This window comes from Astyanax mexicanus, chromosome 1 (assembly GCF_023375975.1).
Source record: "Astyanax mexicanus isolate ESR-SI-001 chromosome 1, AstMex3_surface, whole genome shotgun sequence".
In the NCBI taxonomy this organism is placed as follows: Eukaryota; Metazoa; Chordata; class Actinopteri; order Characiformes; family Acestrorhamphidae; genus Astyanax; species Astyanax mexicanus.
The window spans coordinates 69,463,505-69,607,683 of NC_064408.1; the positions used below are offsets into that span (position 1 = coordinate 69,463,505).

The following is a 144,179-nucleotide window of genomic DNA, read 5'->3' on the forward strand; positions in this document are numbered from 1 at the left end:
AGAAAAAAACAGACAGAACAGGTTCAGATAGAGTAGTTTTGGACACAACATACTGTAGTTAGAAAAAGCACATAGATAGAGCAGTGTTATAAAGCACAGCATTAAACATTTAAGATCAGGGTGGATCTTATTAGGCCCATAAAAGCAGTGTAGATTTGGATAGAACACAGGTATATTAGAGTTAGACAAAGCAGCAATAATACTAAGTTTAATTGAACATAGATAGAGCAGCATTAGGCGGAACATAGATAGAGCAGTGTTAGATAGATGCTGAATATTTTGAGCATTATTAAACAGAGCTATGGAGTAAAATAAGCTTCGAGTGCACTGTGTATTAGGAAATGTGTGTAGTATTTTTTATAGGTGTGTGTGTGTGTGTGTGTAAGAGTGGTGCTTTATGACGGGTCGCTGATGGGTGTGATGACACCAGCTGTATGCCACAGCGAGGGAGAGAATCGGGACGCTGCTCGAGGCGCTGTGGCTGGAGGTTAACTGTAGTTCAGTAGAGCCTAATTGAGTGTGACTGCATCCACAGAGCCACAGAGCCTTTAACAGCCATGAACAGAACATCATGAGTTACGACCAAAAAAGACATTCAGACAGCATCAATGAGTTCACCATAATCACCATTTCATTAACACTTGCCAATAGATGATTCTGGAGAGGGAAAGAGCAGAAAAATATCAGGCCATGCCCCATTGGCAGGAATTTTAATTTACAGACTGCCGAAGCGTGAACAACTGCAAGCTACGGAGACGAGCGGAAAATGAACTGCTAAATTTGTAATATCTATAAATACTCAGCTCACACATAACGGCTGTCAAAGGTCGGGGGACACCTTGCCCTTTTTTCAAAAAGTGAATTTTACAGTGGTTACACTTTAATGGAGAGATATTTAAATAATACATGATGCATGTGTGATTGTACAACAGCTTAAAAATCAGTGTGGGGATAAAATAGTGTAGTTTGGCATTATTCCTCTCACTATTTTTAGCAAGCATTTTTTCTCATTTTATTGTAGATCACCTAACAATGCTCTGCAACAGAAAACTGTATTTTTCTCTACAGTGCATGGAAGAGACATACATATGAAGATTAAACTCAGCTGTCTCTTCCTTTATAACAATCCAGCATAACCAAAATAAAAAAAAAGAGTCAAGCCTAACATTCTGACCACGTTCTTGTTTCTACACCTATTACCTATTTTTTCCGCATATAAGAGCATTATGTAGTTTTATAGTTACAAATTTTAGTACTGCATTTGCTACTCTTCATACTTTTTTTTATAATACTCCTTTCACCCTGTTCTTCAGTAAGCAGGACCCCACAGGATAGACCACATTGATTGGTGAATTGATCAGACACAGCAGTGCTGCTGTAATTTTTAAACACTGTCCACATACTATGAACTTGATCTCATCTGTTGCTGAACAGTTAGTGTTGTTCATCCCATTCTCTATTCACTTGTTTAAAAAAACACTAGCAGCTCTGAAACTCACTAAATTGTAAGTTTCAGGTTCCTGAAGCTGATGTGTTAATACGTGATTAATAGCAGGAAAATAGACAAGAATAAAGATCTGAACAATTTTAAAAAGGACCAGATTGTAATGACTAGATGACTGAATCAGAGCATTTCAAAACATCAGGCTTATTAAAAATTCTATTATATTATTATTATAAAAAATATATTATAAGGCGTACTATCAATTAACTATTTTTATACATAGGAAACATTAGTTTACGTAGCACATTGAATACAACAAATTGAATACAAGAAAAATTGGCTCTTCCTACCAGGATACCACTGGTGAAAGACTTACTTTACATTTAAAATGTTAGTGTTAAACGCTTTAAAATGTTAGTTAGCATTTGTTAGTTTAATAATTTTGTTGACAGTGTTGTAGATGCAGTGCTGTGCATGCTAGCTAGCTCACTTTTGCAGTTAGCGTGAGGCATAGCCATGTTATATTAAGTTTGAGTCAAAGCACTTATATGTTGTTGTATTCAATTAAATTGCTAAAGTAGCTGTATTCAGTCTTATTGCCAGGAAAAATGTGTAGTAATTGAAGCAACGTTTCTGTTTTTGTGTTTTTGTGCTATTAGGGTTTTCAACCTAATGAGGAAAAGTCCTTCAAAAAATCATTTGAGAAAGAGACCAAAACTGGTTTATTCAGGTGTGCTGGAAAACCAATGTAGATGGCTAGGGCTCTTTTTAAGTTAAAGCAGAGGCTAGAGCAGATTTTGGAGCAACTTTGCAATTAGAAACCTGTAATTAAAGAAGCACCTTGATGACTTTCATCTCAAATAACCAATCAGACGCAGTTTACTGACTGTGCAGTTGTCTTAATGTTTAAATATACAGCATGCTGATGTATTAACATGATTCTTTGTTAAGATTGTTAAGATTTGTATCATGATGTATCAAGATTTGTATCAAGACCAAGATTTGTATCAAGATTTAAGTCTTATCGCAGAGCTCTAATTAGCAGTGTTTGCCCATTCTATCCTCATTTGTAAAAGAGATAAAGATATAATATAACACTCATAAAACCATTCTGAAATACTGCAGGTCCTTAAACTTTTGACTTGCGATGTATTTGTCCCTTTAAAAGGTCCTGCACTGAAACAGGGGTGAATCAGCATCAGCACTACTTGTCACTCCTGGCTGGAGCTGGAGACGTGAGACAGGAGGTGGCGGCGGCGGTGCTGCAGCAGATGGCTCAGGGAGGAGGGGGTTCGGGGAATTGGGGCTCTAGTACCACACGGTGGCCCTGTCGCTGCTGCCTGCGTTCCAATAGATCACTTGAATGGTGCCCTGGTGAGCTGGTTTGCTGCCTCCTCAACGCTCATCTCATAATAGCTGCAGCGGGCCGGGCCTTCCATTATGCATGTCGCTCCCACAATATGGCCACGGCTGTTGCGTGTGGCATGTGGAATATTTGCACTTTGGGTTGTAATCTTGACATGTGGATCACAGGGGATGCAGATCCTAAATGGAACTTTCTCAGCGTGGCTGAGCAATAAACAGATTCTGAGGTTCAGCAGGGTGGGCAATATTCATTGAATGCACACCAATCATTCGGGAGCTGCAGAGAGCAGCATGCTGCACAGATAGAGAACAGGGTATCTGCAGCTATGGGGAAATTAAATTTAATACTTTTTAATACGACTCATGGACAAAATTAAGACCAATTACGGAATAATAAACTGGAAAAACGCACACAACACCAATAATACATTTACTGACCAACCAATATTTAAAACAGGCATAAACAAACAGGGAACAGTTTGAACAGAAAACAGGGTCCAGTGCTAAATTGGAGCTTTTTAACTGTTTTTAATAAAATTTCTCCACTAGCTACATAAAACCATATCAAATCAGTAATTAAAAAATCAGTCTTAATGAATCAACCAATAGAAATTCTAATTCAAAATGACCCAAAATAAACGTATTTTAAATTGAATGTTAAGAAGGTAAAATCTCTCTTCTGTAAAGCTGCTGTTTCAGAGATACATGTTTTCCATTGGACAGCGACCATGTAATCTCTGTGTTTTTTATATATTTTTAGTAGTTGGATTTTAAAGGACCATTATAAAGGAAAATTATATTTTCTTATATAAACACATAATATGATCAGGATGTGAAATGAGATATTAAGGAAATATACTGAGTTAAAGCACCGACAGGTCTTGTCAACAGAGGTTCAGGAGTATTTTCTTATTTGAATTATGTAGTTAGTCACAGTAATATGTGTGGGATTTAGCCTCCCACACCCCGGCTGCAGTCATGGAAATAAGCGAGCTGGCTATGTTTCTGCTGAACAGGTAATCACTGAGCTTCAGAAAGGTTTGCTAACTGTAGCTGGGTAATATTTCACTACAACTAGTGTAGGAGAGATTTTGGCATTTTGGACATTGCGAACGAAATAATTTACTGATCAGCTACAGATTAAGAATCCCCATCACTGGTCACTTTATATCAATCTGGCAACCTGCGTGAACCTTGCATCTAGGGAGAAGTGTGTGGGACAGAAAACTCTATCCACACTTGCTTGCATTTTTACTGATTGTTTCTTTAAGACAAATTAAGGTCTTTGTTTTAGATAAATGAATTTAGGACATTTTAAGACATTTAGGATGTGCAGTTACCCTAGAGAAGAGTCTGAGTACCTACCTCTGTGGGTGTGTGTGTGTGTATGTGAGGAATGACCACTGAGAGATTTAGTGTATTACATAATTGCACTAAAGAAGAACATTGTGTGTGTGTGTGTGGTGAGGGGGGCAGTAAGCAGACGCAATCAAAAACGCGAAATTTCATTTTTCTCATTGACTCCCTCCTGCTGTTCTGCAATTTCTTTCTCTGTTCTTTCACGCTAAACGCGAGTGCTGACTGGCTGAAGGAAGCGTGGGGCGCACTGCAGATAAAAATGGAACAGACTAACGTCCTCCAACACTCGCCAGCATGGAGTAGTGATAGTTTGTCACCCTCTCAGTCTGTGTTATCTTGATGAGGTACGCTTACATAACTAGCAGACCAATCTGCTATCAGGGTAAGGTAGCTAACCGCAGTTAATCTCTTTACACAGAGACTCTGCCTTTCAATCCACTCCTTATATTAGAGGTGCCCTGGACTAAATAAAAAAGCTTTTTCTAAAGTAAAACTGCATGATAATGAACTGTTACATAACTGTCTCGACTCATTCATTTACACCCTCAAATTCACACAGGCCTCAAGCAGCCTACTCGGGAAAGCCTATTGAAGCTAAATGAGGGTGACCAAGTTGTCCAATAGCAGTGCTGTTTGGCCCAGACACGCTGATTTTTTATTTTCTTATCTTATCAATTGCTTTATTGCTGCACTTCACCTGTCAGACCTCGAGTTCTTCTATTCTCTGCTAAAACTGAGGTTTAGTCCAGGGTTGAGCTGAGATAAAGGTGTTGCCATGTGGGTCAGCCAGACGTTTTCCTATACCAGTTTTAACAGTTTCCTAGAGTCTTTTGAATGTGCAGTACTCACAGCACTCTGGCTTTATCTGTAATTTTTGTAAAGAATATATTTTTTTCTTTAAATGCAGTTTACTGTAATATTCTATACACTGGATTTTTGCTATTTTCTGTTTTTGACTGGACCTGAAGAACTTAAATGAAAAAAATGTCATTTAAATTGATAATGTGTATATATATATATATATATATATATATATATATATATATATATATATATATATATATATATATATGTTAATACAGAGTAATTGTTAAGGTGGATCCTGGGTTCTCTTCTCGTTCTCTTTCTTGTGTGTGTGTGTGTGTGTATTAGTGATTATTTATATGGTGTTGATTCAAGTCCTGTAATTTTTGCTGACATTTTGGTTTATATGCATCTACATCAATCACCAGTCAAGCTGTTTACCCACCACAGCCGATTGACTTCAGTCTAAAAATACCTAAACGCAAATATAAATATACACACAATCAATTCTGGAAAATTAATCCTGTGGTTTTGTCTCAGTGGAACATATTCAGCATATCCAAAAGCATCAAGTTTCAAATCAATAATTAAATTAGTGTCACGCAAACAGTTTTAGCCGGTTGAACGCACCAGAGAGACTGACCCATGTCCAATGAAACAGTGATTTTTTAATTGATGATTTATGATGTTATAGTGTTTTATTTGGGTTATTATGTTATACTTGTAAGACACAAGTTCAAATTAAATGAGATTATTTATATATAGTAGAACCATTTAGCTACTCAGTAGCATTTAATGTAGTATTTTATCTTTATACATTTAACACCATAAAACCTACATGACTTGTAAAAAACATGTAGGCTTTATGTCTAGAGAACAAACTCAGTCAAATACTCTCTAATATTAACCATTTAACCAAAAAGAGCCCATGGGTACGTTTATGTCACTGCCCCTTTAACCTCTTGTGACCCTCATTTTGGCCTCATATAGAGACACTGCCCGTACCTACCCATATCTAGTCGTCACATGACAACATTGCACTCAACTGATTAAAAACAAGATGAAGGGAATCCCAGTCTAAATTTTATATGTTAAAATGAACTACTGTTTGTATATGAGGACAAAAATGACTAAAATGACACATTTTGTTAGGTACCACTAATCCCAAATAGCAAGGAAAATAAAAAAAAGCACACCACGAAAAGTCTGGGTTTCCGGAGGTTAAAAGATGTGGAAAGTTACTTACAGTACTCTGTCCTTCAGTTTAGGTCATGGATTGCTTAACTGACGTATAAACTGAACATCCTGAGAGCATCACAGCCAATCCCCAAGCAGTGTGTGAATGTGTGATCGTGTGACTTTATTCACATAATGTAGGACCGATTGGTCAGTGAGATAAAACTAGTTCTTTAAAGTGTATTTTTAGCTTATAAAGGTCAGAAACATATTAACAATTCAAATGCTTTAAATTTAAATTGTTGCCATTGTATACAACTACTCTCGGTGAGACATGATTCGAGAACATAATGTTAAAATATAAGTTACAATAGGAAAAAACATGAGACGAGTTAGTTAGTTTAACTGATTACATTTTGTATTTTGCATTATTACAAACCATTGAAGCATTTCATCTTTAATGGATTTTTATATATTTTTTCATCTTTTTAAAAATAAGAAATAAGGAAAAAAAGGACTGGAAGAAATGGAGTCAGACAATGCTGCAGAATTGTGAATGGTGAAGAAGCGAAGGCTGTCTGAATGCCCTCTCCTCCTGTCTCTGGCCTGTTTCTGACCCGAGCCTGTTCTGGTTCAGCTATAATCCATGAGAGCAATATGAGTGGACAGCGGTTCCTCTTCATATACACACACTAGCATGACCCCGCATTACCTCATCACTGACTGGCCCGTGGGCTGCAGAGGTCAGGGCGGGATTGGCTGAGGAACGCGTGCGCTCACCTGAGCCCAGCTGAGTGAACCTGGATGTAGGGGGACAGCTCTGGAAGCCTGGATGATCTTAGCACGGAGGGGCCAGTCACACTGCATAAATCACAGCAACCCCCCCCCCCTCTCTCTCCTGTTTTCTCTCTCTCTCTCTCTCTCTCACTCTCTCTCTCTCTCTCTCTCTCTCTCTCTTTTCTGCAGGCCTCACAGAGCCGATGACCCAGAGGTTCAGGCTAATGCTGCGGCTGCAGCTGCTACAGGATATGGAAAGATTACGACAGGGCAAAAGAGCAGACAGCACTGGAGAGGATCTGCAGATTAAGTGATTTGATGCATCATCGTGACCATCGATTATCAACATACCAACCACTGCTGTTACTGTTCTCAGCATTTATTATGATGCATATTTAGTCTCTGTTTGCAGAGAACTGTCAAGGACAAGCAGGGCCAGTTCTATCTCTGAAATAATCTCTGAACCAATGTATTTTATGAATGTTTCATTCAATACATATGCACTGTAGAAAACTCTATAAGGCGTCATTTTCTGACGAAGACACATGCAACATTTTTATTTCTTTACTTCAATTTACATCAATTTAGCCAGTGTCTTTAGCTCTGGCTTTAAAAATATGATTATCAACATGCCCACTCATTATGTTGTACTGCCCCCCTAAGCAAAGCAGTCTAAAACCAGGGCTGAGGACAAAGGAAGCACATTTTAGTATAAACATCTGCTGTATTTAACTTAGAACCAGTTTAAAAGGATGCTTCGGAAGGTGTGAAATTGAAGGGGTCTATGGGTGTGTTTACACCTGGTAGTAAAATAATAAAAATCCACGTCCATTTTTCACTTGTCTGCATGAAAAGGCAGGTGTAAAAACCATCAAGACACATTGGGGCCCATCTTACACTCTGTCAATAGTCTATTTTCACTTCTTGCACCTTGCGTCATTTCAATAGTGACATTTCAAGAGTTCACAAATATATCTACGCTGATGGACGTGGTGGTCTGGAAGTGAGTTGTGTTAATCACATAAACACAAGTGCGCCACTGACTGAATAGAACCCTGACAACAGTCAACCGTCAGATGTTCATTGTTTTATCTTGGCATTACAGGTGCACCCCTGCTTTTAAGCATACATGGACATGCAGCAGAGCACAAACCAAACTTTTACATCGACAATAAAGACAAAATAAAATAAATTTACATTGCTGTTTCCGCAAACGACCAGCTCAAGCACCTTCACAGCGTAAAGGAGCAGGTCAGTTTCCTCTGCTGAGATGTGCAGAAGCGCTGCGCCGTTAAAACAAAAATAAATCCAAGTCAGAGCAAACCTGGTTCTTAAAGAGAATAGCAAGTGACACAAGTGACCCAAAACACACCCATGATAACTTATGAGAATTAGTACATGCCTTTTGCACAAGGCTTACTTTTCCCGTTGTTACAATAGCAAAGACACACTGACACCCTAAATCAAGCTGCACAGTGTTATGGTTGACGACTCACCAACAAATTGCTAAAATAGGGCCTGTTGTGTTTAGATTAAGATCGGATCACTCAAATCACATTTAATACAAATGTAAACGAAATGCAGGTTTTGTGGTCAGATCAGGCATCAGGCAAGTGGAAATACATTAATATGAGCAATTATCTGTGGAATCTGTGTTCTCTTCTTCTTTATCTCCCTCATTCTCTCTTTTAATGAGTGTGTATGTGTGTGTGAATTCTTAAGATAATGCTTGTTTATTGGTAGATGATGGCAGTTTTACAGAGTGAGTTGCGATTTACAGAGTGAGTTCTTTGTCACATTTTCGAATAGACCCGTTATGGAATTCTGAGAACCATTTATTTTCCCACCATGTAGTAAAACTTCAGTAAAAAGCATTACACTAAACTGTTCACAGTCTCTAAACCACATTAAAAAATGAAAATGATGTATATTTTGGTTTGCTTTTGGCTTCATTTACACTACATGCCCCATTAATCAATTCCAGTTTCGCTCAGATCCAATTTGGCTATCTAAGTGACCTGTATCTACATGTCTTTAATGCAAATAAACTGCATGCATGAGTGCAACTGATACATTCATGCATGTGCTGGCTAATGACATCACTCTTAATTGCATGCATGCCTGCAAAAAGATTGAATTAATTCTGACCATAATCTGACCATTTGTGTGACATTCATGTGACACAGATCTGATTTGAAATGTCTGGATTTGACATGTTCACACAGTCGTGGAAGCAAACATATTTGTGTCATATTTAGGCAAAACATTAGATTTGAGTCACTACAGACTGATAATGTGAGCATAGCATTGTATTTGGGAAAGTAAAATCAGATTTATTTACCTCATTTAGTCCAACTGAGGACACATTTTTAGGCACAAGTATAAACAGAATCCAGTCAAACTAAATCCACATGCTATCTGAATTAAATTCACAATGCTTGATAATTCCTGGTGTAAACAGGCCATAATTATCCAATGCTAACAGCTTTACTATTGTTTCCAAATGGCACAAAAAGGCAAAACATGAAAATAGATTGATTTATTTTAAATTATAAAATCATGAAACCTGCAGGACTTGTCGAGAACAATGCCATCTTCATGTCTAGAGATCGATCTAGGTCAAACACTCACCGAATACATCCTGACACCGAAGAGATGCAACCACCTAAATCAATTAGGACCACTAATTAGGAGAAAGGAGTCCCATGGTCCAAGGCAGTTATCTTATAGATGGTAAAATGACTGATATGACCTTGCTTAGAGTGTTGCGTGGGATTTAAGGCAGGAAACCAGAGACTAGTCCTCAGTCAGACGGAGCAAAAGGGGGGGGTTGGGGATTGGTGCAGATAGCGCCAAGTTGTTTAATACGCTCTTTGAAGCGGAGAACCTGATACAGTTGAAGTGTGGAAGGGCTCCCGGAGTCTGTATCTGACAACAAATCAAATCAGAAAGTGAGTGGCAGGCCAGCAGCGCTGCAGCGCCAGACCATTATAGTGTCATATTACTCAGCAGTCTGATCATTGGAGGCAGGCAAATCGACTGCATGCACTCCATAAACACCTGCAAGATGGGGGGAATCTCCCACATAAAAGGGTTTAAAACCTCATATTACGACTCTGAGGAGAAAGGTGATACTTGGCCTGAAAAACAAAGAGGGCTGAATGGTTTCATAAGGTGCAGAGGAGTTCACGCTCTGGGTGTCAGTCAGGGAATTAAAAAAATGTTTGAATTCAGAATAATCTTCGGACACTTCTATCACTTGTTTCTCCACTATTCTTTTTTTTAAATAAATTTCTGCGACTTCTAAGGGGTTCAGCTGAAAAGTGTTAAAATAGAAATCCTTCTATTCATAGGTGTATCATAGGTGTATTATATTTTAGTTAGATCATAATGTAAAGCTGGTTCTAAATCTTGACATAACCAAAAATAGTAAATTTAAAGTGTCAAAATCATAGTGTATACATTTTTGAAAAACAAACTTAAAAGTTTAAGTCGTTTAAATCGTTTTTGAATTTTAAATGTTTGTAGAGAAACGGGATGAAGTTGTGGCAGTTTTATTGGTTGAGCGTTACTCACTGTCTTGATGTTGGGTTGGAAGTTGGATAAGAGTCTCCAGTGGAGGGTTGGCATGTTACCACAGCTAAACAGGAGACCCACAGCTTGTTTATCTTTCATGCTTCATGTTCTCTCCTGTCCTACATTAAGCTTACATAGAAGAAAGTTGTTCTATCTGTGGATTTAAAATCAATTGACACTGATGATTGTTAGATAAAGTGTGGATTGTTAGAAAAACTGAGGATTTTTAAACCCGGTAGTGAGGGGGACACTGTCAATTTTACTGTGTAAAATGGAATGTACTATTTTAAGTATTAAGTAACTTATTAAATGCAACAACCTGTTTAGATAACACTTTACTTGAGTGGTCCATTTGATGGCCTCGTTGATGCTCAACTGACATTCAACTAACATTCAACTGCATGTCTATTAAATGCAACTTAACCCAAAATAGAACCTAATCCTACACCTAACCCTAGCCTTAATCCTTAATCAACCCTAAAATCTAACCTTAACCCTAACTTTGACCTAAACTTTTGGTTAAGAGTTGAGTGTAGGGTTACATTCAATAGAGAATCATTTACTTTTACCGTTGAGTTTAATTGCATTTAATAGACATGCAGTTGAATGTTAGTTGAAAGTCAATGAGGCCATCAAATGGACCATCCAAATAAAGCATTACCCCTGTTTATTTTTAGAATCTACCGTAAAAATAGGTGCTTAAATCCTCTTTTAAGTGTTTTTGAGTTAGGAAAGATGATACTTGGCCTGAAACACAAAGAGGACTGAATGGTTTCACAAGGTGAACTCTTCAGCTCACACTCGGGGTGTCAATCTCAAGGGACGGAGAATGTGTTAGCTCCAGCCACATGGCATGAAAAGAAAGAAAAAAAAAAAAACTTCAACATCAGACATCATAATGATGAGAAATATAGCTGTGGATATCTACATAGACAATTAAAAAGTGACAGGTGGGTGAACGCATACTGTTTTTCTTTCCTCAAGGACTGAGGAAATTTTAATTACACCTCGAGATATGTGCTCCAATTACCAGCTGTCCATTTCTGAGTTCCTGACAATGTAACGCTGCTCTCCTAGCATCTCTGAACCCAATTACAGCAGAGGAAACCGCATGGTGTTCTTCTGCACCGCTCACGAGGCCCGTCAGGTCTTTGTTCCTCCGGTCTCAGGTGCGCCCAGCGACTCGCAGAATAAGCCTCCATCCTGATAATGGAATGGAAATGGCGTGCCGCTGAATGCTGGTCCAGGGGGTCTACACGTTCATGTGACTGATGAATCAATCTGGTGACGAGAGCTGATGGTGATATCGCAAGGAGACGTGTGAGGCATGTGGAGAACAGAGGGCTGGCCATCTGCTGCTCTCACACACATACCCGCACACAGAAACACACACACTCATATATACACACACCTGAAGGTCTACGGCTCATCTCACGTTGCACCAGTGGTTACGTGTCTTACCAGTGAAGAAATGGGAGAAGAGCATTAAAAGCCAAGCGGGCACAATACGGGCCGAGGCTCATGTATAACAAAGAGTCTTTACAAGTTATAACAGCCCTCTTGGTGATTGGCATGCCTGAATGAAGAAAAAAGAAAGAAAAAAGGGAGAAAAGTCAAATATCAAGAAAATATCAAAGCAGCAGCAATACAAAACATATACAGCTCTGGAGAAAAATGAGACCAAAATTTTACCAAATTGAAAACCTCTGAAATACAGTCAAAAAGAAGATGGATGATCACAAGCTATCAGGAGTGGCATAAAGCAGTATGCAAGACTGGTGGAGGAGAACATGACAAAATGCATGAAAACTGTGATTAAAAAACAGTAAATATTTATTTCTGAACTCTTAAAACTTTATGAATATGAACTTGTTTTCTTTGCATTATTTGAGGTCTGAAAGCTCTGCATCCTTTTTGTTATTTCAGCCATTTCTCTAATTTTCTGCAAATAAATGCTCTAAATGACAATATTTTTATTTGGATAACGTATAAATAGTAAAATCAGAAAAACTGATTCAGAAAATGAATTGTTCTCTTCATTTTTTCCAGAGCTGTATATTTACAAGTGACTTAAAAAACTATATAAAATACGCAGGTGCAAGGCGTGAGAATAGACGTGAGGTGTAAGATAGCAACAGCATCACTACACGCCTTACACAGGGTGTAAGATACAGCCTTAAGGTTTTTTTTTTTAACTGAACTTACAATATTTAACTTAACTCTAAGATGAAATGTCTGGATCTTGAGGACATAACCCCTCTATCTTGCCAACCATCAGAAGGCATTCAGTCACCTAGTATTATGGAAATGCACAAGAGCGAGGCCAACACCTCCCTTCACTCTGTCTGTCTCTCTCTCTCTCTATCGCTCTTTCTTTCTTTCTTTCTCTCTCTCTCTCTCTCTCTCTCACTCTCAAGATTCAAGATGCAAAGTAGTTTTGCCTGCATGATTGGATTGGCAACAGTATTCGCAACACATTACAACAATAACAACATATAATATAATAACGTATAATAAAAACATAAAAGCACCAGTATTTCCCCCCCTTTCCTGCTTTGGCTCTCACTCTTTCTGTATATCCTAAAGAGACATACACAGTACTGTAACATATTCTCATCAACATGTATACATCTTATAGAGACACGGGTCATTAACATCAATAACAGGGATTAAGTGCCTCATGGGGAGATTGAGAGCCCAGGTTCTTTTACAAATATATTTGTCTCTTTAGTCAATTTTAGAGTAAATAAATCTGATTTCACGTGAAACCGAAAGAGCAGAAAGCCCACAGCTATTTACTAACTTATGTACCAGAAATATACGCCAGAATATATTTTATACATCTGCTGAAACTTAATAAATATTTTTCTTTTAAGAGAGTCTTTAGAAGTTATAACAGCATGCTTAGATGAACAAAAAGAAAATATCAAAGCAGCAGCAATACAAAACATATATATCCAGCATCTGGATATAAATATACTGTACACTTATATACAAATATACTAACATTACATAATAATATGCTTTTTTGGTATCCAAAGAAATAATAGTAATATAACACGTATTTGCTAACTAATAAGTAGTAAACTAAAAATATTTCAATTGGAATTTTTTACCTATAAATATTAGGAGCTTTAAAATAATAAAATAATAATAATAGCTTTAGCTATTTAGTTACAAAACTTGAGCATTTAACTTAAAATAGAAGGTTAAAAGAGCAAAAACTATTACATATTACAAGTTTACTTCTATATCTATATTTACTTCTATATTTCTTTAGTTTTTTTATGTACAAATAGTTGCTTTAACTTAAAAACATTGTTACATTTGTTACATAAAGTTTTCTAAGTTAAAATTTAAGATCTGTAGGCAAGCCGTCAACCGTGTACCGCACAGGGTGTGTCAGTGTGTCTTTGCTATTAAAATGATAGGAAAAGTATGTGCTGACATTTAGTACTTATTGTTCCTTTAAAAGAAATAGTATGTTGGGTTTGTGTTTCCACTGAATGTAACAATGAGCCACTTCAGAAGGTGATAATAAATTCCAATGTGGATGTTTTCAATGTGAGATCAGATAAAGAAAAAATATACATATATATAATGCAGCAAAACATCAGCCTAAACAAAACTGTAAACACAAACTTTGTCAAGATTTCAATTAATTACGCAAACCATTTTAAATTAGCACATTTGGTCAGTATTGCTGTTTTTCGTAAATATAAATTCATACAAATGAATAAACGCTAACTGTAGCTTGGACACAAACTGTATCACCCACTGGCTAAATAAACACTACATTAAGCACTGTGGTTATATTGAATACATAACTCTTTTCTTCTTAAACAAAATTTCATTTTAATAACAATAGGAATGGCTAGCAGCAGTTCCTTCCTGAGTCACTAAAATTTCTCTGAAAATTAAACATCAACAGCTGCAACAGATACAAATCTAAACCACAATGGTACTGTACAATATACCAACATAGTGTATATCATTTAAATATTATTACCTTCAATGGAATGCGGCAAGTGACACATAAAATGGTTATATAACACAGATTTACATTTATATACATATTCATTTTCTTATGCTGCCATGTGAGTAAAAAACAAAAAAAGCTAAAACATCAAAACATTAAAACATTAAAAAAGATAAAACACTACAAGAGCACACAAATAAAACATCTATTCACATTTTTTTTTCAGTAAAACATCTATTACAAACACATTGGTTAAGAGCCTACTTGTGCTTCTGGAACATCAGAAACAGCTGTCATAAAATTCAAGAACAAAAACAGGTTGAGTGCGAATGACCTTAAAAACAAATGTGGACGCAGAACAATTCATCCAGAGAGATAACAACCCTTGCAAAAAAAAAAAAAAAATGTGTGAGTGAGACAGAGGTGTACACTTCACTAATGAACACATCTGCCTGGGCTTAGTGTCCAGCTATATCACTGGCATAACTGGATGCTTAACAGCTTATTAGGTTTCCTCTTAGGCATGGGCTTGGTCTGGTAAACATCCCTTCCATAAAGTGACTACAGCAACGTACAGCTGCTGGATTAACGTGAGACTAATGGTCCGAAACACAATCTAAAGCCACGTCTCGCTCACGTGTTGAGTTCAACCCCAAATGTCCCTTCACTGTGCCAGATGCAGATGCGCTGGAGCTCAACAAGTCTGCCGGCGCATAAGAAGCAGCGATATAGGAATATTTCATGGCAACAACAATAGCACACACGTCTTCTCCTGTTCTCCTGTTCTCCTGTCTCCACAGGGAGGAAGGCAAGGTTTCTGGGTCTGATGAAAAGCATCACTCGCTGGAGAGAGGGGGGAAGAATACTGCAGACTAGAAAACCTCCTCCTCTTCAGCCTCACAGCCATATTCTGGAGAAGGGAGGGAAAGATTAATGATAGAGCTGGGATTTTGGGCATATCTGAATACAGAAAAGTCTGAGGTTTTGATTAGATGGCAAGCTGCCGCTGGGTAATACAGCTGATTACTGATAAGTCATCTATAGATCTATGCATCGCAGAGCAGCAGGGCAGAGCTAATTTATCACACGGTCGACAGTCTCTAACGAAAATGGAGGAAAGTTACAGAAATACACTCATAATCAAGGAAACAGTTGTAAAACAGCAATACTTGCACCCAGAAGGAATTGTAAAGTGATTGCAAAGCTATTCAGAAGAAAAATTACAATTACATTATGAGGAAAATTAATAGTTACAAGACTATTATACCACAGGTAGTTCCGACTCTGCAATGTGACTGGCTGAGAGGCATCCTATGAGTGCCGTTATCAGCCGGTAATGCACTGTAACCGAAGCTCTCTCTCCATGTATTACTCCACTACATATAGGTAACCTAGCAACGATGCAGCGCTTATAGGCCAAACAGTGCAGCCAGAAACAGAGCAGCAATGGAACTATTTTAACCAAACAGATCCTATTTTCTCTTCCTCTTTAACTCAAAATCTTTTAATAAACAGCAATAATAAAACTGTAGTATAATCACAATAATACACTAGAGGTTTGTGCTATAACATGTAATATTGGCACTGCTGTGTTAATCTACGACGCTCGGCCTGCGGCCTCATTCCCACGAACGCAGTACAGAAGTGCCAGTATTACACATTATAGCACAAACTTTGATTGTATTACTGCTTAATAATTTAGACTGATATTGCTAAATATTGGTTTATTTTGTATATTAAATAGTAAAGTAATTGAACTACACACACACACACACACACAGAAGTTGTAGTAGACACATTTGTAACACAACATGCCAGACATCTGGACACTGAGTCTGGCAAAAGTCCCTAATGGTGTTCTCCTATAATTTATCCCATTTAGCTTGAATATTCTCATGCAGTTCCTGCTATAGAATACCACACATTTTTTTTATTTTGAGAAAGATCTGTGATTGTGGAAGGCCATGGAATAGTATCTGTGTCTTCAAGGCAAGCTCTTGAGATGGCAGCAGCATACCAATGAGCACTGTCCTGCTGGAATAGCGCATAAGAGCAAGCATTCAGAAAAAGAAGGGCCACTAGTTTCAGGACCTTATTAACGTTATGTTGGGCTGTCATAGTGCCTATAATAAAGAACGAAGGTGATCTCTGTTTTCGCAAGTTTTGGATTTCCAATTGTGTAAACACTCCAAGCATAAAAATGTCCATACTTCCATTTTCTGTGAATGACTTGAAAGAGTTTGGTGTCAGGAATCATATGCTTTTATTTTGGTTGAGAACCTCGGACAGTACACAGCAGGATTTGCCAGCAGACTTCTTCTGATGGAGGGATCTGTACCTACTGTTTGTGCTAACTAAACCAGTGACTCTTCTAACGTGGTAGACGCTTAGTAAACATGGGGTATGGCCAACCACAGCTTATTTGCAAAAAAGTGACAGAGCCCTTTTTTTGTTCAAATGTAGAAAACAAAATCTTCAGTACATATATCCTTATTTTATAAGAAAAAAATACTTTTAATGAGAATGATTTTAAAAACAATATTTTTCCTTCATTGTGTGAATAAAGTTTATTATCCTGGAAAATTATATTATTTTATTGCTATTAATATAATACTATATTATTTTATCACTTGACCAGATTTGACCGGTGAATGAACCTTTTTTTTACTAAGCAGTGAATTTGGACACTTCATCAACAATATGATAACATAAATGGCTCATTCTTAAAGCTTAGAGCTGGTGAGATCTCTTTATGTGAGAGTAAATGTGTTTTGTATCGCCCATGAACCTATTCTAACAGAGGTATAATGAGGTATATGCTCCTTTTAAGATAACCCCCTGCCATTCTGATTCAATTCATAACAGCCTGGCATGACTACCCACAAAGTTCCATTCCTTTTCCTATTCCTGTTCCTGTTAGTTGATTCCTTCTGGGTGCAACTATTTTTTGACAATGAGTCAAAATGTATCACTGAGTTTCCTGAGTCACTACATGCTACTTATACTGACCGTTCTCTCCCATAAGCTCCATGGCACTGACACAGGGCTCCTCTGCCTCTTCCTCCTCCTCTTCCTCAACCGGCTCCTCATATGAAATTGGGCCAGTCTCCACAACTGGAGGAGGGGTGGGTATAGGAGGAGGCTCAGGCGCCAATGGAGGTAGCATCACAGGGCTAGGCATAACCTGAAAATCACAGAAGGTTAAAAAAGAAATCAATTGGCTTCACATTTGAGCTTGATGTTGAATTCTGAGTTGTACAGGTTGGCCTTGGACCTCTGAATACAAAGCCTAGCTTTAATTAACGATACACTGAACCCACCATAATTCAGCGCCCTGAGGAAACAGCCAATAAAATCAATGGTGAGCTGCAAAGTGATGATGAAATGTATAAAAGGAACAAATGGGAACACAGGATTTCTGCCAATTATAAAATATGCTATTGACTACTTCCATACCAGTGAGGGAAAAAAAAGAATGGAAAAAAAAAAAGAAAAAAAAGGGAAAAAGAACCAGGTCCACACATCCTATCAGGCAGAGTGAGAGACGGAGAAAGAGAGAGAGAGAGAAAGAGGAAGCAGTGCCTGGGGAAGCAAGAGGCCTAATTAATTATCATGTTGTGAAAAAGTGAAGACGTGTATGGAAGTCTTCATGCTAATTATGGACCAGGCTGGCTGAGATGGCACGAGGGTCCTCTCTAGGCGGTCTCTTGCCGTAGGACAGGCAGCAGCAGCAGGGTTCTGCTGAAAGTGGTTCTGCCAAAACACGCACTGCTTCAGAACCAGCTCCTTCTGCTGGCCTCAAAGACTGCCCGCAGCTCGCCTGTGGGTCAGACCCTGATTGGGTCAACCTGAACTGGGATCAATCAGAAGTGGAGGATTGGCAGCTATGGGACTACTTTACTAACAAAAGACAAGTGGGATACATTAGACTAGGTGAATTATTTAGTATCAATGTTTTTTTTGTTCACATGGAGAAAACAAAAGCTAAATTAAATATGTCCTTTTTTAGAAAAAGAAGGACTTTTTATGAGAATGACTTATAAACAATATTTTTTTTCACTTGTGTGATACTAAATATATAATCGAGATAATAATTACCCTAATTTAACTTTTTATTTTTACTTACTGGAAAATTACATTATTTTTTTGCTATTAATATAATATCATATAATTTTATCACTTGACTGGATTTGATTGGTGAATTTTAAGCTGTGAATTTGGACACTTCATCATCAATATGCATTAACACTGGTACCATAAACCCACATGATTGGCTGGGCCTTGTTTAAAGCTCTGTACACACAAAAGTGAGGTAAAAACAATAAGGATTTAAAACCTAAAGCATTTTGCTGTTTCTGGTAGCAACGTTTGGTACTGTTGTGGACTGTTATGTTGCTAAGAAACATAAGCCAGCCATTACCAAAGTACATGACAAAATATCAGAAATTCACAGCGTTCAGTGGCTAACATATGTGAGCAAACGTCATCATCTGTTGCTTAGTAACGAGTAAAGTAAAGAGTCTCCCAAAGCATTTTTGCATTTTGGACCACAATCAGCTCATTTAGTGAGCTATGCTGTTTAATGTAAATTACAAGTGCATTGTGGGAGATTTTAGTGCCCTTGAAATCACATCTGAATTCCACTTTACCATTAGGACATAATGGCAGACATACTCAACTGTGCCCTAAAATGTAAAAAATGAACCATTGGTTTCAATTTTGGTCTCAGCCAGCGACACTGTTCATTAACTCAAATTGTTATATTAAAGCTCTGATGGAGGATGAATGCAGAGCTTAGAAGTTAGCTTCCTAGAGCCCAGACCCATTTCTGAATAGTGATGGCAAATCCAAAATTAAATTAATGTTTTTTACATGACTTTAGTTACTTGTATTTTAACTTTTTGTTCAAAATTTCATCCTATTTTCTCACAATTTACATAGCCAATTACCCAACCCACTCATTAGGACTCCCCCTATCACTAGTGATGCCCCAACACCAGGAGGGTGAAGCATGCCTCATCCTCCCATACATGTAAAATTAGCCACCGCCTCTTTTTGAAATGCTGCTGATGCAGTACTGCTGAGTAGCATCACAGCACACTCGGAGGAAAGCGCAGCAACTCAGTTCCAATACATCAGCTCACAGACGTCTTGTGCCGAACGACATCACCCTTTGGAGAATGCAAGGCCAACTGTGCTCTCTCAGGACTCCAGAAGCTTATTACATTACATTTGGCAGACACTTTTTTTATGGTAAGCTACATGAACAGGATTCGAACCGGCGATCTCCTGATCAGAGTGGCAGCGCTGAGCCTGCTGCACCACTCAGAGCCCTTATTTTAACATTTTATTCTAAAAATTGTCAGAACTTGTTTTATTGAATGTAAAGCATTAAATTAAAGCATTGGAATATTTAAAACGGATAGATCAGAATAGAAGTGATCTGTAGAAGCAAAAAGTACAGCTTTAAAATTAGGTAGATTTATCTCCAGCAGCAAACAAATTCAGAGGATCACAGATCAGATTCACACACTGTCCTGTGATGCTCTCAGGATGTTTGGTATATATCTCTTAGGTTCTTCATGAGTTAAAGTGAAGGACAGAGTGCTGTAAGGAACTTTACACAGCTCTTAAAGGGTCTTTGATACATAAGCCCCTATGTGCTCTTCTGGGTTAATGTCAGTCATTAAGTGTTTTAGTTGTATTTATTCAGTTGGAGAAATATTCCACTGGTAAACTTTAGAAAAAATATGTTAATTCTCCATTAATAATTCTAGCAAAATTGATATGTGGTGTATTGAGCTTGGCACCCCTGCACTAGTAGGTAAGTTTGTTATTATCTATGGAAAGAGCAACTGTTGCATTTACAGTTCTTTTCCCTCAGGTCTTCCTTTTTGAGGATGTCGAGAACAGTCAGATAGCTGCTGTTGATCCTTTGTTGAGGGTGACTCCTCTCCGATTCCCTCGCAGAAACACACACGGTTATGTAACCCCAATTCATTTCTCCATCTCCCTTCAGCCAATCAGAGCAGTCGCTCCGCAGCAACCACGACGGGACCAGGAGGTTGCCTAGCGACGGCCCAGTTGACCCCCGCCAGCATCCTGTGTGTGCTCTTTCTATCTCTCTCTCTTTCTCTCTCTCTCTCTCTCTCGCTCTCTCTCTCTCTCTCTCTCTGCCTGAGCAGACCCCTCCCCCCCCCCCCCTCTCCTCACAGTGCAGCATCAGTTTTAAACACAGGCTAAAGGGGGCTCCTAATCACAGCCCCGGCGTACGTACGCACAGCGCAGGGCACTAAAAGCTACAGCCAGATGCTACTCCATCAAACCATCAAACCATCTAACCGTGACTGCAGTTATTGACTTCAGATCAAATAAACATAAACATGAATAATGCGCCGTACGCAGGGTCACTGCTCCAGCCCTTTATGATGAATCATCTGATTCATGAGAGAGATACAGCGCAGGGCTCAAGTGGGACTATGGGTTACGTCAGGTCGTATCGCCTCAGCCCCAGACAAGCTGATAGCGCTGTAACAAAAACCCAGCACACAGCGTTCTAAATTGTGGCCATTTGTTAATCTGATTAAACTGTGGGTTATGAAAAAAAAAAAAACATGGATCCAAGAAACACTGTTGTTGACCTTCATGTTCATACTATCAGTCTTAGGCTTTGGAACAAAAAGCCCTTATTATTTATCGCTCAGGGCATCGCTTTCCTCACCTGGGCAGCTGCTCTCTTCTTTTTGGGACTGGATGATATCAGGGGGCGGAGCCTAAAAGAAACAAAAGAAAGAGAGAAAGAGATAAAGAAAGAGAGAGTTATTAATCACAGTTTCTCTCACAGTATACAGCTCTAAAAAAAAAAAGACCACTTCAGTTTCTAAATCAGTTTCTCTAATTTTGCTATTTATAGGTATTTATAGGTATGTTTGAGTAAAATAAACATTGTTGTTTTATTCTATAAACTATGAACAACATTTTATCCCAAATTCCTAATAAAAACATTGTCATTTAGAGCATTTATTAGCAGAAAATGAGAAAAGCCTGAAATAACAAAAAAAAAGATACAGAGCTTTCAGACCTCAAATAATACATAAAAAAATTAAAAATTCAGAAATCAATATTTGGTGGAATAACCGTTTTTTAATCACAGTTTTCATGCATCTTGGCATGTTCTCCTCCACCAGTCTTACACACTGCTTTTGCCTTTATGCCACTCCTGGTGCAACAATTCAAGCAGTTCAGTTTTGTTTGATGGCTTATGATCATCCATCTTCCTCTTGATTATATTTCATTGTTTTTTTTTTAATTGGAAAAATCAAAGAAACTTATCATATTTACGTGTTTTCTTATTTTTTTCCAGAGCTCTATAAAACTGCACTACAGGGGGAATATTTCATCTATCTGTAGGTTCAATCTGATTCTGTTTAAATCCATACAAAATGTTTTTGCTACATTCTGCGTCACAGATAACGCTATAACCTTTTTTCAATCCCATAATTTGCAGGAATTTGCAGAAGCACACACCCTCGCAGAGAGATAATGCTACCACAGTGGCTCTGAACACATCCCACAGAAGCAGGCAGAAATTTCCAAACCTCCCTCCCATTTCCAGGCTGAACGCATGAAATAAGCAGCGCCGCATTGGATTGGGTTTCCCATAACTGGCCTCGTAGTCCTCTTAAAAAAAAACTGCGCCGAGCATCCTGTCTCATCCCTGGGCTCCTCCCGCATTGCAGATTATTTAAGCATAGCTAAAGCACTTCATTCAGCCCTAGAGCCGCACCACTGGGCGAAAAGACGCCCTCTGGCACTGATGAAATGCTTAGCTTACAACTGCCAGCAATCGGATTTGAACATCAAACAGCCCGTACTATTTAAGGCTAATATTAAAGAGACTGGTTGGAAAAGTTAATTAGTCTTGAGGGGGAAGGGAAGCGGAGGAATGACAGAACATTCTGGAGAGAATGACCTTGATATGCGTCCGTGCTGCTGGTCCTCCTGTGTGAGTACAGAAGAGTGGCTGAGAAAAGCACTGAAGTGGTTCCACTGTTTATTTATCTACTGGACCAGCGGGAATCCTTAATGCTGCTATCTACATTTTAAGATGAGCACAGAACCAGTATAAAAGTGTCAACCCATTAATTCTGTTCTATAACATTACAATAGTGAACAATCCATGATAATGTATTAAAACCGTAACAGTTATGAAAGCTAAAATACACAGTACTGCAATATTACGCATCTCATGTCACTAGCAGCCCTGTAAAACTGTAAAGTATTGTGCTAAAATCTTATCAAAAATCTTCCTTAGTATGTACAGTTACAAGCTATAATACCAAGTTTACATAATTGATCGGATGAACTACAGGAGGAACTGAGGAAACCCAAAAATTTCACAGACAATAAGCAACAAAACCTTCAAATATCCTTCTAACCACAATCAAAGGGAAAAGTCCTGTGTTGTGGAAGCTCCAAGTTTACACAGATGAAAGGATGCTCCATCAAACCACCCATGCACAACCCAGACAAGGCTGTGCCTCAAAACCCAACACTGGATGAAGATCTACAATATTATGTCTTTTGTATACAACTGACTTATCTAGTAGGGTGGTCACAAAAAAGCCACTACTGAAGCAAAAACACATCAAGGCATATCTGAAGTTTTCTACAGAACTATGTGGGCAGATGAAACACTGCCCATGTGCAGATGCTTTGCTTCAGTTGGCACTGGGATAAAATGGAAGGACAAGTGAATAGTGCAAAATACAGTAGATAAGACAACCGGCTTAGATCTGCTAAAAACTAAAACCTAAGAAGAGAAAACGCATTTTCCCCTAGACAATAATCACAAATATAGGGCCAAAAAATGCAAGAATGCTAAAGCAACCATAAGAGGCTGTTCTGCATTGGCAAAGTCTGACATGGCTGAGCAGAACTAAGACATGTGCAGATGCTGATAAAAATGTACTTTATGAATAGAAGTACTAGGCAAAGTTATGGTCAGATCGAAAAGGGTCAACAATGGCAAAAAGCAGTAACAAAGAAATAGCATACCAGGGTAGCGAAACAGTCCAGAGGTAAATACATGGCAAGGCAATATCAACGGACAAGCAAGAAACGATGCTGTGAACATAACAGGGTCAAATATAAGACAGATTCACAGGCAATAGGATAACGTGTGGCTAGTACTCAGGTGATCTACTTCCTAGAAGTGTCAAGTGCTGTGTCATGTGATTGGAAATAAGTGTGATGTCGGTGTGTGGTGCATCCTGGGCAATGTAGTCTGAAGGCTGCAGCTCGCAGGCAGAGCTGAGTGTGGGAGAGATAGGTCTCCAACTAATCAAGAACCTGCAGCTGTATTTGAAAACTGTGGTCCACAAATGCCTTAAAGCCACCTGGAGCAAATCTACTAAAAGAAATCACACCCAAAAGGGCCGCTTCCCAGACAGGGATTAAGTCTAGTCTAGAACTCAATGACTTAATCCCTGTCTGGGAAACCGACACATAGAGTGTGAAACCCATTACTCTAGCAGACAGGTTTTTTATGGTGGAAAAGGTGGTTCTACCGAGTACAATGATTCATTCATTTATCGTCAAACCCACTCAATACATTCTGGGACACAGGGGAGTCAAAGCCAATCCTGGTAGCCATCGGCCAGAAAGAAGGCAGGATAGACAACAAATATACACAAATTTACACATATACAGTACATACTTACAAAAAAGGGTAATTTATAGTAAGCAATTTATAGTCACCTGATTTCCATGTTTGGCCAGTGAAATGAAACCTATCTGGACACTACACCCAGATAGGGGTTTGAACCCAAGATCCCATTGCTGGAAGGCCAACATGCTACGTAACTACCAACCCACTGTGATGCAAATGTAAATAATAGTCTTGTTTTCTGCAAGCAGTAACAATTTCTGTGTTAAAATCATATGTAATCCAGAAAAATCAGGTACAGTAACTTTTGTTGTTGAATATTTTAAAGCACTGGAAAAACAATATAGAGCAAAATGCTGCTGCTAAGATGAATGGTTTTAACAATTTTCATCACTGCTTGAGACTTGCATGGTATACTATTCTGACATTTCGTTGCTGGTAAATCATGCAAGACAGAAACCCAGAGGGGTACTAGAAAAGGTCTAACTGAAAAGAAAAAGAAAAAATGGCTGAGGTACAGGGCAGAAATGAGGTATGGGATTAAGGGATAATGTAACTGGACAGGTTTCATTTAATCTTTAAATGTTGTGCATGAATCTTCACAGGCGAGAAACACACACACCAACGCAAAGTAGCCCACACACATACACAATATTTCTCCCTCTCCCTTGTACACACACATACCGAGCGATCACAGCGTGAGAACTAGGAGCCGGGCAGCAATCGGGCCTCCCTGGCGAGCCTTCCCTGAGGAATCGGCATGAGTGCTTTCCTGGCCCATAAGCGAAAGTGGCGCTAATTAATCAGCTTAAGAAAAAGAGGAGGTGGACGGCGAGGAGCAGGGAGCCAGCGCTCACCGCTCTGCTTCGACGTGCCTCATTAGGAATGGCAGCTAGCACCCGCCATCTGCTGGGTGCAAGGTAAGCTATGTCTGGTCTGCTTTGGCCTGGGCCGCCATTTGTGGCAGTTCGTGTGCAACTACTGGTGTGCTGAGCTCTAACGGCGAGCCCCACTGTAACGCTGGCATTAGGATTACCCAACATATTACTGCAAAACACAATCTCCCTCAAGCTCCCTCGCGGAGTGAGAGGCGTTTCAGACAGAGTCTTGGGTCCTCCAGACAGCTGCGACTAATACACTTACAAGCGCACGCGAGCCAGGCACTGGGCAAATGGCCTCCAGGCAGAACGTGGAGAATACATATCGACTGGCTCTGCTCAGTGGGAGTGAAAAATGTATATAATCTTCTAGCACTGGGCTCGAGAGATAGCCCACGAGCAAGTAAATGGGAGTGGCACACAAAATGCACTGGGCATTACACAGGGTCTGAAAGGCTAAGCGATTGCTTTCAATTATTCTTTCTTGTGACCTTCCATTCCATAGCACGGGGCAGTAACAGGCAATCGATAGCAATCCGATGGAGCCCACTGAGTCATAATGGGACCTGAAAAAAGACGGAGATACAGTGAGAGCATCTGCCAATGCAATCAAACGCTGATTACTGTAATTTATCTCCTTTTCAAATTCAATTCTCCAAATGCATCTGCAGCTTCTCCGAATAATTTCGGATGCAGCCGCACAGACGTCTGGCGCAATCTTGGCTGTTAATCTTTTATTTTACCAGAACTTGCGCTGAGATCACTTTCAAAAAAACAATTTATACCTTTAGATGTTATCAGATAATACATGTCCGCGCAGACACAATTATCCTGCTCGTCACACCTCCGGCACTTTGTCTTCGCGTCAATCAATCCTATGCATAATGGCATCATGTCTGTGGCAGCGTGTTGTGAAAAAGAGATCTAAAGCAGTTTAGATGGGCTGAATAAAGAGCATAGCGGCCCTGAGACTTAGCCATGTGTGGGTAGCTTGGTAAAAACAACCCAATATCCTGCAAGCGTTCCTTTATGGGTTTTTATGGGAAGTCTGCTGCTGCTGAGAGTTGTTTGGTCTGGGAACGTGACGTCTCTGAATGGTTGAGGAAGGATAGAATGGATCAGGATAAGTTGTGTGGTATTGGCACCTTGGCTGCTGAACTCTGCTGGACTCTGCACTGTCCTCCACTGTCCCCACTGCTCCACTGCAGTGTTTCTCTTTTTTTAACCTTTATGCCGACAGGGCTAGGCTGGGGCTGACCACATCATCCCCACGTGGGTTCCCACTAGAGGCCGACCGATCGATCGGCCAGCCGATTTAATCGGCCGATTTTTGTTATTTTTTTATCAATCGGCATCGGCCGATTTTCTTATTTGGCCGCGCCGATTTTAATCCGGCACATCTGCGGGCAGCTACTTGGAACGCAGCGCAAGGTTTCAAGAGTGAGCAAGACTTTCAATGGGTAAGGCATCCATTTTTACAATCCAGTGTCCCAAAGTCTATATTTTCTCTCATGATTAGTAATCTGTGATGTTGCTTCATTTACTGAAAAAGAATAGAATTTCAACTGCATCGGTGTTGTAGCATTTCTCTCCAAACGAAACTATGCTTAGCGTTGATGGCAGGAGTGCATTTGGAATGCGCCCTGACTATGCAAGGCAAGCCCTATCTATAAGCTCTAGTATAAAATAACTGACGTCTCTTCTTCAGAAACGAAAATCTAAGTAAATAAAATCAAATTAACACTTGATATTTTCAGTATTTAAATTATTTTTAGACGAAATGAAAAAGGGCAGGACTAAAACTGTTTAAGGATATTCGCAGCATCAGCTGCGCTGAAATAATAATTACTGGTTAGTCAGGATTATTAGAGGACTGTACTTCTCCTTATATATAAACAGTGTTGGGCACGTTACTTTGAAAAAGTAATTAGTTATAGTTACTCGTTACTTCTCCAAAAAAGTAACTGAGTTACTAACGGAGTTACTCCACTATAAAAGTAATTAGTTACCAGTAAAAGTAACTATTGCGTTACTTTTTATTATTCGCCCGTCAAAAAAAGGAAATCAATTATGCATTTACTATTATTATTAGAAAAATAACAAAAAATAACAAACGAAAATAAACCCAAAATGTTGACAAAAATATAATCTAACGAATTTCAAAAAAATAAAACGAAATTCTCCACACAACCAAAGAAAATTACTAAAACTTGTAATACTGAAAAAAGCGGAAAAACGCGTCTGGGGATGAAATTTAACAAACCAAGCCACACTCAAAAGAAATATGTATATATAAAACAAAATAATGGACAAAAACAACAATTTAATGCCCGTTAAAATGGTATTAATATAACAGCTTCACCAAAAGAGAATAGAGCTTAGATCGTGCCCAAAAAATCCGACCCAGCCGGAGCCCGTGCACATTCTGCCCAAGCCCGAACCATAAACTGTCTTTATGAGCCTGACCCGATCCGCTCCATAAACTGTCTGTTTTCGGGCTGATTGAATGAGCGAAATATAATCAGAATTATGTTAATTAACACTGTAACATAGAAGCATAGAACTATTATTTAATTTAAATGATTTTTAAGAACAGCTACACACAATGCTGCAAGTCAAACGCGGAGGCGTTCACGTGCGCCCAGAGCTACGTGATTACAGTTTTCATTTTTATTATAGTTTAATTTTATTTTGTTTTTATTTTTTCTGTTCATTTTAGGGTGGGCTTGCTAGCGCGAGCGCTTTACACAAGAACTAAAGGACCACGAGTGCCGCGCGCTCGGCACAACAACTCCCGCTGTACAACAGCGCTTATAAATAACTTAAACACAAAAATGAGGGTATTCTATCAGTAATTTCAGTTCGTTTTAGTTAGTTTTATAAACACAAAATACAGTTCGAGATAGTTATGTTTTTCCTTTTAATTACCGTTTTTATTAGATTCAGTTAACACAAATGTTTTTCACTTTCAATTTTCGATATTCCGTTCGCTTTAGTGAACAATAATAATTGGTTACTTAGCAACAATGTGATTATCACACCAGAGCTTTATATAAAATAAAAATAGGAGCCTGATTTCGGGTCGGTCCTCAGGTCAGGTGGGATTCGGGCAGAGAATCTAAGCTCTAAAATAGAAAGCAGCAGCACCACAAAAACCGGAGCAGCTAAAAAGAGCTTAACGTCCTTAATTCTGAACTTGGGTTGTCCACGGCAATCACTGAATTGATTAGAGCACGCAAATCGTCACAATTGTGCCTCACTTCACCACGCCAAACCACAGGCACAGCGGCCAGAAGCTCAAGTTCACCGGACAGAGGAGGGGTTAACCAGGGCAAAGCGAAATAAAAAAAAAAAAAGTTCATAGAGCTGCTAAAGTAACGTGCAGTAACGGGGTGTCGGAAATGGTAACGGCGTTATAGTTACAGTCATAGTAATTAGTTAGATTACTCGTTACTGAAAAAAAGTAACGGCGTTAGTAACCGGCGTTAGTGCCGCCTCCTGCTGTTCTGCTGTAAAACTCACCCGTTTAAAGCGGTTTGCGCTGTTAGATATTAAATGAAACGATGAGCAGAATTTTCTGTTTTGTCGGGTTCTACTTTAGAACCCCCTCCAGACTTTTCTGATAAAAGCTCATTTTATCCTGAACCTATAAAGTCCGCGCTCTTCAGCTTTCTCAACTCATTTTCCGCTCACGCACCGAACCTCCAGTACAGCTGATGAGACGCGTTTCTCTGGCTAAGGAGCTCATTTGAAGAAGAAAAAAAAACAGATAAAGCTATATTTAAATTACAGCACCTGTCTGTTTTTGCATTATTTATAATTTTATTCTTAATTTAAACGTCACCCATTTTTGTAAAATAATAGCTGCAGCCCTAATGTGAACATTTTATAACATTGTCCTCCCATGTCCATTCGTTTTCAACTGCATGGAGTTGAAGAAGAAATGAGCTTTGCCGTTTTGGAGTAACTATCTAAAGTTGTCACATTATGGAAGTCTTCTTGCACTCTGTTAAACATATTAAAATGAATAATTAATAGACTAACAGACTGCAACAAGTCATACATTTGTTAATTAGTAGGCCCCTACAGTAAATTTTATATAATAGCCAACATAATATTTCTACTATAAACATGAATATATAGTGTATATAGAACATATGTTATATAATGAATAAAATAAAATGTTATGGATAATACAATCTAAATAAAATTAATATTTTTTTATTAACATATAGTGATATAGTAACATTAAAGTCACTATAAAATGCTAACCTTATTTTCAATAAATTGTGTGAAGTTTACAACTGTTGTTCCTCCTCTTACTAGTATGATTTTAAGCATGCCAAATAAATATAATACGATAGCATATCGGCCCTAAAAATCGGCAGGTCACATCGGCCATCGGCTGACTCTGACCACTAATGATCGGTATCGGCATCGGCCTTAGAAAAACCCATATCGGTCGGTCTCTAGTTCCCACACGCTACCCACTCAAACATCACAGAGCCAACCAGCAGTGACATCCTGTCTGCCACCCTAGTCTAGGAGGGTTCTGCCACTTGCAGCTGAATTATGTGTGGGACCACATAATTGGGGCCAGAGGCATCTTAACCAGCATCTAGCTTGAAGGGTTTGGGAATTTTCTAGATTTGCTGATGCATTAACAGTAACAGGAACAGCTAAGCTTGGTGTGAATAGCAGTGGAGTGTGAAGGACACCTAGGCAAACTACGTGTGATGTGTAAAAAAAATAAAAGCAACGCTGTGAAGCACACAATGGTCATTTTACAATAAAAAAGACCCTTCAGCTGAAAGCAATTAACCAATCCAAACAATAAACACAAACTGTGTGCTCTGCTATTCATGTGGGCTGTATTGCATTCATCAGTTAATTTGCGGGTCAATATTCATTTCAGTTCAAAGCAAGTCTCTATGCAAAAGAGAGGGTTGAATCAATTTTACACATAAAAGACCTCAGAGGTCCCATGGATTATCTTTGCTCATGAAAATCAGTAGGAGGTCCATATGGATCAGCTAAACACTCCACGTTATCCCGCGTAACACCAGGGGGCCCCTGGCCTTAGTATCACACTAAAACATCAAGCAGCAACATTTGATCACTCCTGCTCCATTAAACCACTAGAGCTCACCAAATAAAAAAAGGAGTGTACCATAAAACAAGATTTTGGACACATTACGATTTTCAGCTTCAGCAGTTTTCAAAACCTTACAAGACCCAAGACATGTGTAGCTTAACTGCACGAGCAAATGTCTTCACCAATTACAAATTACACCGACCAGATGGAGAGCTTGTATTATTCAAACAGAAAAAAAAAGAAAAAAAGCAAGTGGTCCATTTTGGTTGTCCAGCCTGTGACCTCTCAGTGGGGGCAATGGGGCATCCACAGAGAGTGCAGCACGCCCCCAGGGCTTGCTGGGACAGGCTGGTGAGGGGCATGGTCCTGATGCCAGGCTCCACGCCCCCCGGCTGCCTGTTCCCGCCTCAGGACAGATGGTGTACGAGCTGGCTAATGGAGCGATTTCACGCAAGACAAATTTGCCCACTTAACAATCAATCCCCACGCCGCACAGTCATCAATAATTTCCTGGAATCTCCCAGGACTCTTTAACAGGCAACCTCCATTATTAATGTAAAAGCTCACATTAGCTTTCTAGGGATAAACAGAGATGAAGAGAAATAACAAAAGGCACGCATAAGAAAGAACACTGTTGCATATTGTGCATTGTGTACTAGCATTACTGGTGCGTATTGACTTGAACACACAATAATAATGTTACAGATAATTGAGTCGAAAGCCACAGAGAACTTATATTACAATATTAGGATATTATTCACATCCTACATTCTGTAATAACAGCAGCACATTCTCTCTGCATAAAACACAAAGAGCCGATACTGTATGGTGTAAGTTGTAAATAAAACAAAAGCATCTTTCTGTTTCACGTGAAACGCATAGCATACATTAGCATAGTGTACATATGCTTTGATAACATGAAAGCTATATAATGGTTATCATGGAGAGGATTTAAGATGGGAAGTGAAACACTTCCTGTAATACCCACTCAATCTTGTGGGCTTTGTAGCTAGGCAACGCTTCTAAATGGCTCTCGGCACGATCTCATAAAGACCGGCCCAGCCACGGTGGTTTGAGGGGGTGGGGTGGGGGGGAGCACTGTACCCCAGTCAGGCCTGTTTGCCAGTCAGTCAATAATGAGCGTCAATGAAATCTGACAGGGGGGAAGTAATATTTTTTGCGAGTCGATACCGCATGGCAGCTGGGTGTGTGTAAATACATAAGGGGGGTAGTGGAGTGCTGAGTGGAGGAGAGGAATTGAAATAGCTAACGGTGACACTGCACAGCTGTGGCCCCCAACTCACCAACTGGGGCAGCGTTTAGGTGAGAGCAAGGGACCATTATGAGGAGGAAACCCGTGTAACAGATGGCTCTACTGATTAATTGACTAGGATAGAACACCACTGCGATGTCCTTCAAATCTCAACTCAAATCTATTTAGGCTACACTTTAAAAGTACAGTAGATTAGAAGTTTAGATTAGAAAAATGACACAAATGTACATTTCAGGAGGACCACAGCCAGTGTCCAGTCAGCCAGGGAGAAAAAGAACAGGACTGCATACTGCAGGAAGGCTTTTTCTTTCTTCACTTCAATTCAGAGCAGCAGGATACTACAATAGGATATGCTCTCTGTGCCTCTGTTTCAGACACACCCACTTGTCCAGTCCAGGAAATTGTGTCAAAACACTATCTTTTCCGTAGGCACAATCAAAAACAGAAGGGAAAAAAAAAGCCCAGGTCATCCTGTACTCCACTTTGCATTGTAAAGTAAGACTGCCTTAGCCTTGGGAGTTGAGACACTCTTCAGACACAGATCACTGATCTGAGGCACAAGGCGTGCACACACACACAGTGAAGGAGAGGAGAGGTTAAAGCGGCTGCTAACCTCACTAACGCGGACCAGAGGAGGCTCGCTTACACAGCATCCTCTTCCTGGAGGACAAATCCATTACGCATTCAGCTCGCACCCTCAGCTCCGGCGCGATGGAGGAAGATACTGAGAGGAGGCATGCAATCTGACCCCAGAGCAGGCATGCATTAAGGCCTGGTGGTTTCCACACCTCCCGGTGACAAGACATCTTATCACGCTTCCTGCAGACCACTGAGGAAGCCCCCCAGGGTCTGGGCTTGAGGAGAACGCTTGGCGGGAGAGATCCAGGGTAGAGAAGAAAGAAGTGATTATCCTCCTGCTATCTTCCCCTCTAGCGATAGAGCAGGAAGGAAAGGGGAGGGGGTGTCCTCCTCCACTGTTGTGACTTTGCCGGCCTCATAGCTCTGCACACTCGATTTCACCCTAGAATTCCTTCTGCTTGAAATGGGCTAGCCCGCAGGCCTAGAACGCCGGCACTGGCTACGCTGACACGGACACAAAGAAGGAAGAGTGGCCCTTGCACACGACAATGGTGCGCGGGAGTGGTTTAGAGCGAGATACAAATACACAATCGCAAACCTTCCATTATACTCTTAATAGTACTCAATCACTCAGCCAATCACTCGCATTTTCATAAGCGTGCACCGTGGAGGCTGCTGAACACCATCCTGCCTCAGAGTGAACAAAACAGCGCGTGGGATGGAGAACGCCCTGGACTGATCACGCACTAAGAAACTGACGTGCTGTGTGGCGGTGGCACAGGGAAGTACCAATTTTCCCCTCACGAGTGGTGCAGCTTGGTAACGGCTCCAAATGTCACTGTGATGCCCTTTGTTGCATCTGGTCAGAACAACAACAACAGCAGCAGAGGGCTGACAAACAAAGTAGGAGAGTATTGGAAGGAGGGTCACGTATGCATTCATCTACACCTGCTCAAAATCAAAGGGGATACAGGCCTCCATTAACACAAGGCAGGCCTAGTCCTGCTTAGTGAAGAAAAAAAAGAGTGGGTGGGGCTCCTGCTGAGACAGCTTGAGATGTGCAAAGTGAGTCAACTGAGTCAACCTCCCTCAGTACCTAAAGAGCAGATGGAAAAGGAAGGAGAGAAAGCTCACAGCAACGTTTCTTCATGGCCTCTCGGTCCACCGGAACTAAGTCACACGCACCTGGACCAAGCTGTTCCATTAAATTCCATTTGATATGCAAATGTTACTGCAATTTTACAGTTGAACACACAGTACATGCATATTTAACCCAAAAATCCTAATGTTGTGGAGCTCTGTTCATGCTCTGTACATTATTTGTAGTGTCAAATGATTGAAATATTTTTTTTTGTATTTTTAGGAGATAAAATAAACAAATGAGCTGTGTTATATTCATTGCAAACTAGTTAGAGTCAACTTTTGATATTATTTGATATTATTATTATTTTCATGATTTAACTGTTTAGCACTACTCTTAACACATAAATGGGTGGATTTAGACAGGTAGTAACAGTTTATTATGAGATTTAAACCATGTTTTAGAATAAATTAAAAGCCTAATTTAATCTTTTTTTTCATAAATTTTGTGGTGGTCTCTAGTATAAATGAACATGCTCGTGTTTCAGTTCAGTGGAGAAGTAGGTGGGGAAGACGGTCAGGATTTCTGCTCTTACTCATAAATATTCATGACATGAAAAAGTAGCGCCTTTTATTGGCTAATAGCACTGTAACGCTCCCTCCACGGCTCTGCAGTGGGAGGTCGCAAGCCATGTTTGGCAGGGCCATGAATTCTAATTTACGGGTTAATATCAGTTTTTTCACGGGTTTTTTTTTTCTGATTCACTTGTTTTTCTGTGTGTTTTCTTTTATTGGTTAATGCAGGCAATGAGGGTAGAAGAACAGTTTCACATGCAGCATAAATATACAACTTGTTATGACCTACTGTATTTCAAAAAGAGCAAGTACTAAATGCTTTAAAGCTGAATTAAACACTTTATAAAAGCTTAATACATCACTAGGCTCTGTAAAAGACTGAATTATTGGAGCAAGCTGGGGACGAACTTGGCAAAATGATTCATTTGCATAACAAATATAATTAATACATTTCCTGATGAATCATGTGTGTATTAATATTGACAACACTAGTTATATGTATTATTCACTACATTTTTTTGTCATAGAATCGCAATACTGCATATGATTAAAACAGTTCTTCTGTTGATAAATATTACATACTGAATTTATTTATTTCATAATGGTAATAAACAAGGTGGTTGAGTAGCTTGTAATTGACTAGTAGTTCCTACATATTAAACCTGCTGCAGAAGAGCTGACTGGTTACCCTAGGAAACAAAACACACACTCTACAATTCTCAGTCTTGAGTTCCCCTGAGAGAACTACAGACCGCCAGCAGCATCCAGCTGTCAGGCTGCTTCAAAGGATGTGGTTCCCAACAGCAGGAAGTGGCTCCCCAACTCCTACCACCGTGAATCCACCAGACTGCCAGTCCTCAGCCCACTGATAAATCACATCCTTTAACAATAGAAACCTCCATGTTGTGAAACCTGACCTAAAACGCTTTGGATGAGCTTTGGCCAGAGGTTAAGTAAAAACATGACCCTAATAACTGTCTTCATTTTTATCATAGCCTTTTTATCATGATTTCTGATGATTTTTATTTGTTAAAAAATCCATAGTTTATTTGTTCTCCTCTGCAATCATGGAAATATGGACTTTATAAGAAAAGCACCAAATCTCCGGAGACATAATCCATCATAGCGTTCATTAGAGACCATGCTGACTGTGTCTCAACATGACCGATCAGCACACAGCGGCCTGGTTACTAGGCAAGGTGTTGCATGTTTGGGTACTATGGGAGGTGCTCTGGGAACCTGGTGACATGCAGCTCCACTGACATCAACCATGTGGCATACTTCACAATTGAAAAACCAGTTGCTAAGGCTGGGCTTTCAGATTCTGTAAGCTTCTTGTGGAATTTGCCATTATGGGGGGACCACTTGCCAAACCAATAATGCTGGACGAGCTACGTTCAATGAACTGCTATGGTTGAATGGAGTGCTGCAGTTGGGTGGAAACAATGACATTAACTGTGGGAAGCAGAGCATTTCCATTGGGAATTGGAGGCCCTAGCAGCATTCTGTGAAACAAATCAACTTTGGTTATTTGTGGCTAAGTCTGGCAAAATGAACATGATGGGCTTCAAACCTTGCCCAGAGCAAGCACACACACGAATGCACTCTCATAAAAAATGGTATAAATCTGTCACTGTGGTTGTACTCCTCTTGTCATTGGGGTGGTAGCATCAAGAGAATGTCTTTAGTGCATTTAATTAGGGTAGATGCTTGTACTATATTCCTTTAGAGAGGTTTTTCTCTTATATTTAGGAGACACAGTTGGACCTGATCGTTTATGTTGTGCCATATTCTTCAGACTATAAGGTGCACCGGATTATAAGGTGCACTATCAATAAACATCTAGTTTCTGGTCGATTTTTATACATAAGGCTCATTAAAGGCACTAGTAAGTAGCGCTGGCAATTACGGCCTACAAATGATCGATTTTAATCGATGAATTACAGATGATAAATGGTTCAAAACTAGGTTTACCTGTAAAAAGAAATATTTCTATATATAAGGCAAGAAAATAAAGCATTTAAAAGCTGGCACACATATAAACGCCGCTGATATTTCATAAAATAATGACTCAGTGCGTCTGAGTGAATCAATGATTCAAAACATAGTTTACAAGCCCATGCTTCAATTCATGTGCTGACCTTGTGTTTACACATTTGGGTGAGTAGAGCGCTTCCATTTATTTACAGTAAGCTTAGATTTGCAATATGTTGTCCAAGGGTGAGTTTTCAGTGAAGTTTCTCCAGCACTAAGGCTGGGTGTAGGAGCATTAGCATTAGCCGCTAACCTCAGCACTAGCAGTGCTAAAATACCACTCGATAGCACTAGACCAGAGGAACCTAGAGTGTTTTGTTAAACCAGGGTTCAATCAGCTAGCGGTTGTTCCCACATGACTTGTTTTAACACGGTAAACACACAGACTACAGTCCGCTATACTCTCCTCTGAATGGCAAAAGAGCTAGCGCTGCAGTTAGCGGCTTATGCTAATGCTGCTGCACCCAGCCTTAGTGCTGGAGAATCTGTACTAAATATTGCTATAATTCAGCGAAGTGGCTTTACTGCTCCTTACAACCTGAGAAGTGGCTTTACTGCTCCTTACAACCTGACTGGTAGAATTCATACATAAAGCGCAGCAGATTATAAGGCTCACTGACAATTCTTGGGAAAACATGAACACTGTTCGTACTTTAGTAAACAAAAGTGTACCTGCACTTTAGCTTTTTTTGACAATACACGCACAGACGAACAGATATCCAAACACACATGCACACACACATTAATGCTCCCTCCCTCACTTGCTAACCTCAAGCTAATGTTTACAAGTCAACCACAGGCCATGTTGTGACTGGGCAAGTGCTGTCACACAGATTCTACAGTACATTTCTGCAGAAACATTATGTGTTCATTACCTCATTACAGCTCTGAATGTTAACCTAAAATTATTTTGAACAAATTTTGAAACCATGGGAGTCACTGTAAAATGAAGATCAGACAAAATCGTGTAGCTCTCCAGGAGGAGAACCGTCTGGCTGGGCTGTCACTCTCTCTGAGCTATGCGGTAGGAGACGCGCAGACAGGCCGTCCTGCCGCACCAAGTTCAGATTTGCACTTCAAAAGCCAAAACTCTGTGAGTACTAAAGACTGCAAACCTTTAAGAAGGTAAGCGAGGTTCTACGGATGAGTAGGGAGAGGAAGACAGGAATAAAGGGAGCTGAGTAAAAGGAACTGCATGGCAATTATCCCCTACTCTTTCTGGAAGAATGCTTTTCCAACTCCGTTAGTATGAAGGTCGTGCAGAGGGCTCGGTTTGGCAGCTGATGTAGGAGGCTTGCTGTGTGTGTGCCCACATGTGTGTGTGTGTGAGCATGAAGGGTGAGTTGAGGCAGTGCTTCTGTCTGCCTGTGTACACTATCAGTGGAGCTGTGGGGTCACTAATGTTACTAATGCCTCTGAGGAGCAGTGTGAAAGACTCTGCAGAGGAGAGATATGCAGAAAAAACAGTGGGATAGATAAAGACACCTGCAGAGTTTAAGCAACACAAAGCTCAGCACAGAGGCTTCAACAGAGCTGAGAGTTGAATGCTTGGCAACTTCACACATTTTAAAGTGTGAGTGAGATGGCGAGACTTAATTTCTGCATAAGCACACAATTCATTAAAAAAGAGACCCACACAGAGAGCGTGAAGCAGCCGACAGTTTCCGAACCATGCCTGACTCTGATCAACAACAGCAAAGAAAACACCAAGGCCAAACTTCCCTCCCATGACAGCTCATTAGAAGTTTTCTCATGGTCCAGCAGGAGGCAAAAAAAGTCAACTGGAGCTGTAACTAAATTCAAATTTACTGTCGAATTTGTTCCAGAGTGTCAGCCACATACGATGATTTAATCTTTTAACAGATCTTAGCCAGTCTTTGGTAAAAAAAAAAAAAAAAAAAGCTGAAAATCTTCCAGTAGTAATTAAAAAAAAAAATCTAAACAAACTTTGTATACAGCTCTGGAAAACATCAAGACATCACTTCAGTTTCTAAATCAATTTCTCTTCTTTTGCTATTACTACAGGCAACATTTCTCCCAAATTCTTTATAAATTATATAAATTATAGAATAGTATTAATTAACAGAAAATGAGAAAGGCTGAAATAATAAAAAAAGAGTTCAGAGATCAATACTTGTTGGAATAACCCTGTTTTTTATTCACAGTTTTTATGTATCTTAGCATGCTCTCCTTTACCAGTCTTACACACTGCTTTTGGATAACTTTATGCCACTCCTGGTGAAAAAAATCAAGCAGTTTTGCTTTGTTTGATGGCTTGTGATCATACATCTTCCTCTTGATATTCTAGACGGTTTTAATTTGGTAAAATCAAAGAAGCTCATCATTTTTAAGTGTTCTCTTATTTCTTTTTCCAGAGCTGTAGATCTTAAACAGCTTTAAAATTATTGTAATGTTCCACTGATGTGTACTTAAGGGTATGAGAAGATTCTTTAATCTATTATACTGTGTTGCTATCATTGCTTTCAGGCTACTGCTAACTGCTTTATGTAAGCAAAGAGCAGATAACACACAATCTTGTGCATAACCATATCAAGGTCATACTAGCTTAGAATTCGGTAATATTACTCCAGTGCATCAGTCCATCCACTTCTTGTCTTTCCTTTCAGTGACAGTGACTGTGTCTCTCAGCTTGTCCAGAAATGCCTGTGTATTGCGTGATGCAACTCAAAGTACATTTTCTTCCACTTCTTGGTTTTAGATAGAGCCAAGGACCAGGAATTATTACCATACCAATTCTTCCATAATGTTACATTAAATAATTGACCAAAAAAACTGGCCATTTATAACTGTACTGTATATCCTTATATGCACTCTATATGCTAATTTCCGAAATATTTCACTACAAGAAAAGAAGGCTTATATTTCCTTATTTCACATGCATAATGTACGAAAGCATAAGAATGTGAATGAAAAGCAAAAAAAAAAAGGTTCAGCTAATTGCCTTTCCTAAGCTTCAGAATATGGGAACTCTACTACAGCTCACATGTCTGATTCATAATCATCTTGACATGCAATATGAAATTAGTAATTATCATTAACGGAGAGAACTGTGCAGGAAGAAATTGCACAATGAGAAGTCATCCCTCACAGAGCCAGTGGAGAAGTCATGATCTTATGCTCCGTCTGGCTCCGATTCATTACTTCCCTCACTGGGGCATGTGCAGTCCTGGTAGACTATTAATTGGAGAAGGGGGTGTGCTCTGAGAAAGGACCGCAGGGTGCCAGGTGACGGGGAACAGAAAATCCTGGAACAGAATTGATGACAAGCTTTCTCCTGGTGGAAATGACTCTGAAGGTCAGCCAAAGAAACAGATGAAAGATGAAATCTTATAGGCAGACAAGGGGAAAAGATGTCCTCGGAGGGCAGGGAACAGCCTTTTGATCTTGTCTTTTGTCAGTGGATACAAAAAGAGTATTATAGCATTTGGGACAATCGAAAGACAATTTCTGTACATTCTGAGGACAAGTGTAGAAAAAGAGGGGAAACCTACTCCACTACTAACAAGCACCTTTCAAAGTGGTAAAAAGGAGCTCATTCTTCATAAAAGAAACAAAAACTCTTTTATTTCCCACCTTTTCCCCATGAGGCTGGCAGGCTTGGCCAGGCCAAGATTGCTCTTGTTGGGCTGCTTCTTGCGTCGGGTGAGCTTCTTCCTCCCAGGGCCACCACTGGGAACCTCCTCGGCCTGATGAGACGGACTGCTGCCCTTGCTGTTGAGATCACGCAGCACGTCGTAATTGATTTTACTCGAAATCTTCTTCTGCTCCAGCATCTTCTCTATGGCCTCTCCAGCAGTGCTGGCACGGATGGGCTCTCGTCTCTTGGAGGGCTTCTTGGGCTGCAGAGCCACAGAGACAAAGGATTAGACAAGCTGAGAGGAGAAGAAGCTGCATTGGCAAAAACCTAAAGGGATTGTATTGGGTAGAGGCTCCACACTGCAGACTTCTGTGGAGTTCTGTAGTTTACTAAAATTGTATTTGTGAAAGGCTAAACTTTTAAATGACTCATATTCTGCATTTTTTTTTTGTATTAATCCAATTGTGTCATTAACTAAAACTTATTTTTAAATACATGACCATTTCCGGTCCTCTCTTTATTTTATTATTTAAAAAGCTGCTTTAGTTACTGTGTACTGTCTATGACAGTTTAATAGCATGGGCATTGGAATGTCTTTTAAAATTGAAGCCACCACAGGTCTAGAGACTCCACTGGCTGTCTGCAGTATGATTTTGCAGTATGTGTTTCTGCCCATCCCTGTTCAGCCCTTTTTCCATCATACTTTTTTTTTCCTGTAAACTATTGTTCCATCTCTAATGTCTAATTCAAACAGCTAGGTTTCCTTGTGCTAATATTGGGATTTTTTATTCCTCCAGAAATCAGATTTGAAACCCCTATTCTTCTATTCTGAAATACAGCATCTTTAAACCGATGCTTCCAACAGGCTTAAGAGGCTAGAGGTAGAGGCATATTGTTTCCCAGGTAAAGAAATTGCAGTTTTTACACCATAAACAAACAAACTCAAAGTACTTCCACACTTTATTGGTAGAATTCTGTGGCCCCTGACATTTAAAACAAGGCACTGAGAACTCCAAATAATAAGTCAACGGACGAGCATGAACAAATAGGAAACGGCTAGGAAACTGAGTGCAAAATTAATAACCCTCATATTCTGCCATACTTGCAGTATTTGGTAAGGGAGTTTTTCCTTGCCACTGTTTCACCACAATAATTGGCACAAAAATTGGCATCTCTATCTCCTGTTTTTCTCTGTAAAGAAGCTTTGTGACAACTTCTGTTGTAAAAAGCGCTATAGAAATAAAATTGAATTGAATTGAATTGAACTCCTGCTGCATCAACTCCTAACTCGCAAACACTAGTGCAGTTAGATGTGATGGACCCAGTCTCCTGTCAACTGATTTTCTGGTCTAGGCTGAATATAAATACCATTTAAAGCGTAATTATTTTCTTCATCATCAGCGTGTGCTAATTTCTTGCAGTAGCTTAGGGGTTAAACTGGATTGTAGTTGTTTTAGTTCTTTTAGCAGTAATCAGAGCTGAGCTCCAGTGCTGAATTTTGATGAAAATACATTAACTGCACTTTAACTGTTGAAACATCACATTTACTGGACAAACTAGGCATCCAGGGGAAATATCTGCTGAGCTCCTGCTCTTTTAGACTGCACTGTAAACTGTACAAATAAAGGTGGTCAGAGATGCTTGGTTTGGGAGAAAAAACGCAGCTAATCACTGGTTTTCTGACATATTGGTTATTTGAAATGTACTATTTATTGTGTCATTATCTGGGCACCATTAAGTATAGAACCACAGTTTGATTTCAATCATTTTCTCATGTATACTGTAAAGCATGCACATTATTCTGCTCTGTGCTTCTACAAAATTATGCATGTCTAACAGCTGTCAACAGTAAGATGACAGAAAGCCATTAGTAGCCTGTAAAAGAGATTCAGCTTGTGCGATCATGAGTGGTCTTCAAAGGCCATGTTTGTTATGTGCCAGAGTGGAACAAATCCCCGCACAGCAGCAGGCTACTGTATCTGCTATCGGGATCAGGTTCTCTGCACCTCATTAGAGGTCTGGCGGCGGTGGCAGCTTAACCGACCTGGCTGAGAGCAGCGGTGCAGATGTCAGAGCAGACAGGTTAAGCACAAGCAACCCTGCGAGTCTGGAGTGAAATCAGAGGAGTGGTCTGGTTAAAATGGAAAGTATGCAGCAGCTGCAGTGTGTCTGAGGAACCCAGTGCGACGGAGGAGCAAAGGCCAGCATCTCTGGTGACCAGTGACTTTCTATCATTCTCTCTCTCTCTCTCTCTCTCTCTCTCACACACACACACACACACACATTTACCTTCTCCTTATATGTTCCCTGCTCCTTCTCTTTAGCTATCCTTTCCTCTTTTTCTGTAAAGAAAAGACATAATAAAGTTCAGAGAAATTTCTGAATAAAGGAGCATAATTTAAAAGCCAGAGGATAATAAAGCAAGAAAATAAACCTCTTATAGAATGTAAAAAGCACAATAGTGCTGGGATGTATGACCAAAAATGCATATCACTGTATTTTTATATATATATATATATTCCTCTTTTTTATGCATGACTGGGCTTTTTAAATAGGTTTTAAATGTAATGTTATGAGTACATATAATATTAAACACTAAGTCTTTACATTAAGGTTTTGATTACTATTGGGTTTACTTTTTCCCAAAAATAATTGAATTAATAGATCTTAGAAAAAGATACGCCAACAACTTTAACACAGTTTCCTTATTAAATAGTTTCATAAACACTATAAATGGACCTAAAATACTAAATGTCTAAGTATTTAAAAGATATATTTTTCAAAAGCTCTAGACTTTTCAAAAGTTAGACACAAGTTTAATATCAATTAATAATGTTTTTCTAAAGCCATTAGAGGCATCACAGTATTAAAATTAGGCACAGCTCCCTTCTTTTTCCATTTAAGACATAATTTCCAAAAGTTTAGTGTGCATTAAAATTGTCCTTCAAGCTACAGTATTGATATATTTAAAAGGGCTTTAGTTGCTTCCTCGTATCCAAAGTTTTTGGAAGTTTAATCTCTTGTGCTGAATAAATTACCGTTTCTGGGCTTGTCTGTGGCAAGAGACACAATTCCAGTCCGTATTCAAGTCTATGCTACTGTTAACTTCAGTATGTTAGCTTGTTATGCTAACTGGCAAGCGTTATTTAGCGAGTTGTGTGTCTTCTTTAGCGGCGCTGTTCTACACTGTGTGCATCTGCACAGCGCTCTACAGCAACTCTAGTGGTATTGGCGGTATGAGGAAAGGCATACCGGTTCAAAATTCTCCTTCGGTAAACCGTATTAACCAGTATACCACCCAGCACTAAAGCACATTAAACAAAGATTACAACTAGACCTGTAAGAAACAGCGCTTAAATGGACTCTATGAAGTATGAACTTTTTTCCATACTGGATTATTTGAAGAATATGAAATACCCTGATGTTGGACTTCAGGTCTACTGATCTGAGGATGAAAGCTCAGGAAACTAGCTTTTTAAAATATTTTTTTTCCTAAACTTCTTACTTAATTGTGCCTTATTCCATTTGAGCTCTTCTCCTTCTAGGCCACACAGCAGCTGGGACTGGAGTCATCTGTACCGCGAGAGCCGAGCTGCGAGTTAATGAATCTGCTAAGCCGATCTGTCTGTTCTCTTACCTTTCTGCTCCCTCAGATACTCCTCATTCTGCTTCATCCACAGCTCTGTCTTGGCTTGCACCTCCTTCTCATTTAGAATGTACTGTGGAGAGGAGAGGGGTGTTGATAAGGGGCTAATGCAACACAGCTAGAATGTAATATCTCAAATTGTATTCTAATGTGAGCTAATAAGGGATGGAAGATTCAGGCCGGGTGTTTTATTTTTTACTTCCCATTACCGCCTAACAAGCTGTAAGAGCTTACGGAGACGAGCAGCATAAGAAAATACGAATTCACACATTAAGAGCGTTAATGGCAGACCTTTTCGATCTCGTCCTCATCAATGCCTTCCAGATCAAGCTCGCCGCTATCGGACTTGCCTTCTGCAGACAGAGGAAGAGAAATTAACAGAGGGAAGAAACATCAGGATTATCCCTTCTTCTTTGAAGCAGGCTCTGACTTCACACACTAAAAAACTCAATAAGCATTAGGAAAAGGTGTGGCTGGACAGATGACAGATGGCATTTATGAGAAGCTGGGAAAGGTTGATTATCTGCTTTTCTGGGTGAGCCTTCCCAGTCAGCCAGAGAACGCCCTGGGGCGTGATTCAATGATTATCGCCCTGCCACACCAGCGGGCAGGTAATGCTGCCCAGCGCCTCATTTCTAAATGAAACAGAAGATAATCTCCCTGCTTGACTGGAGGCCACAGAGTGCCCAGACACAGAGAAGCAGCCCTGGAATTCCAGCACTAATTGGAATTCTGTTTCAGTAAGGAGCAACACAACTGGAGAGGATTCCTGTCAATAAAGCTTGTAATCTCTTTGTTGTGAAATTGCCAGTAATAGGCTTAGCGGCGAAGTGAAAGGATTTTGTATATTCCTTACATATTTTCCAAACTGTTTTTAGGTTGCCTTTATACACATGTTCAAGACCACTTACACTTTGCTATATGGCTATATGGGTTTTCACACCTATAGATTTTACAGTTTTTGCTTATTGGTCTGAATCAGTAAACATGTCTGTAAACTTGAAGCATCTCCCCCTTGAGAAATGTGGCATGCATACTTGTGCAATTTAACAAGGAGCAAAGGACAGTAAAGATTGCATTTGTTTATAATTGTAGTAGTTTTCTCAATAATACACCAGATTAAACTACACGTGCAGGACTATTCACCTCAAACTTAAGAAATACAACGAACCAAAAATTAACTTTAATCATGATACAGCTATGAAATTGCCCTTAAAAGAAGAAAAATATCTGTTGGTTTAATAAAGAACTATTTTTGTAATGCAGCTGAAAGTGTAACACATGTCTTTAATATGGCTTTGACTTCTTTAATCAACTAAAACAGTGGATTCATAAACCTTTTAGACAATAAACCACCAAACTAAAAGCCTTGCCTTGCAATCAGAATACTACTGATTGTTGTTACTGGTCAATGCAGTATGCCTACTGAGACATCTTAGAAAGACTGAGACAGAGGAACATAATATACAATAGGGATGAATGGCAGTGTAGTGAACTACAGTGTGTACATGGAATTACCTTGAACCTTGAATTACCTTGAGTTTTTCTAGGAATTATAGAGTTTCAAAGGGTTTTTTGCGAGCATTTACACCTGATCATAATAATTATAGAACTGTGATTTTGTGAGAATAAAGAACTGAACTTCAGGTTTGCATACTTGATTAGAGGCGAAAACATTATAATTTTCTATAATATTAATTAATATTTTTGTACACAGAGCAAATCTACTGAAGTTATCTGGTGTACCACATTGGGATGCTTATTGTACCACAAGCTGTCACGTCTGGCGCAGATAGTCTTCCTGTCTCTCCCACGCTCAGCTCTGTCTGCGATCTTCAGTCTCCAGACTACACTACATCACACACCGACATCACCACTCCCCTGAACACATGACACTGCACACCACCAGGAAGTCTTTCACCTGAATACTAATCATTCTTAGTATGCTCTTTGCTGAGAATTGACAAATTTATCTTTTTTAATCTTGTTTTGTTTTTACCAACCCTAATTCTTTTCTGCCCTCTGATACTGCCTTGCTGTGTACAGTATGACCTCTGGACTGTGTTTTGTTTCTGGTATGTTTACACCACATTGCTGCTGTTTACCGTTATTGACATTGCTCGTTTTGACTACCATTTTGTTTGATAATTTATGTAATAAATTTTTACTGGCATCTGCACATATCTGAGTACTGCCTGAGCATGACAGCAGCAGTACATGTACCACAGTTTGAGAACCACAGATCTAAAAGGTTCTACACAAACATACCTCTTTTTTTGGAACCAATTCTTCGCATCTTCATTTCTAAAAGTGCGCCAGTCAAAATGCAAAAGTGATTTAATACTGGGTTAATGGTGTGACCTGATGCACCGGAGGCTCATATGAAAATGCTTGATCAGTATCACATAAACACAATTAATAAGGGCTGAGAGGAATATATTAATGTCAATGAGACCCGCATGAAAAGAGAAATGTAAATAGAAATCAAAATGCACAAGGATGCCAGGCATACATGTAAACATGCAGTAATTGGCCTTGGGATCTGAAACGCTCCGAATATGCCGGTGAAAGAATGGAAAATATGGGCACCAGTGAAATCGAGCATTGTAAACATCACTAAAGCAGTTTATGTGGAGCATCAAAATAATGAGGTTTAATGTATTTTAAGCCTTTATTAACTTTTGCTAATGAACTCCAATTGTAACGGGTTAACACTATACCACACAATGACAAACTGAATGATGCATGACTAACGCTTCACAGTGATTAAATTACGGATTCAAATCCATCAGCGAAGCTGCAGCACTGCGCAGGGTGGCGCATTCAGGCTGAATGTATTCAACTTTCCGAAATAGCTGCGATGCCTCGGAACGTATCAGAGCCTGATTCCTGGGACTTCAAAAGCAGAGTCTTTTGTGACATAAAAGCCTTCTTCCCAGATAATTAAGAGCTGAGAGAGAAGCGCTGAGGGGGCCGGCTCGCGATATTGCTGTGAATTAAGACAAGCCTCCGCAGATCAGGACCTCCGCAGATGTTCATTAGCCAAACTGATCCGTGCCTCCACCATGGCCGACATCACACGTGTGCCGACACACACACACACATCCACACGCCCTGACACTCCAGAGCACAGGAAAAAAAACACACACACACATACACACACAACAACAAGGGAAAGGCAGAGCTCATAAACAAGGACGGGGGGCGACCAGAAGAAGCAAGCGGATCAGGAGAAGAGCTGATTTTACATGCAAGATAAGGAGAGAAATTGGGTCACAATCTGTCAGCCATCTTAGATTCCCCCTTCTTGCTCCTGTGGGGTGTGAGACACTTCAGATTCAGACTGCGTTAAGAGAGAGAGAGAGAGAGAGGATGGCATTACAAAAAAAGGCTCACACTGTTCTATAACAGCAATCACCCATCTGCAAATTAACTGGAAAAGGCAAAGGATTTAGCGTCCAGAGGAGATATAAAATATGTCTGATTAAATGGTTAAAACACAAGAAAAACACATTGTGGATGTTTTTTTTTTTAACCTTCACAATAATAAACCCTTAGTAACTTTATTATTATCTCGCTTTGCATTTGTGTTTAAAGAGGTAATCTCTAAATTTTCAGAAAATAAAAAAATTTATTTTCTGGGGACAGCTGGAAATGTAGCACCCAGAAAATACAGGACTGTATTTGTTTCTGTAAAGCAGTGTCTGACCCTGCTAACAGTAATGTTTTAAATAGCCTATTAGACATTTTATGTGCTAATTCCATGGCCGTTGTCAGCATTAAGTCTAAAAGGGACATGTCCTCTTTACATTTCATTATTATTTGTTTGGACCCATCACATTAAATATAACATATTTTGTAGCCCTGTTGAATTTCCCTGTTATCTACATAATGTTTTCCTTAATGTTTTTTTTGTACAATAGTTTGTGTACTTTAAGTTTGCCTTGATTCACAAGTTTCTGTTTAGATATCTTTTTAGTTGATGCAAGGTTATTGGTTCAATTGCTTGTCAGTGAAATGTCTGAGTAGTGGGAGGGGCTAGGAGCTGATGGGGGAGTGGCTGGGAGCAAAGAGAGAGAGAGCGAGAGAAGCATATTCAACCAGATTTGTGCCAAAAAAAGTGGCTAAAGGACAGATAAACAAACCTGTATGGCACCCAAGCAAAGAAAAAGAACCAGCCTGCTACTTTTATTAAAGAACTATTATTTAACTATATTATTAAATATAGTTATCGCCACTTGTAGAAACAACTCCAGAAATAACCTTTGATACTGCACCTTAAAAATCACAGCGTAAAACTAAATGGAGTTTTGTAGTTTGTTCATAATCAGTAAATCTGATATTTTTAATAAGAAAACAAAAATGGAATGTTTAACTATTGAAAACCTTATCCTTGAAATTCTACACATGAATAGGAAGATTGAAAACCAAAATAACAAAGCAAAAAAGAAAAACCTCTACAGTTGTTGTAGTGTTGCGTTGTTTTGTTAAAAAAAATAATAATAAAATAAATTTAAAAAATAACATTCCAATGCACAAGATCATGAAGTTCATGATAGACAGCCTCCTCTCACAAATCAATTCCATTAATCATTTCAACTGTATTTTTTCCACCAAACCAATTACCCATAACACTCTGCATTGTGTTCTCTCGTCATTGCCTAGCAGCACCTCAGGACGGTGTTGTGAGACCTGTGAAAGTCCAATCCTTGGCTGGGTCTCTTCTCCAAGGCAGCGATAGCGTGCTCGTCCAGGCAGGCATGGTCTGACATGGGCACAGGGGTGTACGTGATGGGGCTTGTTCGCGAGCAGCCTGCAGTGGCTGTCACATATCAAACCCAGTGGAGCAAATCACTGCTGCTCCTCAGAGCAATAGCACAGCCGGCCGCTGTAGTGGGTGGGGGTTTACATCAATGCACGATTAGGTTTCTGCTCTGCAGCATATTGGCAGAGTTCTCCAGCGGAGAAGCTGAGCGGGGTCGCTGTGATGACATCACCCACCTTGACCGCCAGTTTTTCGTTGACAAGCGGAGAGGGTTATCCAGAGGTCAGCCACAAGCTGTCTCGCTGAAGCCATGTAGCTTCCAACCCTCAGATATACAAGCTTCTGCTCATCTCTAGTGTTGAGTTCTTATTTTACAAATGTAACAAATTTTAACTATATTCGGTTGGAGTTAAAAAACTAAAACACAAAAGTAAAGGAAATGCTAGTTATAGGAAAACGGAACATATGTCACCATACCAGTATGCAATATGTTTATATACAAAAAATATATATGGAAAAAAATAAGAGACCACTTTAGTTTCTGAATCAGTTTCTCTGATTTTGCTGTTTATAGGTTTATGTTTGAGTAAAATGAACATTGTTGTTTTATTCTATAAACTACAGACAACATTTCTCCCAAATTCCAAATAAAAATATTGGCATTTAGAGCATTTATTTGCAGAAAACAAGTTCATATTCATAAAGTTTTAAGAGTTCAGAAATCAATATTTGGTGGAATAACTTTTATTTTAATCACAGTTTTAATGCATCTTGGCATGTTCTCCTCCACCGGTCTTACACACTGCTTTTGAATAACTGTATGCCACTCCTGGTGCAAGAATTCAAGCAGTTCAGCTTGGTTTAATGGCTTGTGATCATACATCTTCCTCTTGATTATATTTCAGAGGTTTTCAATTTAGTAAAATTAAAGAAACTACTCATTTTCCAGACCTGTATTTAACTGAAACTGTTGATCCCAACAACCAATGATTTACAAAGAAAAATCATGAAAATGATTGGGATTCCCAAACTTGTTAAAACCACTGTATGATCCAGCCAGGGGAAACCTTAAATCTTAAATGTTGTAGGCTATGAACAGACATTCCAGAGGGAACCAGTACTGTTTCCCATGATTTTGTCATGTCCATTAAAAAAGTGAAACGATGCAATATTGACTTGTGGGGCCTCCAGCATTGAAAGTGGATGGGATTTGTTGAACCTCACTCACAAGAAGTGTGGTTGTCCCAAGTCAAACCACAAGAAAACATGCTGCTAAATGAAGAACAAGAAATGTCCTGATTTTTTGGACTGGGTTTGGGAATGGTTCAGGCCGAAGTTGTTTTAGTAGGTAGAGTTTTTTTTATAGGTTTTTAAGGCTGATCCAGATTCAGTCCTTTGTTTGTACAGTTCTTGCAGAGCATGCTCTAGGCACCATTATTCACAGCCTTCAGTACTGAGTTTTTAGCAACAAAAACCCTGTATTTACATTCATGAAGGTGTCTCTTCACTGTAGACTTAAAAAATATATGCCTACCTCCTCAAGAGGGTTCTTGATTGACAAAGTTGTGAAGATTTTAGTTTTTTGCCTGAGGAAAGAATTCAGCAGTCAACTACTCTAGTTAACTTTTTTCTGTGGTCTTTTAGACCTTTTGGTGTTGCTCAGCTCACGAGTGCATTACTTTTTTATAAGTGTACCATACTGTTGATACTGACATTTCTGCTTTCTTTTACATTTCTTTTGTTTTTTCATCTGCTGTCCAATGAAAACCATGAAGGTTTTTTTTTTTCATCATTTAAATCCTGTAGTTGCTCTTTACACTCTGTTTGCGTAATTAATTCTTGATGATTGCACCAATAGGAATGCTTTAATAATGTGGAATAAACTTACTTCTTATTTTACATTAAACTCCATTTAAATTAAAGACTTTTTGCCTTCTTCTGTGAAGTGACAGTATTTGGTATTATTGACCATTTTACTGGTCAGTTCACATGTAAAATATTATGTTATAGCAAATATTAGCATTGTCCAAATATTTATGGACTTGAATGCATGAACCTATAAAAATATACTTTAGAATTTTTTTATTTATTATTTTAGTAAACAATTCACTAAAATAAAGCTTAGCTGTCATGTAGTTTAGTTGAGTTAGCTACATAATGTGCTTGCTATCTGTTTAGATGACAGCCTGCCTCGATGAGCACACACATTAAGTATGTATGAGGCAGATAGAAGACACATTACAAGATACACTGAAGCAGTTCCAGAGGGTGAAGGGGGAGTCAGCAAGGAAGAGCAATGGAATTGGGGCGGGTATACCAAAAGCCAGCCACCACCACCACCACCACAACACACATTAGAAGGGATTGAGTTAGGGCTCATGGCTCAGTAATTTACTTTGAGGCGTCTGGCTCTCATGCAATGTTGAGAGCCACGCGAGTCCAAGAAGAGCCAGTAAACCTCTGAACAGAGTCAGAAACGAGGCAGAGAACTGGAATCTGAATGCCGAGCAGTCAGCATGTTTTAAGGAGGAGCAAGCCTCATAATATGACTGTGCACTTGAGTGAGCATAATCCAAATTACATAATGAGTCATGTGAATCATTATGCAAATAAATAGATGGGTTTGATGTGGCACAGCGAAATGCCATAGAGATGAATGAACTCGGAAAACACGCTCAATTCATTTAGGCTAATCACCGCTGATGAAAAAATACAAATTACGCTGCTCACTAAACACTGTACAAGGGGAAGAGTCAAAAATAAAGAGGTAAATAGGGCAGAGGAAAAACATAGCTAAAGAACATTTAGACTACTGTAGAGTGATTTTAATTACAGGAGGTTTGAGAATTCAGAGAGTACACACACGCAGTGCAGGCCAAGGAGAAAACGAGCACTATAACCTCAGTGAACACTTTCCAGCCTCACCACCTGCTCCCACTGTTTGTGCTGTAGGGCAAAAGAGCTGGATGCGAAGGAATACATTATGCAACTGATTGTGTGTGTGTACGCCCAGCAGGCACCGGACGTCAATTTGACGTCAGAAAGATGCAGAATATGAATATGTTGAACAGTTGTTGGAATTCAGGCTAAAAATTTGGTTGGAAATCAGTTTCAAATCTTTTTAAAACACTTGCTTGATATTAAATTTTGATATTAAATTTTGTTTGGAAATCAAAGTTGGTCAGCTGCAAAAAAAACAAACACACTTGGTTTTGATGTTAAACTCAAAATTATTAAAAAAGTTCGGACGGTATGGAAAAACTGTGTTAAAAAAACAAAACAAAAACACAATAATCCTTTCATGTACTTTGTCTTTTACTTGATTGCAGGCAGTACGTACCCAAGATATTTCATGTTGCGTTCAGTCATATTCTTTTCATTTATTAGTATATATCTTATCTGCATTTGCAAATTGATTTTATCCAGCTAATGATAACAGGTGATTATAATCATGATTTGGTTTAAAAGCAGCGCGTCCTTGTGGAGCCAAAATAGCATCTCTAGTTTATAACAAATGTGTAAGAAAATGACTGAAATGTTTAAAAAAAAGTTCCTCAATTAAAGATTGTAATGAGAGGAGATTCATAGATATTTCTCCATTTGCAGTGCTTTATTTAAAAAGATTTAAAGAATCAGGAGAAATAACAGTGTGCAAACAGCAAGGACACAAGCCTACGCTGAACACCCATGATCTCTGATCCCTCAGACAACACTACATCAAGAATCGTCATACAACAATAGCTGACAGAACCACTTTGACAAGGGATTACTTTACATGCCAGTAAGGAGTTACATTCATAGAAGCTTTTTAAAGCTTAAACTGCATTGCAATTAAAAACCCTTTTAATTTACCATGTCCAGAATTGCTCTTTTCTGGGCATGAAGGCATCTGAGTTAGACCATAACTGAGTAGAATCGTGTATTGTGGCCAAGAGAATCAGTCCTCCAGATCTTTACAGTATATGAAAGAAATGGACCCTGTGTGCTCTGGACTAAAGACAACAAGAACCAGCCAGACTTTAATCAGCAACAAGTCTGTCATGGTATAGGGCTATATCAGAACACTTCTGTGATGATAGCATTAATGAAGTAAATGAAAAATGTATACACTGCCTGGCCAAATAAAAGGTCACACACTCTAATATTTAATTGGACCATTTTTAGCTTTGAATGCGGCACGCATGAATCCTGACATTGTCATCTTGGAATATGTCCGTGGCATCAGAGAAGCTTAAATCCATTGATGGAATAACCTGGTCTATATTCAGTATATTCAGGGAGTCAGCTAACCTCATTCTTTCAGCACATACTTTAGCTGAACCCAGACCTGACCAACTGCAGCATCAACCCCACATCATTTACTTACTTAAATCCAGTTGGAGACATTTTTTTGGCCAGGCAGTGTATATAAAAGTTCGGTCACCCAACTGGCCACACAAGCTACTGTATATTCAACAAGCTATCAAGGTGTGTGTCACAATGTGTGTGAATACCATGAGTGTCAGATGCTGCACACTATTTTAGCACAGTGCTAAAACACAGACACAGAACGAAGCACATACACGTACACACAAACACGTTTCCAGTAAACAGCCGTAGTTCACATAGAGCTCGCGACTGTGATGAAGTATTTACAATCCCACAGAACTTTCACAACCTAGAGAACGTACTATGGCAGAAACTGGTGACAAGCCCATCCTCATATCTGTCAATTAGTCCTCCTCAAGAGCACGTCTGCCACCCTTTGCTGCTAAAAACTAACAAGCTTGAGTCAGTTGAGGGGAAAAAAGGCTTAGCGAGCACATCTTCTACACAGCCCCATGCTAACTCAGTAGTAGTTAAAAATTAATGACGAGTGAGATTGTGGATACTGGCAAGAATTTATATAAGCCACCTCTTCCTCCCCCTCCCTCCCTCAATCAGCTGATGTATCAAATATGTCTTACAAGGGTCCTATCATACATTTCAAGTTAACTTTGTATTCCACTTGTGCAGCACTTCTGATTCAACCATACGTGAAATGAGATTTCAAACCAAGAGGCATCTTCTTGTCATCAGTATTCTATAAGAAGCCTGGGGGGGATACATCTTCAGAACCCACAATTCCCTCGCATCTTTTGATCTTCTCAAACATATCTGTCAACTTTTGCCTGAAAGGTTAAGCGATACGTTCGCTTTTTCCTTTTTTTTATTCACCTCATGTTACACGTCATCCACGGAGAGTCCACTGTGCTCAGCTGTCATCTGCAGCTACATAAACCCTCCTTTCCTCCCTCTCCATTCTCTCTCTTTCCCTCTCTCTCTATCCTTACCTCAGGCAACGGGCCTATCACTCTGAATCACACACAGCTTGCCTGAGCTCACGGCAGCTATTAGATCAATATTTTACCCACATAGGCACAAGCAGAAGTAGCACAGCCTTTTGGCAGGAGATAGCATCCGGCCCGGTGATGCAGCGAGGGAGGGAGCACAGTCAGCCTCACTCAGCAGAAGCAGTCCTGCCGGGAGGAGGGAGTTGCGCAACGTTGCTGTTTTCTCTGGCCTGTCCTGCACAGGAGCTCAAGAGCACTGCAGCTGTGCTTCACATGCCGAACCATCAGCAATGAGCACAGAAAACACCGGCACACTATTAATGTACACAGTCAGAAGAGAAAAACACTCTAAACAAGCTTTGAGTAAGTGACTAAGTAACTAAGCCAGCTGCATTTGTAAAGTGCAAATACACAGTTATATAATAATTAAATTTAGCAGTGCAAAAGATATGTAAACAGTAGATGTATGAACTAGTGAATGAACTACTAGTGCAAAATAGGGTAGAACTATAAACTACAAAAATAGTGTTATAGGCATCAGCAAGACTAAGAGTGTGTCCATAGATGGGGGTGTGTCCATGTGTGGCCAGAATTGCCAGAATGAAAAAGTGTCACAGAGTCTTTAGTTTGCAGTGCTGAGAGGAGTTGAACAGTCTTATGGCCTGAGGGACAAAAGACTTTCCGAGTCTGTCTGAGGAGTAGGACTGGGACAGCAGTCTGCTGCTGAATTTTTACACAGAAATCCAAACAGACAATTCCATAAAATTACCAGTTATCTCAACTGGTATTCTAATAAGGCTCCATAAACTATTCTAATAAGGCTCCATTTATTCTAAGCATATTCCTAAAAAAAAAATAATAATAATTATGGGTGATATAACAAGCACAACAAAAAGACAAGATGCTTTTTAAACTTAAAATTTGTAAGATGTGTAAATAAAAAAAATATTTTAAAATGTTTTACAGGGAGCTTTTGTGGTTTACTTTTATGTAAGCAAACAGCAACAAGAGCAATAATGAGTATATGATGCTGGATAGTCACCACCCCAGCCCATCTCCAACTCCCTGACTCATCCCAAAAATACAGAATCTAGAGCAGCATCATTCCAGAGAACACAGTTCTCCTGCTTTACATCCTCTAGCCCACACCTGGTATTCAGTATTGTGCCAATAGGTTTGTGTTTATCTGCTTTAGAGAGTCCTATTCTATTGGCAATACTTTTCTGTTTTTGTATTGTGTTTGTGTTTGAGCCTCATAATAGCTTTATATACAGTTTCTAATATTTATCTATGTCTGTTTTTGGTCTTATTAAGGTATTTACATTATGGTTAAATCTAAATAATGTAAAATATTGTACCAGGTATCCATTTTAATATTGATAAACTTCCCCTCTCTACAAAATGCCTTTATTTTTGCTGTTGTTTTGTTTTTCTCCATCTTAATGTTTCTCATCGCTTTTTTTTGTCCTCCTTTTTCATGTCTCACCAAACACATGCATAATCAGGAATTTTGCTATTATTACTGCTGGCACATTTTGTCTCTGTGCATGATTACAGTCAGTCTGTTAGTCATTAAATCTCGTTTGCTCTGTTAACTGTAATTTATAGTTTAATGAAAAATGAACGCGGTGAAAAAAGTAACTGCCTCGGTAATAGAGATGACTGTTGCACAGCATCGCTATTGATTGAGGCACGAATGTTTTTGATGGCTTCTGGGATTTGAACTTTAATATGACTATGAAATGGCTTTGTAGATAAGAAAATAACTGTGTTTCGAAACCTTCTTGTCTAATTTAGCATTTTCTCATTTTCCCCCATTAGTATTTATTTCTTACACAACATGCCAGGATGTCCGTGCACTGAAATGCTTTTGGTGAGGCTTAGGCAAAGTTACTCAAAGTTAACCAAATATACAAAACTATATATACTAAACATATATCATAAATATATAAAAATATACAGAAATATTCAGAAACAGAAAGTCATTTGACAATACCTCCCTCTAATGAAGCCAGATAACAGCATTTCAGTTCTATTACATTAGCGAACAGATAGATGCACATGTTAAAGTAAGGGCCATTCTACCTATTTAGGAAGAGTGAGACCAATTGTGCTCAGTTATGCAAAACCTAACATCACATAACTTCAAAATATAATATATCAATATTTTATAACACAACATTTTTACATCTAATCATTATTGAGTTACAGGGTATCAATATGGGCTAATCTGATAAAGAAATCAACCAACCCACTGTAAAACTTGTAGGCTTCACAGGATTATAGGTTTCACGCATGCCTAATGTCCAAGACTCATCCAATTTCATGAGTTTCACCAGCATCAAAATAGCATGCAAGAAAGCTTCTGCCTTCCAGGAAGCCTCTTCTCGCCATATCAGCCACCACCGCCTTCCAAATGGCAGGGTTCACGCAAGGTTCAAGAACCCACAGCTAAACAGCATCCTGTGAAAGAGCCATAAGAAGCGAAGCCTTTCTTTCCTCGTCTCTTTCTTCAGCTTTGTCTGTGCGCATTACCACACAGCCGACTCGCGCGGGCCACCTCTCTTGGGGCCCGGGACGCGCTGGGTTCTGAACGTATGTGATAATGGACCCGATGGCCTTTTTATCCCTCCATCAGATAGCATTCATATTTTAAAGCATTCAAGTGCAGTGCTTAAAAAAATCTATTTTGATTACATAAGCGTGAACTACTTACACCCCTTTTCTGGGCTAAAAGTGGCCTGCCAGTCAGAAATGGGGCTGCTTTAAATAGACACTGGCGAGGAGAAGAAGAAGGAGGTCATGGAATCAAGACTGGGTAGGTTCTCGCTGCGGCTGCGGTAGAGTGTGAAAGACGGAGGGAAAAGAGAGGGAGAGATGGGGCTGCCAGGGAATGGAGGGCTATGGAGACTGAAATAGTCCAGGAGGAGCTGGGCTGAGACAGCCTACTGAGAGAGAGAGAGAGAGAGAGAGAGAGAGAGAGAGAGAGACTCCTCCATACTGACAGCCTGTCAGAGTGAGAGATACATCTGCCAGACCTCACACACACACACACTCACACTCTTTCACCCAACCCAGCATTCTCACTCCTCATCTCACACACTCCCATCCCTCACTCTTTGTCTGTCTAACACTTTCTCTCTTTCCCATCTCTCCCACAACAATGCACCAGTCTCTCATTCTTGCTCTCCTTTTACGATTCTCATTCACACACGCCGCGGGCACACACTCTCTCCCCCAGTCTCACGCACCTCCTCAATAACCTGCACACACACAGCTCTTTACAGCCGCTCGCGAGCGCCGAGATTTTGCAGTCTGCTGCGCATTTTGTTGTTATTGTTGCGAGGAGGTGGATTTATTCCTGTGGAGGAGAGAGCAATAAAGCCATGTTTACCGGGGACTGTAAGAGGCTTTCGCTACTGCAGAGTCATCAGCCACCCCACCCCCACACAAAGGACAGTGATGACGAGGAATAATATTGGCCCACGATCGCACTGTGAACAGCCCAATAAAAGCTCCCGCTCAGCCCCCAGCACTCCTGCCTGCAGCAAGACGACATCAAGCCTTGCCTGACACGCGTTTAGGGTCACTCGGTCTTCCTTACATCTTGAAAAAAGATGTATAGTAGAAGTACAAATACCTTACTTGAAATGTTGAATATTTGCACTTTACCTTAATGCTTTAATTCTACTCCTTACATTTTCAAAATAGCCTTGTTACTCCCATTTCACTTCAGCTTCTTTTCATTCCGGGTTCTCATCATACAAAAACACAACCCTATCCAGATAAATCTCTCCATCCAGATGAATCCATCCTATTGGTTTACACATTTACATTACACATTTTTTCATCACACCTGCACCTGCATCTGTCATGTCACACTCCAGCAAGAACATAGCAGACATATGTGGACTAGTATGAAGATGATCTGTGCAGAGACTCAAGAGAACTTAAGCCAAACGTCCTTATTTAGCTTTTTTAGTATATTTACATTGTATTAAAATGCATATTTTTTTAATAAGCATATATGCAGCTGAAATTTGGGAGCCTAATGCATCCCAAATTTATCAACATTAACATTTTAATATAACATTATAGTCATTATGGCTTTTAGAAAAATGCGTTTAGGGGAGGGGGAGGGGGTTGTGCACTATAGGCTCTTGTAGTTCTGAAACTACTTAAGTATTTTACTTACCGTATTTTTCGGACTATAAGGCGCACTTAAAAACTTTTAATTTTCACAAAAATTGACAGTGCGTCTTATAATACGGTGCGCCTTTTGTATGGATTTTACTCGTCAGGTTGTAAGGAGCAGTAAACACACACTCCGTGCAGCGTTATAGAGAGTTTCAGTGCTATACAGAGTCCAGAGCCGTGCAGCTCCGAGGCTGAGCAGCAATAGCATTAGCTAGATGCTAACCGCTAAGCTAGCTAGCTTATTCACTGAGATCAGTATTATCTAAATTTTACTCGTCAGGTTGTAAGGAGCAGTAAACACACACTCCGTGCAGCGTTATACAGAGTTTCAGTGCTATACAGAGTCCAGAGCCGTGCAGCTCCGAGGCTGGAGCAGCAAATAGCATTAGCTAGCTTATTCACTGTTCAGAGATCAGTATTATCTAAATTTTACCCGTCAGGTGTAAGGAGCAGTAAACACACACTCCGTGCAGAGCCGTGCCGCTCCGAGGCTGGAGCAGCAATAGCATTAGCTAGATGCTAACCGCTTAGCTAGCTAGCTTTTTCACTGTTCAGAGATCAGTATTTTCTAAATTTAGCACTTTTAATACTGCTGGAGCAGTATTATTAGAGTTAGATGCTAATCGCTAAGCGTTCACCGTTCAGAGGTGAGTTATCGGCCTGTAAGTCTGTGCTGCTTTGCCTGGCTAGCATTAGCTAGATGCTAAGCGCTAACTCTCTCAGAGGTGAGTTTTATCAGCCTGTAATCTGCTTGTTTACCGTGTTAAAACAAGCTACGGGGGACGAATCGCTAGCTAATATCTCACTGTCTTACCAGAACACGCAGGATTACTCAGTGTAACGCTGTCGTTTAAGTTTGGGTTAACTTTACTAGTTTAGGTGACTAGCTAGCGTGCTAGCGGATAGCTATGCTAACGCTGGTGCAGCAAGCCTTAGTGGACATCTGGAAATCTAAGCTTACTGTAAATAAACTGAAGCACGTTACTCACCCAAATAAACAGTTTTCAGGAGAGGAATCTGTGTAGATTAATATCCAGCACTCGTTTGACTTTGAAATAGCTAGATTTGTATACTGAGACGCTCCACCGGCAAGCGACCACCCCCGGTGGGGGAAGGGAAACATGGCGCCACCCCTGTTCACTTTGATATAGGCACCCTTTCTAGTGTCACTTAACGCGCCTTATAATGCGATGCGCCCTATGTATGGAAAAATAGCAGAAAATAGGCGTTCTTTGATAGTGCGTCTTATAATACGGTGCGCCTTATAGTCCGAAAAATACGGTAAATAAGGAGCTTGCAAAACCTTTGCAAACACTGTTAATGTTTCAAAATGTATAAGAAATAAAAACAGCACATGCATTACATTCTTGCTGCTGTCACACAAAAACCTTGTGTCTCCAAAATGGCAACATGAGAGAAGAAAAGGAAAAATCCTCTTAGCATACAATTTTGACACATTTCTATTGGTCCATTCATCATGAACTTGTGGTACAATGAAAAAAAACAGCTGTATGTTAAAATGTTAAAAAATAAATAAATGCAAAAAATGGAGATGGAAACAGATTTGTATGTGACAGTGACAGTATAGTGGTGGGTGTATGCAGTAGTTTAGACATTACTGTTCTGATTGCATAATATTAAAAACATATATTCTGTTCCCTATCTTTCCTGGTCTAACTCTGTATTTCTATCTTTTTCTGTGCCTGTTTACCTAACCATGTGCTTTCTTGTCTCCTTGTCTCCACCCCTGTCTTCAGTGTTCGCCTCTGTGTTCATTTGTAACTCCACCCCCTCGTTTTCTGTCTCCTGTTTACTTCCATATATATAGCCCCTTTGTTTCTGTATTCTCTTGTCGGTTCTTGCGCCCTTTATGTCTGTTTAGGTTGCTAGTCTCCTGTTTCTTGTTCTGGTTTACATCTTGTTTTGTTAGTTTTTCCATGTATGTTTGTTTATCAGCTTTCGTGTTTATTAAATTTACTTCTGAATCCGGCTCCTTGTCTTCCTTGCTTCACAAACCTGACAGTTACTTTCATTTAGAAATTAATGTGACAAAACATGCCATACGAATAACCTTATTCACCTCATTCAACCCTGTCTCTTTCTAATTAAGCGCCTATTCAAACATTTAGTAGGTTTGCATATTTTTGGGAACAATAATGACCCCTCAAAAACTGATATACTTTGTTCTTAGCTTCCAAATGCACCAACACTTAACAGTATAAAATGTTGAAATATCATAGAGTATTTTATCATTTTTTTTAATTCCGCTTGTTGTCCTTAGCATTAGTCTAGCATCAAAAAGATAGATCACAAACCTCTGTAACACTGTAACACTGTGGGGCAGCAGACAAAACCCTGTAATGTTAGAAGAAAGTGAGTGAGAGGGAACTGCCACTGCAGCCGTCACTGCAGGAACTCTTTACCATAAAGGCGAGGAGCAGCTGAGCTGAAATGTTGATCCAGAGGAGAGCCTGCATGAGCTAAAGATAAGTAGAGGCTACCTGCATACTGAATTACAGATTGCACCCTTTGCTGCGGTAGAGCTGCAGCAAGCTGGAGTGTCCTAAAATAATTTCAAACATACACACACACACACACACAGAGCTCTAAACCAGCAGGGAGAAATCCCCATGGTCATTCAGACTCATCCACTGCGACATTGCGGCCAGTTCCTACTGCTCCATACTGCTGCTTTCTCTTAGCTAATGGTCCAAAAGCCAAATAACAGAAACTAAGACCATAATTATATGAAAAAAAATCATCTTTAACCTCGTTTTCATTGATATGTGACAGTCAAAACTCATATCGGAAGTTCAAACACAAAACTGTCAAGATGCCTATGGCGTTGTTTCATCAGTGGAACTGTGTGTGTCAGGTTTTATTTAGGTCAGCCAATCAGAGGAGGATAATTATGGATGCTTATTGCTAAGTAATATTATATTGTTATCTGTCTGTATTTTATCTGTATATTGTCCTGTTTTTGTCTCTGTGTCCGATACTAACACTGTAGATAGTTTTGTCTGATCATATGATTCAAGCTTACCTTTGCAACTGTTTATCATCATTGTAGCAATCACCCAGCAAAAACCCAGCGACTTCATCACAACCACCTGAGATACCATAGCAACCACCTAATAACATCATATATTAGCACAGATCACCTAGCATCATTGTAGCAACCACCCAGCAAAAACCCAGCAAACCATAGTGACCATTCAAATGCAAGTGTGAGTAAGTTTTAAGTAAGTTTTCATACCTTATTGAAAAAAGGACATAAAATTGGCTTGTAGAATAATCTGTTCCATAATCTCAGACATTAAACCTCAAAAGCATGATCACCTTTAATTTTGAGGCAATCTCTAGGTACAGTCTGCAGATTCTACAAAGACTATCACAGAGGCTGCTGGTGTGAGAGAACTGCAAATATAGCCAATGAAGAGAAGCAAAGACTGCTGTGATAGAATAAGCACAGTAATTAAATAGCCTGTTTAAATAAAAGAAGGGATAAAAAGATGCCACACAATATGTCAAAGGTTTGTTTTTTTTTTACTCATGCTTTGCGTATATTTTGCAACCATGCAACATTATTCTCATAAAAGGACTTTTTTTTTGGGAACAAAATGCAGCTTCTGAGTAACTTCCTTTTTCAATGTTAAAAGCACATTAAAAATCCATTACTCTGACAGGTTGAAAGGTTGAAAGTGATGACTGCTGATACTGTGTTTCCCTCAAAATAACTCTGCTGAATGTTTAATACACTAAAAAAGTGCAAACAGCCAAGAAGCCAATATTTATATTCAAATATTTTGAAAAAAACCCTGATGACAAGAAGTGCATGGCATGCTGCGCTCTGATAAGCTGAGCCTGAAAGCCACAAGAACCAAATCACCACTAACTAAACCCAGGTCAATGACAGGGCAGAGGTCAGGGTCAAAGTGTAAAAGGGAATAACCCGGGTTCAAACATCCAGCAGGTGCTGAGACCAGAACAGCGCTTTGGGCTTAAGTGGTCTGGAGCTGGACACGTCTGCTGACGGCAGTTTTTTCCGTGTTGGAAAAGACGCCATTAGCACAGCACCTTTTGGCTGGGCTGAGCTTCATTATCTCTCAGAAGCACATTAACTGGAGCTGAATGTTCTTTGACTGGAGCATGCCTTTAATTACAGCCCTAACTAAGCCTTGATCAATGGCATTGATGTTTCGCGTATCGATGCTAGCTAATGTGTTGTGGATATTAGCGTACTGCCAACACGTATGATCATAATGAAATGCTGCTTATTTATTTATCGACTTTTCCCGGGTCAGCCACGAGCCAGATACAAACACTGGGTGCAAAATAAAGAAATAATATGGTGTGATAAACCTTGCATTAACTCACCTCCCTCCGATCCCAACCACTGATTTCTCTGTAATATATTTTGCCTTTATATTTTTTCCAAGCCACAATATTGTGATTTATTGCAGAAACTTTATAAGACAGATAGTATGAATCAGTTTCTCTGATTTTGCTATTTATAGGTAAATGTTTAAGTAAAATGAAGATTGTTGTTTTATTTTTTTAACTACAGACAACATTTCTCCCAAATTCCAATTAAAAATACTGTCATTTGGAGCATTTCTTTGCAGAAAATGAGAAATGGCTGAAATAACAAAAAAAATGTAGAGCTTTCAGACCTCAAATAATACAAAGAAAACAAGTTCATATTCATAAAGTTTTAAGAGTTCAGAAATCAATATTTGCTGGAATAACCTGCTTTTTAATCATAGTTTTCATGCATCTTGGCACGTTCTCCTCCACCAGTCTTACACACTGCTTTTGGATAACTTTATGCCACTCCTGGTGCAGAAATTCAAGCAGTTCAGTTTGGTTTAATGGTTTGTGATCATCTGTTCTCCTCTTGATTATATTTCAGAGGTTTTCAATTTGGTAAAATCAAAGAAACACATAATTTTTTAACTGTCTCTTATTTTGTTCAGAGCTGTATATTTGTAATAAATATTGCTTTTACTGAGAAGCAATAAATTACAGAGTGTGTAAGCTCTTTCTGAACATCTTCATAGAGGGATTAAGTAAGGCACTGGGTGGGTGATAGCATTCATTAAGATGCCGCTGTGGCATTTACCGCAAGGGGTTAATGCTTCTCTTTATATAAAAACATTCCTTCAGCGTTTCTAAAACATAATCCTCCAAGCCATCTCAAAACACTAAACAACTTACTGTGTAACTGTTAACACAGCAAAGATACTCTAAACTGTTAGATGTACAGCAGGAAGTTTGTGGCCCTGCGTCTATGAAGATTTATGACCTCATTTAACTCAAATTCACTCACTGAACCCTTTTTAATTACTTTAAGCACACGCTTGGCTAGCAGACTGTCCACAACACCACCAAATCCTATGCTATATTTAAACATTATCTTTTAATATACAACGAGCAAATACTGGAAACAACAAGGGACAAAAACAACAGCAAAATTTTTCCTTTGTTCCAGAAAAGTCTAGACTATATTGCTCTGTTGTGATTCTACATTAACCTGTGTGGTAGAGTCAGTATTGATTGGGCGATGAGGCTAATACCTTTTCCCTTTGGCTTTGACTTTCCCACACTGTGAGGGGCTATAAAATGAATTCAGCTTCTTTAATAAAACAAAGACCAATTTAATTGCCTGAAATTATTGCCAAAGTGAATGAAAGGTACAGAATTATATAAAAGGCATACAGACTAATAATATTGCTACAGTTCAGTGATAAAGCACACAGTGACAAAATTGAAAAAATTTAAATGATAAACTGTAAAAGATAATACAAGTTTAAATTACTTGTTTAAACCAGTAAAGAACTGCAGAGTCACGCAAAGATCCAGTAAAAAAAATATCTAATAATTTTTAATGCAAAACAATGAATGTCTAAAATCATGCACTTCTATTTTAAAGTTCAGGAAAAAACAGACTGCAGGCTACAGTTTATAACACCAAAGGGAGACACTAGTTCCCATTATTTAATCCAGGCAAATGATCTGTAATGCTTCCAGGGGTTCTGTTTCGTGAACTGTGGCAAAACAATAGACCATTTCCTGACAGCTGGTGTAGAAGCAGTAGTTTCTCTGTTTTTCTCTGTAATCAAATCAGTGCCATTAGCCCTCGCAGCCTTTCGCCAAAACTATTTTTCGCCCAGATCCGGCAACATGAGAAAAACACCCCCACAAAAGAAGCGAAGCATACCAATATATTTCTCTGCAAAGGCAAAGAGCTGTAACTACTGCTGCATTAAACTGAGAAAAACAACATCAAATTGATGCTGCCCAACTAAATGCAATGCTGGTAAACAGAATAAGTGATACTGCAGACATACACGAGATAACAGCATCACTTATTTCTATATTTAAGTGGACAAAAACAAGAAACTTTCTCAGTGGGGACAGTTACTGCTCTTTTATCTTTATCTGTAGGGCAGTACAGTTAAAACTTGGGTTTAATGCCTTAAAATAATAAAGAAATAATAAATCTCTAGAACATAGAATTGTTACTTAATGCATTACAAAATGCTACTATTATTAAACACCTATTAACTATTTGCAAAAATTCATTGTTCTTTCACAAAAATCATGTTTCTCCATGTCTGTAGTTTTTCACGTTTTTACTTAATCTGAATTTGGTGGTTGATCTTTACAGAGTGTCAAAATTCCATTACAAATGATGGACCAATAGAAATGATCCAAACTTTATATCTTTTTACATCGACTTAGTGTTTTGTTTGTCCAGCAAATTCTATTTCTGGCTATTTCAGAAATGCAAGATTTCGCATGATAGCAGTAATTTAATAAATTATTAAAATTACTTGTACTTGGTATTTGTATGTCCTCTTTTTTAATTATTGAAGTAGCTGTTACAATGAAAACATACGCACATTTTAGATAATAATTTGACTAATACTATAAAGTTGCTACAGTGATTTGGTTATTTGTATTTTTCTTTGTAAATTGGTTAAAATGTAAACAGTAGCATTCATTACTGCATAAAAAAACAATTACGTAATTGTAAACTAATAATTATTACTATAACTATCATTAACAAATGATAAGGTAATGCTTAGGTTTCTATTTTTAGAGGGAAAGTTTTAACAAAACATCCTTTGTCTACTCACCATCTTCTTTGTCCTCTGTTATGCAATGGCGGATGGATTCTGTGAGGCCTAAGCTGGCAGCACTTGGCAGGGGTCCCAACAGGGCAGCAAGGGGCACATGTGTGGAGCTGACAGAGGGTCCGGCAGGTTCTTTATCCTGCTCCTGTGCCTCGGTCACACTGTGAGGACTGTGCTCCAGGTTAGGAAGCATCTGGCAGATGAAGTCCTTACTAAGGTGCTGGGCTGCGGCCTCCATCTCCTCATCCTCCAGGTCTTCTTCTCCAGCGGGGTCCGAAGACAGAGACAGACTGTCATCATAGGTGTCTAACAGAGGAGAAAGTCTGTCATTAGATACCCTTTCTTGTGCCACCTTCCACATGCATGGACTCTCCACATAGCACTGATATTAACATGACAGGGCATGTTAGTGTGCTAGATCACACACTTAGCAGTGTCACTGCTGGATTAAAATGAGTAAACGGAGCAAAAAAAAAAAAAAAAGCAGAAAACAGTGTTCATATGGCTGGAGTTTAAGTGTTAGAGTAGAAAATCACCTAGTGGTGCTCTGTAGGCGACCCTTCCAGTATGTTGTGGAGCAGAGCAGCAGTAAAGTTCAGCAACCTTGCTACTGGGCTTTGGTTCAATGCAGAGCCTAATTCTCTATTCACTAGCTTCATGTATGAAGGTTTCCTTTCCACCTTAAATGCAGCAGCCTTGGTAACAGCTACTGTACCATTTAAGGTGGAGTGGAAGATTTAGCAAGCTAGCTACAGAGACCTAGTACTAGTGATTTTATATGCATGTTAGGAAGAAATTGGAAGTAATAATATATTGAAACAACATTAAACTAAGATAATGCCATGGTTATTAATTTTTTTTAAAGAAAAATCTACATTTGTGGGTTTCTTTGGCTGCTTGTTCCACAATCTGTCCATGATTTCTGAGAACTCCTCATTCGGAATGTGTTTGGAGGGCCATGTAGCCCTAATACTTCATTATAGCCCTCAATTTCAATTATAATCAGGATACCCTACCCCTAGGTGTGAATGCACAAATCAGAAGAATAGGGCTAAGTGGTCGGAGCAAGGGGTGAAATGGAATTGGGCATAAACTGTACACCTATGAATAATAAAGTGGGAAGTATGTGCATAAAAGTGTGAAGGGTTCTCCAAGTTTCAAAATATACTAAAAATGATAAAAAAGCACACACAGTACTTTCAGTGTTTCTACAGACTGTCATATAAATAGAGAACATACGTTTACAGAGAAATATACCAAGACTGAACAAACTGAACCCGCCCTCACACAAGCTTTCTTGTGGTGCACTGTACCTTCTTTGGTGTAGGCGGCATAAATCCCTTTCAGTTTGGGTCTGCTGTTCTCCAGCTCTGTCTCGATCTCATCCCGATATGAGCTGATCTCACCTACAAGGACACAAACACACACACACACACGCACTGCTACTTACTGTACTCAGGGCACTGCCACTGATAGCCTACATCTTTTCTCTGCCACAGACAGAGACAGCACGAAGCCAGACTGTCCTACCACACTGAAATGTGTTCATTAGGTATTATGGTTAGTGCAGAATAATGTCTGGCTACCTTTTCACCATTGTATTCTCTGGCAGACAGGGGTTCAATTCCCCTACTGAGCAAAAAGGACCTCACTACACCACATCAATAAGAATTCTTGAGTAAGTCTCCTAACACTACAATCGACTACCAGTGTAACATAACTCAAAGATAAGTCCCTCCAGATACAAGTGTCAGACAAATGCCATAAATATACACATTCATAAATATAACAAAATTCAGTGATGCAAGACAGAACAAACTCTCTGGCTTTTCGAGCCCTGTGTGCAACACCTGGGAGATATCTACATGCAAGATTCATGATGCTTTCGACCTGAGCTGCAACGATGTAGCTTTGGGTTCCAGATTTTTTTTTACTAAAAAAGCTGCAAAAAAGACAGAAAGAGGGAAATTTTATCACTTATGCTGCATATTAAAGATCACGAGATGCTTTCAGCAGCTCACTGCTATTAAAAAAACCCTCACGACTTCAGGATAAATTCAAAAACAATAATGTTTGCTCTGGCATATTTGAAATATCATATCCACACATATATCTGCAACAAGGAAGAGCTGATAAAACCAAGCATTTTTAGGGAAAGTAATAAAAAATAATAAAAATCCAATCCTCTGTTCTTTTTCTCAACATCCAAGAAATGCATCTGTACAATGTAATCGTAAAAGGGCTGAGGTTCAACAATAACAGTAAAAAAAAGCAAAAGCACCTCTGACAGCAAGAAGCATAGCAGGAATATTTTGTAAGAAATGTGCAAATAGATGTGAAAAACAACAACGTTCAGTGTTCCTTTTCACTCATCCTCCCTGAAGGCAATACTGTGCATGCACATGGCATGTCACATTGTGATTCATCCACAGAGATTTCAATGAAGATGCCATGCAATTTCATCATAGAAACACAGCGTGATCAATCTTAAATTGATTCAGTGTCCCAGTGCTTGTTCAATCGCAAAAACGCAACAGACAGACGCTGATGAAGGCCTTCACAAGCCGACTACAGAAAGTCCAGCTTCAGAGGACACTCAAACATCAAGACGTAAATCAATACCTTGTTTCAGTCGACCAAACTAACCTTGATATTCATCAAGCTTCTTGGCCAGCTCATGCTCCAGCTGAAAAGAAAAAGAGAATGCTTTATTAGGAGGACAAGAAATTGAACAAGACAGAAACCTTGCAGGATGCAACGAGAGAAAATGCAACATGACAGCAAGTCAGTGTCTTTATAACATTAAAGATATCCAGAGATACTGTACATCTTTACCCACTGTATGTGGGCCATGTACTGCTTCTACAGCATTAACAGCAGCACCAACCTGCTGCATCTTTAACTTCTTCTGGCCAGCGACAAAAGAAGGGGGATCACACTCCGCCTCCAGGTCCACTCGCATGAACTCATCAATAGTCAGGTGACTGGTGGGTGTGTCTTCAAATTCTGTCAGTCTAAGGAGAAATTGTGTGGGTGAGTATTGCCAGATTGAGGCAAATTAAAAATTTTCAACAATCACGACTCATCACAACCTATAGTATGGGTGTAAAAGAAACAGACTCATATGAAAGACAGTGCAGGAAAGACCAATAATCAATAAGGGCAGAGATGAATGGAGTTGAATGCAGTTCCACTGCAATTATAATGCTGATTTTCACTAGCACCCCAAATGGGAATTGCTATGTAAGTTAACGCAAAAATAGCATTCCATTTCTCACACTACTGATTAAATAAGAAATAAAGAATATTCTATTTATATCCATGTTGTACAAAATTGGAATGCTCTGATATGGAAATTGTAGGCTGATGCAGCAATATTCAAAGAAGCATATCTGCCAATTATAGTACCATGTAGTGCATATTATATATACGTATTAAATGTAGAAATTGGGAATAAATGTGTCACGTTCTGGCTCGGCTCCATGTCTGTCCTGTTCTGTCTCCGTGTTTATACTGCTCTCCTGTTTGTTTCTCTCCTCCCTGTGCTCTGTTGTGTGTTCTTCCATGTCCCCACCCCCATCTAGTGCCTTCGCCTGAATTTCCTTTGTATCTCCGCCCCCTCATTACCTGTCCCTAGGTGTTTCCTGTTTCCTGTTCCTTCCATGTGTCTTCATTGTTAGTTTGTCAGTTCTTAGACGTTCCTGCATTAATTCAGGTTGCGTTTATTTCCTTTTGTACTCAGTGATCTCTTGTTGTTCTTGTTTTGTTGTTGTTTATTGTTTGTTTTCTTCATTTGTTAATAAATATACTCCCTCTCTGCATCCTCTTCCTGCTCCATACCCTATCTAAATTAATACTAATATAGTCTTAATCCTATTAAGAAATGTAACAGTTGCAGAGGACTAAAACAAAAAGTAAAATGAATAAAATATAAACATTTTAGCACAATATCTCTTATTAACTGCTCTTGTGAAACATCTTTTTGAAATGTTGGCCAAATCTAAACATCTGTCTATGAAATGGCAATTTTGTACAGTTATCAGTCATGTACGTTTTTTTTTACTGAAAAATGCACATATTAGAACTACAGCATGTCGAATGCGTGTCAAAATTGATGAATATAATTGTGATAAACCATATGTTCATTTTAAGATAATTTTATGACAATTATAGAATTATAATATAATAGCACTGTAATGCAACTTCACCTACAACCCCAAAATGTGTGGTGCACTATGAACAACAGAGACCCTGGACTGTTGAGCAACTGAATTGTACACAAAACAAGAATGGAAAAGAATTCCACCTACAAAGCTTCAACAATTGTTTTCCTCAGTTCCCAAACGCTTATTAAGTGTTTTTAAAAGAAAAAGATGATGTAACACAGTGGTAATCATGCCACTGTCCCAAGTTCTATGGAACCTGTTGCAGGCATCAAATTTACAAAGTAAATGATCGGTATGAACATTTGATATCTTGTCTTTGTAGTGTATTCTACTGAATATAAGTTAAAAAGAATTTGAAAATCATGGTATTCTGTATTTGTCTGTGTTTTAAACATCGAACCAACTTCATTGGAACTGGGGTTGTGTCAGTCCTGATGCTGTCAGTCTATGTGCTCTGGACTCAGAAACTCCATTTCCCAGCATTCTCACTCTCAGAACTACAATGGCACATCAGATCACGTGACACTACGGCGTTCCGGTTCACCCAGCTACTGATTGCTCACCTGAACTTTTGAGTATAAATACCCCTCGGTTTCAGCTTTTTGTTGCTGAGTATTGAATCTAGGTTCCCTAGCTCTACTACGATGCGTTTCTTTTTATATTCTGCCTTATCATTTATTGACCGATTTCTGTATTACCATTTAACGTTTTTGCCCTGCCCATTTTATTGAATGTTGCTCTCTGTTGCCAACCTAGCTTGTTTGAAGACCACTCTTGCTTTTCTCAATTATGCTCTCTGGTATGTTGTTTGTTTATGCTGCCTTTATGTTACTGACCCTGGTAGCTTTTGACTATATGTTATGCGTGTCTCCATTTTTGATAAACTGTTTACGAATGTTTAATTATGAGGAATATTTATACAATGGATTTGAAATATAAACATTCTAAATATCTAAAAGAAACCTGCTGTTTTTAAGCAGCACAACATGCCAGCACAATTAGGTTAATGGGATCTCCTTGCTGAGAAAAAAAAAACATAATCAGCAATGTTCATGTTTTGTACCACACAAAATTGGTAAAGTAATTATTGTGACACACCTACAGCAATCTGTTCTGTAATGCCTTCTATCCTGTTTGTTTACATTCAAGGTCAGGTCTGGTTCTGAGAAATTCTGAGATTCTTTGAGATCACATGCTGGTCAGGACTTATCTCTTTTGAGCATAATCTGAAAATGCACGTGTTGTTTCATTTTGGTTGATTTTTGCTGTGTGAGGGCTGTGATGACTAGAGGATGACTAACAACAAGCAAATCTGTTATTATGTGTGGGGTCCCTCTGAACATCGGTTAGGATTTCATAAACATGGGCCAGACATATGGTGATCAATCTGACCAACTGACTTCAGTTATGACTGTATGTATGCACGTTAACCAGGATATTAATGTAAGATACATTGCCTGGCCAAAAAACCCACACTTTATTATTTAGTTAGACCATCTTTAGCTTTGATTGCTGCACGCATTCACTGTGTTTCAATAAGCTTCTGCAATCTCACAAGATTTTATTCAATCCAGTGTGGAATTAATTTTCACCAAGATCTTGCAGCAGCATTGATGATGGTAGAGTCTGACCACTGCACAAAGTCTTCTCCAGCACATCCCAAAGATTCTCAATGAGGTTAAGATCTGGACTCTGTGATGAACAATCCATGTGTGAAAATGATGATCTCATGCTCCCTGAATCACTCTTTCACTATTCCAGCCCCATGAATCCTGACATTATCATCTTGGAATATGGACGTGTCATCAAGAGAAATAATCCATTGATGGAATAACCTGGTCTGCATTCAGTATATTCAGGTAGTCAGCTGACCTCATTCTTTCAGCACATACTGTTGCTGAACCTAGACCTGACCAACTTCAGCATCAACCCCACATCATTTGCTCAGTTATATCTGGCCAGGCAGTGTACAGTCCTCCTCATTTGGTTAATAACTGATCACAAGTCACAGCTCTGTTTTGTGCCCACTGATTATACACAGGATTTGTGAACCGTATTTTCTTATCATTATCTTATTTTTTTAGTGCTGCTCTGTTTTCTCGTCCTTTACAGTCAGTGTTTGATTTGGCAACCGTACCAAGAGCATTCCTCACATTTGTCAATATAGTTGTTGAATAGAATGATTTGTGATTCATGCTTCTTCATTCATAGAATCCTAGCAGGACTTAAAGACTTTTCAGTAGGGAAGAGTGCATGTTTACAATCGATAAGAAATGAAAATACGAAACAGGGTTGAAAAAACTATTCCAAAAAGATAAATAGGGGGCAGCGAGTACTAATACCAAGAATCCTCAGATATAAATCTGATTTCAGCTAGTCTGATACATAAAAAGCCAAAGTAAGAGGAGGATAAGGAGAGGATAAGCTAAACTATACACTCACCCAAGATGATCAGACACCTACCTTTTCCTCAGAGTGGCCTCACACACCTTCACCACACGTATTACTTCCTTCACTGTGCGGCGGAACTCGTGCATACGGGCTGCCACCAGCAGAGCTGAAAGATTGAGATGTAATCCATTCACTATGTTTTATAATTACACTGGACACAATCTCATTAGGCTCTCTATTTACACACAGTAATGAGAAAGCACTATCCAAGTACGTGGCACCTCGGCCTGGCCTCTCAACAAAGCTTGCAGAGCATTCTGAAAACGCTGCATATGGACTTGGTAAACAAGGCACATACAGTCAGGCTGTAATGCTGTTTACCAACTGCTGTACAGTCCTACAGTACATGACACAACTACAAACCTCCACATGCCTCTCCATTTTTCTGCCAGCCTTATAGCTCAGTCCACACAACCGCCTCCACTGTATTTATGCAGCACTACAACAACATACCAAGCTGAGCTCAATCAATACGCCAAACGCTTAGATCCACTTCAGGCTCCGGTCTTCTGTGAGACTGAAAACAAACCACACTATAACACTATACCAATGGAAATCTACACTCATCGTCAAAGAAATAAGCTGTAAAAATAATAAATGCACCCAGACGGAGTTTTAAACTGCAATGCTATTCAGAAGGAAGAATTACCAAGAACGATAAATAATTACAAATTTAGACTGATATCGGCAACTCTTGGTCATATACAGCTTTGGAAAAAAATAGACCACTTAAAAATGTGGTTTCTTTGATTTTACCAAATTAAAAAACTCAATAATATAATCAAGAGAAAGATGGATAATCCAAGCCATCAAACCAAGATGAACTGCTTGAATTTTTGCACCAGTAGTGGAATAAAGTTATCCAAAAGCAGTGTGTAAGACTGGTAGATGAGAACATGCCAAGATGCATGAAAACTGTGATCAAAAAACAGGGTTATTCCACCAAATATGGACTCTTAAAACTTTATAAATATAAATATTCATGAAAATTTTCTTTGCATTATTTGAGGTCTGAAAGCTCGGCATCTTTTTTGTTATTTCAGACATCTCTTTTTCTGCAAAAAGATGCTCTAAATGACAATATTTTTTGGGGGAATTTGGGATAAATTTTGTCAGTAGTTTATAGAATAAAACAAAAATGTTAATTTTACTCAAACAAATACCTATATCCCTAATTCCTAATTTGTTTTTACATTTACTCTAAACATCCTCTCCAAATGATCAACTTCATCGCTGAGAACCCCAATCTAAACTTATCGCCTTCCTCTGAATACTGTGAATGATTAATGATAAATTATTAATTATTCAGATATTGCAGCAGCGGATGTAGGAGGGAAAGTGAGACAGAAAAAAGTAAGAGAGAGAGAGAGAGTTAGAGAGAAAAAGAGAGAGAGAGAGAGAGAGAGCACAGAACTGGAGCTAGATAGAGGATGTTTGCATGCTTTTCTGAAGCAAGGGCATCTTGCTGACGGCAGACTACGGGGGCTTAAATGCTGGGCTTCAGATGGAGGGCAAAGAGGTCTGAGCAGCAGAACTGAATGTGCTGTGCTCAGAGTTCAGGCTTGTTATGCAACATTACAACCCTCTTCCAGGTCCCATATCAAACTTTAAGCCTGGTAAGGGTTTGCTTCACAGTTTGGTAAAAGCAGTCAGCAGCAAAATTCAGCAACATGTCATGATGAACTGTATCATCTTTCAGGCCCAGAGGCAGAATATTCAGACAGTCATTCCTGAGGGAAGCCCAGTATAATGATCTCTTTTACAAAACAAAATGAGGAAATGACAATCGAAATGTAGAGGCTATAGGCCAGTGGTGCTCATTCCTGGTCCTGGAAATCTACCACCCTGGAGATTTCTGATCTAACACCCCGAGTCTAGAATATTCACATGTCCCTGAAGGCCTTAATAACCTGTATCAGGTGTGTGAAATGTGGGGGTGGTAGATCTCCAGGTCTAGGAATGAGCATCCCTGCTCTAGGCTGTCATTAGTGTTGGAAACTGGTGCCAACGGATATACTGAATTTATTGGCTTTTCACAGAAATCTTACTGGTAAAGCATCATATAACATATGAATAATATCAATAGTGTAATAAATAATAATAATATTGGATTTAGGAACTGTTAGCTGTTCTCCAGTTAGCGATGGCTGTACAGCTTATAGGTTATTACAAGCTAATATACAGTTTCACTATCTTAATCATTTTTTATTAATACTTGCCTTCGAAATGTGGTTCATACAAGCATAACAAAGAATAAAATCCCCTACAATTTAGCTTCAATAAATGTCTCCACAATTACAAAGAATTTGACTGAAGGGTTTAATGTTTGGTACCTGCACCACACAGTCCTGATGGCCTGCGTCCTGTGTGCATCCAGTCCCTCTTCATTCTCTGCAGCAGCCTCAGGGCAGTCATTGATACTTCATGGGTCTTTTCTCCAAACTCCAACATGTGGGCAAAGCGTGGAATATACAGACATGGATCTATGGACAAAGTACATATAATCAGAATAGATGTTTCAGATCTAGTGTCTCAAATGAGTGTCCTTACAACCACATATGTCATTTTACATATACATTTGTGCAAATAAACATCCAAAAATATTTTCCAGTCAATTTACAAGCATATTTACTGACACCTAATTTAATGAAAGACATTTCTCCAGAAAACTGCCAGGGACTAAGGCACAACTGCCAGTTCTAAGACAATGACTGTAAACATTGGTAAACAGCATCAGCATTAGCAGATAGATAAGCTGTTAAGGTCTCTGGCTCTGCATCTTTTTTGTTATTTCAGCCATTTTATGCAAATAAATGCTCTAAATAACAATATTTTATCTGGAATTTGGGAGAAATGTTGTCCGTAGTTTATAGAATAAAACAACAATGTTGATTTTACTCAAACATAAACCTATAGATAGCAAAATCAGAGAAACTGATTCAGAAACTGAAGTAGTCTCTTAATTTTTTCCAGAGCAAAATGTCCAGTATTTGATGGATGATAATGCTGCAATAAAGGTTATATTTCCAATGTCTGAAGGCAAAATTCTGAAATGAATTAATTAGCTATTAACTTAATGATAAACAGCACTGTTCTATACCAAGTTGAACATACAAACAACCATAAACCGTAACTAGACAGTTTAAAATAAATAGCTATAAACCATCCATTACTAATTCTGTCTTTTCTGCAGCCTTGTAAAAAGGCTGAAGGACATCTCATCTCAGGAACACAGGTATCACATTTATGAGGGTGCCATATTTACCACAATTCAAACGCCACCTGAATGCAGCATTAGACTTTATACTTTCTTTCATTTTTTTCCTGGTGTGCAGTTTAACATCACTGCATTGTATAAGACATTTGTTGATGACAACAGCCATTTAGATTGACCACACAAATTATTTACATTTTCTTCAGGGCATTTCTTCCATTTGAACCTTGTTATACAAATACATTTCTAAATTAGGAGTCTTACCCAAGGATTTTGATGTACATTGTTATTGTAGTGTGGTACGCTTGCCTGGCTGGGGAATTGAATCCTAGACTGTCAGGGGGATCCTGCTGCACTACACCCACTACTAATTCTAATTCTAAACACTAATGAACGTGCAATTTAACACACTCTATTCAGTTAATCAAGCTTATGAATCAGGTAGATATGATTAGGGCTGTAATAAATCAATCTGTTACACTGTTGTTGCAGGCATTTAACTGAACTGTTATTGTCTGTGTTCACACATAAGCGTCTGTTTCTTATTTAATATTTATTAAAAACATTTTTATTTACATGTTAATGTCTGAGCTGATTCCAATCATTTGACCTGCAGTGCAGTTGTCAGGGAGTACAAAGTATATATGCAAACAACATATACAAGTTGTTGCTTTGAACAAGCAGGCTATTCATTTGCACCCTACTGCAGGGTTTAAATGGACCCAACTTCTTTAAGGCTCTCCTTGACATCAGGGTGAATCTGGAGCATTGCCTCTCTATAGGGAGCTCTGAAAGTGGCTTGGCTTAGGGAGCAAATATCCCTTACTTCCACCTACTTCAAAGTCCTTGGGTAAACTCATTCCGCTGCCCCACTAAAGTACACATCACGGATGTCCTAATAAAAGGGAAATGAGTTCAGCTCAGAGAACCAGTCTGCCTCAATCCTATCTTAGTCGTACTGCTGCATGGACTCCACCTGTGCTTGGGGGACACTCGAAATCCCCCTGGACCTCTTCTGTCACTTGGATTTCCCCAACTCATAGAGGCAATTTTATACTAAATTATCATATCAATATACTGAAGCAAAACAGTCAAGGAGCTGGTCTTTCTGTGCCATCTGCAAAATAGGAAGCAGTCATTTTGGCTAAATTAAATTTTCACATGTGACAACTCTCTGAGACTCTCTCTGTACTGCACTAAAATTGATCGGGAAGCCTCTTTGTCACACGGGCGATTGGGTTTGTGTGATTTGCGAGAGTGTGTGGCTGTCGAAGGCTGATTAAAAAAGTTGATGAATGAATGCAGGGAGGCAGGAGGGCCTCTAACAATTAGGGCTGTGAGGAATTTTAGCTGAACAGAAAGCAACAACACTCCAACTGAAGGTAAACAAACTCGAGTCTTTCTGGACCTTCAGTGTAAATATGCACCACCATGCAAAACTAAAATTTAAAGGCTTAGAATCAGCATTTGTTTAAAAACATAAACAGAAATGAAATCAATTTTGGTGCAGATACATACAGCATATTGACTGTTTGTATCAATGAAAGTCATTGATTTGTGTTATGATGCTGATATTCTTTGTGAGTGTTCTAGTAAGAATCATTATAAATAAAATAATTCTATTCCAGTCAAGTACTCTAGCAATAAGAATTTTATTCGGGTCTATTATTCCTTTTAAGAAAAAATTCCCGCCAAATATTTTAGTGAGAAGAATTATATTCTAGTTAAGAATTGTAGTGAGAAGAATTATAATTTGTGTAAGCAATTACTGCAACTAAATTTTTCCTGTGTCTTGCACACCAGCTTGGAGGCATTTTAGCCCATTCCTCTGTACATAATAGCTTCAACTTTAAGCTGTTTGGTCATTTCCTCACATTAACTTACTACAGGTCCTTCTGCAACATTTTGATTGCATTAAGATCAGGAATTTGACTTGGCCATTCCAAATCATATACTTTATTCTTCTTGAACCACTCTTTCGTAGAACGACTTGTGTGCTTAGGGTCATTGTCTTGCTGCATGACCCACCTTATGCATCTTATGCAACCCGGTGGAGGAGAACATGGCAAGATGCATGCAAACTCCAGCAAATATTGATTTCTGAACGCTTAAAATGTTATAGAAATGAACTTGTTTTCTTTGCATTATTTGAGGTCTGAAAGCTATGCATCTTGTTTTGTTAATTTAGCTATTTCTCACTTTCTGCAAATAGATGCTCTAAATGACCATGTTTTTATTTGGAATTTGGTAGAAATTATGTTTATAGTTTATAGATTACAAAAACAATGTTCATTTTACTCAAACATATATTATAAATAGCAAAATTAGAGAAACTGATTCAGAAACTGAAATGGTCTCTTAATACTTTCCAGAGTTGTGTGTCCCATTTCAGCACATACAGCACAGAGAAAGGGTATAACCAGATTTCTCCTGTTTCAGTTGTATCGTGTATATATATATAAATTAAATACAGGTTAAACTACTAGTTCCTCTGCAGGTGTGTGTGTGCAGTGTGTTAGAGTCAGCAGTGTTTACAGCACAGGGGGAGTAACTGGAGTGGAACAGTGTGTAGTGTGTTTGAGGACGCTGTAGTTGATGAGAAGAAGGGGTTTGCCTACGGGAGACTTTGGGCTGGCAAAATACGGTTGTCTAGGTTTGTATGATGCTTAAGCCTCTTAACCCAGTCCGTTATCCGTTGATAAACCCCTCCAAATGATCCATTTTGTAACGCCGGGGCCCTCTGTTGGAAAGCCGGGAGAACGAGCTGGAAGCAGGACGTAAGCCCAACCCCCCTCTCCCAGAGCAGGCTCGGGATTTAACATGGCTCCTGGCTGCGAGCGAACGAGCGTCCGCGGACCAGACCTGACTGTGTTTTTCCGCTGAGCGGGGCTCCCTCTTTTCCCCTCTTCACGAAAAGGTAACAAATTCAGAACCGCGCACGGCTGTAGGTACTTTCTGTGTCCGGGTGTTGACGGGCTGGGTGTAGTAGGGGGAAGCGCGGCGCTGCCTCGGCTGTGGAGCGGCTGGGGGAGGAGAACTCCTCCGTGCGGAGGGGCTCCTCGTATTAAAAAAACTAGTGCTGCTAGTTACTTCTGCTGCCGCTGTGTCGTAACAAGCCGGGGCTTCTCTTCTTTAAAAATAGCCTGGGCTTTTAGAGGATGTAGAGAAGCTGGAGCTGGTTTGGTAGTTTAGCAGCTGAGAGGACTTGCAGCTGCAGATGCTTGTAGTTAGTTTGCTACTGAAAACCTGATTTAAACAGTACCTAGGCTACTAGTAGTTAGTGTCGAGAAACTATGCGAAAAATAAACAAATGGTGGTTGAAATGTGAAGGTGGACTCTCTCCTGTTGCCTGTGCACAACACTTCTTCATTTGTGTTATGTTTGTGTGTGTTGTTGCATTCGTGTATGTGTGTGTATATGTGCTCCGGTGTTCCGTCGAGTTATGCTACCCATCGATACCTGCTTCCTAATGTCACTGCGCATGCGCTGACCTACACTTATTAATTATTTTTCGTGTTTTTTTTTTTTACAATAAACCTTTTTTTCCTGTTTTTTTGTGTGCACTAAACAACCTAAACGTATTGTCATGGCACAAAGGTGCAAATAAAAACTAATAATGATAATAAACAAATAAATGCAAAACATATAAAAAAATACAAAAATAGTTTGTGATGACCTCTCACTGCTATAACTGTACAATGATACACAGTGACTTCCACTGAGAACATGCTCTAATATGGTGCGTCTTTTGCATTTTTAAAGTATTTAAAAATATATACACTACGGTAGCCGGGACTGACAAGGTAGCACAACTCGACACAACACCGGCTCTTCTGTCAATGGCCAGTTTTAAAGTAGCCAGTTTAACTTCGCGAAACGGTCTCAGAAGCTCTGTATCTACAAAAATACGTTTTTTCGCCGAAATAGCAAAGATACAACACTGCTGTTTATGTTCCGCTATTTTTAACGTGCTTGTTTACGCGTTTTTAAACAGCCGCAGTGAATGTAATCTAGTGTATTTATCTCTAAATTTATTTATTTATTATTTTTTTCTTGTAGCTGCGATCGTGTCGGCGTAAATGCTGACGTGAACGTATACTGTCAATAGAGGCAGGTACTCCAGGTCCAGACAGTAAAAATCCACCCCAGGATTTTTGTTACAACTGCATGGGCTCTAGCTTAGCTGTAGCTCGTGCCTGCCAAGCAGTTAGAGTAAAATCCCGGGGTGGAGTTTTACTTTCTGGACCTGAATCATCCATATCTAATTTTCAACTCCAGCGCAAGGGTTAAATCTGCTGCTTCGGCTGTACGGGTATATTATGGCGAGAGTGGGCGGGCCTTTTCGCCGTGGGAGGAGCCTCGCGTCTACAGACGTGCGGCACGTCCGTTAGTCTGATTGGTCGGCGCGGGTATGGGCGTTTGCTTTGGCCGCACAAAACGAGCGTTTACAATACAGGAGCAGCAGCAGCAGTATAGAGAGAGATAGAGAGAGGTGATGCTGCTGGTGATGGTAAGCACAGATACAGATCACATGCCACTGCTCATTTACGCTCATCTAGGCTAGTCGTTTCTCGTCTGAGTCAGTCGTTTTTCTGGTTCTCTGGCGGTTTGCAGTGGATTTGGGACTCGAGGGGAGATGCTTTCTCCGTGATTGAGGATGCGATGAGAAAGAGGAAAAAGTACGGGCGTTGGAATAGTTCCGCTGGACGGACGCGTCTGTGTTGTTCCCTGTAGAGAGAGAGCAGCGTTATGTGATCGCGTAGGTCGTGAGCTCGTATTTGAAAACACGGGACCTGTCCGCTTAGAAGAGAGCGCCTCCCTCAGTGCACCTGCCGTTCTCTCAGATCTCCTACACACTGGTGGATTTATTTGCTGATGCCAACACCTCCAGATTGCCTGTATGGCCGGATCATGAAGTTTCTGACATTTTTCCTTCTGCTTCCAGAGACCCTAAAAAGGACTAGAAAGAGTGGGAAGGGACCCGGCAAGCTGCCAGCATGCTATGAGATTGTGACTTTGTCCTTGAAGAAGAAGATGGCTGCAGAACTGTACCCTGCTAGCATAAATACTAATCTGCCGAACAGCAACAGTCCAGCGGTTACTGCCACCAGTAAAAAGAACATTGTTCAGGTGACCCAAACAGTGACCACCCCGACGTCCACCACCACTCAGCAGAACATCAACAATAACAACGTCGAGACTGCCACCTGGCAGGCGACTCATCCGACACTGCGAGAAAGGTAAAGGCACATTTAGTCACTATGCTGTTCAAGAGCCTAGACTGCAATTACAGACATACTTCAAAGCTGCAATCTTTTTTTTTCTCCCAGGAATGCTTTGATGTTCAATAACGAACTAATGGCTGATGTTCATTTCATTGTGGGTCCCCCTGGCGAGTCCCAAAAAGTCCCAGCCCATAAGGTGAGTAAGTGAGTGCAGTGCAGTTTTTTAATCTGGAGTAGCCTGGGGGCTATTGTTTTAGTCACTGCACAAGACTAATTTTATCCTATGCTATGTTTTCTGTTCGGGTGTCTTTCACAGTATGTGTTGGCAGTGGGGAGTTCAGTGTTTGGTGCCATGTTTTACGGGGATCTTGCTGAAGGCGAATCTGAGATTCATATTCCTGACGTGGAGCCTGCTGCTTTTTTAATCCTATTAAAGTAAGTAAAAGGTTATGGTTAAAGGATTTTTTAACTATAATCCCCATGTAAATGCTCAATTTTTAATATTTTAATAGTACAGGTTTATTAAGAAAAAGCAATGTGCTGATGATATTCTCCTTATTTTCCTTCTAGATATCTGTACAGTGACGAGATTGAACTGGAGGCGGACACGGTGCTGGCCACTCTGTACGCCGCCAAAAAGTATATAGTGCCTGCCTTGGCCAAGGCCTGTGTCACCTTCCTGGAGACCAGCCTGGAGGCCAAGAACGCCTGTGTGCTGCTGTCCCAGAGTCGGCTCTTTGAAGAGCCTGAGCTCACTCAGCGTTGCTGGGAGGTTATCGATGCTCAGGCCGAGCTGGCTCTGCGTTCTGAAGGCTTCTGTGAAATTGACCTACAGACCTTGGAGATCATCCTGAAACGAGAGACTCTAAACACTCGTGAGGCTGTAGTGTTTCAGGCCGTCTTGGAATGGGCTGTGGCCGAATGCAAAAGGCAAGGACTGGGACCAACGGCTCGCAACAAGAGGGCCGTGCTGGGCAAAGCCCTCTATCTGGTGCGAATTCCTACCATGACGCTGGAGGAGTTTGCAGATGGAGCAGCGCAGTCGGATGTGTTGACACTGGAAGAGACTCATGACGTTTTTCTGTGGTATACAGCAGCCACTAAGCCCAAACTGGACTTCCCACTGACTAAAAGGAAGGGACTGACGCCGCAGCGTTGCCACCGCTTTCAGTCCTCTGCCTATCGCAGCAACCAGTGGCGCTACCGTGGCCGCTGTGACAGCATCCAGTTCGCTGTGGACAAGCGGATCTTCATTGCTGGACTGGGCCTGTATGGCTCTAGTGGCGGGAAGGCTGAGTACAGCGTCAAAATCGAACTGAAGCGTCAAGGGGTGATTCTGGCCCAGAACCTGACTAAGTTCATTTCGGACGGTTCGAGCAGCACTTTCTCTGTGTGGTTTGAGCACCCGGTTCAGGTGGAGCAGGATGCCTTCTACACAGTTAGTGCCGTGTTGGATGGGAATGAGCTTAGCTACTTTGGACAAGAGGGAATGACAGAAGTGCAGTGTGGGAAGGTGACCTTTCAGTTCCAGTGCTCTTCGGACAGCACTAATGGCACTGGTGTGCAGGGCGGTCAGATCCCAGAGCTGGTCTTCTATGCCTGAAAGGTGTGAGGACAGCAGTACTGAAGTGCATTCCACTCAGCTGGATTTGGATGCAATGAACACATGGGAAAGTACAGGGTCCTGAGAGGCTCTTGCCTTCTTTTCAATGTAGCAGTGGAGGACAATTGAATGGCAAAGCCTATCTACACTAAAACAGACTCTTCTGACAAAGTATGAGTGAAGGAATGCTCCTCTGCTTTATTTATTGAAAAAAAAAGTATATTTGATTTAATTATTGATGCTGCGGCATGCAGATCTATATATAAATAAATATATATATATATAAACAAAGAAATAGATGTATTGCACTCCTGGTGGCTCACTACCACTAGCGCGTTGTGTTTTGTACATAACCTGAGGCTAATTTGTTTACAGCTTGATGCTGACTGACAAATGAAATGTCTTGTATTAGTGTGCAGCTTACTAAACTGCAGATCATAAAAGTTTTGTGACTCAAACTGCAAAGTTGTCACCCTCTGTTATTGTTTCACTTGTGGGTTTATAGTTCATAATGTAGTCTTATGACTGGAATGTTAAAAAAAAAAAAAAAAAAAAAAAACTAGTCTGCCCAATACTAAAAAACACTCCTAACTGAATGTGCCCAGATACTCATTAGCATATTTGTACTTACAAGAAAACCTCAGCTGCCTTTTTCGGGCTAAGATTAACATCTGCTCTCTGACTCTATTGTGCATGAAATCATTTTGAGGAATACAAAAAACAATTTCATCAGCCATAGTGAACCTGATCTGTATTAATGAGACAATGACTGTCATGTATGGGTGAAATATCTTCATAGCCCACATAAAGGAACCACTTTGCCTGCCAGACTGCTGGGGAAACTGAATGGGGAGATTGTTTGAATTCAGCCCAAAGAATCTGCCGCAATGCCTTTTGCATTCAAATTGAGGGTTTAGAAAACGCAGAGCAGATGCAAGTTGGTAAAGTGGCAGATTTTCAACAGACAAGCAGCTGAATATGAAATTAGAGCACATGGAAAGCTGCTAATCAGTCTGTTTGCTGGGATTACAATAAGTGCATTATTACTGAGATGCTCCCGGTTGTATACTTGGATATAATTTTGGCTCACCGCACTTTAACGTGATGAATCTAAGGAACAGAGGACGTGTTTATCTCCACAGTGGCAAAGAGAAACAGAAAGGCTGGCTTACATAGATGAGGTGATGGAGCTGAATGGATTTTATGTGGGATGCAGTGCCCCCTATGTTCTTAAAGTCAGACTGCAACTCCTTTGTGTAGTTTTCTTTGAAACAGATGGACAGCTAATTTCCAGCCATTAACTAAATGTGGTAGAGTTACAGGAATCACACTAAAGGTCTGTTCTTAGCTATATGGGGGCATATTTTCCATAAGTCTAGACTTTATTAAAATAACATACATCCTCAATGTTTCATTCTTTATGACATGACAAGGCACGGGACATTTGATTGAAAAAATGAACTGGCATATGAGTGATTGAAAATCAAGGAAGCTGTGTTCATGTGCAGAAGTAAAATATAACATTACCAACAGCAGGGGCGTTGATGCAGAGCTCTCTGGCTAACAGCAGGAAGGTTTTGCCCAGGATGTAAACATTCACCTGTGTAAAAAAAAAAAAGCTTGGATCAAATTTGACTTGCATATTTTGTGCCCTCATTTAAAATAATAATAACACTGCACTTTTACATACAATAATAACTAATACAATGCAGATCAATATTGCATACAAGGATTTATTGAACTATTTATTAAACAATAAATAATATACAAAAATATGTTTTCACATTCATGTAGCTAAAAGACAAGTTATCTGTTTTGCTAACTCTGATACATGAATAGATTTTGAATATTAGTTTTTATTTCATATTTTTTATGATGCATTCTAGAAGTGATGCCATGGAGGTAGCACTTTTGTTCCATTAAGAATTATTATTTTAAAAGAGATATGTGAGTATGAAAAAAAATTTAAATGTTTAATAAACTTACACTTTATGTAAAGGTTCTTCACACTCACCTTTCTTTTTTATGGAACAAAAAGTGGTTCTTCTCTGGCAACACTGAAATAGCCCTTTGTAGCACATCTATTTTAGGGTAAGTCTAGATTTTCTGTGTTTTTAGGATTTATTTTAGCTTTATTTATCACTCTGGACATGTGTAATATTTCTTGATTTTTAAATATTAAGTATTTTTAAGTTTCAAGTTATTATTCATTTTGTCCTACCACCTATTCCCTATAACTCATGGAATATATTACTGACAACAGTGATTCTACACTTTTGAACAGCACTGTATATGTGAACAACATAATATAGTAGCTCATATTCTTGAAAAACATCTTGTGCATCAGTACAGTTGCATTATTGTTGTATTATACTTATCCACAATTCTAAGTTTACAATGTTTACAGCTTTGGCACACTAAGTCAGAAAACACATTCTCTTTCACTTTAAGATCAAAACAAGCATAGTCTAATTGGTGCGCTTTCTTCTTTGGCTATGATGAGAGTGTAAAGCATGCACAGAGCACTTGGAACAACCCATTAATGTACAGAGGTCAAGACCCCAGCAGCAGGTCTCTAGTTAGCCTGGCATGCCCAGCATGGCGGGCTGCTGTCAGAGCAGGGTGTGGCAGCACTTGCCTAGGATTCGTAGCATATTTCATCCTGGCTATATCCCCTCCTCTTAACATCCCTTCAGCACCAGACAGGGTTCAAGGGTCTATGCTCCCAGGACAGCTGAGAGAGTAAAAATAAGCGTAACACCAGCTGTGTAGCTGTGAAATGCCTCCCCTCGGAACCACAAGCATTAAGGGCTGTGCAGTGTATGCTGCAAACAGAGCTGATCTGGCAAACAACCATTTGGATTTACAATTCAGCCAGTTCATGGGCAATGTCAATACAATTTATCATTCACTTCCTCAACCCTTTTGTGCGTAGCGTCTAGCACTGTGTGTTGCCTTGTCTCACTATTCAATTCGACTGAAAGCTTTCATTTACATAGCGAGGTCCAGCTGAGACCAAAGCCTCAGGCGCAGCAAGGCCCTGTCTCATTCAAAATGCAAACATCGGAAAATGATTAAATATCAAAATGTCAGACAGACATGGGCAGTTAAATAAAACATGTAACTTTTAATTCAGCTACATTTTACTTATCACCCCCACTCACATGTTTTCATATGATGCTTTACACCAGAATAACCTGAGGATAGTGTTATTGTTGACTATTTAGTCATAGGCCTTAAATTTTTGCTTCACTTGCACTACTGTCTATGTACCTTATAGTTTTAGTAATATAATGATCTAAAATCCACTCTGCCTCTGTGTGTCTGACATCCCACCACTGAATCTTGAGGATTTCTATTCAAGCATTACATAAAAAGCTCTCATATTTGATAAGGAACATTACTGGAAAGCATCATAATACATCATAATAATGTAATTGTAATATAAAATATAAAACAAAATCATGTCAAAATATAATGAATAAAATCATAAATTGTCTATTTCCTGAACTTCATCTTAAAATCAATATTTTCCTTAATACAAATCAAACCATTCATGTCCTCCAAACCTTTCATGTCATTATGGTTGTCTAGTTTTTACGTCTATTTTGGGTTGATTCCTGTTACTGAAATTATTAAGTAGAGTAGAGAGTGAACAGGCAGCTTTTACAAGTGTTCTGGAGAAGATTTCAAAACCCTTACATTTTCTGAATCTAAATAAGTTATTTTACTGCAGAAAAACGGGTTTTGTATCACCTACACCTGTAGCCTGTATAAGGGACAAGGCATTTAAGGGTTTAATTACGGCTTCGATTTGGCTAAGGATTAAAACACACCAGTTTGGAAAAAATGTTGCTAATAACAATGGACGAAACTCTAAAAAACAAGCAGACAGATAAAATGAGGGAGAACTGGAGTGGACATTATAGTTTTAATAATATAACACTAATATAATCTAAAAACCACTAAACATCGATTTTTTTAATACTGTTCATAAGCTTTTGCTTTCAAAGCATTTTTCAATGCGGATACATCACATCCAACACATACCACCACTACAACACTTTTTACATTTTTTGTCTCATTGAACATTTACATAAACTTGCTGACCAATTTACTCCAGCTCATCCATTCAATTATCTATTGTGAGGCAGAAGTCCAATACATACACATTTTTTATCTCCAATTACCAGCTCTATAGTATCACTTCTCTACTCTAAATGAGCACTGTGTAGTTTTAGAAATACAGACTGTAGTCCTGTGTCTGTCTTTGTGCATGATATTCAATGACCAGAATCATTCTTAGCACTGAAGTGACACTCACATACAGCATATGGTGGTGATGTGTTAGTGTGTGTTGTGCTTTTACAGCAGTAAAGTACTCCTAAGGTTTGCTACTGCTCCAGTTATTGAAGCTTATTAGGTTTAAAAACGAGGAGGTGGTCATAATATAATGATAATATTATCCTGTCAACAGATCTAAATTCAGTAGAACACTTCTGGGATGTAGAACAGGCGATTCACAGCATGAAGTTGCTTCTGAAAAAAATGCAGAAGCTACATGATGCAATTATGTCAACATGGACCAGAATCTTGAAGGAATGTTTTCTCACTTCTTGAGTAATTTATGCCAGAAAGAAGTGAAGCTGTTTTGAAAGCAAAGGGAGGCCCTACCCAGTGTTAGTATAGGGTTGCTAATAATGTGCTTGTTTAGTGTTTATCCACCTATTTAGCCTACACAAATGAATATGAAAGGTCCACCAATTTCTGTTGAATATATAAGATATAAGCATTTTGAATGAGACATTATATCATTCAAAACAAATACAGTGTAAATGTGTAATAACAAAATCAGCCTGTTTAAATATACTGATACTAAGCCACAAGAGAAATGTAGGATATGGCTGATTTAAAGATGTAATGAAATATCAGAATGCCAACCTGCAAGAGATCACTCAGGTCCAGCAGCATGTCTGCAGATAAATTAAGGAAGCAAAAGGGGAAAAAATGACAGGTATTTCAAACAAGACGAATGAGAGGCATGCAGTGTTCAGAATAAACCAGCTAAGAAGCTAAAAACATTACATATTCACTCAGTATCTTCACCCTTTAATGTCATTAATGCAAATCCGATAACTCTGATGCAGTAATTGTCACTTTGGATTAGTTTGGAATTAAGATTAATCTTTTCCCAACCACCTTTGCGTGCCCACAAGCCTGAGGCGAAACCTGAGCCTCACAGCGAGGAAGGGATTCACCCTGTCTGTCTGCCATCACCACTCACCTGACAAGCACATTCTCTCTCACACCTGTGGCATGGCGGGTCTCCATGGTGACTAATGCTCTTTAAGTACAGTAGGGAGAGATTAGTACCACTGAAAGGGAAAGGCTAATCCTGTCTTATCAAGAGATAGCGAAGGCGATCAGTCTAAGGGCCTTAATTACGGCGCCGATCTTGATAAGGATAAAAAAGCACACCAGTTTGGGAAAGTGTTGCTAATAGCAATGGCAGAAACTCTGAAAACAAGATAGGCAGGTAGATAAAGAGAGTGCTAATGCTAACTGTCTCAGACAGTGTAGTTTAGAAGGTGGTGTTATTAGGCAGCTGTTGTTTTTCGTTATTTACTACTACTAAATATCATGTATTATTAGTGAATAACAATATTTATTCATAAAATATTTTTAAATATTTAAAAATATTTACATATTAAATGCTGTAATCCTAAAGAAATTGTAAGGCTGATCCAGTTGGATTTTATTTAAATAAAATGCATTTGTCAGCATCAAAAATGTACATATGTATGGTATACAGGGGTTGGACATTAAAACTGAAACACCTGGTTTTAGACCACAATGATGTATTGTGCCAACAGACAGTTCTAGTGGAAACAGGAGAGTTGAGGGGCACATTAAATTCTGCTGTGATTTGAGCAGCCGTGGTTTTACGTTTTTGCCCCTAAACATCCCTCTCAGACAGCTTCCTCTTGCGTCCACAGTTAATCCTGTTGGATGTGGTTTGTCCCTCTTGGTGGTGTGCTGACATTACCCTGGATACCGTGGCTCTTGATACATCACAAAGACTTGCTGTCTTGGTCACAGATGCGCCAGCAAGACGTGCACCAACAATTTGTCCTCTTTTTAACTCTGGTATGTCACCCATAATGTTGTTTGGATTGCAATATTTTGAGCAAAAATGTGCTCTTACCCAGCTAGTTGAACCTCCACACTCTGCTCTTACTGGTGCAATGTGCAATTAATGAAGATTCACCACCAGGCTGCTCCAATTTAGCCATGAAACCTCCCACACTAAAATGACAGGTGTTTCAGTTTCATTGTCCAACCCCTTGTATATCTACTGGAGGGTGGCATCAGCACATGAACCCAAAATAGTATTCATAGTAGTAACAACAGAAGTAGTAATAGAAGTGGTGTTTATAATATCAGTAGCAGTAAAAATATAGTAGTAATAACAGTAGCAGTAGTAGTAGGTTTAGTAATAGCTGTGGTGTTTGTAATTGTGAATAAAGTAGCACTAATAGCAGTAGAAGCAGCAGTGGTAGTAGTAGTATAAGAGTAAAAATAATAATAGGAGTTGAATTAACACTAATAATCAGTTGCAGCAATATCATTAACAGTAGTAATACTGTTAGTATTAGTTATTATATTACTCATATTCATAATAATCAGTAGTAGTAACAGTAGTAGTACAGACAGTAGGAGTAATACTGGAGCCTGTGCTAAATCTGTGAAGCTTAGTTGGAGTGTAGCCTGACTACTGAGTGAGCCCTTCCCAACCCCCAGGGACAGACAGCCACACCCTAGTGAAAACAAACCAAGCACAGAACACTCCTTGCTGCCTCACAACAGCAGTTCAGGGACCAGGGCGGGACAGGGAAAGAGGGTATTATGAGCAGGTTTGTTTGTGTGTGTGTGTGTGTGTGTGTGTGATGTAACACTTTGCTCTAGTTCACTGAAAGGGCTGACGTCATTCTGACGTGATTTGGAGGCGAGCAAAGCTGAAAAGAGGTTTTTCACTAAAGTAATTTTCCATTTCCTACTGTATATCTCTGGCTATAAAACTGGAACATGGTTGAAAGGAAACAAATGGAGGAAGTTGGTCCTGACAGGGAGTGATCAAATCGGCTCGGCTCTGCTTCATACTGCAAATCATAACAGCTCATCCACTCTTGAAACTGTAGACGTCCATTAATGGGCTAAAAAGAGACTAACTAAATATAGAATCCATTTACTAATTTAACTAATGAAGATACTGATACGTATTTAATATTTATGAATACTTATGACCATGAAAGTCCATTAGGTAGAAGCTAGAAGAGGTAAACGGTATATGGACAAAATATTGAATCCTGCTTTTGTTGGAGTAACTGTCTCTATTGTCCAGGCAAGCCTTTATAATAGATTTTGGAGCATTGTTGTGATGATTTGATTGCATCTAGTGGCAAAACATTTGTGAGACCAGAATGTTGGATGATCACCACCCCACCTCACCCCACTTCACCCCTCACTCCTCAGCTTATCCCAAAAGTACTGGATAGAGCTCCATCATGCCATAGAACAGAGTTCCACTGATGCACAGCTTATTATATACAGTTCAATTTAGTAACAAAATAAGCAAAACTACAATATGGACAACATTGCTAATAGCTGATATTTTTCATGTTGTCGCTGTCCAGTGAAAAACAAGTATCTCCAAAACAGCAACTTCACAGGAGAGAGAAAAATCCTTCTAAACTTTTAATAGAAGTTAATGTAAAAAGAGTTTATTTTAGGTCATTTTAAGTATTTCTATTCTTTTATTCATCAATACATTTTGCCACAGTGTAAGGGACTGTCTGTTTGTTCAAATTATGTAGTACTAATATGAAAATGTCATACTGAATCTGTAGGGTTAAAATGTGGTAAAATTACTAAAATGAAAATATTTCAGCTTTGTACTCCAGCACCACTCTGTTTGTTCCTGACTATAATAAATACACCATTATATATCAAATACTGACATTAAATGGTGGTCAAATCTAAATGTTTGCCCAGTACTGGTATGATTCCTGTTAAATAGTGCATACAGTTATTAGCTCACTAATTTTAACTAATTTCAAACTAAACAGAATCAATGAAAATCGGTTGATATCCACCAATACTGATAGACCATCATTATCATCCATTTATTCTGATTCATTTTATTCTGATTCATTTAAACTGGAGTGACAGGAGCTAGCTGTTGTGCCATTGGTTGACCTGTGTGTTGATATAAAAGCCAAGGTAATACACTAGTAGTGTCTGTATGTATGTGTCTCAGCTAATTAATGATACAGAAATATAGAAGATGAGGTAGATAATGTCCAAGTCTTAATGTTTCCTTTGTGTGTGTGTGGCTAGCCTGTTAGCCATGGGCTTCCTATTGTTTTTTTTTTTCTTTCAGAGGAAAGGGTCAGGTTCAGGTGAGAGAGTAAGTTCAAACTGCCTAGAATGGGGTGACCAAAATCCAGAAGATTGCTGAGTTCTGGGCAGTTGTCCTAAATCCCAAACTCTAACATGTTTTTCTTAAAAAGTAATTGATCCAGGTACAGTAATAAATAATACAAACAGGCTAAAGGAAAGTTGCTTTCACTTGTTTATGTCAAATGGACAATGCAGCTGTGGAAGTTATTTTTTAATTAAAAATTGTTTGTGCGGTGCACTTTACAGATTTAATACTATTTTACCTGATCAAAAAAGTTTACACACTTTAACACACCTGTCACCTGTGCATAATCATTTTTGTGTCTTATTTCATTCATTTAATTCTTCTGACATGACACATTTACCCCCGCTCTATTTAAATATAATATATTGTCTTATATGTTGTCAAATGATCAAATCAAATCGAATCCTAACATAATTTGAGTAATTTACTGTTCACACCATGAAAAGACAAACAGTCTATACCAGTTGTATTTTGAATCAACGATCTGTTGTAATTGGGCAAGTAATAAATTGTTACAGATATGGTAAATGAAGTATTCCTTTAGAACATCTTTTAATATGTCCTTAAGGGCGTCAAATGAGGTTCTTCTGTAAATAATATTGTTTAAAAATCAATTTGGCACATTTGTTTTAAATAGGGGGCACACTCTACTTGATGTAAAGTTTTTAAAAAAAATGCGGGGTCCCATAAAACATTGAAGAAACTTAAAGAAAAAAAAAGAAAGGACTAAAACTATTTTTTCCACAGCACTGGTTCAAAAACACCTGTAATAATTAAGAGTGTACAAGGCTCATCACAGTGCTGTGCTCCAACCTGAACTGAATGAGTGTAAGAGAAGACTGGGGAAGGATACGCGGTGTGCCCTCGGTCCGGCAGACCAGGTAGAGGCACGCTGCTATGACGTGGGTCATCTTGCGTCCTCTTGTCAGGTGCTTGCTCACCACCATCTTGAAGAAGTTGAAGGCTGTGTCCAGGCAGTGCTGGTTTAGCTGTAACTGACTGCCCAGACTGTGTATTTGCCGTTTCCCTAGAAATACACACACACACACACACCATTAGAGCATGACTTCACATGCAGGTGTTTGGTTTTCCAGAAGCAGTGATGTCATGTGAATGGTGCACATCTAGACAAGCTTTTAATGGCACTTGGAGAGGAAGGGGAGTGAAAACACCCTGAGGTTCCCTGGGCAGAGAGACAGCTGTTTTCCTCCCTAGAGCGAGACCATCTGCAACTTCGTCTCACTCTCTTACACTCACTTCATACACAGGAGTTTGTCTGCTCACTCACACACCCGTGACGCAGGCCAAGTTGTAATTCAATTGACACATTGAATAAATCAGTCTAGGACAATCCCAAAGTGTGTCTGCATGTGTTCAGTTTATTAAAATTAGGACATAAAACTGTAGGGCAGTGATTTATTTAGCACTACCACTAAACAATAATGTATAGTAGTAAAAAAACAAAAACACATTTTAACTCTTTTAAGAAACAACTACAACAAAATCTGCAATAAAAAAGATCTATTGTTACACATTTTTAGATAAAAGGTGTAATTCCTAGAAAACATACGTTTGTCATTTTTTAGACCTTAAAATGTCTAATAAATTGCCTTTTGTTTGGTAAAAAAACTAATTTAAAAAGGTTTTTATTGATGGACAATAATAATGAATGTTGGTAGTGGTTGACGGATGCTTAGAAATGTATGTTTTTACTGTACTTTAGAAGGGCAGAATGTTTGAATGTGTGATGGACTAATTCTGCATTTTATATTTACACAAAATATTTGTATTACATTCATTTCACTGCATTTGTCATACAGTACTCAGTGGCATACTAATCTGCAATGCAAGGCTAAAACTAACTAGCAACTGAGCCTGAACAAGACGCCACAAGCCATAAGGAAGGAAGTGATGTTGTTTTTTCTAATATTTTTCACGTATTTATCCCCTGCTGCTGACATGTAAACATTTATTAAACTATAACATTTTGAATGACATGAGCAGACCACATTACATTAGGGAATAAATAATAAATTATTATTTTGTAACTGTTTTTTAGAAACATTTGTCCACACCAATAAAAAAATGTAAGCAAACATCTTACACCACTGATATGCTTCCAATATAAGTGTTCATCCCTAATGTTTACCAAATGTTATACTGCTGCCGGATTGGCAAGTCTCCTTCCAGAAACCCTTAATTTTTTATACGGCTACTGTCAACACATGAGCACTGGAAGTGCTTTAAACCAGCTGTCATTGGTGGAAGCAGTCAGGTATCAGATGCAAGCACTAAAGCAGATGTTCAGAAGAGGCTGAGACAAATGAATAGGTGGAGTCCATCTCCCAATAACCCCTGGCACGGTGCTGAAGGGCTACGGAGTGGAGCGGCGCATCAGCATGCCAGATGCCAAAAATAACTCAAAAAGCTTTTAAGAGTGTAATCCCTCTATTCTGGTGTGTGCTGGCCCTGCCCTCTTGCTCTCTCTTTCGCACTCCGCCAGCCCGCCCGAGATCTGTGTTGTTTTCATGCTGCACGCGCTGCCGGATTAGTGGACAGCTCCGCCGCAACCTGGGCACGTGCGTCTGCGTGGCAGCAGGGTTACGTAACCGTGGCTCTCTGTCTGAGCCCTGGGAGCAGCTGTTAATACAAAGGCAGACAAAGTCTCTACTTTACAAGAACTTTTGAGACTTTCTAAAAAGATTTCCTAAGCATTGTCTTATCCTTTTCATTAACTTGGGCAACAGTGTATCAGCCCATCTTTCAAAAGAAAAGAAAACCTTGAACCTTAATGTATGTAATTACATGTATGTAAAATGTCTTCACAAAACCCATTTACAGTTTTATTAAGATTCTGACATTTGTATGTTCTTATTTGTAATTGGTTCGTAATGATCATAATATGCATATTTATTCTCTATTTCCTCAACTTTGATATGTAATTAACCCCCCCCCCCCCCCCTGTTTTTTTCTTTGATTCTGTTCCATTGGAATGCAGAGATTACTAACTGAAAAAATCTATAAAAAAAGATGTTAACAAAAAAAGAAAAAGCACATAATAAATCTGACGTTTTAAGAACTTAATACAATTCTTAAAAATATATTTGTGAATTAGGCCTAATACTGGTAGTACACTGACATGCCAAATGTCATGGAACAGGAAATAGTGTTGTGTCTCAAAACTTTTAATTTGTCCCATGGAAGGTAAAGAACACTGCACTGACCTGTGGGATGTGTGTATGGGATCTTCTGCACTAAATGTGGATGTGAGCTGCTTTTCTGTTCGCATGGGCAATTCTAAACAGAAACTGTTGCTCACAATTTTGTTGTGGCATGTCAGTATATGTTTCAGATGTTCACATACACAGACATATAGCACACTGGGTTTATGTAAGGCCTGAACACAAGTCCTCTTTACAAGCTCCCATTTAGTTTAATAAAGACATTTACAAACATAGCCTGTAGCGTCTGAGTGCACATAGGGGAAGCATTGGTCAAGGTTTTATATAGACCACAATTACAATAAAGTGCACCATGGACTGCAGTTCACAGATATATGCAGACATTCAGAAGCAAAGCACAAAGAAATTCAACAAGAAATTCAAATTAAGCTCCTGCATCTAATGCCTTTTTTTCATTCAGGATATTACAATATTTGTAATATAAAAAAAAGGAGTCAAGCACACACGTATTTGGACAGTGACATTTTATGTAATTCTGCCTCTACACACCACCTCCCTGGATTTTAAATGAAGCAGAGGCTGTGTAGTCTAATAATGTAAGACAGACTTCCTTTAATTTAAGAGCTTAAACAAAAATACTCTTCATTTTCATAGGCTCAAAATACTCAAAATCTAGAGACTATTTTAATGCTTAAATGCAAACCAAACTTTTGTCTGAAGTCTGGAATTCACAGACATCAGCAAATATTAATATTCATTTTGTTCTTGAGATGCTTTGCCAGGCCTTTGCTACAGCCACATTTTATGTGCTGCTTGTTTGTAGGTCTTGCTGCCTTCAGTTTTCAGTACGGTGAAAATCATGCTCAATTGGATTGAGACCAGGTGACTGACTTGGGCATTAAAGAACATTTAATTTCTGGTTTATCAGAATTTAACTGAATCACAGCAGAAATTAGGCCTTTATATACTATCAGTTGACATTTTGTGTTTATTTTAAATAAACACGACTGATTACTCTGATATGTGTTTTCAGCCTAATGATGGCCTGTATCAATCAAGTTGAAGATTTTCCATGAAATGCAAATTCAACACTTATAATCAACCCCAGACCTTTTACATCCTTAATTTGCTTTGAAATAATGGAACAGACCCCATAAAACATTTGAACAGTGAACTACCCAATTACTTATCAGCCTGTAAATTTGGAGGGACTGTATATAAAAAAGCTATACTGACTAAACGGCTGATGCAATATTTTTGTGTAATGCACCCTAAAGTAGCTGCACTGAACTGTCAAAGCCGGGCAGTTCGCTGAGTCATGCTGTTAAGTGAAGTGTCTAGGACACACAAAAAGGTGGTCATCATATGTGATTTTATGTGAGAGTACATCTCTGACAACTGTGCTCTCTCTCTCTCTATCTCTCTCTCTGTACCTCTGTTATTACACATTTAGACATTATTTATTTATTTTTTTGAATTATATTATATCAATCAATTTTGCACTATTTGGTTCATACAGTGTAACATATCTAATTAGGCAAACACCATACATAAAAATCAGGCCATGACAATGCAAACATATCATTAAACCGATATCAGCATTAGAACAGCTCAATTACTTTACATGGTCTCAGGGGATGTACCTTCATCAAAAGCTTAGTCATCCCTTGGCCAGAATTCTGATGTGTAAAAGATAAACTGACTTCCAAAAGATAAGGTAAAATCCAGGGCTGGGTGATATTGTAAAAAAAAAAATCAATAAAAATATTTAATTCAGTTACATTTTGCTACATTTTAAGAATATCAAGTAGTTTCATTAAACTTTACAAGTAAATTTTATATTAAACAAGTTGCAAAATTAATCTTCTTAAATTAGGTATCCTCTGGCATGTAAAGATGTAAAATCTTGATTATCCCATTCCCTTTATATCCCAATTAAATTTGATTAATCTAATGAATTCAATTAACCTTCTAGCAACAGTTAGGATAACACATTTTATGCAGATTTTTATTTCCATCTTTTACACTTAAAAAAAAAAAGCCTGAAGCTAAAGTTTGGGCACCCTGCAGGGTCAGTACAGTAACAGCCCTTTGGTAAGTATCACAGCTTATAAATTTTGTGCCCTTAATATTTAATGTGTGCAATATTTGTACCCATTCTTCTTTGCAAAATACATCTATTTCTATGAGTTCTGTGAGACTGCATGCATGATATTATAATACTATAAGATTTGTGTCTGGTGACTGTAAAACCTTGACATGTGTACCACCACTCTAGGGTCATCTAAATTAATCTGAAGGTCTTTTGCAAGGTCTGATTCTACAAGCAGCTCTCTCTAAAAGTTTTTATGATCTCCCTTGATCTCCATCACTAGTGTTAACTACTTTAGTGTCTTAATGGCATTATGAACTAGGAAACAGCTCCCTGAAAGAATTTACTATTGTTGTTTAGCCTTTTCTTTTTTATAAAGCTGTGAAATTTCCTAATAATGCCTGTAAACAAGCAATATCCCTAAGAAGCTAATTAAGGTCTGAGAGCCTGGAAAAAGTTCTCTGAGAGCTTTATTCTCTTGGGGGCCCTGACTTTTACATGGTGAATTTTTTTCACTATTTGTAAAATACAAAACAAACTAACCTGGATAAAAATGTTGAAAACATCTTTTCATATTTATCAAACTGCATTTTTTGATAATTGTATACTCTTCTCTCATTTTATCGTTTTTCATTCATTTTAAAATGTCTAGTTTTGGTCTCTGGTATGAATGAATGCCATGTGAGCTGTTTTTTTTTTTTTTTTAAAGTGCTCCGGTGTTTCTATTTAGCCCTGCTTTAGTTTACTGGATTATTGGACTCTGAAGACAGGTTTTGGGCTCTTGCTCATGAACATTCATACATGCACACATATCACCTCTGATGCCTACCTTCCTTCCCCCACAGTGAATTTTACAGCTCTAAAACTCAAAGGACTAAAATGATTTCAGAGATTCAGCCTTAGTTATAAGGATATAGCACTGAGTGCTAGATAAATTTAACCTTCAAACTTCACTTATTGTTATCAATGTCGCAGTGCAAGCGTAGGCTGCCCACCGCAGCGCCGCTCTCCCTGCGGCCGTGTTGATTTCCCCCACTTCCAGCAGCCTTGCGACGCCACTCTCCCCACGGGACCGACGTTTCTTTTAGCTAAACTAACGCTACTAAACTTTTACTTACAATCTTGCAATGCAATGCAAACACAACTCAGAGAGACCTATAGTATTTCTTTTAAGAACAAGAAAGTATATAGTATTTCTAGTAAGAACAAGAAAAAGTGGATTTAAGCGGAAGGAGACCTTTAACTTTTAACAATAAATAAATGATAACTAAATCTTTGGCATGTCACTGCAGAAGCTTTGGTCCCCACTGTTTGTGAGTAAGAAAGAGATTGATTGGTTACTCACCGTTCTGAAGCGTCTGAACACGTGACTCTTTTCCAAGGCTTGTGTGAAAGCTGCTGCCCAGGACTGGGGCCTTCACAGGACCTGCCACAGAATATTGCACAAGAACACATCAGCCAAACTATAAAGAGCAAGAGCTAACCCACATCAAACAACAGACCCACCTGCAGAAGGGGGTTATTTGAACAGGTGTTGCTCATAATGCTGTAGTAGGTTCCAAAAATGTTCCCAAACATTTTATATGCAGGTCATTTCAGGGAAAGTTCAACTTGTTCAGACTAGAATAAAAAAATTGAGATTTTACAATTGGAGTTTTCAATGACAAGAATTGGGTCCACCAAGCTTCTTTAAGTAAAGACAGTGGGCAGTAGTCCTGTATATCCTCTGGAGACTCTGCATCCTCATATGTGGACATTACATTTCTGATTTTCTGCACCATGATACTTACTTCTTTCAATATTCTTTTCAATATTTAGTAAATAATATATTCAGCAGAGGCCCTGTACAAATTAGTGATATTAAAACATTGTAATTACAAGAGGAGCACGATATTGCCCAGCCTCGCACCCAAATAATAGCTGCTCTGTGGTTGTCCTTTGGGGTCCTGACCTGAAATGACGATAATAAAGTATGCAGAGAAACAGAGGCACTACAGTCTGTAATTATAGAACTAAAAGTGCTTAGTAGGGCTGATAAAATGGACAGTGGGTGCAGAAACTAGGAGGAGGGGTTAATGTTATAACTGCCTGGAATAAATGTACATGTACATGCATCAGCTTTACTAGTTCTACTTCTTCTACAAAACATTTTAAGCATTTTTAAATGGCTATGTCAAGACATTGTCCCTACAAATGTCTTCCAGTCTTTGTATGTACTGGCCCTGTGCTGTAACTCCATCTGGTGGATTCCAGTGTGAGATATAAAAGATTAACCAGAATACAACTCTGCCCTCTTCTGGTTACTGAGGACATTTACAGCCATGCTAGTCTCAGAGCAAAACACTTGACACTACAAGTCCAGCCACAGAAACTTATATATTCAATATCAGGTAGAGTGGCATAAGTGACTAAAGCTACTACAACTATATATGAAGCTTATTAATAAATAACAACTTCATGTAAAGATTTTTGGTGAATACTTTAACGTATTTATTCATAACTCACACAATAGTCTGGGGTATGATGTGTTATGCCTTCAGCTGTACAGGCACAACATTTTTTACTTGAAACTGAACACAGCTTTTAGCCGATGCTCCCAACAGGCTTACAGTGCTAGCAATAGAGGCACTGCATTTTACATGCAAAGAAGTAGCTATTTTTACACCATTAACAAGCTCAACTAGCTCCACACTTTATTAGTAGAATTTTGATCTGCCATTTAAAACGCAGCACTAAGAACTTTGAATGTGTACAGGTAGTTTACTAAAAAAAAGACTGTTTCATACACACAGTACATTTAGCTTGTTCTCCGGGTGCCGCCATCTTGAAATCATATTTTTTGCAATCCTTCATCCTACCTATTCCTTGTGCAAGTCAGGTGACTTATCGTGACTTAATTTTAAAATGGTGGTGTCCAGAGAACTACCTCAAGGTACTGTGTGATTAAAAAGTATGTTTAATAAACTATCTGTGCACTTTCAAAGTTCTAAATGTCAGGGCCCTCAGAATTCTGTTAATAATAAGTGTGGAGCTACTTTGAGCTTTTTAATGGTGTAAAAATTGCAATTTCTTTGCACTGGCAACACTACGCACCTACCACTAGCATTGTAAGACTGTTGGGAGCATCAGCTAAAAGAACTGTATTTATGAATGCTGGGGGGTGAATGGGGGTGGGCTATTTAACAAAAAGTATTATTAGCATAACAAGCAGTATTAGCATTAGCCGCTAACCGCAGCGCTAGCCCTTTCACCATTTAGAGCTGAGATTATCGGACTCTAGTTTGCGTGTTTACAGTGTCAAAACAAGCTATGTGGGACAAATCGCTAGCTAATAGTGCCCTGGCTTACCGGAACCTCCAGTGTTATTCAGTGTAGCGCTAACCACGCTAGCCACGCTGCTGACTGCTGCTAACTGCTGCTAATCGGGCTGTTGAAAATATTGGAAATTTAAGCTTACTCTGTCTTTTACTCTGGTGTGCCTTAGTCCATAAAATACGGTAAGTTTCTTTTCTGGAAATGTGCTTTCTGTCTGGTTAACATTTACAAAAGTGTCAAATTCCCCTTTGGTATAATTCTACAAGAAGAAAAGGAAACAAACCAGTTCAATCAAAACAAGCATTGTCAGGAATGAAAGACTTTCTTTTTGATTGAAGTTCCATTAAATTGGGATGCATCCATTTTTTTTAAACACTCTCCAGGGAGGAGATTTTAAAGAACTGTGGGCAAATCACAGCTTTGATGGTGGCTGACTGGTTATACATATTTTTTACAATGCACTGATATTGCATTTCACTCTTTTACACCATAAAAATGGCCTCAAGGGCAAGTACAAAGAGCAGAAGAGGCAAGGCGCAAAGACCAAACATTGGCAAACAACAAAAGTAGCAACAGTCTGTCATTCTGTATCTCCTTTACTCTATTAGTGGTTTACCATCAGTTGTAATCCGGTTCATTACCTTTTCTTTTTCAAAGCCAGTGATTTTATGAGAGAACACAAGAACAAAGACAGCCGTGTTTGTTGAATACTGAGCACTTGATCAATAAACAATTACACTGTAAAACAGGAGAGCCAAGCCAAGTCACAGTTCCAAGACCTTAATTAGAGATAACAATGGAAAGCTGAGTTTCATAACAGAAATAATCAGATGTTTTCAAGGCTTCAGTAAAGTCAGAGAACCATTTTATATATCTCCAATCTCTTGCTACAATAGGAAAGCTGGAGGAAAATATATACTATATACTAGTGCTGCACAATATACTAAAAAAAGTATCTCGATACTTTGTCATTAAAAACGGTACAATACCCCATTTATTTAGTACTGGTGCTAAACAAATGTGAGTGTTTTCAAATAAAGTGCCATTTCCAAAGAGTGCCACAAGGTGGCAGTGTGCGCGCGCAGCACTCCAGCACTTGCCTTCTCTTTGAGAAAAAAGAGGATATGTTTATTTTTTAAATAATTAGGCCATAAAGCTCAGCTGCTGCAACAGAGATTTATTTATTTTTGTGCAAATACGTTTAATAACTCAGCAGCTGTTACAAAATATAATGCAATTTATTTACTTGATTCATTAAGTTAAAATTGTTTACATGCTGTAAGGTTGTGCTCAACAGATAGCAAACACTGAATAAATATTACATTTTACGTTCAATTATCTGTTATTCCATTAATTTTCCTGATGTTTTATTTTTTGCCAAGGTATTGTTTCAGTATCGCTATTGAGATATTTAGGCAGGTATTGTATCAAAAGGCGTAGTTTTGGTATTATGACAACACTACTATATAATATATATATTATTTTCACATTTTAGGTCTTGATGATACAGCTTCTGCCTGCTGCAATACAAACTCTACATCATGCCATATTATTAGTATCAGTATCAGATAATATCTGTAACAATATAATAATAATAAGATTACCCAGATAATAACATAATTTAAATCTAAATTAAATGTACTACATTTAAAATAATAGTGAAAATAGTCATGATAATTAAGCTGTCAGTACTACTATTATACACTTCTAACACAGACTAAACATCTTTTCCTTTCTAAAAATGTTCTAAAAGTGTGGGTGGTAAATTCATTAACTCAGCTTCTTTAGTTTTGCTTTTTCAATGTTCTATATGTTCTTACAGTTTGTGTGAAATATGACTTCAGCTATGGGTTTGACAGTGAAGCTACTGTTTCCGTTTTCTGTTTCTGAAAATGTCATAAATCAGTTTAGTATCTTGGCCTACAAGCAATCTCTTGTTTTCTATAGCTTGCATGCTTGGTTTTCTTGATTTATTGACAAAGATATGTTATGGTGCAGGTTTTCATTCCAGCCAAGCAGTAGCACATATCATCATATAAATGGATTTTTTTTTATATATATATAAATGGATAAAATTTTAAAAAGCAGTGCATTGTTATATTTACATCTAAAATTTACTGTATGCAGGTTTGCACATTTGAACATTAATATTCAGCAGTGACATTTACATGGCAAGTTGGTTTATTAGTATTTCTTTATGAGCAGCTTTATTTTAATAAAAATCCAAACAAAAAAACTGCTCAGACTTCTGCTTAACATTACAATACCACTATAACATTTCTTTTAAAGTCCTGGATAATCAAGAAACCGAAGATGGATATTAACAACAGCTTTAAGGTTGCTTTTCTATAAGACACTCCGAAAATGAATGCCTGCTAAATATCAAAAGTGTTCATGCTTTTAAATGCAAGGTAGAATATAGGTATGGATAACTGTTTAAGCACAAATGTGAGATTTTTATAGTCAGCAACTGTGTTTTGTGAGTCAGTGTGAAACCAAAAAGTATTAGTATGTGAAATGCCTGATTTTGATGAATAAACCAAACGTTTCTTACCATCTGCAGAAACAAACTGGCCAATGGCAGAGGCTCCCCCTCCACTGTTTTCCACAAACTGGACCTCAGACACTATAATGTTGTCCTCCAGTACAGAGCCACAGGCTGTACACACAGCGCTGCCCCTGGCCTGGTCGATGTCAATGTCTGCTCCACCGCAGTTCTGACACTGCCGAGAACTCATACTGGCTGGAGTGATGATGCAGTCAGAGCTGAGGATGAACATGAAATAACATTACAGTTAATTTGCTCATTTTAGACCAGCGGTTCTGAAATTTCTGAGATGATATACCACCCACAATCAAAGTAAAACTTCCACATACTTAAACCTACAAGTCATTTCAAAGGGATGTGATGTACACAGGTAACTATTAAATACAATGCTACAGATGTTATAGAAATTATTATTTAAAAAAAATTATAGATCTAAAAAAAAAATAAATGCATCAATTTTTCTTAAGTCATCAAGCCGATAACTTAAATACCACCAGTGGTACACATATCACAGACTGAGAATCACTGTTTTACATGATGTCTGTATCTAAATTGGAAATAGCTAACTGACTTGATTCCTTGCTATCCAGGTCCATCCAGGTCTATGTAAAGCATTTTAATCAAATAAAACAGAATTCCGGATTACTAAAGTTAATTTCAGATATGACTGGGTGCCAACCTGCCTCACAATCCTGCTGTAAGCAGCATTTCTTTTGTTTCAGAAACAGTCTACGTCTATCTAAGCATGTTGCATAATAGTAGTAGTATCACAATATGTCAGGGTCATCTCTTCTTCAGGGTTCACTGTCTAATATGGCACTTGTTGGTGAGATTAGAGCACACTGAAAAGATTTTATAAATTTCCAAAATAATCCACTGCAACGAAATAACTTTTTGTAACATTCAGCAGAAAGAAAACAACAGTAACTTACCAGACTCTGATTTTATATACAATTATGATAATATAACAAAATAAATAGCATAACTTAAATAATGTACAGTACCAGTCAAAGGTTTGGACACACATGCTCAATCAATAATGTCTTTTATTTCATTTATTTTCTACCTTGTAAATTAATATAACATACATGAAAACAATTAAGGGACACGTATGGAATTACATAGTAAATAAAAAAGTGTTTGTTCTCCACATTCCCCTAACCTAAACCGGATTACTGAGCTTGGTGATTTAGGATGAGCTGGAACTCATCCTAACTATTTTTCAGCACCTCCAGAAACTCTGTCAAGACTCTGAGAAAACTATTCCTGGTGACTCTGCCTCATAAAGACACTGAGATTAAAATAGTGTGTAAATCTGTCCTCAAGGATAAATGTGGTTACTTAATATATATCTAAAATATAAAACATATTCAGTTTTTTGACACTTTTTGTTTACAAAATAGTTCTGTATGTGTTCCTACATAGCTGTAATGTCTTCTATATAAATTTACAATGTAAAAATCATAAAAAAGAAGAAATCACATTGAATGAGAAGAGATGTGTCCACATGTTTGGCTGGTACTGTAGGTAGCAAAAATACTCTAATACATTATCTACCACAATACTAAAGTGCAAAATATTAATTCATATATAACTTAAACTGCAAACGTATATAATGATATAAAATACAAATGAAGCCTCGCAGCATATAGCAGAACATATAGTTAGTTACAAAGCAATTGTCTTGCATTAAAGACAGAATAGTGATAATATCACCAGATGGATGTTTGAGTCAGGATATATTGAGTATCAAAGCATATGGTACACTCCCTAGTAGTGCATAGTATTACTAAATACAACAGTGAACACATTTTGTACGTTTTTACTATTTAAATTTCATTGTATTACACTTTAAAACGAAAAACTCATATTCTCAAACATATATTCTATAAGAAACAATACAGCTAGTTTAATCGCATTTTATCGACAGCGGGTCTTGAACCCAGGTCCTCCGCACGGTGTAATACAGCTCACTAACACTGCACTCTCCCGCTCAGCCACCCGAGACACTCCCGAATTCACCCACTTATTACTAAAGAGTGACTAGCTGTGTTAGCCAGCTAGCTGCTGTATATTAATGCATCCCAACAGTGTATATTGTTATTACGGTTTATAGTTGGGTGTTGTGGTTCATGTTTGTGATATATTGACGTATTCTTAGAAGTATAATCACCAAGGCATTTAGGTTAGTGAGTTAGGCTAGGTAACCGTATTACAAGCTAATTTAGCTTCTTTTTTGCAGAATTTAATCTATACTTATTGGTTCTAATCCTCCTTACCCTAGTATGTTTAATACAGTTAGCTAGCCAATATAGATAACTAGTTAGCACTACTGCCTAAGCTATACATGATAGCTTTATGTTCGTTAGCCAGTTAACGTTAGCCACTCACCGGCAACGGAAGTAAACAAAGACTGTGTTCAGTACAAACTCTCCTATAGCTGAGTCTCCTAAAGCCTGCACTCAGTCACAGACACGGAGTCCGTGCAGAAAGAGAGCTACTGCATCTTTAGCTATGGTTTATAAATGCTGTAGGTCAGTGTCGCTGTGATAGCATAGCTCCATTCAGCGCTGACAGTGGGCTGTGCTGTTGATGCTCAAACTGCACTAGTTCAGCGGCTGTGGATGGAATGGTCCAAAAACAGCGCCATCAGGGGAGACAAGTGGACTGGAAAAACACACTTTGGAGGGGGATTCTCAATCGCTTAGGTTAATTTGGAGTTATGATATTTTTTTCTTTATGTAACTTATGTAACAAATATATTTTTATGCAGATATTGTTTTATATAAATATAAGACAAAAAAAATAAAAAGGATGAGTCTCTTTGATTTTACCAAATTGAAAACCTCTGGAATATAATCAAGAGGAAGATGGATGATCACAAGCCATCAAACCAAGCTGAACTGCTTAATTTTTTGCAACAGGAGTGACATAAAAAATCCAAAAGCAGTGTGTAAGACTGGTGGAGGAGATCATGCCAAGATATATAAAAACCGTGATTAAAAAAAATACAAATATTGATGTCTGAACTCTGAATTTAAAACTTTATGAATATAAACTTGTTTTCTTTGCATTATTTGAAGTCTGAGAGCTCTGCATCTTTTTGTCATTTCAGCCATTTCTCTGCAAATAGATTTCTGCAAATAAATGCTCTAAATGACTATTTGGATTTGGATTTTGGGAGAATTCCGTAGAATAAAACGACATTAAATAGCAAAATCAGAGAAACTCATTCAGAAACTGAAGTGGTCTCTACATTTTTTCCAGAGCTGTATGTTTCTTTAAGTGGCGGATTTAGCAGATTTCAAGCAAATGTCTCCCCCTACAGTGGAGCGTACCATCATAACTGTTACCTAGTGTACTAGTCCAGCGCTCAGCTGTAAAAGCGCGCACTTGAGAAGGTTCTTGAGTTTTATGTATTTATTTTTTAATAAATCGTTTTTGCGCTGAGAAAAAAAACATCAAATGCCGTTTTTATTTCATGTGTTATTTTTATTAATGATAGTTTTCGTTCATGCGAGTAAACTTTACCTACCCGTGTAGGGACTCTTATTGTGTCGGGTTTTTTTCATATGTTTTCCTAACCTGGAAACACACTACGCTGGAGTTTCTCTGATGTAAATGTATGAAAATCGCATTAATGTGGTGCACGCGGGGTTAAGCAGGTTAAGCGGACTGATCTAAACGCATTGTGTAAAGATGCGATGGACTTGGAACAGCTTGAGCTCAGTCCAAGAGTCAGGAATGCTCTGAGAAAGGGTAAATCTGTTCCACGGAGGCGTGTTGAGGGGAGAGCTGTAGCTACAGGCGTTGTATATAACGTTGTTTTTACTGTGTCTGTGTTTTCTCTCAGCCTGTGTGAGATCGGTGAGGGAGGTGCTGAGTGTTTCTGCTCCGGAGCTGCAGCACAGACTCGCTCTCCTGTCTCTGAGGGAGGTGAAGGAGCTGCATGCTGCTGCCGCCGCTGCCTGTAGGAGCTCACCACCCGTCACAGGTAGAGAACAGCTCATACTGGGGCTGATGCTCACTGATCACCGCTTATCAACCACTGTGCAGAGCAGTGTTCAGTACCAGCACTTCTCCTGGAGATCCAGACGTGTTAAGCTCATCAAGTACTTCTTAAGACATTAGACCAGAGCTCTTCAACTTCAGTCCTGGAGAGTTACTTTTTTAACATGCTAGTTTTGAGGTCTTCCTGCACAAATACAACCAGCTGAAATATACATTCCACTGATTTTTTCAACATTGCTTCATTCTAAAAATAATATACAGTCTATTCTAATAATATATACAGTCATGGCCAGAAATGTTGGCACCCCTGAAAAGTTTTTGTTTTGTTATTGTTGTTGTTGGCCTTTTTTTGATTATAGGTAAATAACTTTGTTCCAGGCATGTGATGCTCGTTTAAACTTACCTTATGTAAACCACACTTGATACCAGATAAAATAGAGAGGTGTTGACTCAGTTTTGAATTGTGTGTCTGTGTGTGCCACATAAAGCATGTATAACAGATAGAGGAGAGGAGAACTGTCTGAGGACTTCAGAAACAAAATCTCAACGTTACAGGTCAATCTCCAAAGATATTAGAGACCTGGACTAGTTTGCAAAAGAACAGTAAACTAAAAATTCCAGTTAAGAAGTGTAAAAAAGCTTTTTGATGGTTATATGATTCATTTTAGTTATTTTTTCCGATGGAGTGCAACCAAATATTAAGTTAAAGGTGCCAATAATTTTCTCCAACCCTTTTTTTTGATTTTTTTGTGAAATTATATTAATATTAGCTTTTTTCCCCCCTCATTTTTGTATTGTTCCAATATACACAAACAATAAACATATATTTAACAAAACATTTGTAATTGCAATAATTTGCCAACACTTTTGGTATTGATTGCATCTGTTATTAATGTCTGCATCTCTTGGGAGCTTTTATCATAGTACCTTAATTAACTGTACCCAGCCACAGGCCTACAGTACATAAGTCATCATGCCTTGTTTTCACTTTTCACATATATAACAAATTGGACTTGCTCTGTTACAGCTTTACAGTTGGCTCGTGGAGAATGTCCTTCCTTGGAACCCGGACACAGACTTTCGCTGGCCTGTCCTGTTTTGGATAATCTTTTGCGGGGTGGTCTTCCTCTGCGTGGAATAACAGAGCTAGCAGGTGAGAGTGCTGCTGGAAAAACCCAGTTTGCACTGCAGCTTTGCCTCTCTGTCCAGTATCCACAGGAACATGGGGGACTGGGATCAGGTAAGGCATATATACTTTCCATATATTTAGAATTATGTGGTATAAGAACAAAGATTCTTGAACCACAATAATCTTTATGTGCATATTGTACATATTGTTTATACATTTTTGGATATATGGAATATTATTATGCAGTCTGTTTTAAATTTCACTAACTAAGCCCGGTCCACAGTTTGACACAGAATGCATTTGATTTTATCCATGGACAGGAGCTGTTTATATCTGCACTGAAGATTCTTTTCCCATTAAACGGCTGCGGCAACTCATTACCCAGCAGGCCCGACTCCGCCCAAATGTGCCACAGGCTCTGATCCGCAGCCTCCGCTTCAGTGACAATATCTACATCGAGCACACTGCAGACCTGGTGAGACAATACAGTGTTCTGTGTGCACACTCCTCAGTAGTATACGTGACATTGTGATGGTGTTGTTTACTTAATTCAAGTTTAGGCAACAAGATAAAATAATACCCTGAGGTACTATAAAATAAAACTATGAGATCATATACTTTCCACAGCTTTTCCAAATTTTCAGATTCAACCAACTAGCTGAAAATAATGCTCTGTCGGCTTAAAATTTTAGAAAAATCTTGGTCTTGATACCAGAGTTTACATACAACCAATAAACTAGGAGGTCCTATACTCTGCACAGCTTTATTTTTAGTTTGTAAGGATTTTTTCTATCATGTGGGTTTTTCCATTCAAACTTTTGTGGATGTTTACTTTGGTATTTAATAACCAAAGTAATATTTTAAACAATGTTTTCTGACAAATTACCAGTATTGCATTTAAAACAATAATTTGTAACTATTTTAGTATAAAATTGTAAAGATATTGCAAAGAATAAAGTACAAAAATGTGTTGTGTGTGTCTGTAGGAAGCTCTGCAGGCGTGTGTGTCGCAGCGGGTGCCCATGTTACTGGAGAGAGGTTTGGTGCGTCTGGTGGTGGTGGACTCTGTTGCTGCCCTGTTCAGAACAGAGTTCCAAGCTGATGAAGCCATTGAGAGAGCACGCCACCTGCTGGCCTTTTCCAGCACCCTCCATCGCCTCAGCCATACGCATGCTGCACCTGTGTTCTGCATCAATCAGGTGTTTATTATTCTCTTTTAGTCTCTGACACACAAACACGCGCGCACACACGGATTGATGCTTTATTGATCCTTTATTGATCCCCGAGGAAAAATTCTTGAAAAAAATTGTAGCACAGACACAAATAAAAAAACTTAGAAAAACTCAACAAAAAATACAAAAAGAGACGGAGCTACTGGAAAGACAGCCATTTGCATCAACGCCAGAATTACAGGAGTGGCCAAAATGTACATAAATATAACCGTTTGTCAATAAATTGACATCACAATTAACTTTCTCAATATTTACTTTTTTCCCTCGTCACATAAAATGGAAAAAAGTGTACATACAGCTCTGAAAGAAATTAAGAGACCACTTCAGTTTCTTAATCAGTTTCTCTGATTTATAGGTATTTGTTTATGTAAAATGAACATTGTTTTATTCTATAAACTACGGACATTTCTCCCAAATTCGAAATAATAATATTGTCATTTAGAGCATATATTTACAGAAAATGAGAAAAGGCTACAATAACAAAAAGATGCAGAGCTTTCAGACCTCAAATAATGCAAAGAAAACAAGGTCATATTCATAGTTCAGAGATCAAGTTTTAAAAGTTCAGAAACCATTATTTGGTGGATTAATCACAGTTTTCATGGCATGTTCTTCTCCACCAGTCTTACACACTGCTTTTTACTATGCATCACTTATGATGCCCTCTTTATAATAAAATATGCACACACTGCTCCCATTGCCAAAAACTAGACAAAATATATGCAAATTAAGAGGTATATGCTTATATTAAGCCAAAAAATGCCAATGGGGTGAGCAAAGTTTTATTAGTAAGCTTTCCATTTCTAAAATAGGCAATAGGCAATCTGAAGTTAGAATGAAATCAAGCAAAAAGCATTCATCTTTATTGCTTAAGTTTAGACACAAGAATCTGAATTGCTTATTTTGATTTCAAATGACTTAATATAATGTGAAAATACAAATTAAGATAATTATTCCTGAAATAAGCAAAATGATCTTACACTTAGTATGATTAGTAAGAAAAACATTCTTATCAGGGAAAAAAATAAGAAGCATTGGCTTGACATTGGACATTTTCACTTGCTAAGATTTTGTTTTGCAGTGCAAGGCTATTATTAAGACCTTCTACTATAAGTTGTTATTTGACATATGCAGTGCAATAAGCAGAATTACATTTGATTCCATGATTCTAAAATAGTTCTGTGATTGGACAAAAAACATCACATAATAAAATGGTTCTTTACCAATTTAAACACTCATGCATCATCTTTTTTTACAAATATGTTTTTTAATGGAACAGAGAGTGGTTTATCTGTGGCAACTTAAAGCTATTCTCCTCATTCTTACTTACTAGGTATCAGATGTTGTGGATGGTCCCAACCCAGGACGCTGTGATTATGGGTGAGATATTTGATTGTTGTTTGTTGTGTCTAAATTTATGTCAACATTTTGTCTATTGAAGAGCTTTAATATTTATCTGTTGCAGTTTGTAAAGTTCTGTAAGGGATGAGTTCCTGTTTGCTCTCTGTTTTTCAGGCTGGTAGACAGTAAGGTGCAACCTGCTCTGGGTATTGCCTGGGCCAACCAGGTGATGGTGCGTCTCATGCTGTGGAGGCAGGAGGGCTGTTTAAGGTCAGGAGGTCGGACTAGCGCTCCCCGCAGACTGGAGGTGGTTTTTGCTCCACACCTACCCCGGGCCAGCTGCCTGTGTGGAGTATGGGAAGAAGGAGTCAGAGCAATTCCTGATGAAGACCTCGGTGAAGAGCTTCAAACCACTTCATGATGGCACTTCCAGTAGAGACTAATCTTTCAATTAGAGAATCTCTGGAGATAAAGGACTCAATCTACAAATTGACTGATTTAAAGCTTTTTTTTAACCAAGCACCATCATATAAAATGTATTATTTCTATAAATGCTGTGTATTTAATAAACATGATTTTATATCCCTCTGCTCAGGTACCTGCTGGGTGACCATTTTTCTTCCTTTATTTTTGCTATTTAAGCTCTTCAGTAAACTGCATTATATATTGTTTAAAAAAAGTAGAGATGATTTTTATTAAACAGTTTATTGGTTGACAGCTTAAAGCTGAAAAGTTGCAACAGAAATATACTAAGCTTTGAAAATGGATAAAAAAAATACAATTTACAAAGCCTTTGTCTGTAGTAAAGCAATGCTGGAACAGATCAATATAACTGGACTCTCTAATGCAGCATTTACACAGTTACACACAGCACATTCACACTTTAATCAGAATAGCTAGAAAAAGACAAAGAAAGACATTTCTGTAAATATTTAAAGGAAAGTTTTTCCTTTACAGATAAAGTCAGAGAGCAGTGAGTACTCTCTCGAAAACTGGTACAGGAAGAGTCAGGTCTCAAGCGTTCAACCTTCAGTGGCCAGTGAGATTAGGTGTGGGTTTGGCCATGCAAGGATGTGTGTTTGTATACGGAAGATTAGGTTTTACACTTCTAAAGACTTTTTAAATTGTTAAATTCATAGTGTTGTGCGCTTATACGACTGGTAACAGCCCTGGCATTAGCTAGCAAGTGTAAATGACTGTATCTCGGTTATAAAAAAAATTGTGCATATAAATTAAGTTTATTCAACATCAGCAGGGATGGTCATTCCAGCACACTGGTACTAGTATTAAACAATATTCTGTCTCTTTCCCACTCAGAATTCCTCTGCTTTCAGTTTAGAAACAAAATACGGACTGCCACTAACAAATTGACCAGGTTTAATAAAAATACTTTAAAAACACAGCTAATCTGGACCTTTTACCCCTCAGATTATGCTTCCAGCAAAATTGGCACCTAAATTACACTGTAATGAAACTTTAATTTATTTACTTTTGTAATTTGATATAATTGCTAATTACTAACTAATGAAATGTATATTAGCAATAGAATTTGTCCTACACCGAAAAAGTAGGCTTTATAGCTTTAATAATTGATATATTTTTGAGTAAAGGGAAAGACACTTACTGCCTGATTTGGCTGCTGAGTCCCAAATGTGCAGCAGCGGCAGATCAAGGGGCATTTATTATCAAGGGGTATTATTTATTTCATTAGTCACTCCTTCTGCAAACAGTTGAATCTCATTAAAAAAAAGCTTACACTAACAAAATGTTTACACAGAAAAAGAACACTTGAAAACAAAATATATTAAATACATTAAATATAATAAACTTCGTTTATTATTCTTTTTTTCTATAAAACCTATATTCTCTAAAACCTTTGGCACAATGAACTTCATAAAAATCTCATTACCAATTTTACATGCCTTTTTACTGTACATAGACAAAATACTCTCAAAAACACAACATGAGAAAATACAGCATTTACAAAATACAGTGCCACTAGTGTTTGGGCATGGAGTTACATCCTGTGGTGGACATAACGCACAAATCACACTTGAGTTAAAGTAGCGATACAAAAGAGTAAATATTACTGCAGTAAAAGTAGACTACCACTTAACCAAAAGTACAACAGTATTTGCCTTCAAATGTATTTAAGCACAGACATTCCCAAAACCTATCATTCTATGCAATAAAAAAAAACCTTAACTACCAATTATATTTACTTTAAACTGTCCCACACTGTTAATGTATGTGTGAATGTGAGATTTCAGTTGAAGAAAAAAAGTCGTAAGGAACAACTCAGTATTCAATAGTGGTGGCCGCTCTACTATTAAGATTATAAATCTTATCTAAACATATTTGGAATATGAGGCTAGATTGTCTCATTCTACATTTTAAACAATAATTACCATTTTTGGTTTAGAGGGGCTATCAGATAATCACAAAGATTACCACCTGGGCTCGGTAAAATGTAATGTGTACAAATTTTACAAGTTACAAGTACAAGTTACACAAGATAACCAGTAGTAACTGGTATAAAATAGATCCTTTTCAGTGATTTCATGAGTAATCAACATAAGGAAGACTAATTACCATTAGTAAACTGGCATATTGTTTAATTTCTCCAGATTGCCCTTTTTACCACCCTGTTAAATGTTCTCACTCTTTTAAAGGCCTGTGTTTGTTTGGTATGTGTTTAACAAGTTTCCCTATAAAAAAATTACATTTCTTCCTAGTCGATTAAATAAATGAAAGCACTGAAACCACGCAAAATTTACTTGAACTTAACTGTAACTTATTGCTACCTTTAAAATAAAGCATTAAGACACTTACAATCATTTCAGGACACTCACAAACAGAAGCTAAGGAACCACTCAGGCCAGTTATAGGTAAGTTTTCCCGCCTTTAGGAGTGGGACATACCATTCCTGAAGTTGTGGCAGGGAGGTATTTCGTTATTTAGAGTCATATTTTAGCCTTATGTTTCTGCCGTGTGTTTGATAGGACATTTATTTGTTTATGCTTCAGTGTTTATCCCATGCTTTAGTGTTTATAGCCTTCTAGTTCATTTATATCTTTGATAATTTAGCTAATTGAAGATTCCTTAGTTGGATTGTCCTGAAGGGAGGGGCTAAGACTTTATAAAGGAGGTGCAGCAAGCATAGGTATCATTTGGAGAGGAGAAGCTATGAAGCTATGAAGCTATGAAGCTATGAAGCTATGAAGCTATGAAGCTATGAAGCTATGAAGCTATGAAGCTATGAAGCTATGAAGCTATGAAGCTATGAAGCTATGAAGCTATGAAGCTATGAAGCTATGAAGCTATCCATGTGGTTTTGTATTTTCAACTATTTGTGAGAGACTTTTCTCTATTTTGCTACAATGTGAGTATAGGCATAATTTCTATCAAGAATAGAAATTAAGCATTGTGATTTGGTTTGTGTAATTCATTCATTTATCTACGCTGTAAAATTGTTATAATATATGGTTACATCTTTTTTTACAATTTGTAGTTGTATTTTAGATAGTACACAAAAAAAACATGACTTAACAGCATTTTTACAAGAATGTATGAGCAGACTGAGCTTAAGGCAATTTTACAGTGATGCAGTGTAAGTGTTTTACACTGAATTGTGTGGGAAAACTAGAAAGGACAGCCTGGATACGCTATCTTTTTTTCTGGTGGAAAAGCATTTTTTTCACCATAGGATGCCACTCGCCTGATTATACTGTAAAAAAAAAAAAAAAAAAAAAAAATTCTGGAGCCCAGTAAATGTTGGTGCCCTCCTCAAAACGAGAAGATTTGACCTAAAATGATCATTTGTGAACTTTGCTTAATTAAAACAGCAAATACAGCCCAATATTGTTTGTTTTAAGAAATGTGTAGAAACATTGCATAAACATTTAAGTAACGTTAATCAGATGTGAGCCCAATAATCTTTGCTCATTATAGTGAGAATATTTTACCTACTGTTATACCTTATAAAATGCTTAAACTAATATACATCCTAGTGTTTTGTGTGTTTTATGTTCAGAATTTAGCAGTTTTTAAACATTGCATATACATTTAAGTAAAGTCAACATGACAGAATTGAGCACGCCTAACAAAATATTTGAAGACTGTTTGAGAAGCCAGATGTAAAAAGACACTGACGAAAACTTCTGAAAGCTATCATATAACAATTTTTAAAGAATGGTTAAATATTACGTGCACAGTGACTATTTTAAGTGTGTGAGGCATGGCATCTGTGTAGTTTGAGACACAGCCCATGATTGCACTTCCAGTAGAGACTGTTTTAATTAGAGAATCTCTGGAGATAAAGGACTCAATCTACAAACTGACTGATTTAAAGCTTCTTTTTTTTTTTACTGAGCACCATCATATTCAGTGAATGTAATTTGTCCATGAATGCTGTGTATTAAATAAACATGATTTTATATCCCCCTGCTCAGTTACTGGCTGGGTGATCTTTAGACCATTTTTTTTTGCCCTTTGTTTTTGCCATTTAAGCTCTTCAGGTATAGTCAATATCCAGAGTTGGTACAAAATACAGTGTACAAGATGTTGCAGTAACAGTTACACATTCACACAGTAACACATTCATCATAATAGCTAGAAAAAAAACAGAAAATACATAGTTCTGTAAATATTTGAAGTAAAACTCTTTTCTTTGCAGAAATTACAGATTAAGTCAGAGTGTGGTGAGTACTGTTTCCTACACATTCAAAAGACTCTCGAAAACTGGTACAAGAAAAGGTCTGGCTGATCCACATGGCATTACCTTTAGCTCATCTTAACTTTGGATTAAGTGATCTGGAGCAACCCTTTAGGTTTGAGGCATTTAAAACATTAATCTTGCTCATTTACAATGATAAATGAGGAAAATATAAGACTGTCTGTGTGCAACAGGAGCTTCACAGTGCACCTGCACCACCAAGCCGTGGAAACGCACTCTCAAGCACCAAAACTTTAGTGGCCAATGAGATTAGGTGTGGGCTTGGCCATGTGAGGTTCTGTGTTTGTATGTGGAATATTAGATTTTAAACTTTTGAAGACTTTTTTTTTTTTTATCCGTAGTGTGTTGTGGGATTATACGAATGATAACAGCCCTGGCATTAGCTAGCAAGTGTAAATGATGACTGTTGTGCACATTGCATCTATTAACTAGCAAATAGAGACCAATGCAGCTTGAGGACAGAGTAGAGCTATTAATATGAAAAAAATGGCGTATCTCTGAAGTGTGTTGTATTTTTAACTATCTTGTAGTTATCGCAGATTGCAAAAGTATGTTAAATAATTTTATCCTCATCAGAGTTTATCTCTGATATAAAAATAAAAACCTTATTTGTATTGAATATGTACATTGCCATATTTTATTTACGTTGTAGTGATGTTCTTGTGTATAAAGGGCTATTTAAATAAATATAATTAATTATATATTATTTGAGGGGAGCACATGTTGTCTAAAAGCATTGTGAGTGTTCAAACCCTTATGAACATTGAATTAGTGTCAGACTTTTTCCACTAACCTATGCCTGTAGAGGTATGTTAAATAAAAGTATGTTTTTTTTGCTATCTGGGACATAAGAAAACCAGCACAAACTCAAAATAATGCTTTACAGTGTGGCTATTAACAAGTGTTCCAAATACATCTCTTTTAAAGGGATTATTTTAATGAATAGACTCTGAATCTGGCTTTAGATACAGTTCTGTGGTACAACCTGATGTTGAAAAAAAGAAAGCAGACACACAAAGAAACCCCATCAAACATATGACACAGTTTGTCAAATAACCTTTATTTTATTTTAAACATCCCATAGGTCACAATATATGTTTAGATTCTGGCAATTGTTTAAGAACTATTGCAACAACTTTCAAATAAAAATAGAATGGGGACATTACTTGCTCTTTCTCCTCTTCTATGAGCATTTGCTTGTTTAAAGACTAAAACTGCTGCAGTGCCTCTGGCATGTCCTCCTCCTCCATGACTAACAATCTAGGAAGCACTACAGTGGACGGAAGCATGTGAAGATTGAGCTTTAAAATAAGGCTGGTGGGCAGGTTCAGTTTTTGGAGAAGGTGGGTGAGCAGGCTTGGCTTTTAACCTGGAAGGTGGGCATGTCCGAGGTTCTGATTAGGAGAGGAAAGTCTAGCCTGCTGCAGCTGTGGGGATAAAAATGATTCTGGAGCAGATTTGAAGTGTCCCAACATTTGACCTCCAAAAAAAAATCTTCTTAAAAGATTGTTTTGGCATTGAGGGCAGTGGTACTGCCCAGACATCTTTCAGTCCAAAATACATCAGCATATCCTGAACTCTGTAAATAAAACACCAGTTTTTGTTAAGCATGTCATAAATGCTTAACATATGTGATTCATCCTCACACAAATAAAGTTAACTTTAAAAATACAATGATTTATTTAAATGCACATCTAGGTGGCTTTGTAGTCTGTATAGTTTTGGTGGTTTAAACTGTGGGCATATAGGACAGTGATAAAGATTGCAGCAATGTGCTGCATATCCTTATCTTAAATTGGCATCCAAATGGCACAATAAAATGGTGCACCCACAAAAAAAAAAAAAAAATCAATAAATGCACAATCAAAGATGTTTACACTGTTCATCCAGATGTCAACACTGAGCATTCACCTTAAAACCTTGTATTTAAAAAGGCTATTTTGTAAACCAAAAAGGATAAAGAACTTCTGTGAAAAGTGACCCGACACCCCAGTTTTTAGAATGAATATATTAGGCTCAGCAGGGATGGTCGTTCAGCACACTGGTACCATAAAACACAATATTCTGTCTCTTCTCCACTCAGAAATGCTTCTGCTTTCATTTTAGAAACAAAAAAACAGACTGCCACTTTAACAAATTGTCCAGGTTTAATAAATATACTTAAAAAATACAGCTTACCTGGACAACAGCTTTTTTTTTAACACGTTTTGAGTGAACTCTGAGTGATCTTTTTCCCCCTCAGATTATCCTTCCAGCAAAATTAGCATTTAAATTATACACTGTAACGGAACTTTTTGGTTTACGTTTGTAATTTAATATAATTACTTAAACAATTACTCTAACAACTAATGAAATGTATAATTAAAAAAGGCTTTATAGCTTTATTAATTAATTAATAATTAATAAACCTTTGGCACAAAACACTCAATGAAATATCCATACCAATTTTACATGCATTTTTACTGTACATAGACAAAATACTCTCAAACACACGTGAGAAAATCCAGCATCTGTTAGTAGCTTGAAACACTATAAAATGGTTTATACGGAAACTCCCTTTTCCACCTAAGAATTCCAATTGGCAAACAGCCTTGGGTCATAGCTAATGCTTTTCTGATGTGTGTTGTTCCTTTCCACAAATATTGTCAGATCAAAACTAAACAGGTTTAATCAGGCTGAACATTCCTCATTAGCGCCACTAGTGTTTGGGTATGGAATTACATTTCATAATATGATCATCACTCTCAGGTAAAGAACAGATGAGTTACAGGACAGGGGCACTTCAGGGGCCAATCAGACGTTTATAACTGTGTTCAGTATTATAACGTAATTAATTGTTTATCTGTAATACTCTAATATACACGGCCACTTTCTAAACTCACTCATCCATCTAAACAGCTGTGTAAGATTCCACAAACAAATGTTTTAATTGCCTGTGGTGGGCACAACGCACAAATCACACACACACACACACACACAGACACACGTTAAAATGAAAATACACAAGGTTAAATATTACAGCGGTAAAATTAAACTACCACTTGTGCAAATGTACAGCATTTGCCCTCAAATATACTTAAGCACAACCATTCCCAAAACTTAACTCTCTATGCAATAACATTTATTTAACAATTGTATTCAATTTAAAACTGTCCCGCAATGTTTTTTGGAAGTGTGAATGTTACAGTTCAGTTGAAGAAAAATAGCTGTGAGAACCTACTCAGTCTTGTGGGCTATTTCTCACTATTAAGATCAAAGTCCTTTTAAACTCCACATCTTTGGAATATGAGGCTACATTGACTCATTCTACATTTAAAGCAATAATACAATTACCATTTTTGGTTTAGAGAGGCTAACATCAGGTAATCACAGAGAACCACAGGGCCTTAGTAAAATGCAGAATCCAGTAATAGTATCGTGTACAAATTTTAAGTTACACAAGATAAAATAGATCCCTTTCAGTGATTTCATGAGTAATCAACATAAGGAAGACTAATCGTTAGTAAACTGGCATATTGTTTAATTTCTCCAGGTTCCCCTTTTTACCATCCTGTTTAAAAGGCCTTTGTTCGTTTGGTGTGTGTTTAATAGGTTTCCTTATCAAAAAAAATATCATTTCTTCATACTCTATTAAATAAACAAAAGCACAGAACCCACTCAAAATTTATTTGAGCTTAACTTTAATCTTTACTTTTGAAACAAAGCACTGAAACACTTACTGCAGTCTCAGGAAACTGACAAACAGAGGCTAAGGAACCACTCAGCCCAGTTATAGGGAAGTTTCCCGCCTTTAGGAGTGGGACATACCATTCCTGAAGTTGTGGCAGGGAGGTATTTAGGTATTAGTCTTATTATAGCGTTATGTTTCTGCCGTGTGTTTGATAGGAACATTTATTTGTTTATGCTTCAGTGTTTATCCCATGCTTTAGTGTTTATAGCCTTCTAGTTCATTTATATCTTTGATAATTTAGCTAATTGAAGATTCCTAAGTTGGATTGTCCTGGAGGGAGGGGCTAAGACTTTATAAAGGAGGTGCAGCAAGCATAGGTATCATTTGGAAAGGAGAAGCTATGAAGCTATGAAGCTATGAAGCTATGAAGCTATGAAGCTATGAAGCTATGAAGCTATGAAGCTATGAAGCTATGAAGCTATGAAGCTATGAAGCTATGAAGCTCTCCATCCAAGTGGTTTTGTATTTTCAACTATTTGTGAGACTCTTTTCTCTATTTTGCTACAATGTGAGTATAGGCATGATTTCTATCAAAAAATAGAAATTAAGCATTGTAACTTGGTTTGTGTAATTCATTCATTTATCTACGCTGTAAAATTGTTACAATAATATATGGTTACATTTTTTTTTTTTTTTTACAATTTCTAGTTGTATTTTAGATAGTACACAAAAATGCATGACTTAACAGCATTTTTACAAGAATGGAAGAGCAGGCTGAGCTTAGGGCAATTTTACAGTGATGCAGTGTAAAAGTGTTTTACACTGGATTGTGTTGGAAAACTAGAAAGGACAGCCTGGATATAGTATCTTTTTTTCAGATGGAAAAGCATTTTTCTACCATAGCATGCAACTCACCTGATTATACTGTTAAAAAAAAAAATTCTGGAGCCCAGTAAATTTTGGGGCCCTTCTTAAAATTAGAAGCTGGAAGCTTTACCTAAAATTATCCTTTGTGAGCTTAATTAACACAGCAAATACAGCCTGAAATTTGTAGAAACATTGCAAATACATTTAAGTAACGTTAATCAGATGTAAACCCAGTAAACTTTGCTCATTATAATGAGAATATTTTCCCTAATGTTATACCTTATAAAATGTTTAATTAAACTAATATACGTCCCAGTATTTTGTGTGTATTATGTTCAGAATTTTGCAATGTTTAGAAATATTGAATTTTCATTTAAGTAAAGTGAACATAAAAAAAAATTGAAGACTGTTTGGGAAGCCAGATGTGCAAAGACACTAAAAAAAACTTCCAAAAACATTTGGAAGCCATCATACAAAAAGTTTTAAAAAAGGATAAGAGGTCAAGCACAGTGACTATTAAGTGTGTGAGGCATTGCGTATGTGTAGTTTGAAACACATCCTGCAGTTAATTATATTTAAAAAACAATAATAGCGTTTCTTGGACGTAGGCAAGTATTAAAAAAGCCAACCCAATACCTCCTTAAACTGGTGGATAGGTAACTGCTTTCGGTGTAACTAGCTAGGAAATGCACCGTTACATGTTGCTGACTTTATTAGGCAACTATTTGACCAGGGTAGCTTGCTGGCTAGTCCCTCATAAAGTCAACTCCAAGCCAGGTTGGCGGTGTTAATGTCTCTAGCCAGTGCTCCAAGCCCGGTTGCAGCTGAAAGATTCTCAATACTTAAAACAATATGTAATTTAGGGGTATTATTTAATATTTTTGTTTTAGGAATCTTTCAGCTGCTGCAGCACCAAGCACTCAGGTCTAATCCATTAAAAAAAGACAAAACAATAGAAACCCCTTCATCTACCACTGTGTCAGTGTATGACACCCTCTTTTGGTTAATTATATATTAATTATATATTATTTCCATATATTAAGGCTAACAATCGGTTCTTATGTCAGTATTTTAGCTGTTAACACAGAAGAGAAGCAGTTTCCAGTGAGTATGTGAAATGTGTTTAAAGAGATTTCCTGTCTTCTGCTGTTTTAGCTCATTTCTGATGGTGTGTTTAAGTTTAGATGTTTTGGAAGAAAAATGAGGATAATAAATAGCCAGAGTTATGAAAATGTTTTACCACTTCTAGAAGTGAAAGTTAATGATAACCGCTAGTCTATGGTAACCGCTAGTGGATGATAACCAATGCTAACCGCTAGTTGATGCTAATCGCTACCCAATGCTAACCGCTAGTCGATGCTAATCGCTACCCGATGTTAACCGCTAATTGATGCTAACACGCTACCCTTACTATGCTAACCGCTAGTCTATGCTAACCGCTAGCGATGCTAGTCGCTACCCAATGCTAACCGCTAGTCAATGCTAATCGCTAAGCTAAGGCTAGTCAGTTATGGAAAGCTGTTACAGTGTGAAACCTTTGAGAGATAGGATGTGAATTCTGTTGACTTTTATAAATTATGTTGGTTGAATTGATGTTTTAATGGTTTATAACACACTAAAGTGCACATTCTAGATATCAGAATGTGCACTGTAAATAAGCACAGCTATGAGTTTGTTCAAATAAATGTTGAAACTGATAAAATATACTAGTTGCATATTACAATAGATAAAATAAGAAAAACAGCAATTCATTATCATTGATAAAATATTAGATTGATATTGTGATGTATGGTAATTTCTTACATGATTAAATATTAATGTTACTGTGTTGTTTAAAACGCCAATTCATATTTCGTAAGCCAAGTAGTTGATTGTAAGGTGTTGTTCTAAAATGAAAGAGTTAATGAGATCTCATGTTAGAAACAAACAATTTACTGTTCTGCACTATTGTGTAGATTGTTTTTTCTAAAGCCAGAGAAAAGTTGTGAAATTCCTCAGGATTCTTTTTAGCCTTTGGTTTGTGGCCTTTAAAAACAATACCTTGCTCATTTACAATGATATTGTAAGGACAATTGCCAAGTTTGAGCCAGACAAGCCTTCAGGAGACTTGCTAAATGCTAAACTATGTGGCCGTGCTTGGACCGTCAATTGCCACTTGTGGCTATATATATATTATTTTTTCTGTACTGTATGGTTGGCATGAATTAATGTTTACAAGCTTTACATGATTTTAATGATTTTAACATTTTTGTGCATCCCACAGACCAAAGTGACCTTGTATGTTATGTATATAAAAATGTTGTATCCCATTTTTATATACATAAGAATATGTGTATAAAATATTTTTTATGCCACTATGCCTTCCTAAAGCCCTATTTCTATCAGTATTGAATAGAACTGTTATACATTTTCTAAGACTACAGAGAGTGTCTGCTGTATTTAACCCCAAAAAATGTTTGTTTAGAACAGAGGACAAGGCTATGTAAAGGTGTAGCCACTTATTTTGACATTTGTCACAAATAGGGGACACCTTTGGAAAGATATTTTTTAACTTAGATTTCAAATAATGGAACTTGTGCAAATTCCTGAATTTGTATTTTAAGATGCCTAGTATTCGCTGGGCATGTATTGCTGCCTTCAGATTGTGTCGGAGTTATCATATTTATGAGATGAGAGCACATGAAAGCCACCACAAACTCGTATTTACCAGTGGAAAACTCAGATTTGTAGATAAGCCCCAATATTATTAAAACGTTTAACAACCTGCTTCACATATAAAATATTATATAAACATGGACGCATGTCAAGTCGTATTTACCACCTCCAACCTTGTAAGTAGGAATTTCGAAGGAGGACTTGAAGGCCAGTAGGCCACAGATTATCTTCCAATTCTGTATATGCAACCCAAAATTTACCGTTTTAAGTCAATTGCACAGTGTCCCTTTACCAGCAGGGGGCACCAAGAGTCTATTTAAGCCCTTCACTCAGTGATGTTTCAGGCCAATCCAGAGCAGGTTGTCATTGACTATCTGTGGTGCTCCCTAAACAGGTTATTTCTAATTGACTGCTTGTGTGTGACTGCTGAAATGGACGGACAGATCTGGCAGGATATCACACTTTGATCCACACCAGTCGCCGTCCTTGATTTTGGGGACAGTACGCCCCGGGGACACGCACGCACACACACAGCAGACAGATCAGGCAGAAGTGTTGGAGCGGGTGTGAGGATGGGAGGGAGGGAGCTGTCAGTATCTGTATGAGTTTACAGCTCTGCATGAGGTCTATCTTGTGTGTTCTGGTGGGGTATGACAATGAAAAAAGCATCCAGTGATTAAACCAAAGAGGATTAGCCTACATTACATCTGTTGTACTAGGTAGAAAATAAAGTATGCACTTTATTCATTTTTGAAAATCATTATTCATGAATATGACAGAGCCTGGCTCCGGTGGGGCAATAGCAGCCCTGTGTCTGCTGTGATTTAATAGGGGAGGGGGAGGTTGAGAGGTTGGGAGGTTTATCTGTGTTGTCATGGCTGTGCAGCAGAATAGATGGTGGCACCAGTGGGCTGATTGATTTTTAAAGCCCACAGGGGGCTGATTGGAGAACTGGTTTGACACTGCTGCATCCAGAACAGGGCACAGCAATGTGGAACAACCTTGACTCATCACACACATTCTGATGGTACTTGTTTTTGGTTCGTGAGTGTGTGGGTGTGTGTTTGTGTATTGTGGAGGAGAGGACTGAGAGCTGTTGTGATTGATGAGTAATAAAAACAGACATAAATGGATGGATAGATGATGGAAGGATGGATGAATAGATAGACAGAAGAACTGACACCTGCATACAAAATCAAAATAATAATTTATAAGCTGCTCTTTGTTTTGTAAACATTGACAAATTAACCAGTTAAAGATGTTCAAAATAAAATAAAGCAGTTCTTTAGTTAAGTAAACTGTCTTAATCGCATTTCCACTAAATTTACCCAAAATTTCATTATTGTTATTTCAGTTAATTTGTAGTAAAATTAAAACATTGTAATCATGTAAAGTGCAAACATTTGGACACACTTCCAGTTGTAAAGTTACATAGTGAACCAATCTTAATTGACTCATTAGAATTCGTTAGTCAGGACTAACTAGATGATGAGATGACAGAACTACTAGATGACTAACTAAATGATGCCAACAAAGCAGAGGGAGAGAAATGTAAAATATGTCAAAATTCTTCAAGCTTAAAAGCATCCTAAAGAAAAGGCAGTTAAGGGTAATTGTGAAAGTCATGGCAAAATTTCTGTTCTGAAACATTTAAAACTAAAATTTAAAACTACTAAATAAATTATAGATAACATTTCTTTTTACATAAAGTTATTTTTAATTTTGGCAGCGTCAGATCTCAAATATATCTTGTATGTTGGGTTAAGCCACACTAGCTTTGAATGACTAAGCACTTTTGTAAGTCACTCTGAATAAGATCATCTGTTAAATTCCATACATAGTGACTGTAAATGTAAGAGCCAGAAAAAAATTGATTTGACTTGACCTAACCAAGATAGATGTGCTGCCCAGGAAACTGCAAGAAGGCACAAGAAGTGGTGCAGTATTCTGCTGTGCAGTGATGCTCTTTATTATCTACATGGACAGGTTTATATATACAGTATTTATACATAAAGAAGAAAAAAGGCATGTTGCTACTAACTCCTATATTTCATAGCTATATTGCCAGTGAACCATCTACAGATATCCGGTATCTCACAATAATGGCACTCTAAACATATCCTTGTATCAAGGGTATTAATTAGTCTGGCTTTCTCGTTGGTATCTAACAAATGATTAAGAAACCATTACACCAGTAATAGCAAAGAGTAATAAGCCACGGGAAACTAACTTGTCGTACCTCTTGACCTGACTAACCAGTTCTTATGAGTTTTGTTTATGTTTATTTTTTGAGACATTTCTGGAAGTGTGTTGGTACGTTTGCATGTGGCATTATTCTGCTGTACAGTGATGCTTAAACAAAACATGACCTACATGGAAGTGTTCATATATCCAGAATACCCAATACACATATATACACACACAAAATGAGAATTGCTTAAATGTTTTTGCAACTTACCCCTTCATCTGTATTGCTGCAGTGAATTGCAAGCAAATACGTATAACCCACTACATACAGTTCTTTAAAAATTAAGAGACCATTTAAGTTTCTGAATCCGTTTCACAGAATTCAAAGGTAGATGTTTAAGCAAAAGGAACATTGTTGTTTTATTCTATAAACTAAAATAAAAATAATGTAATTTAGAGCTTTTAATTGTAGAAAATGAGAAATGGCTGAAATAACAAAAAACTGCAAATAATAACTTTTTTAATTTATAAAGGAGAATTTAGGAGTTCAGGAATCAATATTTGGTGGAATAACCCTGGTTTTAATCAGTTTTTATGCATTTTATGAGTTTCTTTAATTTTACCAAATTGAAAACTGCTGGAATATATATATATATATATATATATATATATATATATATATATATATACACTGCTCAAAAAAATAAAGGGAACACTCAAATAACACAATATAACTCCAAGTAAATCAAACTTCTGTGAAATTAAACTGTCCACTTAGGAAGCAACACTGACAATCAATTTCACCTGCTGTTGTGCAAATGGAATAGACAACAGGTGGAAATTATTGGCAATTAGCAAGACACACTCAATAAAGGAGTGGTTCTGCAGGTGGGGACCACAGACCACGTCTCAGAACCTATGCTGTCTGGCTGATGTTTTGGTCAGTTTTGAATGTTGGTGGTTCTTTCACACTCGTGGTAGCATGAGACGGACTCTACAACCCACACAAGTGGCTCAGGTAGTGCAGCTCATCCAGGATGGCACATCAATGCGAGCTGTGGCAAGAAGGTTTGCTCTGTCTGTCAGCGTAGTGTCTAGAGGCTGGAGGCGCTACCAGGAGACAGGCCAGTACACCAGGAGACGTGGAGGAGGCCGTAGGAGGGCAACAACCGAGCAGCAGGACCGCTACCTCCGCCTTTGTGCAAGAAGGAACAGGAGGAGCACTGCCAGAGCCCTGCAAAATGACCTCCAGCAGGCCACAAATGTGCATGTGTCTGCACAAACGGTTAGAAACAGACTCCATGAGGATGGTATGAGGGCCCGACGTCCACAGATGGGGGTTGTGCTCACAGCCCAACACCGTGCAGGACGCTTGGCATTTGCCAGAGAACACCAGGATTGGCAAATTCGCCACTGGCGCCTTGTGCTCTTCACAGATGAAAGCAGGTTCACACTGAGCACATGACAGACGTGACAGAGTCTGGAGACGCCGTGGAGAGCGGTCTGCTGCCTGCAACATCCTTCAGCATGACCGGTTTGGCAGTGGGTCAGTAATGGTGTGGGGTGGCATTTCTTTGGAGGGCCGCACAGCCCTCCATGTGCTCACCAGAGGTAGCCTGACTGCCATTAGGTACCGAGATGAGATCCTCAGACCCCTTGAGAGACCATATGCTGGTGCGGTTGGCCCTGGGTTCCTCCTAATGCAGGACAATGCTAGACCTCATGTGGCTGGAGTGTGTCAGCAGTTCCTGCAAGATGAAGGCATTGAAGCTATGGACTGGCCCGCCCGTTCCCCAGACCTGAATCCGATTGAGCACATCTGGGACATCATATCTCGCTCCATCCACCAACGTCACGTTGCACCACAGACTGTCCAGGAGTTGGCGGATGCTTTAGTCCAGGTCTGGGAGGAGATCCCTCAGGAGACCATCCGCCACCTCATCAGGAGCATGCCCAGGCGTTGTAGGGAGGTCATACAGGCACGTGGAGGCCACACACAATACTGAGCCTCATTTTGACTTGTTTTAAGGACATTACATTAAAGTTGGATCAGCCTGTAGTGTGTTTTTTCACTTTAATTTTGTGTGTGGCTCCAAATCCAGGCCTCCATTGGTTAATAAATTTGATTTCCATTGATGATTTTTGTGTGATTTTGTTGTCAGCACATTCAACTTTGTACAGAACAAAGTATTCAATGAGAATATTTCATTCATTCAGATCTAGGATGTGTTATTTGAGTGTTCCCTTTATTTTTTGAGGTGTATATATATATATATATATATATATATATATATATATATATATATATATATATATATATATATATATATATATATATATATATATATACATACACACATACATACATACACACAAAATGAGAATTGCTTTAATGCATTCACGACTATCCCCTTCATCTGTATTGCCACAGTATATTGCAAGCAAATACATATAACACACAACATATGTGCACCAACTACATAGAACACTGAATTCCACTGTAGTGATGCTATTTGCCACCATGTCCCTACTTGACTGTGCATCCACTCAGTGAGCTGCTGAGAGTGTACTTATCAGAGCAAGCTAAACAGATACACACACCCCCACATTGTGGATTCATGGATGCACACACACACACTCTCTCACACACACAAAGCTGCTTCTTTCTCCTTCTAGCTCTTGCTATCACCATGGCGACAATCACATGGGTCGGCTGTCCCAGATTACTTGACCCACCCCCACTCTCGCCAAGCATCTCATCTCCATAGTACTGCAAGCCCAACTCTTTCAGCCCCCCTGTCTCTCAGACACACATACACACACACACACACACACACACCTCCTCTCAGCAGTTTACTGCTGTACTGGTTAAAAGCTTGTTACGTAATGCCTACAGTCTACAGGCAGGCAACACACAGTAAAGCATGCCAAATATAAACACCACCCACACCTAGATCTTCGCCTTGTCTTCAGAATGCCTGGCAGCCTTGAGCATCAGTCTGTGCAGCAGCCTGCTCTTACAGCAGTGCTGGGCTTGCCTGTGCAGGGCGCGCAGGAGGTGGCGAGCTGAGTGCTAGTTAGTATGCAGCGCCCGTCCTCTCGTCTCAGCCTCACTCAGCCTTTCTGAGGGTACTGAGGACAAGAAGAGATGAGAGGACAAAAAAAGGGCTGTGAGGCAGGATTTTAGACTCCAAAGCATATGAACACATAAGTATGTGGAACTCACAATGGATTACACACACACATGTGCACAGCTGAGCACACATGCATGCAGATGTTACACACCAGGACGTATTTAAATACACAGAGAGAGGTCAAAAACCCGAATGAATAGATTACACTCAAACAGCCTTTACACAAACAAGCACACACACTCTGGGAGGAGCGAAGACGCTCCGTTACATAACTACAGTCATGAATCAGAACAGCTGAGAGCACACTTGCGCTGGCATTTTTACAGCCAGCCTTAAAATTGCAGATGGACAGTGTGTTGCTGTGCACACACACAGAGAAACAATCAAAGCATCTATGCAAATCTGCCATTATGTTTCAGACCTGCTTAAAAAAGTGCATATAGATGAGAAGCTATACCCCGTGCTTTAGTACTTATAGGATGACCATCAGCACTGCAGTTCAATTGTTCAACCATTGATCTTCTCGTCTATATGTTCTTCATTCACATCTGTCATTTCTAAAAGAGCTTCTGTTAAGCCATGTGGGTCAATCAAGGCTTAGGCTCAAGCTAAAGTGACTGATTCACCCTTTTAACACTGAAGTTCACTCTTTAGTTAATGTAGAACATTGCAATTTAGGTAGTGTTGAATAGTAATGTTCCATGACTTTTGCTCTTTTTTTTTTTGCCTTTTTCTTGTCCCATGGAAGCTTAAACTGTGCACTGACCTGCAGGGTATGAATGTGATTTTTTAATGTTTGTTCACATGGACAATTCTAGCCAGACATGCCTGCTATGACATACTGTAAGACCTAACTCTGGTAATTTACTTCACCTTGCCATTGGCACGCTGACTAGTGTTCAGCCTCATTTACAAGATAACACCGCAAACCTCATAATGAATTTATTCACTACTATTCCATGATTTTGGCCGATAATTCTTTGCAGTCCCATTTAAAAATTTATTTCCTTATTCATATACATTTATCCTTCACTTGTAATAAGTGTATCAAGCCTATGATCTACTTAAATAAAAAAATGTTTTTTTTTTGGAAAAAAGGTAAAATGAATAATCAGCTGAGATTTAGTGATTGACCCAGCTAGTTCAAAAATCTTTCTGATTAAGACCTGACCTGTTATTGCCTTGGGAGTGTGTTTTGGGTTATTATGTTGCTACATGATTAAGATCTTCCCCACATGACTGGATGTATCTCTAAAAGTCGAAAGGCTTCTATAGACTTTTAAATTAGCTATGCAAGCTCATGACACTACCCATGACACTACCTCCACCATGCTTTTCCAATGATAGGTAGTTTAAATTAATTAATTATCTTTTCTAGACTTTTTTTTAGATTGAGAGTAATCTTGGATCTAGCCTTAAGTGTAGTGCTGATTTAACACAACCAAAAGTACTGTGTAACTTTAGAGGAGAAAGAAAAAATATATTATCTTTCAGAGGAAGTCAATTCATTAGGAATCTATTCATTAGGAAATTGTCATACAATGGGCATTATTTTAGTGATCTACAGAAGAGTTGAGAACCGTGCACCGCGCAGCTTGATTTCGGCCGTCAGTGTGTCATGCTATCATAACAACGGGAAATGCAACATGCAAAACGTGCAAAACATGCAAAAGGCATGTACAAATTATTTTATTTAATCAAGGGTGTGTTTTGGGTGTAATGTGAATTAAACCAATTAGGCATGAAAATAGACTCTGGGTGGGGTGTAAGAGAGGGCCCATAGTGTTTACACACAACATCTGTGGTCATGTTGTGGTGAAGTAAACTAAAACAGACAAAAATGTAGATACGTTTTTCTTCGGGCAGTGACATATATTATATTATATTATATTATATTATATTATATTATATTACATTATATTATATTATATTGTTGTCTGTTGTTTTTTCCCCCTGACGATAAAAAAAATAATTTAAATGTTTGACTTTTTGCGCAGTACTGCATATGTATATACATATATATGTAAAATTCTCAGCTCCATTGTCAGCATCTACTGCTGGTATAAATAGACAAGTCATGAATACTAAGTAGCCGAAAGCCACAAAATGGGAAATGGGCAGGATTGTGGTTTAGAGGCGAGATACTGGTCACATCGGGTTGTTTGCTGTGACTAAGGGAATTAGTCCTGCTTCAGCTGGCCCTCAGATATACTGGCAGCTCACCTTTTTCTAGTTTAACACCATAAAACCTCAGCTGCTATAAATTACCTCTGTGTAGATTTCTTATTTTTATCTCATTTTCTGCGACTGAATTCTCCTTCTCTGCTTGTTAATATTGTGAGCGTGCACCACATTATTGATTGGCAGCTGAAAAAAATAAAACAATGTGCTTCTTTTAGATCACCTTGTTTTAGATCACATGGAAACAAGACCTGAAGATCAATAGCATTGAAAATGGGTCCTGTTCCCCATTAGGCTGCATTGTTTTTAAAGGGAAATGGAGGCCTGGTTTAAAATGTAAACAAACAAGGGGAGAAGGACAGTGTGAATGACGTCATCTGAGGTGATGCTGTAAGGTGCTGCGCTCCACCACAGGGGGAGCACAGAGAACAGAGCAGAGGATAGAGCTGAGGAGGATATGAGACTTGCTGTTTTCCTCTCAGGCATGAATACATTCTCTTTCAGACCTTCTTCTGTTGCACAGGCTGCCTTTGTGTCTCATCAAAGCTTTGCAGGGAATGGCTGTCAACAAGGGCTCCTACAGAGAAAACCCCAGGCATATAAAATAATCCTTAAGCCGTAGCTTTATTTCAGCCGATTCCTGGATCTTAATCAGCCCATTGCCAAAAAGGCTAAAAATATGTGAAAGGATCACCAGGAAGCATAAACTTCAAATGTGTCTTTGTTGTTCATTGTCTTATTGTTATTGTTTACTTCCTCGCCTGCACTCCAGACAATTCTTCAGACTGACACGCCCCATCTGTTATGAGCAGCCTGCCCTGTCTGTCTGATGCCCAGCCCTCATCCCCCCCACCCTCTGCTGTGTATTCTCATTATGCCTCATGGTAGAAAAGAGGTGCTCTGTGATGACCCTGTTTCATTGGACCAAACTAGCTCATGAAGCATTACCGTTCACACCAACCACATGTTCACACTTCACAATCCTTGAGATAAATTACAACTGAATTGGTGTATCAGAGATTATATGAAACCCAGGCTCTGTGCTTTAATTTTTTTTCTCTCTGAAACTGAAAGTAAGCTCCTAAGAGCAACCCATTCTTTCACTAATGTTTGTAGAAGCAGTCTGCATGTCTAGGTGCTTGTCTAGTTTTATACACCTGTGGCCATGGAAGTAATTGAACTCTGAGTTCAATGATTTGGATGGGTGGGCCAGTACTTTTGCCATTATAGGATATGTAATTTTTTTACATTACATTTTAGCAAGCATGTATAAAGTACTATAGACCTAACGTACAAGAGCTCTAACAAAAAACAGTGACTTGAGTAGAAATCGAAGTGATCTTTAAGCTCCACACTTAAGTGAAAGTACTAAAGTATTCAACAATTTTGGATGTATTGCAAGTACTATTTTAAATTTACTTCTGAAGTACTAAAACTAGAGTACAGTACTGTTATGCAGTTTTTACAGAAAGCAGTGGAGAGTGAAAGGGGAACGGGGGCAGCATGATCTTCATATATAAAATTAGCTTGATTTCTTGATTCATTCAGTGATGAGCAGCTACATCAAACCCAGTGACAGTTACATTAAAATTGTAATGAGTAACAATGCAGTATATAAAAAATGTATCAGAGTAAAAGCATTAAACTCATCCAAAATATGTAGTGAAGTAAAAGTGTAAGTAGGAGAAAAAAATAATACTCCAGTAGATACAGCATTAAAATATTAAAGTATTATATTCACAAATACTGTAGTTTATTATTATTATTATTATTATTATTATTATCAGCAGCAGCAATTGAAGTGGTACCAATACTATACATATTACTAAAACTGTTCAGCTTGTTTCGAATCAGATTAAACTTGTTTTGTTTCATATTTCATGTACTACATGTATTGCCTACTCTTTTGGGTTTGATTTGTGAAGTTTTACTGTGTGACATTGCTTTTTGGAGCAGGCCTGTGTACTTGTGTAATCTGTTTAAAGGAAAAGCACAGAGCTGACCTAAGACCAGCCCCAGCTGAAGCCCCGACTGTAGCTGTTGTAGTACAATAGTGGATGAAACGGTCTCAAGCAGACAGTGGTCTCATTCAGCTCCAGCACAAAAGCTCGAGCACTCTGCAGCAGAAAGCCCAGGCTCTCAGAACTGGATTGGCTCTTTTTTTTGTCTCTTCAGAAACCCTCTGTGTTTCCTTTCATTCTTGAAAATCCCTCCCAAAAACATGTTGAAAGCTTTGCGTGTAATTTGACAAAAATCTACCCTGAATTTAAAACAAGAGGGTTTCAGAAATTAAATATATCAGAGGTGACGTGTTGGAATACACACAGGTGGCATTAATGCATGAATATTGCATGCAATTGCATAGAAGTTCATGGCTGAAGCTGAATCATTTCCTTTATGCAGAAACAGAACCAAGTCATTTTTCAGGCGGCATGCTCAATCACCAACTATAGTTGTTCTTGCTCTGTCTGGCATGCCAGGGCACGGCGTCCAATGTTTCTGGAAGAATCTTAATGAGATGGAGGCATTGTGGTGAGGAGGCCTCTCCATGGTGACAAGAAGCCAGACTGGACAATAACTGGGGTAGAGGAGAGTGTGAGTGTGTATGGTGGGGGTATGAATTATTTCACAGCGCATATACAAGTCAATATCAATATAACACGCCTTTTGTGCCCACAGCTTTGTTGTTTAAATGTATTTTTCAAGATTTACTATGAATGAACACAATATTATAATAAATATTTAGAGGAACGTTAACCTTCATTTTTTGTACATGTTATACAGTTGTTTTCTGAGTGAGGTTTTTGCCATGTCTGCAGTGCTGTCTGGTTAAGTTGAGGTATTCAAATTCAAATGGGTAAATAACACAGATGTTTTTCATTTTTCTTAATACTTAAAATATGGTTTTATAATAATTTAAATATTTTCGTTAAATAGTTTCATAATGCAGTATCAAATATCCAAATGTATCTTTAAACCAGTAATTGTTCATCATGAACAATTAAAACATTCTGAAACTCCTGGTCACCCACATTTTCATCAAATACTAATTTTCAGTTGTCATTGTCCACCTTGTCATGCAGCTGGCCAGAGTGGACACATGCGTAGCAGGAAATAAAATGGAAAGTATAAAGAGATTAAGCTGGGAAAATTGATTCTAAAGTCTAACAAATATGGCAAATATGGTAGTTATATATATATATATATATATATATATATATATATATATATATATATATATATATATATATATATATATATTTTTTTTTTTTTTTTTTTTTTTTGTAAGTATCAAGAGCCAAAAGGAATAGTATTTTGACAATAATCCATATGATATATAGTTGAGCTCTGGCCTGTGTTTCTCTGACCTTTCCATTAGTCAGCCAGAAAGGTCAGGGATGGACGTGAGAACTGAAGGTTAAGGATTTACTGCTACCAGCACTTAAAACAAAAAAAACTATAAAATCAATATGTAGCTAGAAATTGAGCAGATACTGTGTGGAATTAACATCCTCACAAACTAGAGAACCTGCATAAACGATTATGATACAGGATATCATACATTTTATACACTTGATTCTACCAAATATTGTTACTATATTCCCAAGCATGGAATTACTTGGAATACATGTAGTGTAGTAAATATAGTATCAGGGCAGTTCAAGACTGAGCTCGATCTCAGAATGGGCTTTTTTGGCACAAGCTCTCTACCACTTAAAAGGGATAAAAAATGAGGAAGTAAACAGCTTTTATTGAAGGAGCTATTTACAGCTTTCCATTTAAGGAACTCTCTTCTTACTGTGCCTTTCAGTTTCCTACCAGTCCCATTAAATGCAGCCATGCTGGATTTTTGTGATGCTCCAACTTCAAACTTAGGATTAATGAGGCTGGGACATCAGAGCTCTTAAGCATGTGAGGATGGATTTGCTGGAGCCTGTCCACAGCTCCTGAGCTACCAAACGGAGATCATTTACATAATATATATCAGTATTCAAAGCTGAAATATAAAATAGGGTGGCATGTAGTTCAGTGTTTAGCACATTCGTCTCTCAGCAGTTTAGGCCCATAAACAGCCCTTTTTTAAATTACAGATTAAATAGTTAAGCCACACTACAATATCAAGGTTAAACTCCTCCCTTGCTGATCCATTATACCCATAAAGACCCACCCTAGTTTCTACAAAACAATAACACTGTTTTGTGTCTGTCCACAAAACATGTAGGGCAGCCTCAGTGTCTAGTCTTTGTCATGGTGCAGAAACTGTGTCAGGGCTGTGGGTGAAGTTGACAAATCAAAATGCGGTAGTGCTGATTATCGTCCCTGTGTGACACGTACATCAGACCACAGAGATTACTTCTGAAAAGGCTGTCTATTTAACAATCTGTTCTATATTTAAAATCTCATTACCTGTTTTTTCACACTTAATGTTCTCTGAGTGTATTATATATGAAATAGCTTCTAGCCACTGAGTCAGAAACTGCACACAAATACTGAGGAAAGAATCTGGCGGTCAGAGAATTGCAGCTTTATCTTAACGACAATAAAACATGGAGGGGACTGCTGTGAATCATGGAACCACTGTAATGCTGTACGCACAGTCAGCAAGAAATGAGTGCTGCCTGTTATTACACTACGACCAGTTTCTCCCTGGAACTTAGGGGTCAGCAGGGGGTCACAGTGTCATTACAGCAGACCAGTGTAATAAACTGACCACCCTGATGTCGAAATAAATCATGTAATATTTCTCAAGCTTTCAGCTGTTTCACCAGTAAATTCTGTATTGCTAAATGACTTTTAACCCCTTCAGAAACATGCAGAAAATTACTTTCAAAATGTCAGATATATGTACAGATATAGACAAATCACAAATCAGTGAACTAAAGCAGGTTTGTTTTTTCTCAGTTGTTTCTCTAATTAACCACTGTGGACTTAACTGTATCACTTATGTTTTATATTTTAACAGCTGAAACAGTTTTCTTGTTTGGAGGCCATAAATGTATGGGTGCATGATATTGGCAAAATATTATGTTCAACAAATCATATTTGTTGAATGAATAAACTAGCTTAAGCTCCTCAAAGTTTTATGGCACTTGGTTTGGCTTTCCCAGAACAAGTAGTAATACCTCACTATATTTTGCTCTGCCTCACTCTACCTTGCTTTACCTCCTTCTGCCTCACTCTTCTTTGCTCTACCTCACTCTGTCTTGTTTTACCTCACTCTAGCTCACTCTGCCAGTCCTACCTTTCTCTACCTCACTTTATACTGCTCTATCTCACTCTGCCTCACACTACCTCACTTAACCTCATTCTTCCTCACTCTACCTTACACTGCCCTGCTTCTATCTTGATCTGCATCGCTCTACCTCACTCTTTCATTATGCATCACTTTAACACACTCTACCTCACTCTGTAACACTCTACTTCGCTCAACCTGACTCTTCCTCACCATACCTTGCTCTGCCTTGCTTTACTATGTTTTACTACACTCTACTCTATCTCACTCTAGTTTGAGTTAGATGTATATCCCAGTGTTATTATAACTACAGTGATGTCCTTATCATGAACATTTTTATCACAGTAAATATAAAAATACGATTTTTAGTACAACTTCAATAAACGCATCTAAGTACTTTTCTTAAGTGACTATTTTATTTTTAAATGTTAGATGAAAAAAGTCCCCTACTCTGCTTCAGCAAGAGGTTCTAGCATATGAAGGCCAAACGTTCATTCAAATACAGACAAAGTCATCTAAGTGACCTATTCTCTGCCATCTCTAAGCTTGGCTGATCTGGGTCTTGCCTCAGATTTTGCGTGCCCGGCTGGATCTCTTCCTTCCCTCAGTGATGTGATGTCCAATCCCATTGGGGGTGATGGACTACACCCCATGGAGTTACGCCTTGCAGTAATTGGACTGGATTGTTTAACCTTGGAGAATCCGCTCCAGGGCTGTTGTTATGTCATTCCGCTAATCCCTCATCGCTTGTCTTGCCTGCCCTTTTCCCTCCTGACATGGAGATAGGACTTCTAAAATCTGCACAGATCTAAGGCCATCTGGTTTTGTCTCTCTTTTGTGTGTGTGAAGGTTACACCTGAAGGATAAATCCGTCTCTAGGTAGAGTCCAGCTGGGGCATTCACGTGGTCCTCTGCTATGCGAGTATCTGTGCAAGCCTACAGTAAGAGTCCACTTACAATAGGAAAAAACAGACAGATGGAAAACCACAGCTATATTTGAATGGCAAAACACAGGCCGGATAGGGCACTCAATATGAACCATCAACCTTGCATGCCCCTGCTCTCTGTGCCAGGTGCCCATCAGCACTGATGGGCATCCACTGAGGATGCTGTAGTCTAGTCACAAGCTGGACTCTCAGCTGTTTTATGCCTCCCTAGCCATAAATTCACTATTGATTTTCAATCAAAATGACAAATTCTTGCTCCAGTGAATACTCCCACTGCACAGCCTGTGCCTACATTCATTTAAACATGTCATATGGCTTTGTCAGTTCATAAATATTTTTAAATAAAATCAATCAGCTAATCCATGTTTATTGACCCACTTACCTCTCTAGTTTTATGCCAAAGCTGGGTGGTTATTAAAATACTGTGATATTTCGCACTCAAAACCTAATTATTTTGACTATTTATAATATGTATTAGACTTTGAAAAAATATATACAGTACCAGTCAAAAGATGCATAGTAGATTAATAGTAAAATCATCCAAACTATGCAGAAAAAATGACATTACTTAATAAACAAGAAAGTGTCAAACAAACCAGAATATGTTTTATAATTTAGATTTTATAATTTAGATAAGTAGCACCTCTTGCTCAGATGACAGCTTTGCACTTAACAGTCAGTTTTATGAGGTAGAGACATGTGGAATCACTTTCAGTTAACAGCTGTGCTGAATTGTCAGGGATTGATTACTTGAATTTCTTGTTCTCTTAATGTATTTGAGAGCCTCAGTTGTAAAGTTGTGAAGAGGTAGAGTTGGTATACAGTAAATAGCTCTATTTGAGTAATGTTCTAATTCATATTCAAATGGCAAGAACTACTTAACTAAATAAAGAACAAAATACTTTAATTATGATGAAACTGGCACTCATCAGCACCACCCCAGGAAAGGAAGAGCAAGAGTTACCTCTGTTGCACAGCATAAGTTCATTACCCTCAGAAACCACAATGTAACAGCACCCCAGATATAAGAGCCCCCTAAATGCTTCACAGGGTTTTTTGGTTTGTTTACCATTTTTAAGTTACTACATGGTTCCTTATGTGTTCCTCCATAGTCTGATTCACTTCAGTATTCATTTACAATGTAGGAAGGAAACATAAAAAATTGAATGAGAAGATGTGTCCAAACCTTTGCCTAGTCCTGTATATTTCCTCACTTTTTATTTCCTTTCATGCATATGTCCACCCTGTCATGGTAACCTGCATAACAGCTGGATAATCACAGGGTTAATTACTTCAATATTTTACCAGGAGAGAGTGGAAAATAGCCTGGAAACAATATTAGAAATAATAAGTTAATTAATATTATTAATTGCAGAACATTCATCAAGTGTCTTCAGTCTCTTAACAATGAAACAGTATAAAGGCTGTGATGTCACTGATGTTAAATGTTACCTTCTTAAAGGGATGTTTACACCAAGATAACAGGGTGGACAGAGAATCTCGGACACATTTAAATAGAGGAATAAATATAATAAATGATAAAACCACCATTTTAAAAAAAGGCAACTGTATAAAAAGAATGCACAAAAACTACTTTACAGTGGAGATGAACTTTTCTCTATATTTGTAGTAATGTATTATTTCAGAGTCATTAAATCCTGAAAAATGTATTGTTACACAGTGTTCGTATTACATTTATATAACTGCGCTGCAGACACAGACAACAGCTGCAAGGCTGATGTAGATAGGTAAACAATACTTAATGCTTGTGGCCTTCGTGTTGAAATTATCATATACTGAGTTCAGCTGTTAAATAAATAAAAATAAGTAAAGAAATTTAGGCTTCAGAGTGGTTCCTGCTGCTTTTAGCTATGGGAAGTATTTTTGCCTGTGTTACATAATTGGATGTCAAACGAAAGTCTGCTAGTGCTAGCAAGAGGCCAGTTTGCTATTTGGTTCCATATATATCTTTTTGACCACATTTGCACAGGTCCAGTGCAAGAAACAGAGAAAAAAAAACTACTTTCCTTACATGTAGGTCATGTGAGAAACTATAATTTAATTAAATGCCATTAATGCAGCCCATTATGTGTGAGAATCTGGCTTGTGCATGCATCCCTCACTGTGGCAGTCATGACACTGCAGCTTCCGTCATGCAAGCTTCCTCAGTCTGGCAGTCTGCACTTAGTACAGCCCAAATCAATCCCATTACGGATCTTAAACAGCACTACTAGAGGTGACTTTCATTTCCAAGAACTGTAGGCTCGCTGATGGTTGCTGTATTTTAAAGAAAATAGCTATTTTAGGAAGCTTTAGATGTGCATTAACTCTATTCTGTAGTTGTTGTGAGATCAAATTCATAAAACATAAATGTATGAATTGGAATTATTACAACATGCCAGGTACTGGTACGATTCCAATCCAAAATTACAATTGTATAACTTGTTGTATATTGTGTAATGTTAGGTGAACTCTAGGACTGTCTTGGCAAAGAGGAGACACTGTCGTGTTCCAACTAAACTTCATAGTGGACATTGTCCTGCACTGATGCAGTTAATTCAATCTCCAAGATCAGACGTTCATTCAGGGCTTATCCCATCTGTGCATAATCCCAAACAGGATGAGGTGCAAAGAGGATGATGTGTCATTCAAGTCAACACGGAAGACTTTTAAACAAACAGTGTAACTAAATTTAATATACACACGTACATTAGTCTAATCTAAACCCAAAAATCACTTTTACAGACACTGAATATTACTGTATTATTATTAATATTATTATTTTGTTTTAAATTAATTAAAACCTCTGACAGACCAAGAGAGAGATACAAATAGATACCAGAAAAAGTTTTATAAATAGATCGATAGACAGACAGGCAGACAGAGAAAAATAAATTGATTGGTGGACAGAAAGAGAAAGAGAAAAATAGAATCTAAATGGGTGTTATTTATAGGAAATCGCTTACAGTTTAGATTAGATTAGATCAGAGAAATGACTGCTATTTTCTCCAGACTTTAAGGTGCCAAAAATGAACGTTTTCTTGAGGGATTCTGTTAACCAGAAGTGCTAACTCAAAAGTCAGACAGGGTCAGCAGTGACTGGTCATTCAGGACCAAATCAATAATGTGCTGGAGGGAGGACAGTGTGCCCGTCACGCTACGGTACAATCCACTGAACTGTGTCTGAATAAAGAAGCTGGCCGAGAGGACATACAGAGGCGAGAAGCAGCTAGCGCCAGAGCTAAATTGTAGACCAGCGTGAACTCTTTAAATATTCATGAATAAAGAGGAATGTATCTAAATCAGTACACAGGCACTGAAAGAGGTTCATCTATAAAAACGGGCAAATGTTTGTGGCATAGATAAAAACAGTAGCAGTTGCCTGAAGGGAGTTATTTTGAAGTCTGAATCCTGGCTACATTTTTGGAGGTAACAGAAAGTATTTAAACCATTCAGAAAATATCTGAAAACTATTTGAAATTACAGAACGATGCAGGCAAATGTGTGGTAATTTAAGTAGGAAGCTTGCATGTTGCTAAATGGGTAAGCTAAACAGTTCTAAGCTAAGCTAATTCTTGTTAGCTTCATTAAAGCAGGTTCATATCTAGTGCAGAAGCGGATGTGGAATCACATGTGCGCCATCAGCACAGGATGATCAGTGTAATGTTTATCAGTTAAAATTTCAGACCGTGTAGACTAAAGTTGAAAACAGAAAATTGTGTGTTACAAGATCTTTTTGTACAGATTTTGTTAAAAAATCTGACTATAATTAAGATTCTCTCCACACACCCCCCACCCCACCGAAATTCGTTTTGTGAGGTGCAGAAAAAAAAACGTAGAAAATTGTAAAAATGGATTCAAAAGAAGATGATCTAGCTTGAAGCTAAAGCTCCAGTGTTCATATAAGGATAATAAGATAATAAGGTATAATATTTAAATATATGTACAAACACAGTGGTGAGAATATTTGATCTAAATTTGAGTTTGGTTTAATATGCTCTCGTTGAAGCTAAGCATCCACATCCACAGTAGGTAATCTTCTCCACTGCTAAAAAAGCAACAGCAAACAAGGGGCTGATTTGTTAGGGATAAGCAGGAGTGTGAAGATGTTTAACTTATTCAGAGAAAGTGTTAGCATTAAGCTAATTCCAAAAAAGGCCCAAATATTTGTAGTGCTATGTCAACAATTCTGCCAAAGATTCCCCCCTCTCTCTCTGTCACACACACACAGAATCACACACTTAAACAGAAGGTTCATTTTGAGACAGAAGAATGTTTCCTCAGGACCGTCACAAGGCGCTGGCCACATTCCTCAAGCTAGTTCTTATACAAAAGGAGCAGAGAGAGAGAGAGAGAGAGAGAGGGTGTTAAACACACACACTATTTTCAGTCTATTCACTCTCTAGATCACTGTATGTAAAAACAATACTATATGTGTAAATCTATACCCTTATATAGAGCACTATTAAAGGGAACACTTAGCATTACGCTAACTGAACAATAGCAAAGTTAATTTTATGCGTGAGCTGTTTGCTGTCTGAAAGCAAAGTGCTTTGCATAATAATCAGAACAAAGAAGCTAACTGTGTTTAAAACTTTACACCAAACAACACTACTAATTATTTGTTTTCTAAGACTGATATAAGCTGCGTTCCAAAGTTGAGGCTACATCCTAGGTGGGCTGCAATACTGTTCTAACATATTTTAGGCATCCAGCTGCAACAACACAATACAGTAAGAAAAATATTTAAACATAAATTAAAAAACAGAAGAAAAGAAATATATAAGGCTATGAAAAACTTACTATACAAGTTATACTTTAGTGTAAATTGGTTGTATTAGTGATGGGACGATACACTTTTTTTCAACTCCGATCCTATTCCGATATAAAACTGAAAAGGGCTCTTTTAGTTTATTATTAGGATTATGATTAAGGTTACATAATGAGGCTAAAACAGCCCACACAGCCATTTGAAGAGTAGACACAAGTGCATTTAATGTAAATTCAGTCCAAAGTCATTTGGCACACTTTATATACAAACACACAATAGTTTTCTTTCTAATTAAATATTTTAATTTTTTATTAAATATAAAAAAATAAATTTAAAAATAAATACAAGGCTCTAGACTAATCTTTTTGCACTGGTTACGCAGGAGACTTATATTTTGACCCGTAGCATAGTGGATTAGCTGCAATGGCTAACGGCTAACCGGTGACGCTAACTATTTCTGAACTGAATAAATCCCAGTTTTTAAAACAGATTGATTTCTTAGTGCTGGTTAGCGTGGGTAGGATCTGTGGTTTGATATTCGATGTGGATTATGGCTACAGTTCACCTTACATTACTTATTACATTCACAACACCGCAGCTGTCGGCCCAATGCTAGCTAAACTAACAGACTGCAGATATTAATGGAGATGGCTAACAGCTAACTGGCGATTCTAACTGTATTTCTGAACTAAATTAATCAGTGTTTTTAACAGCAGATGGGTGTGTTTGTGCTGGTTAGTGTTTGTAGATCCTGTGCTTTTATAGGATATGTGGATTATGACTATAGTTTACTCCAGTCTGGTAGGCTAGCTAGTGCTAATCTAGTGTTAATCTGTTCACCACTCGGACGCTTACTTTACAAATATTACATGTAGCCGTTCTGCTGTTTGGCGTTTCCAAAGTGAAAACTCTACAGATAATCGACATTTTTTGTAGACAAACAGCTAAATATGTACTGAATATGGCACAGTTTTGGACATTAGATTTGGCTTTAGATTTGTTGTCTGAGCAAACCCCCCAAAACATTGCCTGCTGATAAATACTTTGTTGCCTACTCTTGTAGATAGTTTTTGAATTCAGGAAGACAAAGTTTCAGATGTCAACATCTAATTTTTTTGTGACTTTAATATTTGGATTTTACCGACAGCAACGACGGAAAATTTGCAGAATATTTTGTCACAACAACTTTTCAGTGAGCAAAGATGGCCCAGAACTCTTTGATTAGTTCTGTTCCAGGTTTGACCCGTTTCCAGTTTATTTTGGGATGCCAACATCCTTTGATGTTTAGATCCGCCTCTTCTTCTGATGTCAGTAGATTGGATGCAGTAGGTTAAAGTGAGGTATGGGGGAGCACCCATTAGTTCTGCACAGACATTCATAATTCAGCAGAGATATACTTGCTCCTAACTGCATGCACATAACGGCTGTCTTGCGTATTCTGTGTTCAGCAGGATTAACGTGATGCAAAGTTTGATAGAATGGCTACCCATAACTGCATGATGCATTTTTGCCAGTATGGCAAATAAAAGCCTCTAGTGAAAGTAACGTGTGGCACATAGACACATAATTTATGTAAACTGTTAAATTGTCAGTGCAGCCGGTTTATTTATGTGGCCACACAGTAAAACATCAAGTACTGTATATTAGATTGCATGTGGCATCTATTGTAAGCACGGCTGCAATCTGAAAAATCTGCATGATTACTGTTGAGTAAGAAATGGAAAATATACAATAAATTGCATTATGGTTGATGCTTCACTAAAACTCTTTACTAATTTTAATAAAAAACAGTCTTTTGGGTAACCTTTTTGATATTGGGGGAAGAATTAGAGGTACTATTACCAAGCCAACGGTAAGAATGTTTAGCAACGTTTCTGACAAGGTTCCATGAAGGTTAGCCTGTAACATTACAGAAATAATGTTCTAGGAAAATTTTGACCTAATAATGGTTTGCATCACAACGTTATTAAAATGTTTCTCACATAACCTTACCAGCCAGATGGATAAAAATGTTATTTCAATGTTAAATGTGACATTGCAGTGAACTTACCAGAGCGATTAAATATGTTAAATAAACATGTTCTAAGAACACCTAAAAAACACAGATTAAGCATTCCATAAATGTTAATTGTAAAATCCAGAAAACATTATACCAAGCAGCAAACATCAAATAAGCGCAATCCAATATCCTCTTTTTAAAGCACATGCCGGGTCATGCCTGCATGCAAGAAGTGTTACATAATTCAGCTGGACCCTTACAGCTCATTACTTCCACACTGAACCTAAATTACCCAACCAACCAACTGAGCAAGTACCAAATATAGCAATTTGTGGAAGATACACACCTTTGAAAAGAAAAAAAAAACTAGAATACACTTGCAGGGATTTCTATTATTCCTGCCCATATAAGAAACAAATGCAAAATGTATTTATAAAATACATTATATGTATGAACATGTCAGGAAAAAAATAATCATCTTAATGTACTGAAATAGATACATACTATTTCGCACTAAAAGGCACACTTAAAAAACAATAATTTCCCCAATGACCTAAGTTTGCCTTATGTATGATTTTTACCAGTCAGGTTGTAAAAAGCAGTAAAGCCACTTTGCTGGAGTACAGCTATTTTGCTGTTTAGAAGTGAGTACTATCAATCTGTAGCCTGCTGCTGGATTAGCATTAGCATTAGCTGCTATGCGCACTAAGCGCTAGTGGTTAGCTGCTAATGCTCCAACCTTAGTGCTGAATAAATTCAGAAATCTTAGCTTGCTGTAAATAAACGAAAGTGCTTTACTCACCCAAATAAACAGTTTTCAGTTTTCAGGAGAGAAATCTGTGTACATTAACATTCAGAACTCGTTTGACTTTAAAAGAAAATCCGGTGCGCCTTATGTATAAATATAGACACAAAATAGATGTTCATTAATAGTGCGTTTTATAATCGGCCTTACAGTGCGAAAGGCAGGGCTTCCTCAGTTCCTTTTAAATGTTAATCTGATCTGAGGTGAATTTTTTACAGCGCTGCGTTTTCTTGGGATTAAGAGTTCAAAAGAGATGAGGGAGAAGTGAGAGAATCAGAGGAAGAGGGAACAGTGAGAGAGAGAGAGTGAGAGAGAGGGGTGAGTGAGTGCATGTGAGTGAGAAGGAGGAGGAGGAAGAAGGAGGCAGGGAGAACGGGAATAGGATGCTGAGGGGAGAGTGGAAAGAGGACTGGTGTTTATGTATTTAAAATTAAGTCTCGTATCTGTTTTAGGCTGGGTCTGAACACACAGAAGCACATCTCTCTCAGAGAATAATAAAGGATCTGATACTGAAACTCGAATGAATCCAGAGAGACACATTCATCTGACCTTCTTCTGACTGTCTATCATTTCACAACACTGTCTGAATCAGATTCCTCATTCGCGCAACTCAAAGTTCCTCCCTTTGGGCACTCCTGGTCAATTTACGGTTTGTGGGTTTCATATCTAAAATCAAATTCACATTCTATACAGAAACCACTAACATTTATTTGGTTAATTTAACCCCTTATGCTCTGCAAATTTTATTATACCCTAAATACAAGTTGTTTATGTTATACTAGAGGGGAGAAAAATCACTGGTTATTCTGAGCAGTTTAAGATTTGTACATGTTTACAATGTGTGGAATGTATATTTTATTGTTTTATTTTAATTAGATCTTAAAATTAGAAGTCTGCAAGTAAACATATATTGTCCAAAAGAAGAATTAAATAAACAATTTTCACTTATTTGGAGAGTATGACTTTTTCACATTTTACATGTATTTTCTGATACTTTGTTTTTATCGCAAATGGAAAGAGAAATGGTTGGATATGTTGGGACTGTTTCTTAAAAGAGACACATACCTCTTTTTAGACAAGTTAAAATAAGTATATAGGCTATACAAAATACAATCATCAAATTTTTTGCACAAAATCACTTTCACATAAATGTGGCAGCTTCAGTCTGTTTCATAATAAGCCTTTTAAGTGCTCTGTCACTTTTATGCAAATAGGCTGTTTTGCCCTTGTTTACACTGAGTGTTTACCCACGTTAGTGTTAGCTTGTGCTAAATGGCCAAACAAGAACATGCTAGTTCATGCTTAACGGCGATAGAAATGTAACTTACAAAACTCATTATTTGAAAGTACTTAAATGTCCCTCATCTGCTTGCTGACTTCCCACACACAGTAGGTACAGGTACAGATCCCTCCCTCAGACGAGATCTGTTGGCTAATCCTGCTTTGTAATGTCATCCAAACAGCTCATAGAAGCTCATGATTCCTGACACCAAACTCTTTCAACCGATTCACAGATGACGGATGGATAGATTTGTTTTTGTGCTTTGAGTGTTTACAAAGTATGTTGAGACCCAAGTAGAAATACAAAAGCATGCAAAAAATTAGTTTTGCATAATATGTCTTCTCTAAGAAACTCAAAGCTTACATTTTTTACTTGTAATATGTTCTTAGGCTTATTAAGTTTATATATATATATATATATACCGATTTCCAGTCAAAAAATAAGATTTTTTTTCTCAATACCAAAACCTAAACCAGTATTTAAGTATTTAAGTTTACATTCCATCCAACTACAAGGAACAATGCACATTTATCATCACTTCATTTAATATTTCATAACAATGTACATATGCCAGAGTTGGGTAATCAGCTCATTTTAATCGGTCACATTTAGCCACTTTATTATATAGAGGTTTATTACAGAGAATGTTCTATGGAATGATAATAAAATAAAATTGTCAACACTAATGAAATCCTTACAGACAGAATAGGGTGGTAGCCTTTTAATGTTTTATTATATTGGAATAATAAACTGAGTTTGTTTTGAATTAAACCCCTCAGTACTACTGAGCAAGATTTTCCCATTTCGTCAGAAATAGCTCACAGATCTCAGCACCTCATCCATCCATCTACTCTGTGTGTATTATATGTCAGGCTGAGGAACCCTGTAGCTGACTGCGCTGTGTGCACTGTGGGCTGCCAAACACAGTCCAGATGGGGACAGAGGCTTTGACAGAGGGAGCCCAGCAGGGAAGGTCCAGAGAGTATGTGTTTGATACCATATTCCTGTCCTCTTTCTCTCTCTCTCTCTCTCTCTCACTCACTCTCTCATCCACAAAACATAGCCAAGGTTCCTGAGGACCTCTCCGTCACCCTCTACCAAACCCCTCCTCCCATCCCAAACTCTCTCTCCCTTTACCAGCCCCTCTCATCCCTCACCTCTCTCTCCCACCACTGTGTGATTCTCATTACAGTCATGCTCAGAGCTAAATATTTCCCTCACGACTCTCTGGTGAAGGTTGCAGAGAATTACGGATGGAGGTGGGGGAGGAGGTGTGAGGGGAGGGTGTGTGTGCACGCCTGCATGTGCTGTGTCAGTGTTGGGATGATGGGGGTAGGGTGTGGTAAGAGCTCTCTGAGAGGTGGGCCTCTGAAGTGCTCTGAGGAATCTTTTTTTACCAA

The 144,179-nt window shown here is 38.3% G+C and overlaps 3 protein-coding genes across 8 annotated transcripts; 2 read left to right on the forward strand and 1 right to left on the reverse strand.

Moving 5' to 3' along the window:
- Positions 1-14,259: 14,259 nt before the first annotated feature.
- brf1b (BRF1 RNA polymerase III transcription initiation factor subunit b) lies at positions 14,260-103,232 on the reverse strand. Of its 2 annotated transcripts, XM_022663992.2 has the most exons (19): positions 102,992-103,232; positions 100,607-100,818; positions 96,083-96,163; positions 90,317-90,490; positions 85,920-85,951; positions 82,506-82,578; positions 73,270-73,419; positions 70,949-71,042; positions 67,207-67,333; positions 66,966-67,005; positions 65,633-65,725; positions 64,323-64,625; positions 43,198-43,259; positions 42,898-42,979; positions 41,550-41,602; positions 39,257-39,522; positions 21,202-21,253; positions 17,490-17,664; positions 14,264-15,390 (listed from the first exon to the last, which is right to left on the reverse strand). In XM_022663992.2, the coding sequence occupies exons 2-19, from the start codon at positions 100,788-100,790 to the stop codon at positions 15,353-15,355; spliced, it is 2,079 nt and encodes a 692-aa protein (XP_022519713.1). In that variant the 5' UTR covers positions 100,791-100,818; positions 102,992-103,232; the 3' UTR covers positions 14,264-15,352. The 2 variants fall into 2 exon arrangements, with proteins under 2 accessions (XP_049338118.1, XP_022519713.1); XM_049482161.1 differs by lacking the exon at positions 102,992-103,232 and having other exon boundaries at positions 14,260-15,390; positions 100,607-100,813.
- On the forward strand, positions 76,770-81,436 carry btbd6b (BTB (POZ) domain containing 6b). Of its 4 annotated transcripts, none has more exons than XM_007230931.4 (5): positions 76,770-77,067; positions 79,096-79,390; positions 79,481-79,571; positions 79,692-79,810; positions 79,946-81,436. In XM_007230931.4, the coding sequence occupies exons 2-5, from the start codon at positions 79,185-79,187 to the stop codon at positions 80,976-80,978; spliced, it is 1,449 nt and encodes a 482-aa protein (XP_007230993.3). In that variant the 5' UTR covers positions 76,770-77,067; positions 79,096-79,184; the 3' UTR covers positions 80,979-81,436. The 4 variants fall into 4 exon arrangements, with proteins under 4 accessions (XP_007230993.3, XP_007230989.3, XP_007230992.3 ...); XM_007230930.4 differs by lacking the exon at positions 76,770-77,067 and adding an exon at positions 78,355-79,009; XM_049482184.1 differs by lacking the exon at positions 76,770-77,067 and adding an exon at positions 78,355-78,660.
- A 756-nt stretch (positions 103,233-103,988) lies between the features above and the next one.
- xrcc3 (X-ray repair complementing defective repair in Chinese hamster cells 3) lies at positions 103,989-108,911 on the forward strand. 2 transcript variants are annotated; one of them, XM_007230926.4, is made up of 7 exons: positions 103,989-104,359; positions 104,454-104,594; positions 105,639-105,764; positions 106,061-106,215; positions 106,727-106,939; positions 108,306-108,352; positions 108,488-108,911. In XM_007230926.4, exons 1-7 carry the CDS (start codon positions 104,305-104,307, stop codon positions 108,732-108,734), a joined length of 984 nt encoding a protein of 327 aa, XP_007230988.1. In that variant the 5' UTR covers positions 103,989-104,304; the 3' UTR covers positions 108,735-108,911. The 2 variants fall into 2 exon arrangements, with proteins under 2 accessions (XP_007230988.1, XP_007230987.1); XM_007230925.4 differs by having other exon boundaries at positions 103,993-104,359; positions 105,639-105,851.
- The last annotated feature ends 35,268 nt before the right edge of the window (positions 108,912-144,179 follow it).

Coding starts and splice junctions, on each gene's coding strand:
- btbd6b (XM_007230927.4), top strand. CDS start 79,026: ATGCCAACACCTCCAGATTGCCTGTATGGCCGGATCATGAAGTTTCTG. Junction 79,572..79,691: donor AAAAAGTCCCAGCCCATAAG/GTGAGTAAGTGA, acceptor TGTCTTTCACAG/TATGTGTTGGCAGTGGGGAG. Junction 79,811..79,945: donor GCTTTTTTAATCCTATTAAA/GTAAGTAAAAGG, acceptor TTTTCCTTCTAG/ATATCTGTACAGTGACGAGA.
- brf1b (XM_049482161.1), bottom strand. CDS start 100,790: ATGAGTTCTCGGCAGTGTCAGAACTGCGGTGGAGCAGACATTGACATC. Junction 96,164..100,606: donor CCAGTTTGTTTCTGCAGATG/GTAAGAAACGTT, acceptor ATTCTGTGGCAG/GTCCTGTGAAGGCCCCAGTC. Junction 42,980..43,197: donor ATGAGGACGAGATCGAAAAG/GTCTGCCATTAA, acceptor TCCTCTCCACAG/TACATTCTAAATGAGAAGGA.
- xrcc3 (XM_007230925.4), top strand. CDS start 104,305: ATGGACTTGGAACAGCTTGAGCTCAGTCCAAGAGTCAGGAATGCTCTG. Junction 104,595..105,638: donor GAGCTCACCACCCGTCACAG/GTAGAGAACAGC, acceptor GCTCTGTTACAG/CTTTACAGTTGGCTCGTGGA. Junction 106,216..106,726: donor TCGAGCACACTGCAGACCTG/GTGAGACAATAC, acceptor GTGTGTCTGTAG/GAAGCTCTGCAGGCGTGTGT.